The following is a 121,896-nucleotide window of genomic DNA, read 5'->3' on the forward strand; positions in this document are numbered from 1 at the left end:
CAGACTAAGAGGAGGAAAGCTTCCAAATACTTTCTTACATATGGCATGGTACAATGGCAGATTGCTCCTGGCTGTGGGAGCATTTAGGCAGAAGGGTTGAATTCTTCCTTTGGATCAGAGAAGGATGTAGAAATAGATTAGAAAGAGTTGAGACCACATTCGCTTCAAATGGGAGAGAAGTCATCTCAGCAGAGAGCCACATGGACAGGTGATAACCGGATACTAGCACCAGACAATTCCTCCTGCCCCAAAGCCTTAACATGCTAAAGGCACATAGCACTTAGGGAAAAAATCCTAGAAATAACATTTATTTTCCAATACCTGGCAGAATTAAGGGTTTTAAGTAGATAATGTGTTATTCAGAAATTGGGTGTTTCCGTCTCTAGAAATAGAGACTGGGCATCACAGTTGCTTAAACAACATTTCAGCCCTCCTATACCAGAATTCCTAAGGTCAGCAATCCAAGCATGGCATGGCAACTTCCCTTTCATCAGTGAACCAGAACCTACTTAGAAGTGGCTTCCATCTCTAAGTATTCCCCATGAATTAAGACAGCTGCTAAGGTTAAGGCTTAAAACTAATAAAGGAGAAATAGACAAAGAATGGCCCACGCCAGCTCTCTGTTTACCATAAAAAGTCCTTCTAGAAGTCCTGAAAACCAGCTTTCTCTTACGTATCTTTGGCAACCACTAGCTGCAAAAGAGGCGGGACAGTGTTATCTTTCAGCTGGTTCTGCTACTAAGGAGGAAAGTGAGAATGGATCCTGCATAGCAATATACAGAGAATAATTTAATTCTCAGGAGGAAAACAAGAAGGTAAAAGTGTGCATGTAGCTTTGTGAGCTAAGATCACATACCCCAGTCTGTCTGCCCTGATAGTAAGCTTAGAGAAAAACAGGGTGTATTTCTCTGTTACAATTATATCCAAACATTTAGTTCAACGTCTTCTACTTAGTAAGCAATCAATATACGCTGAATGAATAAATAAAATAACTAATGAAGAAAGAATGGATAACTGAGTACTTGTGACCTTCCACCACTCAGCATCACTTAGAGTTTACTTGATGTTTTAACACAGTACAACAGGTTTCAGTGCTACTTAGTATTTCTGGAGCTCTATGTCTGGGAACATGGTAAGGTTGTATATCCATCATTTCTTGTGTCTGGGTGAAGCCACGTGATTGTGGCCAATGAGCAGGAGCAAAAGTGACGTGTGTATCTTTTGGGCATCAAAAGAGGGATATAACCACCAACAGGAGATCTGCTAGAGCTTTCATTCCTACTGCCACACCAACCAACAATGTCTAAGCTGGAGGTTTCTCCATTAGCCTGGGACTCTGAGAAAGATGACCTGAAGCAGATGACCTGCAGTAAATAGCATTGGCAAGATCATATCCCCTGGATTCACACTTACTTTCCTTATCATACAAATGTAAACTCTTAACATAGTCAACTAAGAAGACATTTCACTTGCTATGAGCACATTAAATATAAGTTTTAGATCCATAATCAATTTGACTTCAGAAACAGCCAAATTTTAAAAGTCAAGGTAAAAATAATCAGTTTGATATAACTATCATAATAAACAAATCCCGTGTGAATAAAAATAGAATACTTAGGGCAAAATATAATTTCAAGAAAATCCATTGCCTTAGTATTTTAAAGAATCTAGAAATAAGATTTTTTTTAATTGTAAGTAGTTACATTCGAATCAGGGTGAATAATAAATAGCATTATCACAAGTGGTACAATTAAACGAGTTCTTCTTTAATACCTTTTGCTACACATATAAATTAGTCACGTGTAATATGCATTCACATGTAATTATATAATATAAATATTAAATAATACAATATAATAAAAAGATACATGCCTTTGAAAGACAAAAATCTCCCTGTGTTAGCTTTAAAGTATACAAATCTAGCTAACTGATTTTATTTCTTATTTTTTAAATCAATAATTAAATGAAGATATTGAAAATTGATTAAAAGCTATGATACCTTTTTACTCTGAAACTTTGTGGACCATAAAAATTAAATGTAACTTGGTTAATACCAAACAAACAGTATTCTTTTTCACACATAGTATAAGTGAAGCCTCTGTTCTAAAATATCAGAAAATCATTAAACAATATTTAGTTTCTTTCAAATGGGAATGTTTTAGGTGCTTTTAACTATTTTTTCCCAACATACAATTTTTTGGTTATTTGGTTATATGACTTGTATCCTCTGCATAGTAATACTTCTAACTGGACATTTGAGGTGTGCTTGAGATGTAGTACCCTTTACTGGATGAGCTGACTCTTCTCTATGAAAATGAAAAAGATGTTACGTCGATGTCTCTTGCTTCAAATGACTAACAGATAAATTAACTACCCAGGCAAGAAGGGTAAATGAAAATAATCGGGCATCTCTTTTCTTGTAATTTCATCTCATAACATCTCTATTGATAGTGTCATCTGAATGCAGATAGAAGCTAAACTTGTTAAAGGTTCTGAAATTCAGAGTTTATATACAATTTTGTTCTCCAGTATATTTCTCAATTTCATGACTAACTTAAGAGGCCTACTAACATCCCTTTCCTAACAAAAGCAGAGAAAAATCTAAAAGAGTTTAGTGAGGCAATGTAGGCAGTAAAGGGATAATACTGAAAATTAAGATATAAATATAAAAGATTTTTAGATATTTTCCAGCATGTTTATTTGATCCTAGGACACTGAATGTTTGCATCATGTTAAAGATTATAGACTGAATCTTCTACATAATAATTCCAGAAAAAACAAGAATCAAACATTGTCAGATCAGCCCACTGGCAATTCCCATACCTAGATATACAAACCTCATTTACTTTTACTTAAAGACTGGCCTTTCTCTTGAATTAAATTACGATGCAATTTGAATAAGGTACCCAAATCATCACCATTCTAGTTCACATAGTATGTCTTTGTAAAGGATCAAAATGAGTCAACAATGACCCAATGCCAGGAAGGTTATTTGGTCCAGAAATCATTTTCTCAAGCAGACCATGAAGAAAAAGATTGTAGGTATGGCACATGCTTGACAAGCCATGGAATACCAGCTGGGCTCTGCTTCCTCCAGGAAGCTCCAGCAGGGTGGTGGTATGGCATCCTTCCAATGGCAACAGTTTCCTTTAGGCCACCACAGAGTCCGAAAATTTGGGCCCCTCCTGGTTCATTAGATCCACACAGTCATCATGCAGACACATATTGTGAGTAGAAGGTGAGGGTGGGCATAGCCTGATGTTACCCCACAGGCTAGTTCTTTGTTGTCTTTTAAGTCTACCCATTCCCACAGCCAGTGTGCAGATTCCTGGTCACTCTGACTTTAACTTTGTTTTTGATGACAAAATATTCGGTTCCACAACTATACCCGTGTCTCTTTTGACCTTAGGTAACTTAAATCTATTTCCTTATTTCCTTCCTTGCCCCTTTAAAAGAAAAAGAAAAACTTAAAGGAACATTGAATTTTCTCTATTGCAAATTCTTAGGGTTTCTGTCTGAAGAGATTTGAAATACAACATGAAATGATGTAGTCACATCCCTCACCACCACCTCCAAATAACTGAATTACATAAATAAAACATTATATGAAAACTGCTTTGCTACAATTTATGGGAAGTAAATTTAAGAAGAGCTGGCTCATTGTAGGAAAATTCAACTTATCTTTTCCCGATCCTTTTATTTAATACAGGGAGAGAAATTTATGGCAGTTCAAAAAAATCTATTACTGTTTCTCATAACTGAATCCATTATTTTTCTCCATGATCCATCAGGTAAAAACGAGAATAATAGATTGCTTTGACAGAACCTTGAACATAAATGTCCCTGAGAATCAAACACAGTAAGTTAAACGGGTTTCAGGTGGTATTAAAACAGGAAAGGATAACCTTCTTTTCATATTTCAAAATCAGATATTACTAAAAAATTTATTATTATTAGCTACTAAAAGGAAACAAACCATATAGCAGCCAAATTTGCACACTGAAATGGGAATATTTCTATTCACTTCTATATGTGCCCAAGAAAAATTAAACATGAAGAAATGAATCCAAAAACAGGAACTATTTTCTTTTCATTTTTGCTAACTGGTTCTTCATAATTTAATCCTTGATTGCATTCGGCTAGATGACTTATAAGTGAAGTTGTTATATACACAATCAACTAATTTAAAAGATTAGTTTTGCCCTTATCTTAGAAACAGTTTCTGTTCATAAAGGAGTCAAGGGGTTATATAGTCTTTAGCTTCACATGACCCATTTTATTCCGAGGTCGTCAGAGAAGTTTGGGTGTATATGCACACATCTGCCTGGAATACACACACACACACACACACACACACGAATATATTTAGAGAGAGAGCAAAGAGGGAGATTAGGTAATGATGATAGATGGGTGGATAGATAGATAATTCTAACAGTTATTTCATCTCAGGAAATTTTCTCCTCTCCAGCATCTCATATTCTCTACTTTTATTCCGATAAACCAAACTCCCAACTTGTCTCCGAGGAAGGTGACCACATTCCCAGCTTCAGTGTCACCACATTCCCAGCTTCAGTGTCAGAACATATTCTAATCCAATCAGTACATAGCATTCACATTTAGTCCATCACTGGTCCATGCCTGGGCATAGGACCCGAGTTTGCCTGAATACAAAAATGAAAATAATTTTTAATCCAAGCTGGGGATGGAGATTTCCCATTTTCTCCTGCTAGCTGAGAAGAGAATGAGGAACCTCAGTTTTGCCACTGATAGCCAGCTGTTACCCCGGGAAGGAGTGCAATGCTGATGGCAGAGGGAGGCTTGGAAAAGCCTTGGGTCTTTGTTGACATCATTGAACTGCTAATGATAATAAGCCTGGAGCCCTCCCTACTTCCTATCTCCCAGTTAAAAGAGTTTACAAATTTAGTTCCTTTTTAATCTACTTTAAATTTGAGTTTCTGTGACTGTTTAGCTAGGCACCTCTCCTTTAAAGAAAGTTAAGAGAATATACTCAAAATATCCTGCTTTTTCGTGGCTTGTTTCATTCCTATTGCTTTACCCTGGAAGATCTTTGAATATATATTCAATTTTGAAATCACTTTGAAAAAGTCTACTTAGTCATCTAATGATAGAGAGAATTTAATACATCCATTGCTTAAAAAAAGCAATGACTTTGCTACAAAGGTTAATGCAAATTTAAGATGAGTAAAAACCCTCTTATCCTACCAGACCAAAAAAAAAATTTTCATAACGAAGTTCAGATATTATTCCTAGCCTCTAGTTCTGAAATAAAGTTTGTCCTATTTTGTAGTCCATTTAAAACTCTTGTCTGTATGCCAAAGGGTACTTCTTTTTCTTTATTAATTACTCAGAAGTCTAGGCCACAGCAATCCTACTGTTCTCTCATTTCTCAGATTTTGCCGGCTGTTAGATGTTTCTCACATTTCCATAGATAATAACTCATCAGCTTTGCAACCCGATTCTCAACATTAAGAGATTAAAACTAATGTATATGACTCTCAGATGACACATACTGAGGTACAGAAAAATTCCATCATTTCCTTCTGCAAAATGAAAAAGATTTTAATTCATTTTCTCAACAGCTGCATCTTTTTTTATGCATAGAAAAAAAAAACCATGCAATTACTCCAAGTACAATCAAGTCATTTAACATGGCTTTACCATCATTGTAGTTACAGGATATTTTAAAAGAGCAAAAAAAAAAAAAAAAATCTCAAAGCACAGGTCCTGCTGTGCAGCAATGCAATCAAATTCCTTCATAATAACAGCCTGATGGGATTCAGCAATCTGAGGAATAATGAATAACCACTCTAATCAGTAAACAGGAAAATGCTACAACAGTCACTGAGTAAAAACTGACTATCATCTGTTGATTCTCTTGATCGGCATTTTAAACAATAGAAACATAAGTATCTCTTAAAAAGAAAAATAACTTCGTTTAGTGTGCTTAATTTTACCAGGCAGTGAGAAAATTATATATCATCTTGACTGTCCTGCAGTGTTGCCCAGTCAATAAAATGCACAAATAATCTTTTATATAATACATGACAACTTTATCCCAACACTTCAATTTGTCAAGATAAACTGATTTTGCAGTTGGTTGATAATATTGTATGAATTATTTGAATTTGTTTTGCTACTTCATTATTTGATATTCTTCTCCAGTGTTCATCTTATAAAGTTATTTGCATCTGAATATGAAGATTCCGTTTCAAAATAGTCCTCAAGTTTCCAGTGCAGTGTCTCAAATGTAGGTCGTTCCTTAGGCTCTGCATTCCAACACTCCAACATGATGTTGTAAAACTTCTGTGGACAGTTGGATGGTTGCGGAAGTCTATAGTTTTGAGCCAGCACCTGAATTACCTGGGCACCTGTCATACCTAGAAAGTACAGAATGGAACCAACAAAAAACGAGTTAAAGATCAGAGTCTTAAACTTATAGCCATTTATATTCCAGATTACTAAGTAAGTCAATTTCCTTGGCAAAGCTTTGAGGTCCACCATCCCCTTCCCAGGTTAAACAGATTAAACTAAATCCTGCAGCAAGTGATGTCTATAAGACTGCAATTCAATAGCAAAGGAGAGGGAAGCAATAAACCACCTCATTAATGCAAATTATCATCATCAAATTTTATCTATGAAGCTCCCGCAGATACATGGTATGGTCAGCCTCAAGTCTGCCCTCTAAGTCTGGGCAAAGCAGTTAAAGTCACACCTAAGTAAGTGACCTGCAGCAGAAAGGCCCACTTCAGAATTAATTACTCACCACTATAAGGCATTTTGCCATAAGTAATGATTTCATAAAGAAGGATTCCAAATGACCACACATCGGACTTAATGCTGAATTTATTAGTACGAATGGCTTCGGGTGCAGTCCACTTCACCGGCAGCTTTATTTCGTGTTTAGATTCATAGATGTCTTCATTGTCTACCTGTTAATGCATTAAGGAATCAAGTCAAGGTAGGAGGGCGGGCAGGCGGGAAAAAAAAAAGAAAATAAATTTTTTTTAAAAAAGAAGCCAAGTTAAAGCAATTTTTTTTGTTACCCTTATTAATCTATAACCTGCCTCACATTAAAATTTAGAGAGAAACGATTCAAAAATCAGCTTAGATCAATTGACAATTACAGTAGCAAATTCTGAATCTGGCATACAAGACTGTTAAATATGTGGGAAGTCATTAGTAATATATTATTTGAGAGCCTACTGTGTGCCACGAATAGCACTGAACGAAATATTCTACTACATTTGGATAATTAATACATGATGATTCTTGCTTCACATCTGGTCTTGAGCAAAAAAAAAAAAAAGGAAGCAAAGTCTATTGTCACTGACTTTGATAATTACTATGTAACGACTTGCTAAAAATGAAAAGTAGGATCCATGTGATTAAAATTAATCTATCAACTCACTAGGGTACTAATTAATTTACAAAAAGAAAAAAATGATGAATTCATGAAGATTAAAAGGGAATCATTTATTTGTTGCTTCATGCCTTACACCCATATTTTTAGGGTATAATATGGAAATTTAAAACTAATTTAAGAGAAAAACACTTAATATAGTGTCTCCTATATAGTATCTTTCAGACTGAGATAAAAATGAAGGAAATTTAAAGCCAATGATTGCTGAAGAATTCTGACAGCATCCAAATTGGTCTGGCACACAGTGAGTAACAGTGGTTAGGGTAACACTGTACAAAGTGTATTGCTTTTGTGACGGAAATAGAGGCAAACAGAGGTGACTGGTACTAACTGAAAAAACAGATCATTAATTCAACTATAAACTTAATTACATACTTTCCAATCTGGTTGGTCATCGTTTTCTCTATTTTTTTATTCTTCTTGGCAAAGAAATAGGAATGTGTAGGTAGTTTGTCTTTAAGATCTTGGACTATGGAAGTGGTCTATGGACTACAGAACTTGGAGAAACATTGTTTTAAAGAATAGCAGTGTGTCTATTGGTCTACTAACTGTTAGCCTTTGGGCCTATTACAAAAAGTAAGTAAAACAAAACTAAATCCACCTTAAAAACTCTGGCAAGTCCAAAATCTGCTACTTTGTAGATATTATGTTCACCAACGAGGACATTTCTGGCAGCCAGATCTCTGTGAATGTAGTTCTGAGACTCCAGATAGGCCATTCCAGAGGCAACCTGTGCCGCTATATCTACCTGTTGAGTCAGATGGATTTTTGACCCAGCATCATCTGAGGAATAGGAGAAAAGTAAGATACTTTAGAGAACATTTGAACTATTAAAGTGAATTTTGAGAATTTAAAATCAATGAGCTTTCAGGGAGATTAAGTACAATGGCACTCATCTGTTGAGCAAATATATATATATATATATATATATATATATATATATATATATATATATTAACACAACTTAATTTGCTGTGAAAGGTACTATGGCAACAATTTTTTCAGAGTCCAAACATATTCCAAGGCCCTCCCTTCCCTGAATGAGTATTAAAAGTAACAAGTTATCATATGATCCAAACATGGCTACAATTATCTGAGAGTCTGGCTGTTTTGCCTTTTTGCTTTTTTAAAAAATTTATTTATCTTTTATTTTAAGTTCAGGGATACATTTCAAGGACTGTTATATAGGTAAACTAGTGTCATGGGGGTTTCTTGCACAGATTATTTCATCATCCAGGTATAATGTCTAGTACCCATTAGTTATTTTTCCTGATCCTCTCCCACCTCCCCACCTTCATCCTCTTTCTCATAAGACCAAGTATGTGCTGTTCCCCCTTATGTGGGTGAACATAGCTCCCACTTATAAGTGAGAACATAGGGGATTTTGTTTTCTGTTCCTGCATTAGTTTGCAAAGGATAATGACCTCCCCCTGCATCCATGTTGCTGCAAAGGACATGATCTCATTTTTTATGGCTGCATACTATTCCATGGTGTATACATACCACATCTTCTTTATCCAGTCTACCATAGATGGGCATTTAGGTTAATTCCATGTCTCTGCTATTGTCTTTACTGCAATTAACATAATGTGCATGTGTCTTTATGATAAAAAATTTATATTCCTTTGGGCATATATCCAGTAATGGGATGGCTGCGTCAAATAGTTCTGTTTTTAGATATTTAAGTAATCACTGCACTGTCTTCCACAATGGTTGAACTAATGTACACTCCTACCAAGAGTATATAATCATTCCTTTCTCTCCACAACCTTACCAGCGTCTGCTATTTTTCGACTTTCTAATAAAGGCCATTCTGGCTGGTGTGAGATAGTATCTGATTGAGGGTTTGATTTGCATTTGTCTAATGATCAGTGCTGTTGAGCTTTTTTTCACATGATTCCAACATCACGTCACTGACTTTTTCTTCATGGAAATTTTGTTTAACTCATACTGAATTTCTTTCAAGCATTGCATACTTTTTTTAGTCATTGACCCTATAAAACAATATTAACTTTTATGACTGAGCCAATTAAAATTTCTCATTCTTCCATCATATTGTTTTTAAAAACTAGCTCACTAACACAAATGAAAGGACTATCCACAGTCATAAAGTATGTATATTACATTTGTACCACCAAGCTTGATACATTATTTTATTTCTCTGCCTTGGTCTGTTATTCTTAGAATAAGTTGCTCATCTCTCCAAGAAAAAACATACCTTCAATAGGCAAAGTTTTTCCTACTACTCATTCTTTATAACTAAGTATAAGAAATTTATATAGTACAATCAGTTAGATTATTAGTAGAGAGATGTCAGTACTATTTTGTGGTGATGACTCATTTGTATTTGTATTTGAGCTATCTATTTTATATTTGTACATAAAAATAATACTGACTCCTTCTACTTTGAAATGGGGTAAGTCATTCCTGGGTAGGATTTAGCTGCCATGCTGTTGACAGATGTTTTTATATGCCTGGAGAATTAAGAGAATTTCACATCAACTTAAACTAATATTATTTTTACGTATCCCTGTCTGAATAAGCTGAATATTACATAAAGTCCATTAGACTCACGGTCAAAATCTTAGACACAAGCCCTGACTTGAAAGGCAGTGATATACAGCACAGAGGTCAGGAGACCTAGTTTGAAGTTAGAGGGCCAGACTTTAAATCAAGGCTATGCCTGATATTTCTTTGTGACCTTAGGCAAGCAGCTCAACATTCCTATGACTTAGTTTCCTCATCTGTACAGTGATAATAGTAACTACTTTATAGTATTTGTTGTTAAAATGAGAATTAAAATGCAATAAAACATGGAACTTTCTAAGCTAGAGATACATATGAATTACCTATGTGGAAATGACTGAAGGAAGATAATCTATGGGTCTGAAACTCAGGGGAGAATATGCAGCAAGAGATGTAGATTTAACAGTCATAAGTTATAACTGGGTGTTAAACAGTAAAAGTGGGTGAGATTGCTAGGAAGTGACAGAGAAACGCCAATGTTGAGGGTGGGCAGAGGAAGATAAACCTACAAGAAAATTGTGAAGAATCAGCCAGAAGAATAAGAGAAGAAAACTACTAGAGAAACTTGTAACAAATCAAAGGTTTTGATAAAGAGAAAATGTCATTATAGTCAAATTCTACAAGTAAGTACATGAAGAAAAGGACTAAGACATTTGTCAAATATAATAAGGGAGTCTCTGGTGATCTTGGAGATAGGAAGATGAATTTGACTGGAGATCAGGTATAAGGATTTGAGGGCTAAATGGAAGTCGAGGACATGGAGACAGAATGAGGAGGTGGCAAATTCCAAAACCCTAATCAAGAGGGAAGACGAGAGGGTTCTGGTAGAGGTAAACATAAACTAACAAGAAAGCAATTATCATAAAATTTGGGACTGTGAGGGTTTTTAATTGATAAACTATTTAGGGGGTTTCTGGGGTGCTGGCCATGTTTTAATGCTTGCTCTGGTCAGTGACTAAGTGGTTGCTTATTTGTCTGCTTTATAATTACATGTTAAACTAAAGTGTATGATTATGTGTTTTCTACATATATACTACTTTTTAATAAATAAATAAACAGGGTCAAAAGAATTTTTCAGAGGAAAGACTTAAGCAATGTGTATGTGTATATGTGTTTGTACATATATTTATTTTTTTAAGGCAAGTAGCATATCTCAGTAAGATGTGAGGTGAAACTAACTGCTTACCAATTCTTTTGTCCTTTCTTTTTTCCCTGGGCACACACATAAAACTACATTTCCCATCTTCCCTTATAGTTAAGTTGAGCCCTGTCATTAGTTCTGGGCAATGCACTGTGTGCAGAAATGATGTACATCACTTATAAGCCTGACTCTTAAAATCTTCCACATCTTTATGGCTAGAGGGATGCAATTCAAAATGGTAGAGTCACATGAGTCTAAATCCCTGTGTTATCCTTTAGGGAAAGCCACCTAGCAGAGCAGTCTGGCCCACATCAAACAAAAAAGTCTATTGTTATTAAGTCATAGAGAGTTTTGAATTCTATGTTATAGCAGCTGATATTATTCACTCTAAAACAAGATGTGAGCATGAAAATAAAATATAACTTAGTATGCAGCAAAATGGCAAAACATTGCTGCTATGATGACCAAAATAGCTAGGTCTTTTGACATCAAATTCACTCTATAAGAAAAGAACTGTATGGAAATTAAGACAAGCTGGTTACTAACAGTAAGTTATGTGGTATCTTCTAAATTGACTCCCAGTTATTTGTACCTCCTTATATTGAAACCCTTGTGATAGCCTCTTCAACTGAGTGTGGCCTGGACCTAGTCACTCATTCAACAACAGAATATGGCAGAAGTAGTGGGGTATCACTTCAAAGAGTATAATATAAGAGACTGACTTTGCCTTACACATAATCTCCACCTGTTGTTCTCTCACTTGCTCACTCTAATAAAGCAAGATGCTATGTTGCAAGCTGCCCAATGGAAAGGTCCCTGTAGCAAGGAACAAAGGGCATCTTGCAACCAACAACCAGAAAGGAACTGATTTCCTCAGTCCAACTGCCCATGAGGAAACGACTTCTGCCAAGAGTTACATCACTGAGTTTGGAACTGGATCCACCACCATTAGAGCCTTCTCATGATTGGGTACTTGCCAACCCCCTCCACTGCAGCCTTCTAAGAGGCCCTGAATTAGGAGACCCAGCTAAGCTACACTTGGATTCTAACCACAGAAGCTGTGAGATAATAAACATTTGCTGCTTTAAGCCACTAAGTTTTGTGGCAATGTTTTGTGCAGCAATAGACAACTAATACAGATTGATGTTACAGAGATAACATCAGTGCTGTGAATATAGTTAAAAGCATGAACTATGAAGCCAAACTTCCGCCTTGGATGAGTTACTTAATCTCTCTATACCTGTTTCTTCAACTGTGAATTAGGACTCTGTTTGTATATTATTGGTGTATACGGATGTTTGTGATTTTTGCACATTGATTTTGTATCCTGAGACTTTGCTAAAGTTGCTTATCAGCTTAAGAAGTTTTTGGGCTGAGATGACGGAGTTTTCTAAATATACATTCATGTCATCTACAAAGAGATAATTGACTTCCTCTCTTTCTATTTGAATACACTTTATTTGTTTCTCTTGCTTTAATGCCCCAACTAGAACTTCCAATTCTATGATGAATAGGAGTGGTGAGGGAGGGCATCCTTGTCTTGTGCCAGTTTTCAAAAGCTGGGAATGTTTCCAGCTTTTCCTATTCAGTACGATATTGGCTGTGGGCTTGTCATAAACAGCTCTTATTATCTTGAGATACGTTCCATCAATACTTACTTGATTGAGTGTTAAAGACCTCTTCAAGGAGAACTACAAACCACTGCTCAAGGAAATAAAAGAAGACACAAACAATTGTAAAAACATTCCATGCTCATGGATAGGAAGATTCAACATCATGAAAATGGCCATACTGCCCAAAGTAACTTACAGATTCAATGCTATCCCCATCAAGCTACCATTGACTTTCTACACAGAATTAGAAAAAAACTACTTTAAATTTCACATGGAACAAAAAAATAGCCCATATAGCCAAGATAATCTTAAGCAAAAAGAACGAAGCTGGAGGCAACACACTACCTGACTTCAAACTATACTACAGGCCACAGTAAACAAAACAGCATGGTACTGCTACCAAAATGAATATATAGACAAATGGAGCAGAGCAGAGGCCTCAAAAATAACACCACACATCTACAACCGTCTGATCTTTAAGAAACCTGGTAAACACAAGCAATGGGGAAAGGATTCCCTGTGTAACAAATGGTATTGGGAAAACTGGCTAGCCATATACAGAAAACTGAAACTGGACCCCTTTCTTACACCTTATATGAAAGTTAACCCAAGAGGGATTAAAGACTTAAAGGTAAGACCTAAAACCATAAAAACCCTAGAAGAAAACCTGTGCAGTACCATCAGGACATAGGCATGGGCAAAGATTTCATGACTAAAAAACACAAAAAACAATGGCAACAAATGCCAAAATTGACAAATGGGATCTAACTGCACTAAAGAGCTTCTACACAGCAAAAGAAACTATCATCAGTGAAAAGGCAACCTGGAGAATGTGAGAAAAATTTTATAATCTATCCACCTGAAAAAGGGTTAATATCCAGAATCTACAAGGAGCTTAAACAAATTTATACACATACACACAAAAAAAAAACTCATCAAAAAGTGGGTAAAAGATATGAACAGACACTTTTCAAAAGAAGACATTTATGTAGCCAACAAACATATGAAAAAAAGCTCATCATCACTGGTCATTAGAGAAATGCAAATCAAAATCACAGTGAGATACCACCTCATGCCATTTAGAAGGGCAATCATTAATAAGTCAGGAAACAACAGATGCTGAGAGGTTGTGGATAAATAAGAACGTTCTTACACTGTTGGGAGTGTAAATTAGTGCAATTGTTGTGGAAGCTTGGTGTGCTGATTCCTCAAGGATCTAGAACTAGAAATACCATTTGATCCAGCAATCCCACTACTGGATATATATCCAAAGGATTATAAATCATTCTACTATAAAGACACATACACATGTATATTTATTGCAGCACTATTCAGGATAGCAAAGATTTGGAACTAACCCAAATTCCCATCAATGTTAGTCTGGATAAAGAAAATGTGGCACATATACACGTTGGAATACTATGCAGCCATAAAAAAGGATCAGTTCATGTCCTTTGCATGGACATGGATGAAGCTAGAAACCATCATTCTCAGCAAACTAACACAGGAACAGAAAACCAAACACTGCATGTTCTTACTCATAAGTGGGAGTTGAACAATAAGAACACATGGGCACAGAGAGGGGAACATCACACACTGGGGCCTGTTGGGTGCTGGGAGACAAGAGGAGGGATAGCATTAGGAGAAATATCTAATCTAGATGATGGGTTGATGGGAGCAGCAAACCACCATGGCACATGTATACCTATGTAACAACCCTGCACATTCCTTACATGTATCCCAGAACTTAAAGTTTAATTTATTTAAAAATTGGAAAAAAAAGAAAACTGAATGAATTTAATATTTATAAAAGACTTAGAAATTGCCTGTCACAGAGTAAGTGCTAAAGTGTTTTTTAAAGAGAAAAAGTATATATATGATCCTCTCCTATCATGATCTCGTATAGTTCATTTTCAGTCAATCATCTAATTTAATACTCCAAACAACTATATGAAGTAAATATTGCAATTATTCTCCCCCATTTCATAGGAATTTCTATTACTCAAAGGGATAGGTGACAAGTTGCCTAATACATATTAGATGTTCTATAAGCATTTACTGGGGAAAAACAAGCCAAACTAAATGTTTTTAAGATGGAAATCTGTATCCTCTTTAAATTGTAATAAGATGTATCTGTCATTAATTACCATCAATACTAAAATTTTTTGACAGGTGTCTCTCATTTTGGAGAAACTTATTACAAAAATTATCCAGCCAAGCTTAGAGACTACAAAAATGGTTATAAAGAAAATATATATATGTTATTTCAACTATCACTTATGACATCTAATCCTATTACAGTGGACAGAAAAAGGTTTGCGTTGACAGACATAATACTGGAGAAAATTGCATAATACAGATTTCCTACTCTGAAGGGTGCAGTAGCCTCATACTGTCTAAGTAAACAGCATGGAAGGGGCTATCTGCAGTGGGCACTTCTTCATTACTCCTCCTGGCTGCTAAGCATTATCCTGGCAAATGAAAGCACTGATAAACTTGACCACAAGCACCTAACCTTGAAACTGGTAGGATTCCTACTTATCCCTGAGTATACCGCATTACCAAGCCACAAAAATCCTCAATGCTAAAGGAGTTGGCCATGTACCAAGTGGATCTTTTCAAGCTTATACCAAGAGTCTAAAAACAAGTTTGATTCCAAGTCCTAATCTTGTTAGGTTCAAGATGGTCCCAAGTTAATTTAATTATTCAGTACCTAATTAGTACACACTTTCTTGTGTGCCAGACAGTGTTCTAACTCTGAAACAAACAAACAAAAAATATCTGCCTGGGTGGAGTTATATTCAGAGGATATTAAAAATAAGCTAAGTTATACAGTATTATAAGATGCTTAACAGTCAAGAAGAGAACATTAAAAGCAGGGGGAAAAGAATATTTTAACGGCCAGTAGAAAGAGATTAAATTTTAAAATTCAGAGAGTGACTAGTGAAGCAATCACCAAGATGGAAACATCTAAGTAAAAATGTTCAGGAAATGTGAAATGAGCATGTGAATAAATGTCAGAACAACAACAACAAAAATTCAGGCAGAGGAAATAATGAGCTGGACAAAAGCATGTCCAGAGGGTTGGAAAAAATAGCTATGAGGGCTAGTGTAGCTGACACAGACTGAGCAAGAAGAAGGTTGTAGGAGAATAAAGAGCCAGGCCATGAAGGACTTCATAAGTTACACAGAAATAAGAACCAATGGGAGTCATTGCAGCTTTTGAGCTGGGGAAAAGACATGCTCTGATTTACATTTTAACTATAGCTCTCTAGCCGTTGTGTTGAGAAGAGACTGAAGGAGACAAGAACCAGAAGAGGAAGACTAGTCAGGAGCTACTGCAGAATTCAGGAAAGAGGAGATGGCAGCCTGGATCAGGGTAGGAGCATTGAGGAGATGTAAAATTCTCTATATATTTTGAAGGCCAGGCAATGGGATTTTGCTAGCAAGCTAGAGATGGAACATGAAAAGTAGAGATGACACCAAGGTATTAGGCCTGAGTATTGATATGGTCAAAGAAGGAAAGACTGCAAGAGCAGCATATTACTGGGGAGAATACAGGGAGGTCAGTTTGGGGCATGTCATCTTGAGACGTCTAATAGACATATATAATAGACATTAGAGCTGTTAAACAACAATTATTTTTTTCTCCTTTCAAGCACCTTAGAGAATTGTACTTCCCTACCCTCTTTGACTTGATTTGTCCAAAAGGAAAGGAAACAGAATTTCCTCTGTTACTTCTGGTCAGAAGCTTTGTTGTCAAATACCGGCAAAGAAAATAAACATAGGATACTTCTCTCCCTTTCTTCCCAAATGTATTCCATGTCCCCAAATTCTGTGCCATAGAAAATATTGGTCCAACTTCCGTGCCAAAGAAAATATTGGTCTGCGCAAGTACCCCAAAATCTAAAGTGCAATTTTAAAAATATATATTTATTTATATATTTTTTTAATTGCACTTTTTTAAATTGCACATATATATGTTTATATGCATATATATACAAATACATATATATATGTATTTTGTAGAGACAGGGTCTTGCTACATTACCCAGGCTGGTCTCAAACTCCTGGTCTCAAGCAATCCTGATCTCAAGCGGCCTCCCAAAGTGCTGGGTTACTGGCATGAGCCATCATAGCTGGCCTGTTCTTGGTTCTTTGTACCCTAATCCCCTACTTAATTTAAGGTAGATGCATCTGAGCAGCCAAGCCCAGGTCACAGGCATAGGCTTTAGCTGTAAGGGAGCTTGGGAAAGTGAGTAGATGGTCTGTCACCAATTACAGAATATTAATATTTTTCTGCTCTTTTGCTGTCCTGAGGAAACTTTTTGAAATAGGATCTAATGAAGGGAAAAGAGAAACATTGACAAAGTCTGATTAGGTACTATTAGATTTCAGTCAGGTAGGTTTTTGTAAGGCTATAAGAATTTAATCATATTTATACCAAACTTTAAAATAAAAATTGTTAACACATTTTGCAAAAAGAAAATATTGGTCCATAACTGATAATGTTCAATTAGTGTAGGAAATAAAGTATCATGCAAAACATCCATTCTTTAATTTCTCACATTACATTCAAGCACTCTATCCGTTGTGAATAATTTTCTCTTCCACTGTACAAAATACTTTCCTACCTTTGAGTATACAATATTTAACCTATTAAATAGTAGGTGAGCTATTCAATGTTAAGACATTCATTCTCACAGACACACACATAGTAAATATCCTTTGGGTTTCAGAAGGCTTGCTAAATTGACATTTATAGGACGAGCTGAACTAAATTCCTCTTTTTTCCTTTCCTTTTATTAAGTCCTTAGCTTACTTTGGAGATATTCTTGCAGACTTCCATGTCTCATCAACTCTGTGATAATATAAATTGGATCTTCTAAAGTGCAAACAGCGTAAAGCTGGATAAGCTTTGGATGTCTTAGGTTCTTCATTATCTGTGCCTCCCTCAGGAAGTCATTTGGATCCATTGAACCTGAAACAAGAAGAGGGGGAAATCACTTTATGTTACTGAGGCATTCCTATCCTCACAGCAGCCTGGTGGGAATCATCAAGATTGCCTCGTGCATCTCAGTAGAGTAAGAGCAGCAGTATCACAAATCTTCAGAGTTATCAAGAAGAGAATCAGTTCAGCCAGTGCAACCTAATAACTGGATGTGTTGGTGCATCAGGAGAATACGGTTTATATGTTATGACCTGTAGGTGAAGAGAGGTTGATTCAGGTCTATATGAAAAATGAAGGAAAAAGGAGAGACTGACAATCTAATTGATAAAACAAGCCATCTTAACACAAAAGGAAAACATTCTATTAACACGAGCACTGGAGGGCACTGAATGTTTAAGTACTGCAGCCAGAGCTTTTTGTATCCAGAAAAGACTGATAGCTGCCCTGTCCTTAGTGCCCACTGTGGGAACAGCCGGGAAAAAAAAAATCCTAAAACAGTGAGATTCTGCCATGTTTTTTCTTTAATTCTGTAAGAACATGGTGTGTAGGCCAAGTGGAAAACATCCAAGACCATCCCCAAAAGTTAATGGAGTTTTTTTCACCTGTTTTACATGTTCAACTTGAAACTGATATTTAATATTTTCTCCTGTACTATCTGCTTCCACAATGAGAGCCTTAATCGTGTGGCCAAATGGAGGAGAGACAGTATTAAGCCCTATTTAGAAGAATCTTCTACAATTAAATTGTATTTTAATGGCTCCACTCTGACTCACCATGCAAGGTGTCAAGTAGTTACCATCAAATAAAATCCAAGAGGAGGAAAGTTGTGTGGAGTTTACATTTCATCAGTAACTTTAAAATCTTTTCTTTTAGAATATGATGTTTCAGAGCATTGCTGTAATTAAAGGATTACTGTTATTTCATATCTTAGTATTCACTATGAATAACGAACATTTGGTTTCCACTGATGCTCAGAGAGACTACTATTTCCTCATCCTCTCCATATTGAAGACTTTACAACTGATATATAAACCCAGCCATGGATAATCTTCGACATTCTAAGTTAACACTGTGACTTGTTTATTAATGTGAAGTTAAGATGAGTTAGTTACATGTGACCTGCACATCATTTCACATAACACATTTAAGCAGTCTACCTTTTGAGAAGCCAGAAGTTCAGAACTGGACTGATCAGACTGCACTGTTAGACAAATCTCAGCTCTGCCACTAGCTTCCTGTGTGATCTTGAGCAAGTTGTATCAAATCACTCTAAACTTCAGTTTCTTCATCTATAAAATGTGACTAATATTTTTACTGACACCATAAGATCATTACCAAGATAATGTCAATGCCTCGCATGTATATATGCAGTGACTTTTGACCATTACTTATATTATCATTGGTATGCATAGTCTTGAAAAAAACAAACAGACCAGCTGTAAGTATATTTCATAGGCTAAGGACGAAAAGGGACAAGGACTTAAAGAGAGATAATTGGAGAAAATGGCCAATTTCTCTTTTCAGTTTCATGTTTCTAAGCTCCATCAATTTCATCTCTGCCACTGGTTTGCTCCACACAACCAAATAGGATTAAAATTTGGAATCATAGTTGCAAAACGGAGCTGGGAATATGGGACACCTAAACCACAATAAGGGACTTTGCTCTTGATTGTTACACCTAATTTGGTCTATGATCAAATATCAATATGGTGGGGACCCCATCACTACCAATCAAAAAAAAAGAAGCTTCCAGTGATAGCAGCAATAATGATCACCATACAAAAACATTAAGCTGGGTGCGGTGGCTCGTGCCTGTGATCCCAGCACTTTGGGAGGTCAAGGCAGGGGGAATCACCTAAGGTCAGGGTTTAGAGACCAGCCTGGCCAACATAGTGAAACCTCGTCTCTACTAAAAATACAAAAATTTGCCGGGCATGGTAGTGGATGCCTGAAATCCCAGCTATTTGGGAGGCTGAGGCAAAAGAATCACTTGAACCCGGGAGGTGAAGGTTGCAGTGAGCCGAGATTGTGCCATTGCACTTCAGCCTGAGAAAGAGCAAGTCTCCATCTCAAAAAAAAAAAAAGAAAGAAAGAAAAAGAAAATTATACATAAAATATATTTTAATGTTAATAAAATTTCTATGTGTGTAGCCATCAGACTCATGAAATGCAGGACAGTCAAACTCATTCCCAAATCAGACTATACACAAGAACTGAAATCACAGTAGGTCAGAAGCCTCTGCAGGTGAAGTTTGCTTCAGAGCACTCCTTCATGGCCATACTGGTTATGGCTGACCAGCTGCAGAGTAAAGGAAACCCAACCTCAACTCAGCTAGTAATGCAACATTAAATATTAATTTTTGCCTGTGAAAGCTACTGTGGGAGTTCATTTCAAGCTCATCTTTATTGCATAGTAGCCTGCTCAGCAATAAATAGCTGGTAAGATTGATTAATGGCCTCAGTGAAGTGAAGACATTTAACCAATCACTAAACTGTTTGTGGCTATTATACTGTAAATCAATAATAATTATTCCTGTTGGAGAGAAAACTATCATGGGTTTGTTAAATATGAGGACTCTGACTTTTTTTGTTGTCTTTTGACTTCCCAAAGGGCTTCCTTAGAGAACAGTGTTAAGGAGGCTAGCTAGCTGCCTCTTCTTAGAAAAGAATTATTAGATTGGATAACAAAGTTTAGCCACAATTATTAACAAGATTGGGATTTAAAAGTATATACACACAGTGATTGTGAAAATCTAAGGTGCTAGAATAGAATGTCCTCACCTGGAATACTAATATAGCATCAGGCCGCTTAAAAGTACCTCTCTCTTGTTTCAACTGGCAGATGAAAATGCTGAAACTGAACTCCTGCACTAGCAAATTTGTACTTCAGTGGACACATCTGTCAGCAGCCCCGTGGAGACTAACATTTATTAAGAACTTGCTGCATATACTTTATGTACATTGACTCCATTTGTCCTCATAAAACCCTAGAAAGTAGGAATTATTATAATTACCACTTCCAGATGAGAAGATTCAAAAAGGTTAAGAAATTGTCCAAAGTCACAGGGGGCAGAGCCAGGTTGAAACACGGGTTTATCTTGTATCAAGTTTGACACCATTAACTTGTTAAACCAGAGGAGCCCAACGTTTTCAGTTCACGGAACCCTTACTGTCTCCATCACTTTTTTCATGTTGTCTCCGAGTGAAAATAAAAACCTAACAGTTCTTTTGATTACTGGGTTAAATTCAAACAAGTCAAGAAGTATTTATCCTAACAATTTAATGGCCATTTGAAAAAGTAACTCAGGTAAATTGAAAGGAAAAGATAATTTTTCATTTAATTCTTAACCACAAGTGCTTCTAAAATGATATATGCACCCCTGGGGCACTGCACAACTTCTCCAATCTTAGAATCATGTTCTGGTCCCTATTGATTTTTGAGTGGATTTTGCATTTGACCATAGCAACTATCAAAAACCCAGCTTCACAAAGATATGATCAACCAAAGGAATGTTGATCTAAGGTTGAAACCATGAACTAGTTCAAGGTAGCAGCTTGTACAGTATTCAGAATGTTGACTTCAAAACTCTTAAATATTCCACAGCACTCCTGTGAATTCACCATGGTGCCCCCACTAGCCTTGGCACACAGTATGGGAACCATCATGTTACTCTATGCTGTTGGCCAACAAATCCCAAGTACTCAAGTTCTGCCACCAGGAGGTTTTCCAAACCTCTAAGAATTCTGGGTCAGATAAATAATGCAGGTGCCCCAGAAAACTACAATCTAACCTACGTTTATTATTTTTACCTCTGTTATTAAAGGTGCGTATAAGGCTACTACGGTAATGTTGCACTTTTATAGACTGTCACTTCCATGGGGTGTGATAACAATAATAATAGATGTGGGTACAAATCCCAGCTATGCCATTTGCTGACTTTTTCATCATAATAATACTAGTTCTTATCAGTCACTTACTGTGAACCAGATACTATACAAAGCATTTCCACTAATCACTTAATTTGTCTTCTTGGTTGGCCTTATTATTATCTCTATTTTACAAAGGACAAAACTGAAGCATAGAGTTCAAACATTTGCTAAAGATCCAATGACTAGAAAGTATTTGGAAAGTTACTTAATCTCTCTTTAAAATAGAGGGATAAAGCCTGGCTGAATAAATACTGATTTCAGTATACTTTTACTTGCCATCACAGGAAAAAGGAAGATGGAAGGGAAAAAAAGTTCCTACATTTTCAAATACAAGGTTCTTTAGATGGACCATTTTGCCTTTTAACCGTACAAAATTTATACTTTTAAAAATAGTTGTTCCCTGAAGAGTATCAAGATTCCTTCTGATTTTTTTTTTTTTTTTTTTTTTTTTTTTGAGACGGAGTTTCACTCTTGTTACCCAGACTGGAGTGCAATGGCGTGATCTCGGCTCACCGCAACCTCCGCTTCCTGGGTTCAGGCAATTCTCCTGCCTCAGCCTCCGGAGTAGCTGGGATTACAGGCACGCACCACCGTGCCCAGCTAATTTTTTTGTATTTTTAGTAGAGACGGGGTTTCACTATGTTGACCAGGATGGTCTCGATCGCTTGACCTCTTGATCCACCCGCCTCGGCCTCCCAAAGTGCTGGGATTACAGGCGTGAGCCACCGCGCCCGGCCTCCTTCTGATGTTTTAAAAATATTTTCAGTTAAGTCAGTATTTGTTAACTAAGACTAGGAACAAAATGGGAAGAAGGACGTTAGAAGACTGAATTCTAACCCCAGAGAAGAGATGAGTTGTCAGGCTCTTCAGTCAGCAATATTTTAAGACTCAACTGATGTTGAGGAAGTGTGCTCTTGTTTTTATATTTTAAAGCCTTAGCCATAGGTTGGAGTCACCCGGGTTAGAGAGAATGAGCACAACACCTGCTTGCTGCTAGTATTAGCCACCCCATGACCTCTTAGGTATTTACAGTGTTAAACTGAGCTCATAAAAATCAGCATATGCCATTTAACCTTTATTATTCTCGCACCTGGTTTTAATGTTTTCACTGCTACTGGAGTGGTATTGTTCCACAGACCTTCCCATACTTCGCCAAACTGACCAGATCCCAATCGCTTCAGAAGCTGTATGGAGTTGCGGTCTATCTCCCACTGGTCCACAGTTTTGTATGACAAATCAAACGGAGCTGGGACCTGGATCTGTTTCATAGAATAATAAGAGCAATTATTAATTTTAAAAAATGTAGATTTAATATTATTTTGTTGAACATAATGATCTAGGTACTTTTAAAGAAAACATTTTTTTAAAAACAGAACATTGTAAACAGTCTTCTGATTACTTCAAAACCAAAAAACAATGGTGGGAGAATCTACATTGTTAACTCTTCGGATTGATCTTCCACATCTTGGGAAGTCAGGCACCTCGTTGTCCATCTGTGTGATCCCATACCTAACGCCATCCTCACTCAAGTCTGGAATGACTTCTCTCTACCCCTGTGCTTAGCTAAATCCTCTCAGTTCCAAGGCCCAGTTGAAGTTCCATCTCACCCACAAATCCTTCCCAAACTCTTTGGCTATAGTATATATTATATGCATCATCTATTTTTACATAATTAAATGTTTATATATTTCAAACTCATTTTATCATTGCTTTATTTGTTCATTAATTTATTTACTCATTCATTTAGTAAGTAAAATTGTTTTAAGCATTGACTAGGTACTTTTCTATACACAAAACAAGACCCCTGCCCTTCTAGAACTCATAGTCTAGTTTACCACCTGCCCTATGGTCTCTGTTGCAGCTTCTAAACTCTGCTGTCATGGCACAAAAGAATCCAAAGAAAACTCATCTATGAATGAGCATCTGTGCAAATAAAACTTATTTCTAAAAACAAGCATAGGTCAGTGTGGGCTCATGAGCCATGGTTTGCCTATACCTGCCTCAGGTAATAAAATTGTCATTTTTTTAGCCACCCCATGAAGAGAAGCAGCCCAGTGGGGTTGCTTCCTTTTTTACTCCAGATATCTGACAAATATTCAGATATCTGGAGGAAAAAAGTTAACTTCAATAAACAAACACAGCTTGAAAGCATTTTCACCTTTAAGCATGGTTTCCCCAGCTTGACACACAGGCCGTCACTTGTCTTGGTGTAGTGGCTCACAAACTCGTTCAGTGTTGAAAAGGTTCTTCTCCGGGTGAGAAAAAAGCCCCCTTCATCCAGTCTTCTGATTCTGTAGTGTTTTACAACTCCTCCATCTAAAACTGAGACCCAAAATAATTCCTATTAATAAACTTCTTGCTAAAGACAAGCAGATTTATTTACTTTGTGGTGACATTTTCAATGCATAAAATGAAATCTATATAAAATTCTATGTATTTCTCAACTTCGTCTCAGAAGACTTAAGAAAGTTTACCAACAATACAGAACAAAAGAGAGGGTGTGAGAATTGGGAAATAATACCAAAGAAAATGTAAAAATAAAGGGGTGAGGCTAGCACTAAAAGAATTCATGCTTCTAAGTCTAGTATATGTGATTAAAACAAGCCATAAAATTGACTCTATCACTCTAACAATGCAAAGAAGAAAATCTTACCATTTTGGGGATTCACAGTGTCCATAAGATAAAATCATGAAAGGTTTTTAGAAACAGTTCAATTCTTCCTGGTGCAGAAACCAGGGAGAAATTTCTCCCATGAAATCCTATAATGTGGTGACGGAAATAAACAGTATGCTCAATACCACCTTAGAATAATGCATGGAATTCCACGGGACTGTTCATTATATTGTACCTCAATGCAGGTTGGTAACCGAATGTCCTAACACAGTTCAACAGCAGCAATTCCACAGAGACTAAACTGATTCAGTCCACATATGCAATGTCGCAGCAGTATTGCTCACTCCAAGAGTAAGTCCTGTAGTATCTACAGGAATAACTAGACGGCATCATTTTTACCTAGTTTGGCCTGCAGTGGATATTTTGTTACTCTTGCCACCCACCTCCCTTTGGCCCTTCTTCTGTTAACAGCACCCCCAATTTTCCTCAGGAATTTTTGCTTCTCTAAAAGCATGTGGTCCAGAAGGACCTGGTAGCCACCTGGAGCTGAAGAAGACAGAATCAGTGCAATAAGAGCCAAGAACCCCCAATTCCAGGACTTGAGTTAGGAAGTTCCAGGAAGACAGGAAGAGTTTTGTTACTGTGGCTGTTGTTTTGGTTTTGGTTTACTGATGGGATTTTGGAGCTATTGGCAGAATCCTGGCCTCTAGGCAGGAAGCAAGCTTCCTGAGAAAAGAAGCAGCCCAGTGGGAAGCAGTCTTGATTTGGAAAGTGAAGCCTAATCCCCAGAGCCAGCCAAGCCTGGCTTTTCAGCTACAAGAATCAATTAATTACCTTTTTGGTTAAACTATTTTGAATAGGGATTTCTGCACTTACATTCAAAATATTGATTAATGCATTTTATACTTATGCTTTCACTTAACAAAGTTATTGATAAGCATTGGGCAGCATTTACCACTATAATGCTATTCTGCATTCCTTGCTAAATATATAATTTTATGCTTCAGTGATTAGTCAGGCTGGTGCAATGCTCTTATGAAAGGGAAGAAGACATCCCAATCCCCATATGGAGGTTTACTGAGGGCACACCAATAGCTAGGACAATTTTTTTTTTTTTTTCAAAAAAAGGAATTGGCATGCACCAGAAGAGTTAAAATGAAAAAAGGCAGTATTAACAAAGAAGTGGAGTGACTTCCCACACATAGTTGATGGAAGAGTAATTTTTACCACCACTTTGGAAAACTGTTTTTCCTTATCTACTAGAGTTGAACATAGTCATACATGTAATACAGTAATTCTACTCCTAAGCATAAAATCAATATATTCACCAAAATATGTGTTTAAGAATGTTTTTAGTTGCCTGATTTTAAGGGTCTAAACCTGGAAGCAATCCAAATGTTCATCAACCAATAAATAGAAGTATCCAAATATCTATCAAATAATAAACAACAGAATGAACTAAAAAATTGTCATCTAGTGGAATGCATATTTGTAAATAAACAAAAACTGCAGCTACACACAACGGTGTGAATGAATCTCGCAAACTCAAATATATAGTCTCATTATTAAAAAACACGGTTGGGTGTGGTGGCTCATGCTTTTACTCACAGCATTTTGGGAGGTTGAGATGGGAAAATTACTTGAGGCCAGGAGTTTGAGGCCAGTCTAGGCAACAGCAGCAGACCCTGTCTCAACAAAAAAAATAACAATAATAATAATAATTTTAAAAAATTAGCCAGGGTTGGTGGCACATGCCTGTAGTGACAGCTACTTGGAAGGCTGAGGCAAGAGGATCACTTCAGCCCAGAAAGTCAAGGCTGCAGTAAGTTATGATTGATTGTGCCACTGCACTCCAGTCCAGCCTGGGCAACAGGATGAGACACTGTCTTAAAAAACAAACAAACAAACAAAAATCTTAAAAACAAGCAAAACTATTGATATGAGGAGTCAGTGACTGGGTTGTTAGCCTTATTCTGCTTCTTAACTTGGTGCTGGTTACCTGAGTTTATAAACTTTGTATTCACCAAACTAAACTCTTATGAATTGTATACTTTTATTGTATGTATCACACTGCAATTTAAAAGAATACTTTTAAAAAAATGATTATTTGCTTCTGTTTATGAACAAATGGGACATCGAGTCTCGAAACTGCTACATTAAGGTCAATGCTGTATTATTTCAGTATAGAACATTATTTTTTTTTTTTGTAGGAAGGGAGGAAGGGAGGAAGGCAGGAAGGGAGGAAGGGAGGAAGGGAGGGAGGAAGGAAGGGAGGGAGGCTGGGAGGGAGGGAGGGAGAGAAGGGAAGGAAAGAAATCAGACAATGAGAGAGACATTGCCGACCTGGATCTAGAGGTCTACAAGTCGATTTCTTTTCTTCTTTTTTTGAGAGAAGGAAAGAAAAAAAAGGCGTGAAGGAGAGGAAGAAAGAGGAAGAAAAAGAGGGAGAACGGAAATGTTGCTTTATTCTAAAAAAAATAGGTATTAATAATGGCCAATGAATATTTCATTTAAACCTATGAGTAGGTGTGATGTGGTATTGACAAGAATGGATATTTTGTGTATTTAAAGTGGAGAGCTCTATAAACATTTATTAAGTTTACTTGTCCCGGATCTGAGTTCAAGTCCTTGATATCCCTATTAATTTTCTGTCTCATTGAGTCTAAGTCTCTATGTATCTGGGTGTTAGGATCGTTTGCTCTTGTTGTTGCATTGATCCTTTTACCACTATATCTTTGTTGCTTTAAAATCTATTTTATCAGATACGATAATTGCAACTCCTGCTTTTTATTTATTTATTTTTGCTCTCCATTGGTTGGTGAATCTTTCTCCATCCCTTTGCTTTGAGTCTTTGTGTATCCTTGCATGTGAAATGGGTCTGGATGTAGCATACCGTTGGGTTTTGGCTGTATGTTTTGACTGGGGAATTTAGTCTATTTAAATTTAGGATTACTGCCATTTGATGTTAACTAGCTGTTTTATCCATTCATTAATGTAAATTCTTCTTTATGTTGATGCTCTTTACTTTTTGGTATATTTTTAGAAAGGCTAATACTGTTTGTTTCTTTCTATGTGTAATGCTTATTTCAGAAGCTCTTGTAAAGCAGGCCTGGTGGTAATAAAATCTCTGAGTACTTGCTTGTTCATAAAAGATTTTATTTTTCCTTCAGTTGTGAAGCTTAGTTTGACTGGATAGGAAATTCTGGGCTGAAGGTTCTGTTCTTTAAGGATGTTGAATATTGGCCCCCACTCTCTTCTGGCTTGTAGAGTTTCTGCTGAGAGATCTGCTATAAGTCTGAAAGGCTTCCCTTTGTGGGTAATCTGACCTTACTCTCTGGCTGCCCTTAGTATTTTCTCCTTTGTTTCAACCCTGGTGAATCTAACGATTATGTGCCTTGGGGTTGCTCTTCTTGAGGAATGTCTTTGTGGTGTTCTCTGTATTACCTGGGGTTGAATATTGTCCTGCTTTGCTAGTTTAGGAAAATTTTCCTGAATAATATCCTGAAGAATATTTTCCAGCTTGGATTCATTCTCTCCGTCGCATTCAGGTACACCTAACAAACGTAAATTTGGTCTTTTCACATAGTCCCACATTTCTTGGAGACTTTGCTCATTCCTTTTTATCCTTTTTTCTCTAATCTTGTCTTCTTATTTTATTTCATTAAGTTGGACTTCGACCTCTGATATCCTTTCTTCTGCTTGAACAATTCGAGTGTTTAAACCTGTGCGTACTTCTCAGAGTTTCTGTATTGTATTCTTCAGTTCCATTAATTCACTTATATTCCTCTCTAAGTGGTCTATTCTCATTAGGATTTCATCAAACCTTTTTTCAAAGTTCTTAGTTTCTTTACATTGGGCTACAACATGTTCTTTTAACTCACAGAAGTTTCTTATTATCCATCTTCTGAAGCCTGATTCTGTTAATGGGATGTGCTCGTTCTCGATCAAGTCTTGTTCCCTTGTTGATGAGGAACTGTGATCCTCTTTAGAGGGAGAGGCGTTCTGATTTCGAGTATTCTCAGCCTTTTTACGCTGATTTATTCCCATCATTGTAAATTTATCCACCTTCACCTTTGTAATTACCAACTTTCAGATTAGGTCTCTGGGTGGACGTCCAAGTTGTTAATTCCCAGGGCCAAAATATGAGCAACCCACTGCGCCGGCCAAAACCGCGCGTTAAGACTGATGGTGCTTTTCTGCCTGGGAATCTCTAGTCTGGCTTCCTTCTTGAGTCTGTAATAGGCGACTCTGCCTTCCCATAGCTCCAAACCTCGGTCAGAAGGGGAACCAGTCCCGTTTACTCTGCACCAAGAGCTGCCGCGCCGAGGTGCTGGCAAAGCCGCTGCGCCGGCCACAAGAGTCGTGCTGGTGACCCGTGCGGCTCCTCTGAACCTTGGTCAAAAGGGGAACCAGTCCCGTTTACTCTGCACCAAGAGCTGCCGTGCCAAGGTGCTGGCAAAACCAGTGTGCCGGCCACAAGAGTCGCACTGGTGACCCGTGCGGCTCCTCCACTTGGAATCTTCTGGTCCGTGAGCAACCAAAATTTGTCTGAAAGTGTGGCCTCCTCTCGTTCTCTGCGCTTTCACTGGGAGCTGCAATCTCAAGATGTTAGCGATCAGCCATCTTGAATCGTTCCCCTCAGTATAGAACATTTTTAAAGTAAACGTTACCTAATTTTCACCTTGGATATAAAAATTCTCAGTAACATACATGTAGAATATTAACTTCAAGCAAATAAGTTTTCTAGTAAGCACTGTGAGAAACCTGGCTACAAAATGTCCTTCTAAGTAACTGAGTTGACTTGCAGAATCGGAGTATTTGCTGTAAGCCAGAAAAATGCAGGGAAATATCAAACAAAAATCAAGACCTCACGTGTACAACCCTGAATTTGAAGGTAACCTTTCTAACAGAGCAGCAACCACAATAATGCAACCAATACAGCAGACAAGGACAACTAATAATTAAAGCATACACCATTCATGTTCTTCCCAATGGTCTTTAATTTAGAGTCTGTGAGAATAATACTCCCTGTCCCTAGATGAAAGCTCCAGCAAAGTTTTTCTGCCCATTTTTAGGTATTAGACAGTCGTACTTCCACTTTAAATCACTAACACTGTCTCAATTCAAGCCTAGAATGCCCAGTCCCAGACATTAACCAAAACACTACTGCTATGTGATCAGATGTCAAATCTTCTCCCTTCCCTAGCTCAGGCCCACATCAGGCCAAAAGGCAGCAATGGAAACATAATATGGGTGGCTTCCTCTCTGTTTCTCTGCTATAGCTGATCCCCTACTTTCCCTTGCCAGCTGAATTCTAAGCATCCAGGGTAAAAGCAGAGAGAAGAGGAAGTAGAGGATGAGAAGGCCACACTCAGATGATTTCCCACTCCAAGCCTGCTGGCAGAAACTCAAGCTGACTTCTCTCTGGGACACTCATGCAGGCCTTGTGCAGCTTCCCCATCTCTAAAGGAACTCTCACTGCAGTTGCTAAGATGCAGGCATTTCTAGGATGCCTGCACCCAATCACCTCTCAGCTTCTGTTTCCTGAGCAATTCTCCTACCATTTTCTCCCATATAGGTCTCCTCTTACCCTCCAGCAGAAGCTTTCTTGGGCAAAACCCAAAACTCCTCCAGACTATCCATTTACAGTGCCATGGCACTTTTGCTCATTAGGAGACCCACTTACGGTCCCAAGGTAATATTTACGCATCCCTTTCCCTGGCAATTAATTACCTGGAGGAGAGAGAGGCTGGTGCCCCAAGGCACCTCTTTCCTACTTCCACAGGATGCTTTAGCCTTCTCAACCTGAGTCAGGCACCTGTGTTCTATCTTCCCAACTGGAGAGGGTGGAGAGTTAGCTCTCAGATTGGCCCTCCTGAAGCACCCTTTCACGAGGTTTGGGGTCCCCTTCATGAACCCAAGAATAAAGCGGGTCCCACAGTGTGCCAACAGCTTTCTTCAAAAGTAAAATGCCATCGGCAAATTCTTCCTCCATTGCACTCCTTGTATTCTTTCCAAATCATTAACAAGCTGAGCGATCCAAGAGCAGCCATGCCTATCTTTGACTGATTCCTTTGATAACTCTGAGTATGGAGATCTGACTTTGAAATTTTACTTCTATTGCATCTTAATAACCTCAACCAAAAACTCAATTTTAACACTGTTATATTCACATTTATGATTCAAACATTATGCTAAGTATTATTTTACATTGTTTTGTTATCTTGTAACAGTTATATAAGGTAGTTTATTAGTTCCATTTTATTACTAATAAAAAGTGAGTAGGTGGCACTGCCAGGATTCAACTTGGTGCCTTGTGACTCTAACATGCTCTATAACCAGCAGATTTCACATAGCAGATCCAAATGTCTGATAAGACACACCTCCAGTTTATGACAACAATGTTATGTCATCTGTGTTCAGAAAAATGTTTTACTTTCAGCAATGATATTATTCAATCATGTTAATGTTTTCCTTTACATTAAAATACAGCAAAAGTACATTTGACTCCTTCAAGAGCAATATCATTTTCTTAAACTTTTTTGTGTTTCTGGAATATATCCTTGTACTCTGATTTGTCAGGTTAGCATTCCCACTGGTTATGACTCTTGGACCAGTGTTAATTGCCCTATATAATCACTATCAAACAGAGGACTTTTATTAAGTATGGAGCTTATCTCATAATAAATTCCTGTATATGGATTAAAAAGCCAACAAAGGGCTAGGCTGGGTGGCTCATGCCTGTAATCCCAACACTTTGGGAAGCTGAGGTGGGTAGATCACTTGAGAACAGGAGTTTAAAACCAGCCTGGCCAACATGGCGAAACCCCGTCTCTACTACAAATACAAAAAATTAGCCAGGTATGGTGGCACGTGCCTGTAATCTGAGCTACTTAGAAGGCTGAGGCAGGAGAATCACTTGAACCAGGGAAGCAGAGGTTTAAGGGAACCAAGATCATGCACTCCAGACTGGGCAACAGAGTAAGACCCTGTCTCAAAAAAAAAAAAGCCAACACAAAGTCAAAGACAGCTATAAACAATATCATGTTAGTCCCAATTCCTTTATCCACAAAGTTATAAAAATATAAGTAGAAGGATATGTAAATATATAATATACTTGCTATTTATATAAATTCTTGGTCTAAATGTTTAAGCCTTGACATCTATCAAAAACAAAAGTCCATAAATTAAAGCTGAGATGTCTAGCAAGCCAATAGGTCTGTAATTGGAAATGATGGGAAGCAATAAAAAGAATTCCCCTTTTATAAACAAGATGAACCATCGACTAGTTCCAAATTGAAATAGACTATGTGGAAATTAGACACAAACTTACAAATTCCTTCACAGTACACCACAAAAGATCTAATAGTCTCCAAGCTAGAGACTAATGTCAATAGATGGCAGAGGAGTTAAAGTGCACATTGTGATTTTCTTAATAAGGGATACAAATCACAGTAAAAAAAAATGGCTTTGGTGATTGCTATTGATTATATAAATAAAGCCTAAATAAATGTTTGCCAGATCTTTATGATGCAGATTTAAATTCTCAACTGTAAAACCCAATACTTGGCAATAGCACCTAGAGTTTTCAAGCACAATGAGAGGTATTTTGTTTAACAGAAAAAAAGCAACACACTGGAAAAGGGAGACCCAGGTTACAATTTAGTCTATAAACAAAAACATGTCAGTCTCACAGGCCTTTATTTCTTTATTATTAAAATAAAAAAGTAGGCTTTTTAAAAATCTCAAAATTTCCAAATGTTTCCACCTTAGCGTTCAAAGATCTCCGATGACTATTGCTTTCTCTCCCTGAATTCTGATCTCTTTGTGTAGTCCTTTCATAAAACTTTAGTAATTCTTAGTTTGGAGCTTATGAACCCCACTTGAATGCTTTTCCTATGAATCTTCTGGAAGCTGGCCCCTTCTTTTCCTCTCAATTTAAATCCTCAGAGTCAGCCTTCTCTATCCACCTGAGGTCCTCCTTTCTATCACATAAACCTGTTTATCACAGAAGAATTATTTCTGTGAAGACAGGGGCTCTGTTGTCTTCATCCAATAAATAATTAGAGCTTGGCATGGAGTAACATAGACTAACAGAAACATCTACTAAATAAATGAATGAATGAATGATTTCACTAACTCTTTGCTTTTAAGTGAAATATAAATTTCTGAGATGTCTGCTGCAATTTAAATAGTTAATTACAGAAATATGTTTGGGACTGACAAGACTTCCCTGGAATCTTATTATAAAATGGCAAAAAAAAAACTCAGAATATAAACACTACTAGAAAATAGTCATGTAAGTCAATATCTAATTTCCTGATTTTTAAAATATAATGCAGAAATATTTTTTCATCTCTGTCATGATGAGTATTTATATGTGGTTCATTCAATTTTTCAATCTGAACAAAACTGGAATATATGTAATATTTAAAAATAAGACTGCAAAAGCTACATCAGAGAAATTCAATACATTGTAGCCAGCATGAAGGCACTTTTAATATTGCATATATTCATAAATAATCAAATACCAAATGCACACTGTTTTTTAAAAGTATTTTCATTTGTTAGTGGTGAGTTCATACACTTGCAAATTGTCATTCTTAATGAAAGTTGAATTCAGGTGTCTCAGAACGAGAGAGAAATAAATTTTCTATTCCTTTTCTGGATTGTGACCTTTATTATTGAACCAAACTTATTCCAATTCCTATAGACAATAAGTGAATGCTGTGCTGCTCTTTTTGTGAAACACTATGAGTTCATATTAGTTAAGCATTTCAGCAGTTTGGCTGAAAAAAATATATAAGGTTAACTAAAATTAACTGGAGTCATCCATCAGTAAAGTTGCTGGCATTATCATTGAACTGAACTAAAAGATCAAATACCTTGAGTGTACATCTTTACTCTCATTTATGCTATTTGACCTAGGGAGAAGTGTTTCACCCGCCAACTGATTAATCTAGCAGAACATGCAGAAGAATTGGGATATATTGAGGAGTATATACATACTTACCTAAGTATGTATGAGGAGTACAATAAATGTTGGTTGCATGTTGAAGGAAATCAGCTATTCTGCACATTAACTTCTATATGGACTGTACCACAGGTCATGTGATTGTTTGGCAAACTTCACATCCAGAGTAATTGATTTGGGACAGGATATATGTGCTCTAGATGGGGTCTGATGATTTCTGTCTTATTTACCAAACCCAAATGCATTTATATAATATATAGTTGGTGACAGATATAGAAGCTCAGTTTTCTTCTAATGGTAAGGTCTTATTTTGCAGTCCTTTCACAAATCTTAAGTAATTCTCACCTTGGGGCTTTTGAGGTAGAAAGGGTTTCTCTGACTATATAAAGGAATGCTGTGAGATTTTTTCATAAAGCACTTTCAAAGAACTCTGCCCCAACTCTACCACACTGGTAACACATTATTCATAACATATTAAACAATTATGAAATCCAAAATATTCCAAATTTAGATTTTTAAAAGGCAGAAATTCCAGAAACTAACTTTGGAATATAACATAAACATAAAGTCAGAGGCTGTGTCTGCAAGACACAAAGACATCGAGTCGGCTCAGTGAACAATAGCGGTATAACAAGTAGTTTGGTGTTTTATAGATAAACAAATGGTTGATTGTGCAGATTTTCATTTTTCAGCTAGTCTTCTGGCATCATCTGGGCATACCCTTATTCCTACTGACTGATAATAATCTCTTCCAATACTGAGTAAAACAATATGACTTTGTTGATTGAGCAAAGGAATGAAAATCAAGAACTCACTGCCCTAATCTTATTTTTCCAGTGATTTGTTCTTTGACCTTAGGCAAGAAATTTCATTTCAGTTTCCTTATCTAGAAAATGAGAATAATGATCTTATCTATATACTCCCACAGGGATACTTTGAGTGTCATTGTTCACAAAGGATGATAGATATTTCTAATGTACAATGTGTGAATACTGCATTACAGTATCAGTATTATCAAATAGCATTGTCAACAAAAGAGAAGCAGTTCCAAAGTAACATTTTCTACTGCTTACACAGCAATGGCAGCTTAACATAGTGGCCAACAAGCATATTAAACTAAGAAATTGCTATTAATTCTGTGTGCAAGAACTCCTGAATTTGTAAACTCCTGTTTATTTAATTTGTTTTTAGAAGGTTTGTTTATACTTTTCAAAACCATTGCAAAGACAACTATGATGATTCTTCCTATATCACTGTCTCAGAAATCATGCTAAGATAGCTCTACACCAAAAAGTGAATAACATTAATTGAGTTGTTACGTTGTATCCCCCATTAAAACACAATTCAAGACACATGCTCATTTTACACTGAATTCTATTCTACAGCAAAGAGTAGGATTCCAGCATGACTTGTTTTGAGAGAAGAAAGTACATCTGTCTAAATTATTAAGGTGGCATCATGTAGAAGAGTTGTTCTCTCCTTTCCTGGGGAAAAGTATCCACTATGACTAAAGAGAACAAAGAGAGCTGATTCATTTTGTGCATACAACTCACCCTATGGGTCTCACTTGGCTTCCAAACAGAAAAATTCAGTGTGCTGTGGACATTGGTCAGTAAGTTTTATTGTTAAACTGTGGATTGAATTAGATGATGATCCATTAAGAAAGTGTCTATATTAGTTAACTCAAGAAAGCTCACCAAAAAAGCTGTTTGAGGATACATCTGATAGCTCCCAGGTCCTAGGGTCTTTCAAGGTTGTTACTGGTCAAGAAGCCTAGCTGAGGTTACTTTATAGTTAAAGGCAACAATCAACAATTCCTGTAGGCAAAAATTAACTATCTCTTCCATATGGCATAGCATAGAAATTGTGAGCCTGAACTATATATTGGTTCAAATACTGATCACAATTTTGAGAGAAATTAATCTTATTCTCAAGATCCTAATAGTCCAGCCCCTTATGGAAATAAGCCAACTCCTTAACAAAAGTTGGCAATTAAGTGTTCAGTACAGAATGTCAACTTTATTGCTTATATATCTGGTATATAAAGCAGATTAGTACCTCTTTAATTAACAATATATAATTGTAACATTCAATATTTTGTCAACTAATTTAATTGAAAATTACAATTTCCCATGAAAAGTACAGTTTCCCATGAAAACAGCATTTGCAGCATCTGATATTGCAGAGAAATGCTCAAAGAAATGACTTGACTATTCCTCTCAGGACTCTAACTCCTCACTAGGTATTATATCTGCAATAAATCACCAGGAATTAAACATATTTGGATTATATTATCTCAATTTCCTACAGAAAATCTTTCACTGGCTAAAGATATAATGAGACATGAGACTCAGTGTATATACTTTTCAAAACTTACTCTAAGGAAATAATCTAAATATTTACATGCATTTATTTAGTTCTATCTCTTTTTCTAAAAACATTTGAAGGCTTGCATAAATTATAAAATACCTCAAAATATAATAAAATTTAAAATAAGTAGATGAAGGAAATAAAAGGCAAAAGAAAGAGCGATGACTCCAGGAACTTGGCTAGTATGCTTTATATAGATATCTTCAGATGCCAATCCTGATCTGAATCAAGCAATGTGGGCCAGATTTGGCACTGTGCCTTTCTAGTGCTCACAATGCATTATTACGTGTTTGTGGTGTTGCTGGTGTAAATTATCCTACTTTGCTGCCTGCCATATAAAAGTATAACATATATAATTGTGTATAGTACACAATATAAGATAATGATAATTAACCACTCTGTTACTGGTTTATGTATATATTTTCTATACTATACTTTTTGTTATTATTTGAGAGTATACTCTACCAGCCTGGACAACACAGTGAGATCTTATCTTCACAAAAAAATGAACAAAATTAGCTGGGTGTGCTGGTGCATGCCTGTAGTCCAGGCTACTCAGGAAGCTGAAGTGGAAGAATCATCTGAGTCCAGGGAGGTCGAGGCTGCAGTGAGCCATGATCAGGCCATTGTACTCTAGCCTGGGCAACAGAGTAAGACTCTGTCTCAAAAAAAAAAAAAAAAATACACGTAAAACAAACAATAAAAAACAGAGAGAATACTCTACTTATAAAAAATATTTTACTGTAAAACAGCCTCAGGCAGATCCTTCAGAAGATATCCAGAAGAAGTCATTGTTATTATAGGAGATGGCAGCTCCATGGGTGTTATTGCCCCTAAAGACCTTCCAGTAGGACAAGGTGTGGATGTGGAAAACAGTGATATTGATGATCCCGACCCTGTCTTGTCCAAGGTCGTGTGTACATTTGTGCCTTTGTTTTTAACCAAAAAAAAGTTGAATAAGTAAAAAATAGAATAACTTTAACACAGAAAAAACATAACAACACAAAGAAAGAGAATATTTTTGTAGAGCTATAAAATGTGTTCATGTTTTAAGCTAAGTATTATCACAAGAGTCAAAATATTTTTTAATTAAAAAATTTATAAAGCAAAAAGCTATAGTAAGCTAAAGTTCATTTATGATTGTAAAAAGAAAAATAATTTTATAAATTTAATGCAGTCTAACTGTACAATGTTTATCATAAAGTATAATAACATCACAGGCCTTCACATTCACTTACCACTCACTCACTGACTCACCCAGAGTCCTGCAACTTGAGTCCTGCAAGTTAGATTTATGGTAAGTAGCCTATACAGGTGTACCATTTCTAATATTTTAAACCATATTGTTACTGTTTCTTTTATATGTTTAGATATAAATACACAAATACTATTGTGTTACAGTTGCCTGCAATATTCAGTATAGCGACATGCTGTACAGGTTTGTAGCCTAGGAGCAGTAGGCTATGCCATAGAGCCTAGGTGTGTAGTAGGCTATAGCATCTAGGTTTCTGTAAGTACACTCTATGATGTTTGCACAACAATGGACTTACCTAATGACACGTTTCTTAGAACATATTCTAGTTATTAAGTGATGCGTGACTGTATTTCTGATATTAAAATGAGAGAGAAATTTCTCACATATGTCCTTATAAACACAGAAAATACAATGAGCAATACCATCATTAACATGCTTAATAGTAAATACACTGATACATTGCAAATAACTGACTCTTATAATGTCCATTAATATGAACCAGTTTCCAACAGGGAATTCAATAAAGGCATTATACGGGAAACTACAACGCAGTTCACCACCAAGAAAATGAAAAGCAATTTGCACAAAAAATTGCACTGTAGCATTTTCTATGATTAAATGACTGTTATATTATAGTGAATCTGAAAATTGAGAGTAGGTTTTTATAAATTCTATAATTGTAAAAATTATCTAGCAGCAAGAAAAATGTGTCAAATGTATTGAGTGAAGTGGTGGGATACAAAATTAAGAGAATATCATACAGAAACATGAGGATATATCTGGCAGCTCACCTGTCCTAGAGCCCTTTTCTGCTAAAGGAATCCAGCTGAGGTTCCTTGTGGAAACCATAATTGCATATGGGCAAAGATTATTAAACATGATTTATTAAGCTGATTTTCTGGGATTCTTGTTTATGGGAGCTTTGAAGCTTCAACTTATGAGAGATTCCTCAGCTTCAACTTATGAGAGAATCCTCTGAATCTCTGAGATTCCTCAGAGAACAGTACAGTAACAGACTGCATGTTCTTCACAAATTCTCTTATTCTGTTAATGAAAAGAAATAGAGAAAAGAGAATACAAACTATCATTTTTCCTTTTACTGATGAGAAAAACAAAGTCTAGAGTATATTGTTAGTTGTTTTTAAGGCTGGAAAATCTAAGTCTGGCCATATGAGTGATAGCAAAAACAATAGAAACCCTGAACTACTAATTTTCTATTTGTTCATCAAAGAAATAAAGGTAATAACTTATTATTTTCTCAGTAGGATATCACATGTTCCAAAGCTTTATGAGTGAACTTTCCCTTCTCTCTCAAAACTCTCCAAAAACGCTCAAAAAGTCTTCCCCATAATAAGGGAAAATCTCGGGACTGAATTCCTCTTCTTTTTTTCCCCACCCGATTTCAGTAATTAGTAGACATGTTGAACAGAATAAACATGAAAGTCATACAGAAAGGTAATAAATGGTAATTAAAATGCCTTGAAATCAATTTTTATCTCCTTTTGAAATACAAAGGAGTATTTTTTGTATTAGAATTTATTTTCATAGCAGATTATTGTCTCTTTCATTTTTCAACTTGTTTCTACATATGCAGGACAACTATTGGTAATTTGATAATTATTAATTCTCATTTCTAAAACAGCTCTTTTTCTTGGAAATTTCATCAGATTTAATGAGGATCTGTGATATAAGATATTCCTGCTGTTTATTTCAGACAAGTATTAGATCAAGGTTACTGTAATGGTTAATTTTATTTGTCAACTTGACTGAGCTAAGAAATGCCTTGATAGCTGGTAAAGCATTATTTCTGGGTGTATCTGTGAAGATGTCTCCACAAGAGATTAACATTTGAATTAGTAAAGAAGATCTTCCCTCACCAGTGTGGGTCAGCACCCTACAATCCTGAATTATAACAAAAAAGGTTGGATGGACAACTTCACTCTCTTTCCTGGACTTCCATCTTTTCCTGCCCTTGGACATCAGAGCTCTGGGTTCTCAAGCCTTTGGATTCTAAGACTCATGCCATTGGCTCCGCAAGTTCTCAGGCCTTCAGAAGCCTCTGACTGAATAATTACCCATTGCTACTCTTCCTGGGTCTTCACCTTGTAGATGGCAGATGATGGAACTTCTCAGCCTCCACAATTTTGTGAGAAAATTCCCATAATAAATTTTGATAGATATATACTTATCGGTTCTGTTTCTCTAGAGAACCCTGTCTAATACAATTAAAGAGGGTAGACTCTGTTTAGATTTAGTTTTATTTGTCATTGTTTGGTGCAAATGTAGGTTAGGTCATGTACAAGTAAACACTTCACATAAAGACAAACCATCCCTTAGTTGCAGCCTGAACTTTGAAGGCTAGTCAATAATCTTCATAATGACCTTTACTTATTCAGGGATGACACTGGGTGAACAACTGTGAATTACTCAGTCCTGGCTGTCACTACTCCTAGGAAAACAGCTCAAAGTACACATTCCAGTGAAAGATGGGCCAACAGCTCCACCATCTTTCAATGCAAAACATAGCATTCTTTATGAGTAATACTAAAAGCTATTGAGGCCAGGTGAGTGGTTCATCCCTGTAATCCCAGCACTTTGAGAGGCCGAAGCAGGCAGATCACTTGAGGACAGGAGTTTTGTTTTTTTTTGAGATGGAATTTCGCTCTTGTTACCCAGGCTGGAGTGCAATGGTGCGATCTCAGCTCACCGCAACCTCCGCCTCCTGGGTTCAGGCAATTCTCCTGCCTCAGCCTCCTGAGTAGCTGGGATTACAGGCACACGCCACCATGCCCAGCTAATTTTTTGTATTTTTAGTAGAGATGGGGTTTCACCATGTTGACCAGGATGGTCCCGATCTCTTGACCTCGTGATCCACCCACCTCGGCCTCCCAAAGTGCTGGGATTACAGGCTTGAGCCACCACGCCCAGCCGGGAGGTCAGGAGTTTGAGACCTATCTCTATTAAAAATACCAAAATTAGCCAGACATGGTGTCATGCACCTCTAATCCCAGCTACTAGAGAGACTGAGGCACAAGAATCGCTTGAACATGGGAGGGGGAGTTTGCACTGAGTTGAGGCTGCACCACTGCACTCCAACCTGGGCAACAGGATGAGACTCCATCTCAAAAAAAAAAATACACTATTGAATTCGTATTGAACACCTGACCTAAGCAAGCACTGTGCTAAGTGCTTTTTAATGTAATATTTCATCTAATCCTCCTAACAACCTTATGGGGTATAAATATTATTTTCACCACTTTACAGTGGGTTAAACTAGTTTATGAAGAGACCAAGTAAGTGGTCCCAGAATACGGAAGAGATAACTGTGAGTGCTATGGTTCAAAACCAAGTAGTTAAACTCTGAAGCCCATACTCTTAATCCCTACACATCATGTGTTGTCAACCAGCAAGTACTTTTAGGCAGCTTTCACAAGGCACTGCTCACAGCTCCAAAAGCAAGTAACCTTGGAGCTACTATTTAACAAGATGAGGATACTGCTTTGGATAAGGTCTATTCCGCAACTGACTCCTCTTAAAGGGAAATAGTAGGTTGCTCATTACCTTCTTACAGTATTTTTCTCCATCTAATACCATGACTCCATTTTCCTTAGTCTTACAGATACAAGCCAAAATTTCAATTTACATTATCTTATTCCCCAAGTTTCCTCCTCATCTTTATACTTCTCTCTCAATGAATGGGACTGCCATTCTGAAACCCAGACATTAAAGCTGGATTCCTCTCTTCCTACCTTCTTACCTCTGACAGGGCATTATACTCTATCAATCTGTCCTCTGCACTACCACCACCTTGCTGTTTATCTGTCCTAGAGTGTTTCAGTAACTCGTAATGTTTTCCATGTCTCTAGCCTCACTGTCCATCTTCCACAGTCACCAACATTGTCTTTCAAAAATGCAAATCTGACCTTGTTACTGTTCCCCTTAAAGCTCTTCAAGTGTTTCCCCACTGCCTGAAGCTCAGGCCCCGTAACAGAATTCTCCACTGCATCTTATCCTCAAGGTTTAAATGCTTATTTATTGCTCCCTGAATGTACTACGGTGTTTTCTATCTCTGTGCATTTTCACAAACTGTTAAAGTAGAATATCATTCTATTTACATATTACAGAGTAATTTGTTTCTCAAGTCCCAGCATCTCCTCCTTTATTAAGCATCTCCACCTTTATTAAGCCTCCTGGCATAAGCAAGCAGAGCAGCTCACCTTGCCCTCAGTATCGATTGTGTATCCACCTCTGTTATTGATTTCATTCCACGTCATTGCTTATATATTTTCCCTCCACTTCTCCTACTTGGCGTTAAGTCCTTTGATTTTAGAGACCATGTCTTCTTTATTATCCTAGTAGTTAACACGAAATTGTCAAATCAGCATTATTATCATCATCATCATGACTAATGTTTATTGAGCTCTTATTGTATGTCAAACATGGTCCTAAGACCTTCACATACATTATCTCGGTGAATTCTCACATCAGTCCTGAAATGGGAAAGTGAAGCGGAGAGGGTTTAAATAGTTTGTGCAAGACCACTCAACTATTAAGTGATGGAGCTGAGACTGAAACCCCAATGTTTGATGTCTATCCTCTGCAACCTATTGGCTCATTAAGAGTTCTCAGCACAGGTTTGATGGATAGGTAGATAAACAAATGAATGCACTAACAATGAATCTACAGAATTAAGTCCCAAGAAGAACATGGCCTGTTCCATGAGTTTTAATGTTTATTCCTCCTTTTTTTTTCTTCATAAAATCTCAGTTAAAATATCCTATACCCGTTTCCCTGCTCCCATTCACACAAAGTCTAAAGCAGGGGGAAAAAAATCTCTAATAGTTATTGAATTAGACTTTGATTCACATGGCCAGTATCCACTTCTGTTGTGAATTTACTAAAGCCCAATGAATGAATTTGATTTACTTTTTGAAATGAATTGTTTTGCTGTGCCAATTTGGTGATAATTTAGAGATCTTCATTGGAATCTCAGCATTTTTCTATCACAATTCAAGAAAGCTTCAATAAGCACATTCTTGTGGTTGGAATGCCATCTGATGGTTATAATGATATCATCCTTGAGCCTTGTACTTGAAGGCATGGAGGGAAAGAGCCTGAGTGTGGTCTCAGAGAGAGCTGGTTTGGAAATGAGATCAGCTACTTACATGCAAATCAATTTACTCAACTTCTCTAAGACTCAGTTTTCTCATCTGTAAAGTCAAAAAGAATACTCCCTTCAGGATCATGGTGAAGATTATAACAAATGTGCCTAAATCAGGATGAGTATTCCATGCATAGTAACTACTGTTACTTGCTTCTAAAACTCCACACAAATGATTTCACTAAGCCCAGCCCTTTCATGGGCTCTCTTTGGGTGGCTACTTTTCCTTTCAGGGACTAGGATATAAGGTAAAGATAGAGACAGGGTGAGGGCAAAACACTGTAACTACAATTTTTAGCAATGTGTTTAAATATTTAAATCCTACAATGTCTATTTTTAAAAGAATGATGAATGAGATCTCAATCTTGTATTTTTTCATTAGAGTTTGCAAAGAATTTTCACATACTCTATTTTATTGTACTATGGGGTGGATGTCTACATAAGTTCTGAATCAGATAGCCTAGCTATAAACCTCAGATTCTTTACTTTCTAGCTGTGTGAACTTGAACAAGCTACTCCATGACAGTTTCTTCCACTGTAAATTGGTGGTAATAATAGTACCTACTTCACAAAAATATGCTATCACATGTAGAAACGTTCAGGACAGTGTCTATCGCAAAGAAAACACTCTGCAAATATTATTCTCATCAACCAATAATGTACACAGGACTGATGCTACAACAATTTTATAGATGATGAAACTGACACTCACACAGTGAATGCCCAGAGCTTCTGATTTCTAATCTGGAGTGATTTTGAGATAAAGAAAAAGATAAAGTGGAAAGTATCAATACTTTTCTCCCAAGAAGCAGCAAAATCATTATGATTAGAATGCCAAACGCTTATCATATTACACATACATTTTATAGTAGATAAATTTTCAATGAAGTGATGTTGTCTTTTGGTGGGGGATAACAGTTATTTGAGGCTACTTTTATACCATTAATATGTGTACAGATTTATGTCTGGGACTATTTATGCAAAACATGGGGTCAATTATTCATTGTCTGCTAGACATGTCTCCTTTGCCATGACTCTCGATTAGATGGAACATTCTTCCTAATCCCACTGACTAAGGATGTGGCCAAATGACTTGCTTTGGTGAATTGAGTAGGGGCAACCATGTCAAACTGCATGTCTTAGCAGAAGCTTTAAATAATTTGGTGTCATTCTTCTTAGTCATCTGTTCTCCACCATGAGAAAGCCATGACTCACATAGGAGCAACTCCTTTAGCCTGAGTTCCAGAATGAAAGATTCATGGAGGTTACCCAAGGCCCGTCTACCTTAGACAGAGCCCAGTCAAACCACAACCAAACCAAAGCCATCATATAGCTTGAGTAAAACCACTGAGATCTACAGGCAAAAGTGATTAATACAAGACATTTTAAAGAAAGCAGTGTGACTTCTGAATAATGTTTAAATATGTCAACAGATCCTGTTAGAGCTAACTGCTTACATGTAGTCACATTAGCATGAATGAGTAACACTCTAGCCTTTAATTCCTTCAGTTATGAAAACAATGTTTTAATGAGGAGATCTCTCCTGTTGAAATTCTCTACTTCTAAGATTCTAGCAAGAAGATTTACAGAAATAAGGTTATCATAACATTCAAACATGGTGGAGAAAAACTATGATCTCTACTTTCTGAAAGAGAAAACTGAACCACAAACATTTAGATGAAATCTGAAAATTCTAGAGACCCATCATTGTGACAAGGCTCATCCAGGGAAATGTGGTGGGTTATACATGAATAATGTGTGTTGACATTGGGATTCTGCTCTGTGGGCATCCCTTCTACCCCTGATAGCAGCTCCATTCATTTGCCTAATTCTATTTTTTTTTTTTTTGCAAACTAAATTATCAAAACAATATGCTGAAGCTACATCACAAATTTCAGAGAGAAAGAAACAAACCCAGTATCTTCTTCCTTCCTTCCCACAGGCAATCATCATATCATCTTGATCTCTTCCTATGCTGTGCATTCCAAGCTACGATCATGGGACAAGCTCTGTAAAGGCTCATTGTTGCTCAGGCTTGAGTGCTAATGACAATAACAAATATTGATTTTGCTCGCTATGTGCCAGGCTGTGTTCTAAGCACTTTTCAAGCATTAACTCATTTAACCCAAACACCACCACCAACAGGTAGGTACCATTTTTTATCTCCATTTTACTGAAAAGGAACCTGAGGCCATGGAAAAGCTAAGTGACTTACCTAAAGCCACAATTCTAGTAATAGAAAGAACTCAAACCCAAGCACCCTGGCTGCAGAGTTCAATATCATAAACTGCAATACTCTTCATGGGAGAATCCATTTGGAGCACTGATAACCTTATCCTTCCAACCAAGATAATCTTAGCATAAAATTCTGCTTTCAGATTACTTACAAATTGAAGACATAAGAAAGCAATCCTCATTTCTACTCTATCCCATTATTATTATATACATAAAATTATTTTCCTTGATTTTGACTATTTGCTTATCTTATAAAAACACAACAAATAATATCTTTCCTATATGAGTATCTCTTCGTTTAGTTGGCAATTCTCCTCCACTGCCATTAGAGCATATGCTTCACAAGGCAGGAACTGTCTCACTTGCCATTTAGCCCTCTGAGTACTTACTGATACTTAGTAGGCATTAAATCAATATTTGATGAATGAATGGATAGGTTGGTGAGTGAATCACAAGTTTTTTAAGGCCTGGATCATCTCTTTGTTTGGGACTATACATACAACATATAAACAGAAAATGCTGTTCACTATAATAACATAAAAATGAAAGTATAATTTTTGCCTATTTTTCCTTCTTTTATGCTTGTGCCTCCTACTTACTTTACTTTTCACAAAACCTTTTTTACAAACATCTGCAGGTGGTAAGGAGATAGCTCTGCAGAGAGAGGGGATTGAAAGAAAGTCCCTGCTCTGCTGAAACAAATAGGAAAATAAAATTCCTGCAATGCATAGGCTTTTAAGACTACAAAATCGTTTCTCAGATTGCAGTTCCTGTGCCGAATTTCCTAACAATATAATGCAAGGCACATTTCTAAAATGCATTAAAAATGACTTCATGATTGACAGGATGCTGATAAAGATTTATAAAGCAGCTAATTTGCATCTATCATTTTAGATACACAGTTTAAAATTAGAAATAACTTATTAAATTGGATTGTGTTTATTTTTTATATATGTGTTTTATATATGTGTTTATGTCATCAACACATTTTGTGTAACTATTACCATATAAAACTAGATGCCTAAACCATTAAGAAAAATTAAGCCTTGGTTAATTTTTTCACATTAATAAAGTGAAACTGCTACCATATGGAAGTCTTTTCATTTATAGCATAAATACTAGGAATAATTTTAAAATGTAAACATGTTTGCAACTAAAATCAGGTATTTTTCTTTTTATGAATTAATGGGTCATAAAAACTAAAAACAAACAAAGTTTAACAAAAGCATTCTGTGTTATGCCTACATGATGGCATGTTATTTCTGACATGCCACAAGAGGGAGCACATGTTTGAGTAAAAGCCCTCCAGTGGCCCACAGAGGTAAATTAAGAGTAGGGAGAGAAAAGTAGCATTCAACATTACAATGTCCCTGTTTGTAGGAACCATATAGTCAATACACGAGTTGGGCTTAATTCTACATTATTTTTTCAATAATATATTTTTGCCACTTGGAATAACAAATGTATATACCTTATTTGATTTAAGAATCAGGCAGCCTTAAGATGCAAACATTTATTTAGTTGTTATTTACCTGAGATAAAAACTGGACTGTATTTCTGAAGCCCAGTGGAAAGAAAGAAAAACTGGATGCCCTCTTTCTGACTGACTTTCATCTCCAGAGCCAAAGAAATTTAATTTCTTGTTTAATCCAAAACCTGGCACCAGGTCTTCTCAAATGTTCTTCAGACGAAAGAGGCAAAGAATCTCTTCACCTCCCTCTGTCTTCTACTGTTCAAGTTTTAAAATTCTTCCTTTTTTTTCAGTTTGAGGTCATTATGTTTACATAATATCTAGGCTTGAGAAGCAGAGAGATCAGTCAATCTCAGTTCTAGCACTTTCTAGCTATCCAAAAATATTATCCCTATCAGATTCATCATGACCACATTGATAATATATACAATCCAGTATCTTTGTTAGTTATTCAAGCATACTGGTGGTAACAGGCTAACAATTTACAGATCTCCATTTTATTTCCTAAATGGTTCAAAACTGCATCACAGAAAATAGTTCCCAATTCTTTTATTTATCTATTTTGTTTTAGATTCAGGGGGTACATATGCAAGTTTATTACATTGATATATTGCTTAATGGTGAAGTTTGGGCTCCTAGTGAACACCTCACCCAAATAGTAAGCTTTGTACTTAATAGATACATTTTTAAGCCCTCACCCACTTCCCATCCTATCCCTTTCTTGAGTCCCCAGTGTCTGTTGTTTCCATCTTTATGTTCATGTACCCATCGTTTAACTTTCACTTGTAAGTGAGAATTTGTGATCATTGCTTTTCTGTCTGAGTTATTTCACTAAGAATAATGGCTTCCAGTTCCATCCATGTTGCTGCAGAGAACATGATTTCATCCTTTCTTATGGCTGCATAGTATTCCATGGTGTATACATACCACATTTTCTTTATTCAATCAACCATTGATTGAACACTTGTGTTGATATCACATTACCTTGCTATTGTGAATACTGCTGCAAATACACAAGTGCAAGTGTCTTTTGGTATAACCATTTCTTTCACTTTGTGCAAATACCCAGTAGTAGGATTGTTCAGTCAAATTGTAGGTCTATTTTTAGTTCTTTGAGAAATGTCCACACTGTTTTCCATAGGGCTTGTACTAATTTACATTCCCTCTAGCAGTGCACAAGCATTCCCTTTTCTCCACATCCTCACCAACACCTGTTATTTCTTGACATTTTAATAGTAGCCACTCTGACTGGTGTAGGATGGTATATCATCATAATTTTAATTTTCATTTCTCTGAGGATTAGTAACATTGAGTAATTTTCATATATTTGTTGGTTGCTTCTGTGTCTTTTGAGGAATGTCTGTTTCTGTCCTCTGCTTACTTTTTAATGGAGTTATTTTCTTGTGGATTGGTTTGAGCTTCTTATAGATTCTGGGTATTAGTGCTTTGTTGAATGCATAATTTGCAAATATCTTCTCCCATTCTGTATGTTGTCTGTTTATTGACTGCTTCTTTTGCTGTGCAGAAGCTCTTTAGTTTAATTAAGTCCCATTTGTCTATTTTTGTTTGTGTTGCATTTGCTTTTGAGATCTTAATTATAAATTATTTGCCTAGGCCAGTGTCTGAAAGAGTTTTTCCTAGGTTTTCTTCTAGGATTTTTATAGACTCAAGTCTCACATTTAAGTCTATAATCCATCTTGGGTTAATTTTTGTATGTAGAGATAGAGGTCCATCTGCATATGTCTACACAATTTTCCCAGCACTATTTATTGCATACGGTGTCCTTTTCTTATTGTTGAATTTGTCAACTTTTGTTGAAGATCAGTTGGTTGTAGATATGTGGCTTTATTCCTGGGTTCTCTATTCTGTTCTGTTGATCCATGTGTCTACTTTTGTACCACTACCATTCTGTTGTACTTATTATAGCCCTGTAATATAGTGTGAAGTTGGGTACTGCAATGCCTCCAACTTTGTTCTTTTTGCTTAGGATTGCTTTGGCTATTTGTGTTCTTTTTAGGTTCCCTGTGAATTTTATAATTTTTTTCTAATTCTGTGAAATACGGTAATTTAATAGAAACTACACTGAATTTGTAGACTGCTTTGGGAAGTATAGTCAATTTAATGATATTATTCTTCCTATCCATGAGCATGGGCTGTTTTTTCATTCGTTTGTGTCATCCACAGTTTCTTTCATTAGTGTTTTGTTCTCATTATAGAGGTTCTTCACCTTCTTGGTTAAATGTATTCCTAAATATTTTATATTTGTTGTGGTTGTTGCAAATAAGATTGAATTATTGGTTGGTTCTCAGGTTGAGCACTGTTTATGTATAAAAATACATTGAGAAATTTTACTGAAGTTGTTTATGAAGTCTAGGAGTCTTTTGGAGAAATCTTTCAGGTTTTCTAGGTGTAAGATCATGTCATCAGTGAAGAGAGACAGTTTGACTTCTATTTTTCCAATTTAAATGACTTTTATTTATTTTCTTGTCTGATTTCTCTATGACTTCCATCACTATGTTAAATAGGGGTGGTTAGAGTGGACATTCTTGTTTTGTTCCAGTTCTTAGAAAGAATGATTTCAACTTTTTCCCATTCAGTATGATGTTGGCTGTGATTTTATCATCTAAGGCCCTTATTATTTTGAGTTATGTTCCTTTGATGCATAGTTTGTTCAGAATTTTTATTATGAAGGGATGTTGGATTTTATTGAATGCTTTTCTGCATCTATTGAAATGGTCATATAATTTTGATTTTTAATTCTGTTTATGTGGTGAGTTACATTGATCAATTAGCATACATTGAACCATCCATGCATTCCTAAAATAAAACCCACTTGATCATGATGAATTACATTTTTATATACTGTTGAATTCAGTTGCTAGTATTTTGTTGAAGATTGTTGTATCTATCTTCATCAGGGATATTAGCCTACAATTTTCTTTTTTTTTTTTTTTTTTTTTTGTTATCCTGGCCAGATTTTGGTATCAGGATGATAATGATTTTGGAGAATGAATTAAAGGGGAATCCTTCCTCCTCAAATTTTTTTGGAATAGTTTCAGTAAGATTGATACTAGCTCTTATTTGTATGTCTGGTAAAACTTGGCTATGAATCTATCTGGTTCTGGGCTTTTTTTGTTGGCGGTGGTAGAATTCTTTATTACTGATTCAGTTTTAGTACTCATTATTGGTCTGTTTGGGAATTTTATTTCTTCATGGTTTGACTTTGGGAGTGTTTTTATCCAGGAATTTATCTATTTCCTTTAGATTTTCTTGTTTGTGTGTATAGATGTGTTCATAGTAGTTTCTTATGATCTTTTGTATTTCTGTGGTAGCAGTCATAATGTTATTTTATCATTTCTGACTGTGCTTCTTTGAATTTTCTTTTTTCCCCCCGTTTTTTTTTTTTTTTTTTGGTTAATCCAGCTAATGGTCTATCTATTTTGTTTATCCTTTCAAAGAAATAACTGTTTCATTTCATTCATCCTTTGCTTTTTCAGAATAAACATTGTCTTAGAAAACCAAATGCGGTGCCACTATTTTCCATTTGCTTTTACTCTAATACTAAGTATAGTGGTGTTTGTTGTCTCATCTCCTGTATTGCTCTCCCTTATTTATCCCTTCAAAAAAAGTAATTGTTCTCTTTTCTGGGTTCCCAAATCACTTTGCCTATAACTTGATTATTATGCTTGTCATTGGGTGAGCTATTTAGTTGCTAGCATAATTATGCCACATCTTAAACACAAATGAAAGTTCTAAGATGAATGAGTAAATGTATGAATCGATGATTAAATGAATGGTTAAAAAATAGTTCAAAGTGTTTCTCCAAATCTTTTTGAAAGTCCTTTTTTATATAAAGACAAGCTAAGGCAAGAAAAAAAAAAAGTAGCATTCTTATTAAAACATTTCAACTTTTATAAGAAAACAGTTATCACAAAAGCACTTCAACATTCAAAACACCATGCTATGTCTTGAGTACCTTGCTCAAAGAAAGTAAAAACAAAGGTTTAGAAGATGGGAATGCAAGTCTTAATCATGCAATAGTTGATGTCATAGCATAGCATAGTTTGACTTAAAGTAATACATACAATTAGGCAGGAAATGTTAGAATATCTACCCAGATTCTAATAACTCTTTGGTTGATAGACTTAGTTTATAAAGCTACTATGATTCTGCATCTCTTATGTATGTTTTGAATAGTTGAAAAGGAAGTAGAAGGATGCTAACTCCAGGCACTGTCTTAATCTGAATAAAATAAATAAAGGATCAATTTACTTTAGCTGGATCAATTTTATTAGCTGGTAATAAAATGAAAAAATCAAGGGGGTGAACTATATCATGCATTACAAAAAAATAGCAATTTTACCAACCTTCATTTGACTTAACTTCCTACTTATTTAATACCTGAAATTGATTATTATAAAGCAGCATCCAAAGGGTAATAATAGGCAATATTTCTTTGTTGTTTTCCTCCAAATTGCTCAAAATATCAGTACAAAAAAATCTTTTGAGGAAACCAAGGTAAGAAAAACAAGAAAAGAAAATTAAAACAAGCCAATATGAGAGGTTCACAGACAAGCAAAAGAAGGAAAAATAAAGAAAACAAGCCTTGTAAAGAATACTTCTAGAAATGTTAGTTATTAATTTTCAGTAAGATATAAGATTTCTTCATGAACCAGTGCCCTAGAGAAAAAGGTTCTTTGCCTGTGCATATGCATGTATATGTGTGTATACAGATGCAAACGCAGATGTATGTGCACATAATAAAATGTTAATTTAACTTTATAGAGTATTTAAAACATTTGAAATATAACTTATCACTAGTAATGTTAAGAAAAGGCAGTACATACCATAACTCACAAAAAAAGTCACTTGTAATTATAGGCAATGATATTTGCAATTAAGCTGAACACAACTAAATTACGACTTTAATTAAAAGGCATTTTCTAAGATGGCACCAACATGTTAAAATTTAATACATTGTATATGAGATACTGGAGTTATTAACATAACATTCTCTTTCTGCAGCATGTGCACTTTTTAAAAAGCAAAACATCTTTAATCAATATCAAAATGCTCCCAGAATCCATAGAAGTTTCATTACATAATAAATTCTAGCAGCATTATTTTTCCTTTTTCCAATCATTTAATATTTGTCCCTACCTTTGTCCCTACCTGGGACATGCAAATGTATTTATATCTGTAGTTAATGGTAATAGAATTACTGACAAACACTAGTGGCCACTATGTTTGCATTAATTATAAATGAAGAATAAATGAATGGCTCAAGGGCCTGATGATGAAACTTAGAACATTTTGTGATTGGACTGAGTCACATTAGAATGATTCTGCAGATCTCAAAAGTTTGTGTGGAATCATGGTAGCTGAAGGGTCTATATAAAGTGAGTTTGGGACTGAACTCAGTGCCTGGCAGAGACATAGAGGGTCACACTAACAAGTAATATGTCTTTCCAATTGTATTCCCTCTACAAAAGTCTTATTACCTGGAAAAAACTGACCTGTCAAGGTGTGAAATTATCTTTCTAAACTAAGTCTGAAACACAGCAGATAGGAGGATTGTTTGTGATCTTACATGGCCCAGGCTTCTGAGGTTTAAGGTGGTGACAATGCCCTTGATTATCTCTGGCTTGTAGACTACAATGCAAAGAGGTGTTTGTGTGGCTACTGATTTTACAAAACTCAACTATAAACTATGATGATAGAGAAGAAGCATGAAATAGAAGCAATAAAAACATGTTCTTCTACTCAAGGAGTTTAAGATCTAGTTTGAGATGCACATTTTTACCTACACTGAAAAATCCACTCAAATTTAAATGAGTCTTTTAATTTTTAAGTTTAACATGAAGGATACACACAAGATCAGCATGAGAGGAGACACACCTTTCCTAAGAAGCTGCTATTATTCTCATTACTTTTTGAATTGCCTTTAGAATTAATTACAAAGCATGCAGAAATATTTATAAAGTTATAAGTCCATAGTATCATTCAGGTTAATCATCCATATTATTCAGAAATTTGCTTTGGATAATTCTACCTACTTCTAAATATCAAGCTGCCCTTAATGAACAAATAATTACCCCAGCTAAGGCATATCAAATAATTATCACATAAAGTAATATTCTTTCTATAAAGGCATTTCTACCATTTGTTCAATACTTTGAACAATGGTAGTCAATTACTTCGAAGATCAAACAATTTATTTGGTTCTAAAAATTTGAACATGCTTATTTTTCAATTAAACTGTGTCACCAGAGAGGCCTATTATATTCTCAAGAGTGACTTCACAGTGATCACAAACTACTATTATAAAAGTCCTGCATACTTCATAGAAACTCTAAGTTCACTGTAATGAAATATTATCATAGAAAGTATTCTGTTCAAATCAGTAAAAACAAGTCTCCCTGACCAAAAAAAAAAAAAAAAAAAAAGATAATGGCTACTTGTATGTTCACTCATATATGCCTCAAGCACCTCTGAGATTATTTCCCTTGGTTCCCTCCCCTCTCTCTGTAAATCATCTCCTCCTAAATACCTCATTGGGCCAAAGCCACCACCATCCCCCATCCCTCATGTCAGAAATCTGACATACATCCTAGAATCTCATTCTCCCTTATTTTGTCCCATTTCTGATTAGTCACCAATTCTTGTCAGTTTTAACTTCTAGATATTTCTCACCTCTATTCTTTTCTCTTCATTCCTCATAACTCTGTCCTGGTTCAGGCTCTCATCTATAGAGAAAGGAGACTATGTAGAAACGAACCCTGGGAACTCTTTCTGGATTTCAATGCAAAGGGTACACTAGGCCTATCCCACAGTCACCCCCAGAGGAGGGGCTGCACCTGAACTCAGCTTCCCACAGGCCAAGTGATTTCCTCTTCTGAGCAACAGGAGCTGCCATTTCCCACAGCACTTGAAGCTCATAGGGGCTGGGCTTTCCAAACAACCTGGCAGATAACTGATAACTAAACTCAGACAATCTAGCACCACAGCAATCTTTATCCCTAGTCCTTGGGCCACTCCCATACTTGCCCATAAAAAAGAAACAGCAACAGAGGGGCCCTATGCTTCTGGGGATGCCCTTTGCTAGAGCAGAGACAGTGCAGCCAGCTGAGCTTGGGGCCAGTTGCTTCTTTCTGCAGAATGCCGACAGACTCTGCTCCTCTTGCACCTATAATTTCAAACAACAGCTAGTGATGCCACCGTGTGTGTTTCTCTCATTTCTCCCCAGGCTATTACCTATAAATCTCTCATCCATTCTCGACATCAAAGGTAACATCTAGCAGACAGATTACATCAATTATCTCTGCCTAAAACTTTAGTCTGTATAACAAGGTCCAAATTCCTCAGCGTGATATACAAGGTCGGGAACAGTCTAGCTCCAACTTTCCTTTCCATACTTATTTTCTACCTTTCTTCCTCTCCTTCATCCTCTCCCCACATGCACCCACACACCTGCACTATCCTCCACCCTTCCTACCACGCCACAAAACACCAAATAAACTCACAACTCTGTGCATTTGTCTTTGCCAGAAATGATTATTTACACACAGCCACCTTGTAACATAAATTGATATCTTCCCTGACTCCCCCCAGAGACTTCGCCCCTGCCCTCTCTTGTCTCACAACAAAAGAACTGTACTGTAATTCTTCTCTAGACTGAGTTCAGGGACCGTGCCTTGCTACTCTTAGCTGCCTTTCACTTACTAGAAGGTCTGGCACACAGTGGGCATACTGAATGCTGCTGAAGAAATAAACAAAGGTGTAAGTAAATGTCACCTCCTAGATGCATGACTCTGAATATTATTGATGAGCTCTCTTGCCTTATGTCCTCAGTTTAGTCATTTTTCAACTATCTTCAATATATTATTATTTGGTGCTGATTGGGTTTCACTGAGGAAAAATATGAAAGCTCCACTACTCTGTAGGTTTTTACACGCAGAGTTGCCTTAAGTAAAATCACAGCATTCAATGCAGAATCCCTTCTGAAAAACTCAGCTGGAGCTCAATTTTAGACCCCAAAGTACATTTCCCTTAAAGTCTACTTTAAACAATAAATAATACTGATGCTTATAGGACACCAACCAGCAAATTAATATTAATGGTAATAACAATAATAGTTTCCTTTAAAGTAATTGACTGAAGTCAAGAAATAGCCAAACCAGTTGACATGCGGTTAGAATTTGATATTTTTCATCAGAAAAACAATTCACTGCCAATGACAAATAAGGGTAGGGCCACTAAAACTACCTGTCATGTATCTAATGAAGACAGATTTCTCTGGCTACCACATATAATATGTAATATCCAAAAGCGCTGCTGTAATTCACAGCTAATTAGTGTCTCGCCGTTATGAGAGGTGTCATGGCCCTAACTCTCTCTTCAGATCTACTCAGACCTCACAAGAGCAGACAGCCATGCAGGGATCACAACAACCCAATTAGCACCCATCCAACCTTGGGCTGCTACTTCTCAGCACACTCAGCATCAATAAATCATGCTCCCTCATGAAGCTCTTCTCTGACAGCTTCAAACCATTGTTGCTCAAGGAATAAAGACAATACTTCTAAGGAAGACTCATGTGAGAAAGAAAAAGATGCAAAAGGGATATTATTTGCCTTCCTTTAGCACAGCAGTCAGCAAAATTGAAGACCATCAATGCAGACTGATTAAGAAGACAACTGCACTAAGAAATACATCCATGAGTGGTATATCTGAAGATCCTTAATGATAATCAACAGTCAGCAATTGGGTTGTTTGTTTTAATGTGAGCCCTTTTTCTTTCCATTTTTCTCTTGTATAGCCTTCCCTCTGGCTAATAAGAAAAATTTTCTTTCAGTAGAACATAATGCTATGCATTTACTTTGTACCCCACTGAATACATAGCAACCAGATAATTTGTTTAAAAGACTAAATTGTTTGACTTCATTGAAAAGAAATCTATAATGATATGCTGGTCTCTAAGCAAAACCTGCAGAGCTTCCTAAATCCATAAGCAGGCTCTAGAGTATTCACAGCACATAACAGCCAATATCCTTGTAATTTTGTTTTAAGCCTGTAAAGATTTTTTTTTTCTATAATATTCTACTTAAAGAGTATCTGGAACAGTCACTGTTGCCTGGGCATTATTCAGAGACATAATTCAGGTCATTCTACTTCTAGTTTGTTTTCCTCATGAAAATATCTTTTTTTTTTTTTTTTTTTTTGAGACAGAGTCTCAAAGGACTCTGTCCTCCATTGCACTCCAGGCTGGAGTGCAACAGCATGATCTCTGCGCACTGCAATCTCCGCATCCCAGGTTCAAGCGATTCTCGTGCCTCAGCCTCCCTAGTAGCTGTGATTACAGGTGTGGTACCAGCAGGCCCTGGTTAATTTTTGTATTTTTAGCAGAGACAGGGTTTTGCCATGTTGGCCAGGATAGTGTCAAACTCCTGGCCTCAAGTGATCCACCCACCTCATCCTCCCAAAGTGCTGGAATTACAGGCATGAGCCACCACACCAAGCCTCATTCTTCTATATTTTTAATGCTAATCTAAAAACATTTGATCTAGCTTTCAACTAAATAACTGCCACCTCATTTGATATGTAAATAGTGACAACGACAAATAAATAAACAGGGATATATTTAAACAAGGAATTTTCTTATAACTCTTCTTATTAAGCATAGAGATTTCAAAAATATTTTTCTTCCTCTAAATATAATATTATTATGGGGAAATATTCAAATATTTTTCTGCAAGGATGTCCACTGTATTGTACTTTATAGCAGCAAAATAATTAAAATGTACAAAATGTAAAATAAGTCAAATAAATCATCATATACTCATGTAACTTCTAAAAGTAGTAGAGTAGAAAAATGTTAAAGGGCATGCAAAAATGTTCACAAGATACTGCAAGACAGAAATAAGCGAAAAATGGAGCTTGGATCCATGATATACACAAACATGCACACACAAACATGTATATAATGAAGTATGTGTGTGTATATATTTATCTATGTACATAGATTTATAGAGCTATACACTATTCTAACAAAAGTTAACCTGAAAGAGCCAGTTCTTCAAGATGGATCCCAAGTGGCTAACTGGTCCTGAATTTAAAATAGAACTAAGGGGTCATTTGCTGATAGAGGTCACACACATACTCTGAGTTTCCTCAAAATCCACACCTCTTTAACTTTGTGACTTTCAGAACTTCCCTGCTTTGGCCAATCAGGACTCAGCTGTATGAACCAATCAGGACTCAACTTTAACAACCAATCAGGGTTCAGCTCAGAACTAAGCAAGTTTGAAGCCCTCATCTGCCTAAAATAATCTGACTGGGAAACTGGGTGGTAACTTTTCTATGAAACCAAAACCCTCCCTTTGTTCTCTGAATGCACATTTGTTTTACATAGAAGGCTGCATCCTCTGGGTTTGCAAACTTCCTAGAAGTTGGGAAGTTTGCAAATCCAGAGTAAAGTCTCTTTCTTTCTAATTCCTCACACAGACACACACACACACACACACACACACACACGTACTTCATTATTTATAAGCTAATGTTTGATGCAGAATCTCTTCTGAAAACTTATTTTCAGAGCAGTTTTTCAAAACAAAAATTTTGTTTTCTGTGTATATGGGTATGAGTATGTTTGTATATGTATATGTGCAAAAAAATATACTTATAGATCAATAATTTTTTAGAATCTTGACAGGAAAATATTTTAATATTTAAAATGCATGTTTAGAAAGTCATATTCTAGATTCTTCTTCTTTAAGCTGTTTGCTTACATAAAAGTTTTTTACGTTTCTTTCATGATTAGAAAAAAATATTGTTATATGAAATATTCACTTATATCCCTTGGATATACAGATGTGGACTGGTGTGAATTCCCAGCCTGGCGGAGAATCTGTTCTGAGTGACTAGTACCCATCCCATATCAGTCATTAGATATTCTGATTATCACCTTGGGTATAAACAACATTTAAAAGTTAAGTGACAGGCCAGGTGTGGTGGATCATGCCTGTAATCCCAGCACTTTGGGACACCGAGACAGGCCGATCACAAGGTCAAGGGATCGAGACCATCCTGGCCAACATGGTGAAATCCTGTCTCTACTAAAAATACAAAAATTAGCTGAGTGTGGTGGCACATGCCTGTAGTTCCAGCTACTCAGGAGGCTGAGGCAGGAGAATCGTTTGAACCCGGGAGGCAGAGTGAGACTTCATCTCAAAAAAAAAGAGAGTGACACTTCACACATAGTCACATTTCAAGAATAAGTGTCAGAACCAGCATCTGCTAACCTCTTATCCATGGAATTAGGTAGTAATAAAGTTGTATCCATGTGGTTCTGGAGTACCATATTGACTCAGTGTCAGCATAGTCAGGACCTGAAGTATGGACCCTCTGCAACACCTGCCTCAAAACCATTTGTCCTTGATTCTCTCCAGCTTCAACCCCTCTGCCCTGATATTTGGAACCACCAAGTGTGAAGAAGGATAATGTGTACCAAATACACACAGACTGGCCAGAGTTCAGGTCAGATCAAAGTTCCCAATACACGTAGAATTATGGCCTGCTTTCACGCGGCATCATGATGGCTGCCCTGATTTCCAGCTCAGTGAGCCAGGCAGATACAATGAGACAAATGGGCATCATGTTTAATCAGCATTTATTGTAGGGCAACAGCTATATAGGGAAGCAAATCCTCTCCCTCCACAAGGTTCACATTTAGTTAGAGAAACAGAATATAATAATATAACTAAAAACATAGCTTTTTTCAAAGAAAAGGCATATATTTAGGTAACTGTAACTACTGGGTATATTTTCAGGTCCCCTGTGCTTCTTTTTTTGTAGGGCAGTGTAAACATGTACTTGATCCTTAGTTGAAAAACTACCATTGACCAAATTCTACATATTATGGGGTTAATTAAATTTATTTGCACTAATCATTTTAATTCCTTTTGTGTTTACCAAGCAAAGACAATCGAAATGCCAGAAGAAGAAAAACATTATATTGTGACAAGATCAATTTTGACAACAGTGTAGATTTTGTTTCTTGCTTATCATTTCCCTAAAAGAATTCTAGGTAATGCAAAAGTTAGAAAATGTCACCAGATCCATGTTTTCCATTTCATATCTAGAGCATATATATATTTGAAACTATTTATAGACACTTCTAGGCATAGTTAGTATCTCTTGGGTTAATTTTTATATTACTCTTGATTAGTTTAGTGGTAATTTTGGTGCTATTGTAAAGATAAGAAATAAGGCAAATTTTAAATTATTGTGTCCACACAGAAAGCTCATGACTGCAGACTCTCAAGCTTAGAATGAATCACACAAAGCAATGCCCATACCTGAAAGAGAGAATTCTCCTTTTTGGCTTTCACTTTCTCTGATTAGAAAGGCACCCGTCTGATTTTCTGAATATAATAGTTGTTTCTCTGCATCCGCTCTTTTGATTGCTCCAAAGAACCACCTGAAATTAGATATAAGTATGTTAATTAACCAATTAATATTCATTTTTTAAGGAAGGAAAAGCCTGGCAAGATAGTATTCTAGAACAAAAAATGTTTGGTATTCTTTAGTGAAACTATTACAGGTATAAGTGGTAGCTTCCAATACTTAAGATGATTTTTCAGAATGCCTGTAACCCACACCAAAATTTTTTTTCATTACAAAGTAGGAATTTGATTATGCCCATGACTACATCCCTTTTCATAGCTGTGTTCTGTCTGAGAGGTCCTGAGCCTTCCCTCTCTCGAAACCAAAGCCCCAGTGCCTACCTGCCATGTATATCTGCCATGTTCCAGACTCTAAAATGACTCATCGTCTCCATCCAACCATCCCCTGCCTCCCCTAACACCTCCTAGCTGTTAGGAGGGAAATATGCCAATCAAAGGATTAATATACCTTATGTTAAAATATGAAGGATTAAAAACATTGTTCTCTGGACATTAGTTTCTTTTTTTTTTTCACCTCTACCACTGTCCAACCCTGCCATAATATGAGATTATTTTGCATATGGGAGAATTTAAGCAGTGGAGAAATTATTTGAAAAAGATACCTCTGCCAAGGAAATATACTTTTAGCACCACCTCCATTTCTTGCCTTTTTCCCTTTTATCTTTTCCACTCCAGAAATATAAGAGTCAGATACTGAACACAAGGGTTTGTGAATGCGATCATCATCAACAAAGAATTATGGATAATTAATATCAGAGCCACTGTCAAATGTATGTCACATTAGTAGAAACAAATGTGATCTAATAAGAGGAAGCTGAGAATTCCTGCTTTTCACAAATGATCCCTCACCATAGGGCCATAAAGATGATCATCGTCATTAGAGATTTTAAGAAAAACATTGATTTTTCAGTTAACTTATTTAAAAATGTAAACAATCCAAGGGAAGAAATGAAGGCTTGCGGGAAGAAATACAGGCTGAGAGAAAAAAAAAATGTGTGCTATCAAAATTTAACTTGAATTTGATTGATGGGTCATGGGTATTAGAGAATATGAGTGCCCTAAGAATGAATTAATTGAAAGGCAGTTGGGGAAAGTAACCGAAAAGAGAGACATTAACATATAAATATTACCTTCTAACAAATACAGGGTATTCGCTTATCATTTCACCAATTAACAAATTGTAAATTACAGCACATTTTTTGTTGTTGTTGTTAATCAATGAGAGCTTGTAATGTTGCTCAGGTTGGCCTCGAACTCATGGCCTCGCCTCCTCAAGCACCAGGACATCTGGCTGGAGCCACTGCAGACCCCTACAGCACATTAACTCTACCTTTAAGGACATGCCAGGTTAACTTGTAGTAATGAACAACTCCAAAAATCTGAGTGGTTTAAGGCAACTGATTTCACTCAGCTCCCGGTTTATTGAGGTATTGAAGGTCATCTGGAGCTCTCCTTGATGTCTGTCTCACTTAGAGATTTTCTATCTCCATGCTTCCATGTTTGCTGCGTCAGGATTGGAAAATGTGGAGAATCACTGGCTGGTTCCTAGAGCTTCTATTTAATGATTCTACTCAGGAATGAACCCCCTTCCAGTAAGTCTCATAGTCATGCCCAAATGCAAGGAGAATAGAAAGAGCCAATCCCACCATTTCCCAGAAGGTAGAGAACTGGAAACACTTGGTAGACCATACTAATGACTGCTGCATTGAGTCATTATCAGAAGCAAACCGATGTCCATGGACTATTGTTGATGCAATTGAAACCATGGAAGTCATGGAAACATTCCAAAGTGGCCATGTAATTAATTCAAAGAAAAACAGAAATGCATGTATTTGACTATTGCAGAAATAAGTCAACAGAATATGTGAACATAATAAAAAGCTCAGACCTAAATAAAAATTAGTGATGAAAGGGTGGATGATTCAGTAAATAACACTAATAATCCACATAGGAAAAAACTAATGCTACCTATAACATACACAATAATTACACATAGATTAAATCCCTACTGTAAAAGACAAACTTCACAACTTCCTGAGGACATTGGACTAAAGACTTTTGTAGAAAAAACCCTATAGCAAATTTTTTTAATCCTTCTTTGTTTCAACAATTTTGGACTTTTGTATAATAGAGTGGTACAATCACTTTACAGGACAAATCACACTAGAACTGAATCCATAGTAAAAATGAAATTAATATAATATTTGACTGAATGCATCAATTCACTTAATACCTAGCATTTTACTTGGCTGAGGTCTGATTGGAAGTGAAGAATATAAATTTAAAAATGTTTTCTAGATGTAGTGGCATTTATAACATCATCCTTCATACTCAAAGGTGATGCAATTGCTGTGGACTGCAGTCTCTAGAGCATGTGCTGCTGTGGAGACTGATGGACAAACAATAGCTTGTTCCACCCTTTAAATATATGAAAACTGTTCCTTAATTTGACGTCTGAATTGTTGGTAGGACTGTCATTCTGGCCAAGTCTGCCTTTTAGAGCCTCTGCCGGCCCCGTTCTGGAAGGGCACACACACCCCAAGCCTGGTTGTCCACTGTAGCCATTTTCAGCCTTCTCTTTAAGTTACAGTTCTATGTGCAGTAAGTAGAGAGTGCTGAGAAGAGATCAAGATATCCTAGGAGTATAAAGCATCACAAGACAGTTATAAGGATCAGTGATACTCCAAGTGTGGTCCCTAGATCAAAAGCATCTGCATCACACAGAAACTTGTGTTAAAAGAAAAACCTTAGACAAATTAAATGTAACAGAGTTTAATTGAGCAAAGAATCATTCACGAATTAAGCAGCCTCCCGAGCCAGAGTATGCTCAGGGTCCAGTGCAGCCACGTGGTGGAAGGAGATTTATGGACAGCAAAAGGAAAATGACTAACAAAAAAAAGAAGTGAGGGACAGTAACAGCTGGATTGGTTACAGCTTGGTGTTTGCCTTATTTTGAACAAGGTTTGAAGAGATGGCCCCCTTTGATTGGCCAAAACTCAATGATTGGTAGAAGAGTAGGTTACTGTCTGTCCATACATCCAGTAAGGTTACAGTTTACTATGCATGGAGAAACCTTTAAGCTGAACTTAAAATATGCGAGGAGACAGCTTTAGGCTAATACTTGTTAGAAATGGAAATTCTGGATGGGCACGGTTGCTCACACCTGTAATCCCAGCACCTTGGGAGGCTGAGGCGGGCGAATCGCCTGAGGTAGAGTATTCAAGACTAGCCTGACCAACATGAAGAAACCCCATCTCTACTAATATCACAAAAATTAGCCCGTCATGGTGGCATGCATCTGTTATCTCAGCTACTTGGAAGGCTGCAGCAGGAGAATTGCTTGAACCAGGGAGGCAAAGGTTGCTGTGAGCTGATATCGTGCCATTGCATTCCAACTTGGGTGACAAGAGCAAAACTCCACCTCAAAATAAAAAAAGAAAAGAAATGGAAAATCTTGGGTCTCACTTCATACCTACTGAATCATAAACTCTAGGGGTGGGTCCCAGCAATCTGGCGTTTATTAACCACCCCAGCTAAATCTAATGCACATTAAAGTTTGAGAACTACTGATGTACAAAAAGAGTAAACCAATTAGAAATTTGTACAAGGCAGCTGAGAACATTTGATTTTGGCACTTACATGCGAAAAAGTATCCAGTAAAATAATAGGACACATACTCATACACACACAGTCTATTAATATTTAAAGAAAATAATCTTTATTGTTGTACCATACCATGCCATGAAATATATTTTTATTAACAATAATCAAGAAGAAGATTAGACTCATGATGTGAGAAGAAATTCTGGGAGACATAAATGCTTCAATTAGATAAAACCAAAACAAAAAAGTATAATTTCTGTTTTAGATGAAAAGAGTATGGGACTCAATTCTAAAATTAATTATATAAATATTACCAAGTGTCTACTGTATGCAAATTCTGTAACACTAACACAGAAATATCTGTAGGACATTATTGTATAAAATAGAATAGATTACAAAGTACTAGGAGTGTTATAGGTTTATTATATTTTTAAAATGTATATTTTTTAAAATCAACAAGCTAAAAATTATATGTGCTTACTTTCCTGGAGATTAGTGAGAGATGATGAAAGTAAAGACAGAAGAGTTTCACTTTTTTTTTTTGAGATGAAGTCTCACTCTGTCCCCAGGCTGGAGTGCAGTGGTGCAATCTCAGCTCACTGCAACCTCTGTTTCCTGGGTTCAAGCAATTCTCCTGCTTCAGCCTCCTGAGTAGCTGGGACTACAGGTGCATGCCACCACGCCTGGCTAATTTTTGTATTTTTGGTAAAGACAGGGTATCACCATGATGGCCAGGATGGTCTCGATCTCCTGACCTCATGATCCACCCATCTCAGCCTCTCAATGTGCTGGGATTACCAGCGAGAGCCACCCCGCCCAGCTGAGGAATTTCACTTTTTACTCTTCATTCTTCTCTCTAATTTGAATGTTTCCAATAAGATGTAGTTGTAGATTACTTTAAAATGTATTTAAATATAAAAAACTGAAAGAGGTCAATTAGAAATATGCTACAAAATTTACATGTTGTAAAGGTCTAACTAGAAACTTTGGCACTTAGAATTGATAGATACAGAAAAAATCCCAAAGGAATATGAAACAAGTGATTATGAATGAGCAGTGAAACAGATGGAAGAGAGGATGTGACACCAGGATTTCAAATCTGAATGACTAAAGGACAATATGCCCTGCAACATATCAGAAGGCAGAGTATAATAACAGTTAAGAGTGACAGCATCTCATTAGGAAAGTTATTTAACCTCTCTATGCCTCACTCTCCTCATTTGTAAATGAGAATAATAATACTTTTCTTACAGCCTTATTTTGAGATTAAGAAGAATAATGCATATAAAGTGCTTGGTATCTCAACACATTCATGCTCAATAAATAGTAGAGATTTTAAGACAATTAATTGAAGGCAGATATTATCAATTTTAGGCATGTTGGATTTGAGGTCGTGCTGGGGCACGATGGAATATGTGAGCATGACCTTCGTTTGTGTTAACAGTTTCATCCCAAGTGATTCTTCTGTCCTGCCTGTTGTTCTTGACTAGGATGTGCTGCCACCAGGTGGCAGTAGGCCATGTTACTAATCCAAAAAGGCAAAGGACAGCTGTGGTGTTATTAACTGGATGGGCTTTATTTTATCAAAAAGTCAGTGAGCCTTAAAAAGAAAAAAAAAAAAAGAGTTTTTGCAGGATAAGTGATTATCAACATTTACATAAGATAAATAACTTAAATATCAATCAAAATTTAGGGAAATTAACATGTAAATAGATATGGTACCTCCATTAATGTTTTGTCATTTCATCTAATAGAATCGTATTGTGCCTCAGTGACATGTACAAAGTAGGTCACTAGATAACTCATTATTCTAATCAGATTAGGATAATTTTCTCTTTCACTTTTTGAAGAGAAAACTCATGCCCAGCAACTGCTGGGTAGGGTTTACAAAAGTTAACATATGACTTCTTTTTATAATATCTCCCTAAAAACCAAGGCAGTCAGACTTCAAGTACTACAGACAGATCCTAAAAAAATAAACTCTTAAAATTAGTTCCAGAAAAAAAATATACATCCTTCCAGAAAATGCAGAAAGAAAACTGGGTTGATCAACTTGGCCTAACCAGTCATGGGGAAAGTAACTAGGGATGATTCTCCTGTGGGAGCTCAGGGTTAGCGGTGTCTTCAATGTTTTCATCAGTTACACGTTATAATGGGTAAAACCACCTATTGTCCTAAGGTATGTGACTTGGCAGGCATCTGCGTTACCCACATTTGCAAAACGCCTTCAATTTGCAGGGAACATTCATAACCACATTTATGGTATCTAAAGGAAAGGCTTGATTCAGGGCCTCTTGAACTATTACAGTTTTGTATGACTCACCTGCATCTATCTGTGTTTCCACAACATTACCAAGGAAATCTCTGAGAGTTCTTCCTATCTAGGTAATCATTTCCCTCCCTTTCCACAAAACCTTCTTTGACTCACTGTCCCCCTTGGCTCCCAGAAAGTTAGCCCTGCCACTCTTTTCCACTCACATGGAATGATAAGGACAAAGAAAAAACTAATGTTCACAATTATTTTGTTATTCATTCCTTCCTTTCCATTTTCCTCACCATAACCCGTATCTAATTCAACGGGGCCTCTTGGATAATGAAAGTATTTTACTGCCTGCTCTCTTTAACCTTAACTTATATTTACTGATCACATGAAAGGAGGCAGGCACTGTTGCTACAAGCATTTATTTCAGTCTCTCCCCCTTGCTTACACCACCACCACTAGATTTATAGTCTCATCACATACACATAAATGGGGGTATTTTGCTTATGGAATAAAACCCCTATTAACCTGGAAATTCAGGCCTTCCACCATCTGGACACAAGCCACTTTTTCAACTTTATCTTCCCTGTATCAGCTCTCTGTTCTAGCTGAATTCACACTCCTATCACTACTTATACTGGCAATACTAAAACTTGCCCGCTTAGAATTCTTACAGTACTCAGCACTCCTAAATTCACACTGACTATTCCTCTGTTTTGATATGTCGCATACAAGAGCTAGAGCTGCATTTTAAATTCTTTTTTATATTATTCTTTGTGTACACTTGAGGCTACAGACCTCCCCAGCAGAAGGACAGAGTATGATAACTTCACATATCTGTGGCATGAATCACTGGCCATATGCCCTGTGGAGCTGTTAAATAAATACTTGTTGATGAACCATTAATACATTGTACTTCAATGTGGGCATTTTATATAGTCTTCTGGTTTATACTGAACATTGAACTTTAGATAATGCCTGTGTTTTTGTGCAACCTTTTATTTGAGCTTGCCATATAGCTTGCAGTATAAAGTGCTTAAGGGAGAAGGCTTATCTGCTGTGGGCCAGTTGCAGCACAATTTCTAATGTTAATTGGCCTTAGATCACAGATTCCAATCTGATCTCTCTCTCTCCCCACAAAGAGAACACTTTCATATGAATGTAAAGATCAAAAATGAAATTGAGTTTTCTGTCCTTTAAAATACAAGCATATCAGGACTGTACACATGTAAAAAATGTGTGTTAAAGTGACAATGTCAAGTTAAGTGTCAGGGGCAAGACTTGCAGTCACATAGAAATCCTTTGCTTGGGTCATTTGATAAAGCTTTATTGTTGCTGTTGTTCACCTTTGTAGTCATCATGAATGGGAAATTTTGAAGGAAGTTCTTTAGAGAGGAAGTAAGGTGAACTAATTTGTGCTTTTCTCACAGGGGGACGTAACTATTTATAAAAGAATCTGGTTATAGTCTGAATCCACTTCCCTGAGTCTGGTAATCAAAAGCATGCAATTCCTCACAAGAAGTTTACAAAGAATACAACAAAGTTCATATAAGTATTCAACCTCAGGGCACTTTTTTGTTTCACAACTACCCTCTAATTGGGTAAAAGGAAATGACAGCTAATATTGATTTCTCATTTAAAATAAAAAACAAAATGTGTGCCTATATGATAACATTTCCAATCATCAAGCCTGAAATAAAAATGTAAATTTTAACCCATCTGCTTTGACTCTGTACATTTGTGATAATGTTTGTCCCAGAAACTAGAAGAATACGGATGGGTTAAGAGTTGAAAGCATTAATCATTAATTTCTATCTATGTCAATTCCAAAGAAAGTAAATGCAATTGATCTTATGATGCCTTGAAAAATGCCTTATTTTACAAAATATCACAAATGTTCATTCCTGTTCTCTATATGAATAATCTTTGGGGCAGTAGTACTTCTTATATGGGACACTATATGGTTATACGAGACACTAATTTCAGAAATGACAGTCCCAAAGTCCACACTCAAGTCCCAATTCAAAGACCAAATTGGAGTTTAGTCAGCTAGTAGTCACAGCCACTCAAGAAGAATCAATAATGTCAAATGTAGCTTGCTCTGTATTTCCTGGATCCAGGTTTCTCTTGCAAAAAGTGAAAAAAAGGGAGTATGAGTCTTCTCTTTTCCTACTCTAGAGGTGATATTCAAATTATTTTATGACTGATGTACCACACACAAGATACCAGCAAAACTAGAAGCTTATGCCTAAGCTTCAGCCCTGATGCTCATCATTTTAACACTCAGTGATGCACTATGTCATCACTGAGCTTCATTAAACCTCTTATCACAAATAAAATATTGTAAACATCTTGAGGTTATCTTAACCTCATTACCTACAAGGTAGTATAATTATATTATTTTTTATGTGCTGAAATACATTAGAAACATTAATTTTATGCTAACAATATGGAGAAAAGATAAAGCCAAAGAAGGGTATGTAACTTTTCCTTTGAAAATTAGAGTATTAAGGGAGAGATAAAAGACCACTTTAAGGGCCAGGCGCGGTGGCTCAAGCCTGTAATCCCAGCACTTTGGGAGGCTGAGGCGGGTGGATCAAGAGCTCAAGAGATCGAGACCACCTTGGTTAACATGGTGAAACCCCGTCTCTACTAAAAATACAAAAAATTAGCTGGGCATGATGGCGTGTGCCTGTAATCCCAGCTACTCAGGAGACTGAGGCAGGAGAATTGCCTGAACCCCAGAGGCGGAGGTTGCGGTGAGCCAAGATCGCACCATTGCACTCCAGCCTGGGTAACAAGAGCAAAAATCCATCTCAAAAAAAAAGACCACTTTAAGTAACAAATCAAAAAAGAAAGTGATAAAATAGAAATTTAAAAATTATTTAATCATCAACTTTATGTAGTAGGAAATTAACTGTAGGCTGTAAGAAGAATGGAAATCTTCTTTAAAAAAAAACATTTTGGAAGCATTTGAAAGAGATAAAGAAATTTTTTGAAAAATGAAGGACAGGGTATGTGCACAAGTGAAGAAACCAAAAAGGTATTTGTGAGCAGATTGGTTTAATGAACAGCAGTGGAAAGGAAAAAACAAGAAATACAGGTCTTTGATGTTTACAGACAATTCCATGTGGAAACTAACTCCATAGAAGAAGTAGATCTTTGGTGAATTTGCAAACTACAAAGGAGGGTTTTAAGATACTCCATTTAATATTTAACACAAAAGGAGTTTTAAGCCCTGAGCTCACCAGCAATGTGAGGGGAAAAAATGTAACTTGTTCTTTAAAAATTGTTTCACAAACAAATATGAGATGGAAATGTGAAGGGTGAAAGCAAAGAGGAATTCTTCCATGAACAGAAACCGAAAAGAGACTTGGTCCAAACTTTAGAGGTGAAAAAAAAATTTCATAAGGATCTATAGGCAAAAGTATTTTAATGAGTACATACATTTTTCTGAGGAAATGATGCATTGTTTTATTAAATTCTCAGAAATTTCTGTGAAAGAAACTAACCAACTCCTTCAATAAGACTAAGTGTTTCTTCTGGATTTACATGAGCTGATGTAACCATAAACTACATAAAATACAAGGCTGTAACCATAAACTATGAAAATCATTTATCATTCATTTTTCATTCAACATTTACTTATTGATATGGTTTGGCTCTGTGTCCCCACCCAAATCTCATCTCAAATTATAATCCCCATATGTTGAGGACAGGACTTGGTGGGAGATGATTGGATCATGAGTGTAGTTTTCTCATGATGGTGAGTTCTCACAAGAGGTGATGGTTTAAAAGTGGCAGTTTCCTTGAACCCTCTCTCTCTACTGCCACCATGTAAGATGTGCCTTGCTTCCCCTTCACATTCCACTATGATTGTAAGTTTCCTGAGTCTTCCCCAGCCATCCAGATCTGTGAGATAATTAAACCTCTTTCCTTCATAAACTATCCATCTCAGGTAATATCTTTATAGCTGTGTGAGAATGGACTAACGCAGAAAATTGATAATAGAGTGGAGCACTACTATAAAGAAAAACTGAAAATGTGGAAGCAACTTTGGAACTAGGTAACAGGCAAATTTTGAACAGTTAAAGGGCTCAGAAAAAGACAGGCATATGTGGGAAAGCTTGGAACTTCCTAGACACTTTTTGAACAGTTTCAATCAAAATGCTGATAGTAATATGGACAATTAAGTCCAGAATGAGGTGATCTCAGATGGAAATGAAGAAGTTATTGGGAACTGGAGTAAAGGTCACTCATGCTATGCTTTGGCAAAGAGACTGGTGGCATTTTGTCCCTGCTCTAATGATCTGTGGAACTCTGAACTTGAGAGAGATTATTTAGGGTATTTAGCAGAAGAGATTTCTAAGCAGTAAAGCATCCAAGATGTGACCTGACTGATTCTAAAAACAGTCAGTCATATATATTCACCAAGAGATTATCTGAAACTGGAACATTTATTTAAAAGGGAAGCAGAACATAACACTTTGGAAAATTTGCAGGTTGATCATGTGGTAGGAAAGAAAAGCCCATTTTCTGGAGAGGAATTCAAACTGGCTACAGAAATTTACTTAACTAACCAGGGGCCAAATGTTAATATCTAAGACAGTGGGGAAAATGTCTCCAAGGCACATCAGAGATCATCACAGCAGCCCCATCCATCACAGGCCCAGAGGCCTAAAAGGGAAAAATGGTCTCATGGCCTGGGTTCAGGGTCCTGCTGCTCTGTGCAGCTTCTGAACTTGGTGCCTATGTCTCAGCTGCTCCAGCTCCAGCTCCAGCTATGGCTAAAAGGGTCCAATGTACAGCTCAGGCCATGGCCTCAGAGGGTACAAACCCTAAGCCTTGGTGGCTTCCACATGGTGTTGGGCCTGCAGGTGCACAGAAGACAAGAATTTGCTGAGATTTCAGAGGATGGATGTCCAGGCAGGAATGTGTTGCAGGAGTGAAGCCTTCATGGAGAACCTCTGTTAGATCAGTGTGGAAGGGAAATGTGGGGCTCAAGGCTTCACACAGAATCCCCACTGGGGCACTGCTTAGTGGAGCTGTGAGAAGAGGGCCACCATCCTCCAGACCCCAGAATGGTAGCTCTACTGACAGCTTGTACCATGTGCCTGGAAAAGCTGCAAGCACTCAACACCAGCCCATGAAACCAGCCATGGGGCCTATGCCCTGCAAAGCCACAGGTGTGGAGCTGCCCAGAATGTGGAAACATACCCCCTATTATCAGTGTGCCCTAGTTGTGAGATGTGGAGTCAAAGGAGATTTTGGAGCTTTAAGGTTTAATGACTTCCCTGCCAAGTATTGGACTTGCATGGAGCCAGTGGCCACTTTGTTTTGGACAATCGCTCCCATTTAGAACAGGAACATTTATCCAGTGACTGTATCTCCATTGTATCTTGGAAGTAACTAACTCATTTTTTATTTTACAAGCTCACAGGTGGAAGGCACTTGCCTTGTATCAGATGAGATTTTTGACTTGGACTTTTGGGTTAATGTTGGAATGACTTAAGACTTTGGGGGACCGTTGGTAAGGCATGACTGTGTTTTGAAATGTGAAAAGCACATGAGAATTTGGAGGCGCCATGGCAGTACGATAAAGTTTGGCTCTGTGCCCCCACGCAAATCTCATCTAAAATTACAATCCCCACATGTCAAGGGAGGGACCTAATGGGAGATGACTGCATTATGGGGGGAGTTTCTCCCATGTTGTTCTCATGATAGTGAGGGAGTTCTCATGAGGTCTGGGGGTTTAAAAGCAGCAGTTTCCCCTACACCCTCTCTCTCTCTCCTACTGCCATGAAAGATGTGCCTTGCCTCCCCTTCACCTTCTCCCATAATTGTAAGTTTCCTGAGGGTTCCCTAGCCATGCAAAACTGTGAGTCCATTAAACCTCATTTATGAATTACCCAGTCTCAGTATCTTTATAGCAGTGTAAGAACAGACATTTACTGAGTACCTACTATATGCCAGACACAGTTCTAGTTGTTAGAAGTAAAGCAGCACAGTAAATAAAATGAATAAAAAGTCTTTTATTTGTGGAGTTCACATACTAATGAAGAAAAACAGATGACAGGCAAAATAAATGAATATACTGTATGTTTAAAGGTACTAAGTGTAATGTAAAAAAAAGCAAAGTAAGGAGGAGAAAGAGTGAATTACTCAAATTGCTCTTAGTAGGCAGCAATATATAGCAGGTGGAATTCCAGAGGGTTTTCCTATGTGTTGCTAAAGTCAAAGTAAACAGCAGAAGAGAGCTATGCAGAAAAACTGGATGAAATCTTTGAAAGGAGGAGATGAGTGAGAATCATAATCTACTCTAGGATTGGAGCCAACATGTAGATTTCTCAGCTGCAGTTTGCCCAAGATCTAGTTGCAATTATTGCTAATTAGCATTATTTCTAATGAAGAAATGAGCAATGCCTTCAGCTTTACTCATTTCATGAAAACACAAAACATTCAGAAGCTACAACTATCCTCCAAGAATCTTCTCAACGGGGCTATGTTTCTTTAGCCAAAGTAATGGCAAGAATCTGTTTAATAGAGTAATGTTTTATGAAAACGTTATATATAAAAAGAAATAATATTTTCAATTATGAAATGTTTAAGGTAGAATTTTTCATAGATATCTCTTAAATTCATATAAAAATCAAAATGTTTAAATGAAATTATCTTTCACTTTTGGCAAACATATAATGCAAAGCACAATCTCTACTCTCTAGTAGGATGACTATATTAACATTAATCTATTGTTCCTTTCAAAATAGCTAGAAGAGAATAATTTGAATGTTCCTAGCGTAAAGAAAACAGAAATATTTAAGGTAATGGATATTCCAATGCCAGTGATTTGATTCTTATAGACTACATTAATATATCAAATTATCACATATACCCAGAGAATATTTACATCTATTATGTACCAATAAAAAATAATTTAAAACTCTAATGTCTAATCTTAACCCATACATGATACAGAGATACACATACATATATGTGAATGAATGGATGGATGTGTGTGTGTGTGTGTGTGTATGTGTGTGTAGCTGCAGATACCATCATGGATGTATAGATGTGTACAAGTTTCACTGCTTTGGGGGGATTAAAATGAAGCAGGTGCCCCCAGGGAGTCAAAGTGTGAGGCCTGGTCTACTACAAGTTAGAACAGGCACATACATTTTCTTTTCTTTTCTTTTCTTTGTCTCTTTCTTTGCCTTTCTTTCTTTCTTCCTTCTTTCTTTCTCTCTCTTTCTTCTCTTTCTTTCTTTCTTTCTCTCTCTCTTTCTTTCTTTCTTTCTCTTCCTTTTTAATAATTTGGTCCTGTATACCCAGTTACTCACTAAGCATTACTATCATGAATAATTACCAATAATAACATCAACGTTAATAACTGAAGGTTGTTTAAAACCCATATAAATGCCACCCACTGGACTTCAAAATAGTAGAAACTGAACATATCCACAGAGCAGTCTGTTCTCAAAAAGAGACAGAAACAGTACCAGAAAACACACCTTTTGTTTTCAGTGTCAACAAAGCATTTATTTGTCAGGAAACAAAAGGAAGGCTCTGCCTGCAGTGGTAGACTTTTCTGAAATCTGAAAGTTAGTTTCCTGCTTGTTCCTGCTTAGAATTAGAGGAAGAAGCAGTGGCACAAATATATTATAAGCTTACTACTCAGAACTGTTACGGAAAAAGGCAGACTGAGAGAAGAAATAGCCCCCACCTCCCTACCTCCCAACACGCACCAGTGTTACTGTTAAATCAAGCTGAAAGCTGTCTTTTTACACATTTTAAGTTCAGCCTAAAGGTTTCTCTGTACACAGTGAACTGTAAGCTAAATGCATGTGCAAACAGACTGTAACCTACTCTTATGCCAATCACCAAGTTTTGGGCACTCAAAGGTGGCCAACTGTTCAAACCCTGTTCAAAATAAGGCAAACACTGATCTATAACCCAGCTGTTTCTGCACCTCTCTTTAATTTTTTGTACATCACTTTCCTTTTTCTGCCCATAATTCCCTTTACACCAGCTGGACTCTCTCTGAGCACACTCTGGCTCAGGAGACTGCCTGATTCACCAATAATTCTTTGCTCAGTTAAACTCTTCTAAGCTTAATTTGTCTAAGGTTTTTCTTCTAACACTATCTAAGGATTAACTTTCTCTAGGGCCTCAGTTCTCAAACTCCAGTTTCTGAAGACTATCCCAGGAAGTGTGTACAAGGCAAATTCTCTGAGAAAGTCGGAGGTAGAGCTCAGGATGCTGTAGATTCCCAAGTGCCGCAGGAAATTTGGAAACAGGTAACCCAGGTACTGCATTTTGAAAAGCACAGCTGTTTTGGGAAAGGGGGATTTTCTCATGACAACTTCTCCTAAATCCTGAGTCACCCTACCATAGCCCACCTTGCAACTTTGCTCTCTCCAGTCCATTCTACCCCACACCTCCTCACACTGGACACACTCCTTTATTTTCAACCCTTCCAAAACATTACAAATTCAATCCAAACGTTGTATAAAGTTTGTGAAGAGCAAAGCTTTAAGTACAATCCAGAGTAGAAAACAAGTTCAAACAGATACCAGAGATTTCTGTTCCAATTCAATATCCTTTCCTCTGAAGAGGGAATTTCCCAAAACTTTTTCCCTTATGTCTAGGGCCCCTGCCAAGGTTGCTGAGGATCCACTCCTCTTCCTCACTCCTCTGTGCCAGGGATTTTACAGCAAAATTCCCCTTGTTTCTATATGCAAAGCAGTTTGGTTTTCTACCCAACCCTTGCTCCAAACCGGATTCTGGGTCTCCCTCTGTGTACCCCAGCACTTGTTAAATTGTTCTGCTCAATTAAGGCCCATCTACTCCAAGTCCTTATTTTCAGCAGCACAAATAGCCAGAGTTTTGAAAATAGAATTTTCATTAGCACATCAAATCCTTAGGCAAAGCGCCTCTCACACCATTCATAGCAGAGGGTAGCAACAGAATTATGCATCCTCTCACTTCCAGAACAAGACTATGCCCTGGGGCAAGGGTGAAAGGCAGAGTCCTCCCAATTATATTTGTGTTTTAAATAATTCAGTTTATTAAAATGGTAAATGTCTTGAACTAAACTAAAATGTTTGCTCTCTTACAAAGTGTTTTTATAAGAGGATATCCTCTAATAATACACAATGGAAATATTATTTGTAAATAGCCTGTAAACTATTTATACACAAATATATTTTGTGGAACTGAAATATTCCCTGCCTCAATCACTGCCTTACTAATAAACATATTGTAATTAAATAAGATTTCATTCCGGAATTTTAGTGATACAAAGACTTTTCCACCATGCTCTTTGCCTGGGGTAATTTTTTAAATCATTGAAATATTCAGAGCATAATAAACTCTCACCTGTTCATTGTGACCCAGGAAAGGATTTTAAAATCTTACAGATTTTAAAGACCTGCTGTTGGAAAGACACAGGAAAGGAACATCCTAAAGCCTTAGAATTAGAACCTCAAGGAATCTTGAGGAGCATATTTCTGTGAAGGTGAATGATAATAGATTCATTACATAAGCCAGCTCCCCTCTGACTTAGCTCCAAAGTATCCTTTGGATGCAAGGTAAGGGGCTTGTAGTAGGAAAGTCTTCCTCTCCAGATCAAATGAGTCTGAGCAGTTTGCTCCTTTCCTTCATACACCTTTCCTTAGTTTACTTTGTTTTTGGTGTTAATTGATTCATTCCTACTCGCCATTATACATGTAAGCTCAAGAGAGTGGAAATCTTCTTTTACTTATCACTGCATTTCCAAGAACTTAGCACAACACTTGGTATTAAATAAACTTGTGTTCATCCTGTTGAACGAATTAACAGATGATTATTTGAGGATGTGATTCTTACACTTGAAAACTAAAGCTGACCAAATAATTTCAAAACATAGTACAAGAACATAGAGAGAATATATCAAAGGTTTGGTGCTGAGAGCAAAAGAACAAGTCCAGTTTTACCAGTGATGAACAACCTCATAGCTAATCAGATTATCACAACCCTGTGAGAATGATGACAATTATAACAATCATGAAAAGAATAACATTTGGACTCCACTTTATAATTGAGTGTCATCACCTACAATATGGCACTCAATCTCATGGCAACTCTTGGGGATAGTCCGAGCAAGTACTTCAAAATACCCACTTTGTGGAGAAGGAAACTAGAAATGAGAGAAATTGCATGATTTGTCATGCAGAGATAATAAGCAGAGCTAGTGTGCCGGCAGATATGCAAAGTAGTTACATGCGACTTCTCTAATATTGTGCAGAATATGAAGTGGCAAGTATGGAGTTGTCCTCAAATCATAATACCACTCTACAGAGTGGGTCTGAAATAACCAATAGTTATGACTTATTAAGACCCAAACTTCAGATTCTAAAAATGTTCCTGTAGAATAACAAAATATCTGTTTATGAAGTTAAACATGAATTCCTATTTGTTATTTAGAGGCCGGCTATGTTGCATAAGGATCAAAATTTGAAAATAGAAAGCAGAATGAGATTCAAATACATATTTAAATAAGTAAAGCAATCCTATAATTGCAGATATTACCAATAATGAATTATGAGCTTAAATAAACTTTTCTAAATTATCAACAACAAAAAAATTGATCAAACATTTCAAAAGTAAAACCAAATTATTATTTATTTTATCTATAGAAAATAGTATTACAAGATCATTATAACATGAAGAGTCAAAGAGAATGAAGTCAAAGACTACAGGAAAAAAAAATTATAAAAGGCAGTTCACTAATATTTTATTATTCTCTAAATAATTTGGAGTGATCTATTCTTTTATCCTAGATCAATATTCCTTTCTTCTTTTTGTTAGTTGGAGTTTTGCTCAGTTGCCCAGGCTAAAGTGCAGTGGCACAATCTTGGCTCACTGCTACCTCCGCCTCCTAGGTGAAAGTGATTCTCCTGGCTCAGCCTTCCAAGTAGCTGGGATTACAAGCCCACACCACCACACCTGGCTAATTTTGTATTTTTAGTAGAGACAGGGTTTCACCATTTTGGCCAGGCTGGTCTTGAACTCCTGACCTCAGGTGATCCACCCACCTTGGCCTCCCCAAGCATTGGGATTATGAAAATGAGCCATGGCACCTGGCCAATATTCCTTTTCTTAACAAATTTTGCAAATATCATTTTGTATTTTTTTCCTTAAGAGAGCTCCCTCTCTAAATTATATATTCTGTAGGCCTCCTAGATTCACTGTGTTCAGAAGTATTTGTGTAAACAGGAAATCTCAGTGACAAGACACAATTTTGCCAACTCCTTGAGTTTCCATACATGCGCTCATAATAGGCATTTTTTTTACTTTGCCTTATAAAATTGTTCAAATATATGCCAAAGTGGAGAAAATAGAATAACCACTTTACCCAACATCCAGCTGCAACAATTATCATTTTTCTAATCTTATTTCTTGTGGTTTACTTTTGCCATGAATACAGATTTCTAAACTGTGTTTGGTTTCTGAACCTCAGTTGGGAAATTGAAGTGAAAAAAAGGACTAACAAAATTTCAGTGGTTTCATGTTAGTTTTTAAATGTAACATTTTTATGATCCATTAACTCTTAAAATCAAGTTCTTAATGTTCTTTAGAAAGTAAAAAGATAAATTATAAATGTTTTAAATGCTGAGAAACATTTTAAAAATATATTGAAAATAAATAAATATGGAGGTCTACTATGATCTGAAGGAATTTTAAAAAAAGACCATGCTTGCTTACAAGTTTACATTATAGTTGGAAAAATACAAACATAGAGCAGTATAAAAAGAAAAAAAGGGTCACAAAATATAATTTTCTAACTATGTCATACATCATTTTGATGTCAGATAATTGGAGAAATATATTTTAACAGAAATATATCATGAGGAAACATTTCACAATTGACATATATGATCAATATGTCAACAGTGCAGACAAAATTTCACATATAATGGCTGATGATGCAAAGGTTAGAGTAAAAAGACCAATACAGTATAATTGCTTGGAATACATAACTATACTTCCACCTTCAAATTACAGTGCTTTTAATAGGAGTTTGGCTTGAAAAGTAGAGAACGAGGATTTTCTGCCTTATGATTTCTTTATGCTGCCTGCAGTCTTCATGCCCATTGTATGTAATTAACTGATATTAAATTTACAGCAAAGGTCAGGTCATTTTTAAATCTCTTGATAAAAATAAAATGATTAAGAACTCTGGAGCACAGTTCCCAGCAACAGCAATGCAGAAGGTAAGGGATCTCTGCATTTCCAACCGAGGTACTAGGTTCATTTCAATGGGACTGGCTGGACAGTGAGTGTAGCCCAAGGAGGGTCAACCAAGGCAGGGTGGGGCACTGCCTCACCTGGGAAGTACAACTGGCCGGAGGACTGGGGGCTTGTCCCCTCTGGCACTCCGGTTCAGATACTGTGCTTCTCCCATGGCCTTTGCAACCCACAGACCAGGAGATCCCCACAAGACTAAAAAGCACCGCGAGTTACCAGAACAGATCAGAACGGCAGCTCTGGCTGGCATTGCAGGTTGTCAGCACAGATCTGGGCAGATGTTTTGACTAGCACAGAGACAACCTGCAGGAAGGAGCTTCCCGCTCCCCAGAAAAAGAGGGGAGCTGAAAGCAGAGAGACAGGTGACAAGGCTTAGCAGTTCCCACCCCCACAAAGACCAGCAAACTGAAGGCCTCTCGCTTTAGAGCAGCCAGAAAATCAGTTAGACTTCAACCCAGGATGATTGAGCTTTGTGGGGGGAAGGGCATCTGCCATTGCTGAGGCAGTTCTAATCTTACCTGTGTGAACAAAAGCCAGAGGAAACTTACACAGCAACTGGACTAAGCCCATGGCAGCCCAGCAGTGTCTCTGCAGGCAGACTAGGGACATACTGGTGGCTCCCTGACCCCTGAATAACCAAAAAGACACCTCATACAGAAGAGCTCTGGCTGACACCTAGGGGATACCCGTCTGGGATGAAGCTACCAGAGATCAGGCAGCAATCCTTGCTGTTCTGCAGCCCCTGCAGATGATTCTCAGGAAAGTAAGGTCTGGAGTGGACCTCTAGCAGTCCTATAGCAGTGGGGCCTGAGTGTCAGAAGGAAAACTAAGGAACAAAAAGAAATAGCTCCAACATCAACAAAAAGGATGTCCACTCAGAGATCCCATCTGAAATCACCAACTTCAAAGATTACAGGTAGATAAATCCACAAAGATAGGAAGAAACCAGTGCAAAAAGGATAAAATCATCAAAGACCAGAACACCTCTCCTCCTCCAAAGAATCACAACTCCTCACCAGCAAGGGAACAAAACAAGATGGAGAATGAGTTTGACAAATTGACAGAAGCAGGCTCCAGAAGGTGGGTAATAAACTCTGAGCTAAAGGAACATTTTCTAACCCAATGCAAAGAACCTAAAAATGTGGAAAATGATTAGATGAAATGCTAAGTAGAATTACCAGCTTGGAGAAGAATATAAATGACTTGATGGAGCTGAAAAATAAAGCACGAGAACTTAATAAAGCATACACAAGTTTCAATAGCTGAATCAATCAAGCAGAAGAAAGGATATCAGAGATTGAAGATCAACTCAATGAAATAAAATGAGAAGGCAAGATTAGAGAAAAAAAGAGTGAAAAGAAATGAACAAAGCCTCCAAGAAATATGGGATTATGTGAAAAAAAAAAAAAAACCTAATCTACACTTGGTATGTGTACCTGAATGTGATGGAGAGAATGAATCCAAGCTGGAAAACGCTCTTCAGGAGATTGTCCAGGAGAACTTCCCTAACCTAGCAAGGCAGGCCAACATTCAAATCCAGGAAATATAGAGAACACTGAAAAGATATTCCTCAAGAAGAGCAACCCAAGGCACATAATCATCAGATTCCCCAGGGTTGAAATGAAGGAAAAAATGCTAAGGGTAGCCAGAGAGAAAGATCAGATCACCCACAAAGGGAAACCCATCAAACTCACAGCAGATCTCTCAGTGGAAACCCTACAAGCCAGAAGAGAGTGGGGGCCAATATTCAACATTCTAAAGAAAATAACTGTGCCAAACTAAGCTTCATAAGTGAAGGAGGAATAAAATCCTTTATGGACAAGCAATTGCTGAGAGATGTCAACACCACCAGACCTGCCTTAAAAGAGGTCCTGAAGGAAGCACTAATCCTGGCAATACCATTCAGGACATAGGCACAGGCAAGGACTTCATGACTAAAACACCAAAAGCAATGGGAACAAAAGCCAAAATTGACAAATGGGATCTAATTAAACTTAAGAGCTTCTGCACAGCAAAAGAAACAATCAGAGTGAACTGGCAACCAACAAAATGAGAAAAAAATTTGCAATCTATCCATCTGACAAAGGGCTAATATCCAGAATCTACAAAGAATGAAAGCAGATTTACAAGAAAGAAACAAACAAATCCATTCAAAAGAAGGCAAAGGATATGAACAGACACTTCAAAAGAAGACATGTGTGTGGCCAACAAACATGCTCATCACCACTGGTCATCAGAGAAATGCAAATCAAAACCACATTGATATACCACCTCACGCCAGTAAGAATGGCGATCATTAAGAAATCTGGAGACAACAGATGCTGGAGAGGATGTGGAGAAATAGGAACACTTTTACACTGTTGGTGGGAGGGTAAATTAGTTCAACCATTGTGGAAGACAGTGTGGCGATTCCTCGAGGATCTAGAAATAGAAATTCCATTTGACCCAGCAATCCCATTACTGGGTATATATCCAAAGGATTATAAATCATTCTACTATAAGGACACATGCACACGAATGTTCATTGCAGCACTGTTTACAATAGCAAAGACTTGAACCAACCCAAATGCCCATCAATGATAGACTGGACAAAGAAAATGTGGCACACACACACACCGTGGAATACTATGCAGCCATAAAAAATTATGAGTTCATGTCCTTTGTAGGGACATGGATGAATCTGAAAACCATCATTCTCATCAAACTGACATGAAAAGCAAACCAAACACCACATGTTCTCACTTATAGGTGGCTGTTAAACAATGAGAACACATGGGCACAAGGAGGGGAACATCACACACTGGGGTCTGTTGGGGAGTGGGGGCTAGCGGAAGGACAGAGGTAGGTGGGGAGGTTGAGGAGGGATCACATTGGGAGAAATGCCTGATGTAGGTGATGGTGGGTGGCATGGTATAACTATATAACAATCCTGCAAGATTTGTTTTATATATATATATATATATATATATATATATATATATAATTAACTATATAATTAAGCAAACCACCATGGCATGGTATAACTATGTAACAATCCTGCTAGATTTGCACATGCACCTCAGAATTTAAAGTACAATTTAAAAAAAGAAAGAAAGAAAAGAAATCTGTTCAACATAAATTTTCTTAGCATGCCATAATGCAAATCTTTCTATGGCTTTTCAAAGCCATATATTCCCTTTCAATTCATGTTTTTAAAAAAGAACAAATTAAGCCAGGCGCAGTGGCTCACGCCTGTAATCCCAGCACTTTGGAAAGCCGAGGCAGGCAGATCACGAGGTCAGGGGTTCAAGACCAACCTGACCAACGTGGTGAAATCCAGTCTGTACTTAAATATACAAAACTTAGCTAGGCATGGTGGTGCACACCTGTAATGTCAACTACTTGGAAGGATGAGGCAGGAGAATTGCTTGAACCTGGGAGGCAGAGGTTCGGTGAGCCAATAGCACACCATTTCATTCCAGCCTAGGTGACAAGACAGAGATTCTGTCTCAAAAAAAAAAAAAATTTAAAAAAAAGAACAAATTAAACCTAAAAGTCATAGAAGGAAATAGTAAAGACAACAGTAAAAATTGGTCAAAGGAAAACAAGACAATAGGAAGAATGCACAAAGATAAAAATTGATATTTTTGGAAAGACTCATAAAAGGCATAAGCCTCTAACAAGATTGTTAAAGAAAACAATCAAAAATAAGTTATCAACATCAGCAATTAAAGAGGAGACCATCACACGTTCTCACAGATATTAAAATAATAAAGAAATATTGTTAACAATTATATAATAAATTTGACAACTAAGATGATATTGACAGGTTCCCTGGTAAATATATAGTACCCAAAATAACATAAGGAGCAACAGAAATTATTAATAATCTTATATTTTTTAGAGAAATTACATTCATCATTTAAAACCTTTGCACAAAGAATACTCTATGCCCTCGGGGCTTCACAAGTGAATTCTACCAAAATTTAAGGAAGAAATAATGTGAGTTTTACGCATAAACTCTTTCAGAAAATACAGAAATAAAAAATATTTTCCAATTTGTTTTATGACACCAGAGTCATTGTGATACCAAAATCATAGACAATCATCTTTATCCAAGAAAAGGAAACTACAGATGAATATCTCTCATGACACTGATGCAAAACTCCTTAAAATATACTGCTAAATCAAATTCATCAAAAATACATCACAACTAAATGGGGTTTATCCCATTTAGAAGGTTAATTTATATTTAAAAATCAGTCATAACTGACCATGTTGATGGATTAAAAAAGAAAACAATGTAATCAACAGCTCAATAGATGCAGAAAAACATTTTTGAAAAATTCAACATCTACTCATGATTTAAAAACAAATACATTTAGCAAAGTTGAAATAGAAGAAAATTTCCTCAATCTGAAAAAGGGCAACAATATAAACCCTTCGCCTAACATCATACTCAATAGTAAACTAAGAACAGACAAGAGCTACAAGCGGTTATATATACCTTGATTCAGGCAAAGTCTGCAGTTAGATTCAGGTGACTTAACTATCTACTAAAACAAAAAGCAATAATTTTCAAAGAATGTGACAGAATCTAGAGTAGCTACAACAATAACCTATATCCAAACACAAAAATAGCAGCATAGCAAAGAAACTGAAGAGTAACCCATACTTAGGCAAAGAAAATGAACTCCAAGTATGCCCAGATGTTGAGGTTTTAAATGGGCAAAAGACTTGAAGAGACACTTCACAAAAGGAAATATAAATTTGGTTAATAAGCACAGGAAAATGTGCTCAACATCATTAGTCATCAAGGAAATGCAAATTAAAATCACTGTGAGATGGCATTTCATAACAAATAGAATGGTTAACAGAAAGACTAGTAATACCAAATATTGGCAAGGATGTGGAACAGTATTTGGCAATATCTTACAAAGTTAAATATACATTTACCCTATGATGAAGTAATTTCACTCTTGGGTATTTACTTAAGAAAAATGAAAGCATATGTCCATAAGTACACTTGCACAAAAATGTTGATATGAGTTTTAGACAAAAATGGGAATCAGCCAAAATGTTCATCAACAGGAGAATGAAAAAACAAATTACAACATAATCATACAGTGAACTCGTACTCAGAACCAAAAAGCAGCAAACTAATGATACATACAACATGATTGAGCCTCAAAACCATTATGTCAAGCCAAAGAAGCAAGACACAGAAAAGTAGATATATGATTGCATTTATATGAAGTGCCAACATAGGCAAAACTAAGCTATGGTGATGGAATCAAAAGTGTTTGTCCAGAGGCAGGGAAAGCAGAGTATCTGGAAATGGATATGGAATTTCTGAGGTGATAGAAATGTTCTACATCATTATTGTTGTGTTATTTGTTGTGTTATTGTTGTGTTATTTATCAAATACCATTGAAATGTAAGCTTAAAATCTGCTCATTTTACTGTGTATAAACTGTACTTAATAAAAAATGATTTTTCAAAAGTACATTTAATTTTAAAGCACTAAAATTTTCTACACTTGAAAATAACTAGGTTGGCTTTTGAAAAAAATATTCCATTGAAAAGTTTGATCACAGAAATCTTTTCATAAAGTTTGTGTCTGCTGCTATGGGATCCTGAGAATACACACACACACACACACACACACACACACCCATTAGACTGACCCATGTGAATATAACTTTCCTGGCTACTACTTCCTTACTTTCTTACTGTCAAGGAGAGTATGGAAATAATGGTGAGTTGCTCGGGGAGAATATCTGCTTCCCTGATAAGACACTTACCTTTTTAAAAATGATCTTCTGAAGAGAGGGCTTTCAAGCAAAGAACAGAAAGAATTCCAGGCCCCATGAAAGGAAGAAATTCGAATTAGTGAGGCCCCAGAAAATCTGTCAAAAGATATCACATAGACTGCCATTGCTTCTTCGTTTAAAGGTGTAGACATAGCCACACATTGCAGAGGACCAGCTAGATGAAGCTCAAAGCCTGGAATCAAGAAAGTAAGTATCTAATTGACGATATTTGTTATAAAAGTTATGCTCCCAATTAGCTGAGGTTTTTGGAAAAGATATATTCAGATTGAAATGTAAACAGAAATATATTGTTTGCTTTCACTTTATTCAAAAAATGACTAAAACTTTACCTTAAAATCTATATATGGAATCTATTCTGTACTTAACTCTGAAATATTCTATTGAATTTCAGCAGTAAAAGGAAATTCCTGCCACTAATGGCGAAATCATCATGAACTTACACCTATACCATAAATATATTTTCAAATTAAACAAGTCTTTTCTAGAAAAGATGAAGCTTGAAACCACACCCTTGTCATTTTGACCTTTTATAAAACTAGTCTTATTAGAAGTACCAACATATATAATTATATCTTTATTTGTTATAGCCTATTTCTTAACAGTGTCCTTCCTATTAGTAATATTTGTGTGTTATAAGTTTCTGTTAACGATATGAGTCATCTGTCATTAGTTCCATAATACAGAATGTTAAATAGTGATAGGAAAACAAACTATTTTGTTGAATAGTTTGCTTATGTTGAATCCAAAGTTTGCCATTTACTCACTGTAAAGGAGTATGTTTCACATATTGCATGACCTCTGGCCTCATCTGTTAAAAAGGGGGTGATAATAGTACATTCTTCACAGGCTTATTTCCAAAAGTAAAGTAGAACTGAATGAAAAAATATTAAGTACCTTAATCTCTCCTGACACTTCAACTGGATTCTACCAATAACTCTGTAATCTACCAATAACTCTAGAATAATCTACCAATAACTATATAAAGTACAGAGAACAGGGTCCTGTCTTTCCATGGTTTTCCCTCCTTCAAGACAGTACCCACAGAAGAGAAACTTTGTGTTTCTATAATGCTAAAAGCCATCAAATTTTAAGGAAAGACTCTAGCTGTATAGACTATCGCTAAGTCTCTCATTCATCTATTCATTTACATAATTTTGAACTTTGGAATCAAGACTTTGGATTTCAGTTGAGAAGTATGCAGCAAATAATTCTCTAATCAAATTATACTAATGTAAAAAGCAAGGACAAAGTCTTTAGGATCTCCAGCTAGGCAAAGATTTCCTAGACTTGACAACAAAAGTATGATTCATAGTAGAAAAACATGATAAGTTAAACCTCAACAAAATTTAAAAAGTTTTGTTCCTTGAAAGATCCTGTTAAGAGCATAAAAATACAATCTATAGACTGAGGGAAAATACATAAAGTACTCGCAAATCACATATCTTACAAAGGACTATTAGATGAAATATAAAGAATCCTCAAACTCAACCATAGGAAAAAAAATCCATCTCGAAAATGAACAAAAGATATAAAGAAACATTTCTTGGATGTAGATACAGAGGGTAAATAAATACAAGATGTTCAACGTCATTCATTACCATTAGATAAATGTAAACTGAAATCACAAGATATCATTACCACTTATCAGAATGGCAAAAATAATAAAATAATGACTAAATAAGAGTAAATACTGATGAAGATGTAGAGAAACTCGATCATTCATACATTGCTGGTGGGAATATTAAATGATACAGCCATTCTGAATGACAGTTTGGCAGATTTTTATACAACTAAGCATACAATTACCATATGGCTCAGCATGTACACTCGGGCATTCATCCCAGAGAAATAAAAAGTTACTAATATACAAGAATATTCACAGTGTCTTTACTCATAAGAACCAAAAACCAGAAACAATTCAGGTGCCCTTCAATGGGTTCATGGTTAAACATTCTGTGTATATCCATACCAAACACTATTCAGCAATGGAACGAAACAAACTCGATATGCGCAACAACCTGGATGAATCTCCAGGTAATTATACTGAATCCAAAAAAAAGGCAATCTAACAATGTATATTTCTATTTAGAGAATATTCTTGAAATAAAATTAAAGCAATGGAGATTAGTGATTGCCACAGGTCAGAGCTGGGGGCTGGAGGCAGGGAAGGAGGAAGTGGAGGTGAGAAGCAGATGCCAGTACTGGCTGTAAACAAACAGCAGGAGGGATGCTTGTGCTGATGAAACTGTCTGTGTCCTGATCATATCAATGTCAAAATCCTGGTTGTGATATTGTAGTACAATTTTGAAATACATTACCCTTAGAAAAAAAAACAGAATAAGGTATATACCAGAGCTCTTTGTATTATTACTTCCTTCATCTGCATGTAAATCTACAATTATCTAAAATTAAAAGTTTAATTAAAATAAAAATGATGTCTACAAATCACCTGCTTTCATAAAAATCAGAGTGGAACCAAAGTTATCCTACTTGTTTATATTTAACATACTTTCTTGTTTAAATAATTAAAATGCTAGAAAAAAAGATAATGAGTTCTGGGTGTGGGGATCATGCCTGTAATCCCAGCACTTTGTGGGGCTGAGGCAGGCAGATCTTGCGGTCAGGAGTTCGAGACTGGCCTGGCCAACATGGTGAAACCTTGTCTCTACTAAAAATACAAAAATTAGCCAGACAAGGTGCATGCCTGTAATCTCAGCTACTCAGGAGGCTGAGGCAGAAGAATTGCTTGATCCTGGGAGGCAGAGGTTGCAGTAGGCCTAGATCACACCACTACACTCCAGCCTAGACAAAAGAGTAAGACTGTCTTAAAAAAAAAATGAGGTTTATCTTATCTACACTGTAGACATTAATGGTTAAAGCAATTGCAAACTGCTGTAACACTAGATTCCAAAATGTCAATTATGTCATGTATTCAAATAATTAGTTGTAATTGAGTTATTACTATCCTTAAGGAACAGAATCTGGATAGTAAGCAAAAATAACATATATGGATAAAGTTGAAAAGAGAATAACAAAGAGGAGAAAAGGACTTACTTCCAAGAATATGGTGGGAAAAAGGCCCAGTGCACCAATCCTTGTGTCCCAGTTTCCCGGTAAAATGTTTGCAGTCAGTGAGATGGTGAACAAGACATACTGATTGATCAGTAAGGAAATTCTGAGTGAGTAAAGAAAAGACAAAAGCACTTGAGTTATAGAGCCCAGAAATTTGATGTCTGTTTGTGTGCCTGTTTTGGTTCCCACATTCGTGGCCTGAGCACAATAGAGACAATCAGAGGGGCCAAAGTAGATCAAACATCAGCTACTATAAGAAGAAATACATAAATGGCTGGGCATGGTAGCTCACACCTCTAATCCCAGCAGGCGGATCAGGAAGTCAGGAGATCAAGACCATCCTAGATAACATGGAAACCCTGTCTCTACTAAAAATACAAAAAATTAGCCAGGCATGGTCGCATGTGCCTGTAGTCCCAGCTACTCGGGAGGCTGAAACAAGAGAACTGCTTGAATCCGGGAGGCGGAGGTTGCAGTGAGCTGAGATCATGCCACTGCACTCCAGTCTGGGAGACAGAGTGAGACTCCATCTCAAAAAAAAAGAGAAGAAAAGAAATACATAAATACATACATGTATAATATACACACACAACCCATTAGGTTTTGTGTGTTTTTTTGTTTGTTTGTTTTTTTACTGATGATAAAATGTCAGGGATGTAGATAAGATGTCCTTCAAGAAGCCAAATTCTTTGGGATCCAAGTTAGAGAGAGCTGGCTGCTTTGTCCACAAGAAAAGGTTTTGAGAAGACAAAAGGTGACTTATTAGAGGAATAATTCTACAAAGAATTTACCAGAAGGAAGGAAATACAGCATCAGTGAATGATGCCAGAACCCAGTACCTGAAGAAGTGGTCAGCTGAATATCAAAACGGGGCAAACTGAATAGTGAAGAAAGATGTGTCAAAAGTGGGCAAGGATAAGGTATACAGAACAACCCTATAAGGGAAGCGCTCTTATAATCACTTCCTAGACAAGGAAACTGAGATGTTTTAAGCCTTTTCTGAGGCTTAAAAGTAGCAAGCCACAGTGCTAGAATGCAAATCCGGAACTATCAGTCACCCCTTTGGCTATCTGAAAAGTCTTTCATTCATCACCATCTATCTAAAAATCAAAATATTCTGATATTGTTTTCTTAATTCCTTTTTTAACATGATTTTTAAGGAAAACTTTATTTTCGAACTATTTTGCATTTTTGTTTGTTTTAGTTTAACTTTATTAATTCCAGACCATATTTTTTGCTATCTCAAAAAGTACTGTATAAAATCTTACTCTTTTAAATTGAATTCTTCATGGCCTACAATGATTAGTTTTTATTTATGAACCACAAACCCCTCAAAAGAAGGTATAATCCATATTTGTGTGGTATAGAGTTGGTATCTGAAACATGTGTTTTCCTGGCCTCATAGTATAACAGAGTTTGAGATTATAATGAGCCAGCCGCTCCACAGTTCAGTCCCTCTCAAATAATTTCTTTTTGATCCTTAGAGGAGGATGGGGTAAGGGGGAGAAAATGATCCCTCAGGTGTCCCATAAAATGCTATTTCCCTTGATCCAGTGTGCCTGACCACTCATGATATTGCCAACTTACTTTGGGGAATCTGAGAACTCAGCCAAAATCATTTCCTAAGTCTTGCTGTTCATGGATTCTGTTCACTCACAATATCTGTACCATTAATTTTTATTCAAATTTTAACTTAACAAGTTAAATTATAAATTTAAATTATAAACTAATAAATAAATTTTATTTATTTTAACTTGTGGCTTGAATGTCTTTGTGCCTTAGCAGACAATCTTCTCATATTATGTAGTATAGTCCCTAACTTGGAAACTCTCATATTGTGATGTAATAAGAAACATAGTTGGTCTCTGGCCCAGTTCCTGGCAGAGAGCTCCTAAAACTCTTATCATTTTCTGAGTGATAGGAATGCTAGGAGCATCTTCAGTTTTAATATTTGGTCTTTGAACCCAACTCCTGACACAAAACTCCTAATCCTTCAGCATTTCCTGGGTAATAGAAGCATCTTTTGTTCTAATGCGGTAATTCATGGTGGGCTCCTAGATTGGGGCTGGTCACCAGAAAGAACAAGCTATGAAAAGAGAAGAGCTGCAGATTTAATAGTTGATCATACCTACATGATAAAGCCTTTATAAAAAATCCCTGAACACGTGGATGTGTCTGGTGGGTAGTGTATGTGGAGAGGGTATGGAAGCCCTCCACTGTTTCCCCCATATCTCACCCTGTGAATCTCTTTCATCAGGCTATTCATCTGTATCCTTTATAATATCCTTTGCAATACATTGGTAAACATGTTTCCCTGAGTTCTGTGAGCCACTCTAGCAAACTAATCAAACCCCAGAGTGGGTCATGGGAAGCACCCAATTTATAACTAGTTGGTCAGATGCATAGGTCACAATTTGGGAATTGCAGCTGGTATCTGCAGTAGAGGACAGTCTTGTGGAACTTAAACCTTAACTTGTGTGGTCCGTAAGATCCTTTAGAAACGTATTTGGCAATAAACAGTAAGAGCCTTAAATCATTCATCCTTTGGCTCAGTAATTCAGGTTCTTGGACTCTAGCCTTAAAAAAAATCATGCAAACCATGGAAATACCTTTATGTGGAAAGAAATTTGTTGCTATGAAATTCAAAACATTAGAAAAATAAGAAGTGTAAGAAAATCTAAATGCTAACTATTAAGAAGAGGGTTAAATTGTGATTCATTCACTGAAAGAAACATGAAAATTAGAAAAATTAATCTGAAGACTGGGTAGCATCTTAAAATGCATAGAAGTAAAAAAGCAGAATATGTACACTGATTATTTTCATGCAGAAGACATGTGCACATGAAAACTAAGATATTTTACTTCTGTATAATAAATTTGTTTCTTTATATATATATACCACCTGAAAACTAATTTTTAGTAACATTCAAAAATGTCATTATAACACAACCTATTACTTTGTGCCAAAAATACTTCAGTGAATTTCAGAGAGGAAGAAAATCACATCTAGGTTTAATGTTTGAGAAGAGATATAATTCAGGAAGTTAGATTTAAACTGGACATTGAACAATTTGGATGACAGAGAAACAAGTACCCATTCAGAACAATACTTTTAATTTATATTTCAAGCTCCACATCACCCCAATTTGGAATGACTAAAAAATCAACTTCAATGGATCTGTGTACATCTAAGCCAATCAGAATTAGAGTCCATGGACTCCCACAAAGCCATGTGACCTACAAGTCTGACATCAAAATAACATTAAGATCACCTACACCGCCGGGCGCGGTTGCTCACGCCTATAATCCCAGCACTTTGGGAGGCCGAGGCAGATGGATCACGAGGTCAAGAGATCGAGACCATCCTGATCAACATGGTGAAACCCCATCTCTACTAAAAATACAAAAAATTAGCTGGGCACGGTGGCGTGTGCCTGTAATCCCAGCTACTTAGGAGACTGAAGCAAGAGAATTGCCTGAACCCAGGAGACGGAAGTTGCAATGAGCCGAGTTCGCGCCATTGCACTCCAGCCTGGGTAACAAGAGCGAAACTCCATCTCAAAAAAAAAAAAAAGAGAGAGAGAGAGAGAGAGAGAGATAAAAGTGTTATAAAAATACACCATGACTTGCTTATCTTTAACCAATTTATCTACAAAATATCATATAATTGATTAGGCATAAGATTTAAGAAACGATCATTCACATGAAAACTGTCCCAAACTCTCACATATTTTTAAATTCCTAAAAGATTTTCACTGTGGCTTCTGGCACACTAGTAAAAGATGTCAGTCTAACAAAGTAGTAAATTGAACTTCCAAATTTGCCAATCTTTCCATTCTTCCCAGACTTACAATGACTTATCATTACTTTATTCTAACAAACCTTCACCATAATTCTGAAATTATAACTGAATTCATCTAAGTTCTACAGGGTCAAGACCTGTGTATCATTTCTCAGATTCACCCACATATAAAGCACATGGAAGACAATAATTCTTTTCTGGGAAAATCAACACAGGTAAAAATCATAAAGTAAAAGACTAATAGACAATATCATAAAAATACTTTTAAAAGTTTGTGTAGCAAAAAAAAAATCAGAATAAAACTTAAAAGGCAAGCTAAAACTTAAAAACCTTATCTGCAACACAGGAGAAAAAGGAGATGCTTTCTTTACAATGTCCTCTTACACATAAATAAGAAAAGATTGACATCTAAGAGAAAAAGGGGCAAACAGGCAGCCTGTTTCCAACACCAGGATATCCTAAGGAAGGGGTGGTCATTACAGAATAAGTATAAAAGAAATATCAAGATTCACATGGTAGGTTTAACAAGTTTGCTTAATGATACAGAATTTGAAGAGAAGTCTTTAATAAACATGAGGTGTATTGATGAATGTACATAATCCACTCAGCATTGTTATTACAATCCATGTTTAAACACTTTGCATTGTTAATTAATGTTGGCTAATATTGGAAGTTCTGTTAATTACAACTAAAATGTCAAGTAGCATTACTGCAAACACATACTCGTTTATATTTTATGGCTATGTTTACTTTCCTGAGGGAGGAGAAACATCTTTGAGATGGAGAGAGTAATTTTATGTAAGGGCACTGCAGAATCGATTCACATTGTTTTTCCATGATTACAACTTTTTTTAGGTGCGTTTATTGAAAAAAATCTTATTTGCAGACATAAATAATGGAATTCACGCCTGTGGTAAGCAAAAAAATAAAAATAAAAATTTTAAAAATACATAAATAAGAGAAAAGCAAATGCAATCAAGGGTTGTGAAATGCCTAGCACTGAAATCTAGAAACCTGTTTATTAATAACATAGCCTTCTGTTGCCATTTTTAGAAATACTAGATGCTATTTTCACCTCTCAGAATGTCCCTTCCTGCACACAGCATCTTTGAGCAAGAAAGACTGTATTCTCCAGACTGTATGATGGAACACAGGTAGCCACTTATTAATAAGAATCAGTTTGAACTGCCAGATAGAGATGAAACATCAGCACAAGCTAATTAAAAGGTCGCATTTCAATTCAAATATCTAAGTGAGAATAATAGTCATTCTCACAATGTCAATAGACTTTGAAACTGGTTTTGTCCACCAGTATTTTCAGGATAAATGTACATATACACGGACCAAAAAAGACATTTTCCCTTTTAATATAAAAATAAATTTAGGGATAATTTGGCCTAAGCCCATAGAGCAGTGGTTCAGGATAGAGCAAGGTATTATTACATCTATGAGACTAGTCCTTCAGCTTTTAAATTTTAATGGAGCCAGTTATTTTTCTCTGTATTTCATACAAATTTATTGAATAATAAAGTTCAAAGTCTAGGCTCTAAAAAATTTTATAGAATGATTTTCAAGTAGGTGTCTACTTTTCTACCCCATAAAAGTCCTGTGGCAGAAGTGGAAGAAACCAAGGAAAAAGAAATGAGGAATTAAGTCAGTGAGGTAGTGATGGAAATGAGAGATAATTAGGGCCTTGAAAGTGTCACTGCAAGGAAACTCAGAAGTCAACTCTAAGTCAGATAGAAAACTGCTGAAAGATTTTGAACAGAGAAAAAATTTTAATTTTTTGGCATTTTAATAGGATCACTATGCTTACTGGGTTGAGCACAGAATGTATTTAAGGTAAGGGCTACACCACAGAGGCCAGTTAAGAAACTATCACTCTAAGCGAGATTGAAAGTTCAACGTGGGTTGGACCAGATGGGGACAGGAGATGGTGAGAGATGGTTCATCTGCAGAACCTGCTGAAGGAAGAGGCAAAGCAGTGTGCCTGGAAATGACGTCCAAAAGGAAAATGAAAGTCAGAATGATTCCACAATATTTGGCCCTGAGCAAATGGAGGGAGACTTGCTGTTGACAGATATGAGAAACTTTGTGGGACAGGGTCATGGGATGAATGCAAGAGCTCAATTTGAGTTATTGGAAATGTCTGGAATTTGGAAACTTCCATTTGTACATGGCAATGTCAAGTAGATCATTGAGTATACATGTCTCAAATTGAATGAGATGACCAAGAAAGTGAAGGCAGAAAGAGAGAAGAACCAGAGTTAGAGCTCTGGGGTACTCCGACATTTAGTAAAAGAGTAAGAAAAATAATCAGCAAAAAATATCTCAGCCAGTGGTATAGAACGGAATCTAGAGATTAGCTCTAGTGGAGATCAATTAAAGAAAGTTTATTAAAGATGATGAGTTATCAAGTGTTAAATAATGTTGTTAGTGGTTATCAAAGACTGGGAAGAGTAGCAGGGAAGTGGATGAAGAGAGGTTGTTTATTGGGTAAAAACATACAGTTAGACAGAATAAGTTCTAAGGTTTAATAGCACAGAATGATGTGCTATGACTTAATAGTAACTATATATTTCAAAATACCTAGAAGACATAATTTGGAATACTCCCAACCCAGAGAATTGATCCATGTTTGAGGTGATGGATATCCCAATTACCCTGACTTGTGCATGAATCAAAATATCACATGTACACCATAAATATATATAATTATTATGTATCAAAAAATAATGTTGATAAGATGACTAAAATGAGGACTAAGAACTGACCAACATGTCTTACAATGTGGAATTTCCTTGGTGACTTTTGATATGAGCAGCTTCCCAGAGTGGTAAGAGTAGTCTAACTGCAGTGTGTTCAAGAGAGAATGAGTCAGCAAAATTCAGATTGTAGGAAACTCCACAGGCAAAGGAAATAAACTGCAAGGTAACTAAAGCAGATAGAAGATCCATATTAAACGAAATTAAAAGAGACAGAACAACCAATTATAACAAATAGACTTTATGTGGATTCACAGGCAACCACAAGATATACCCACAAAAATTTGGATTCAAATAAACAAACCATAAAAAACAAACTATAAAACTGTGGGAATTTTTACACTGGATACTTGTTAATATTAGGGTTATTTTATTTCTTAGGAGTGATTGTTTTATAATTATGTTTCTTGATTAAGTGTATTTCATGTCTTTTAGATATACTTAAAAAAGGATTTACAGATAGAATTATACGATGTCTAGGATTTGCTTCAAAATAATACCATGGTGGGGTGGGGATTGGGTGGGAAAGAGAAATATTAATGTAAGGATGAGATAAGATTGCAGCGTTTTGAGAACTGTTGACGTTGCGTGATGGTACCTGGTGGTACTGTTTTCTATCCTTTTTAAAAGTTCGAACTCTTTTATAATAAAAATTTAAAAATTAAGGTGTGAGGGATCAGAGAGCGAAAAAAGAAAACAATAGGACCCTGAGTATAGGCAACTTTTTCAGAGTTTTGCTGTTCAGTGGAGATTCATGTTCAGTAATCACAGGGGAAGTGGAATCAAGAGTTGTTTTTAAGAGTTAAGAATAACAATTTTGTTTGCTGCCACTTGGCCTTCCAAGAAGAACTTAGTTCTGAAAAATAATTTAATTCTTTACTGATCAGAATTTAAGTTATAGTGCTGAACTTTCTTAATCATTCTAAGAAATCAATACACAAATACGCAAATCTGTGACCTCACAGATGCTTAAGAATCATGTACATTATAAACTTTCTTAATCCCAGCACTTTGGGAGGCCAAGGTGGGTGGATCACGAGGTTAAGAGATCGAGACCATCCTGGTCAACATGGTGAAACCCCGTTTCTACTAAAATACAAAAAATTAGCTAGGCATGGTGGCGCGTGCCTGTAACCCCAGCTACTCAGGAGGCTGAGGCAGGAGAATTGCCTGAACCCAGGAGACAGAGGTTGTGGTGAGCCGAGTTCGCGCCATTGCACTCCAGCCTGGGTAACAAGAGCGAAACACCGTCTCAAAAAAAAAAAAACTTTCTAACAGTCTTATTATTTTCCAATATAACTACAACCATTACTCACATCTACATATCCATCAAAAACATACATTCATAAATTCACTGTATAATAGCATTGAATGAAAATTCTCCTTCAAAGTTATAATCTACCAATATAATTCACTAGCAAAGTATTAGTGCATGATAGCTAGTAAATTCAGATTAAGTGTAAACAATGACCAAATCAAAAAAAGAAAAAAGGAAAATTGTCATACACTTTTTGTAGCCATTTGTTAAAATCAAACTATCAACTCATTGGTTTATTAGTAGAGCTATTATTAAACATTTTCCTTAATCACCACTATACAGATTTTTGTCAACATTAATGGCTAAGCTAACAAGTACTCAGTTGTTGCAACAACTACCCACAAATAAATAGTGAACAGGTGATTGTCTGCTTCTATGATTTCTATTTACAGTAGCGATTGTTTGACACTTGCTACTTTTCTTTTATAATAGAAATTTAAATATTGCCCTCTCCCTATTCTTATCCTTCTCCTCCATCCTATAATGCTCTATTTTCTTTCTCTTCATCTGTTTTTCTTCATCTCTTTCTCAATCACCATTACCTCTAAGTTCCATTAAAAGTGATTTCAGTTTTCCATTCTAGGAAAAATGTCTTGGTAGAAAAGGAATAAGCAGTGGGAGAGTTGTCTGCTCTTTTTTTTTTAAATAAGTTTGAGCAAATATATTTTGTTTCTAAAACTAGATCAGCAACTTAAGAAGAAATTACAGAATTTCCTTCTTTTCTTAGACAAAGCCTCTTTCTATGACAAATCCTCAAGTAACAGGGATAGTTCCCCAACTCTTTCAGCAGTATCTGATATCTACTAGATAAGATAAGCTTCAGGAATGCAGTGAGCCAATTACTTGGGTTGCCCTCAGCAAATCTACTTACTTACTGCTGGATCAAACTAAAACATTCATTATTTATACCCCTATTTCTGTACATTGGTACAAAATTACAGCATACAAAAGGTAAAATACAATGTCACGTGGATAACAAAAAACATCAGTTTGAAAAATAATTTGGGATCATTTTTCTTGTAATACCCCCTGTACAAAATTGAATCACCCAAGTGTGCTCATGATCTGTGAGTGCTCAAGGATGCATTTAGAAATGGTAAAACACAATCCTTTTTGGGATATCATCTGGGGAGCAAAGATTCCCAGGAGATAGTTTTCCCTTGCATTTGAGAAAATTAGCACAGAAACACATAAACCTTCTCTATTCAGAAACATATAAATCTTCTCTGTTCAGAAACATATAAATCTTCTCTAATCCAAGTCCAATTATTTATTCCTTTAACTCCTCCAAAAGCAATTTCATATTCTACATATGAGCATGCCAACAGCAAAAAAGTTGCTTTTAGTATTGTTGACATAGTATTTTTTTAATATCAAATCAGCATATAACACATATTTCAGGTTTGTCCTAGTGGAGAATGTCAGGCACACCCAAACGTATCAGTGCTTTCTTTGTAGACTTTCTCATTCTGTCAGTCATGCAAAGCTATTAACTTACTCTGATTCCCTACAGAAGTCTTTGGTTTTACCACCTGTACAATGCCTATACAGCCAATTTCCCATTAGCAAATGTAAAAGATTTTTTATATTACTATTAAGTTGCTTTATCAAATTCAATTTTAGGTCCCTGAAGTCTCTTACTTGGTTCCACTGTCTGTATAACAGGTATTTGTATTTTTGTGGGTTTCTTTCTTTTTACATTGAGAAACATACACAACACCAAAGTGTCATAGATAATTTGGTTGATATAAAGAAAGTAGAATGAGGGACGAAATGGGCTAAATTCACTTTCAATTACAATGATTAGAATTTTATTTTCTTCACTACAGGCCCAATAGTAAAGTATAAGCTGAAAAGTTGCATCTGTTGATCTTACATGAATGCAAAAACTCCAGCGATTTTAACATGTAAGCACAGAATCATTAACTTTCTGGCATGTCCACATTCGTCTGACTTATCTACATACTGAGCATAATATCCATATACAGTCTTCCCTCAGCTAATGCATAGTATTACCTGTCTACTCGTAAATCCCGTTTCTTATTCTCTATAGTTTCTCACACATCCTCACTTTACTTGTTTTCCTTAAACAATCAGCTTATTTCTTTTATTTTTGCTTATGGGATCATTTGTTTAATAAACGTCTTCTTTTCTGATGTAAAAATTCATCTGCCTTTTTTACCCACATTTTAAACCAACTTGTCTCCTCCTTCTCTTTGTCTTGATTGTTTTCTCTACACCTCATATTTCTCCTCTATTGCACCTCAGTCTCATTCTGGTTGAGTGAAGAAAGGCCTGACTGAAGGCACTTTCCTGCCTCGCTTTGCAGATTTGGAGGAAAACAGAATGAAGTTTACACATGTGTACAAATCCACGAATGAGGGGAAAGCACAGGGAGCTTGTGTCAAATTCTCCAGCAGACGAGTATGTGCACAGTTAGAATTGAAAAGCAATGAAATAAACAAGGTAAGAGGCAGGGGAGAGGTACCAACCAGTGTAAGAGCCAGAGAAGCAAAGTGAGAGCCAGGTGAGGAAGTAGCTAGAGGAAGTTTCTGGCTGACATTCATTAATTATAATTCTATCAAATAGCCTGTCATGTTTGGTTTACAATGAGTCTTCAGCCAAGCTCAGAAAGACAATTTAACAATGTTTTTTAATTACTATATAGATTAAGATATAAAATTCTTTTATCTTTATAATTTAAGATTCTAAAATGTAAAACATGTCAAGACTGATCATTATTATTCATGTATTAGAAGTTAAAATAGCAGATGCCTATAAAACTCCACATATGATCTATGGAATAAGAATTTAAAAGAATGAAAAAAAGAGTGTGAGAAGGAAGGAAGTAAGCCAGACTTCAAGACAAATATGGTTATTATAAATAAGCATTAGCTAGACTCTGAGCTTTCTAGTGGCTAAGAATAAAGAAAACCGTGATGTGTAATAAATTTTTAGTATCTGCTATGAGGAAGCAAATCCATTTTTCAAGAGAAATGAACGTTAAACTTTTGCCCATACTAATCTTACAACACAGGTTCTTACATTTTTTTTAACATGATTCCTTTTAGAATGTCATAAAACCTATAATCCCCATCCTAGAAAATCACAGACACTGACCTTCAGCGCCTCGGCTCCAATGCCATGGCGCCCTCCAGGAAGCTCTTCATGGGTAGCGGGGTAGGGAACTGGAAGATGAACAGGCAGAAGAAGAGTCTGGGAGAGCTCATCTGCACTCTGAACGCGGCCAAGATGTCCGCTGACACCAAGTGGTTTGGGCTCCCCCCGCTGCCTATATTGACTTTGCCCGGCAGAAACTACATCCCAAAATTGCTGTGGCTGTGTGGAACTGCTACAAAGTGACTAACGAGGCCTTCACTGGGAGATCAGCCCTGGCATGATCAAAAACTGCAGAGCCACGTGGGTGGTCCTGGGGCACTCAGAGAGAAAGCATGTCTTTGGGAAGTCAGATGAGCTGGTTGGGCAGAAAGTGGTCCATCCTCCAGCAGAGGGACTCGGAGTAATCGCCTGCGTTGGGGAGCAGCTAGATGAAAGGGAAGCTGGCATCATTAAGAAGGTTGCTTTCAAGCAGACAAAGGTAATCGCAGATAACATGAAGGATTGGAACTGGGTCGTCCTGGACTGTGAGCCTGTGTGGACCATTGGTACCGGCAAGACTGCAACACCCAACAGGCCCAGGAAGTACACGACAAGTTCAAGGATGGCTTAAGTCCAACGTCTCTGATGCAGTAGCTCCGAGCACCTGTATCATTTTTGGAGGCTGTGTGACTGGGGCAATCTGCAAGGGGCTGGCCAGCCAGCCTGATGTGGATGGCTTCCTCATGGGTGGTGCTTCCCTCAAGCCCGAATTCGTGAACATCATCAATGCCAAACAATGAGCCCCATTCATCTTCCTTACCCTTCCTGCCAAACCAGGGGACTAAGCAGCCCAGCACAGTAACTGCTCCTCCCCTGCACATGCTTCTGATGGTATCATCTGCCCCCTCTTGTGGCCTCATCCAAATTGAACCTTCCTTTACTGTTTATATCTTCACCCTGTTATGGTTGAGACCAGGCCAATCCCTTCTCCACTTATTATAATGGTTGAAACTAAACGTTACCAAGGTGGCTTCTCCTTGGCTGAGAGGTGTAAGGGGTGGAATCTGCTCCTGGGTCCCCTAGACCCTATTGAGGGCAAGAGAGAAACCATCCTCTCCCTTCCTGTACCATGAGGCCAAGCACCTCCCCTGAGAAGACAGGAATACTGCCCTCTCCCACAGTTCCTATGCCTGTGTGTGCTGTGTATATGAACCACCCACATGTAAAGGAATAAACACCTGGCACTGAAAAAAAAAGAAAAGAAAATCACAGAAATTTTATAGACATCTTCAGAGATTCACGAACTGTCTCAAGCCTATCCTTGGAACTTCTAGGAGTCCATGATCTACATATTTAAGATTCTTGCCATTAGAATGGACATGGGGGAAGGCTTAAAAGCCATAGTGAATAATGACAACAGAAACTGCAAAATCTATTTTCATATCTTTCTTATTTATGTTAAGAGCATAATATTAAGGGATAATTTAGTAAAAATAACTGTATACAGAAGGTAAAGTCAGGAAGTACATATGTGCAGTCACAATGTCTGTATTTGACCTTATGGCCCGCATACTAGCTACTCTTTATTTTTCATGGCATAAATGACTTCTAATAATTTCTTTAAATGCCCTACAGAAGTATTGAATCTATAATACTCAAGTAAATCTAAAAGCAATCCATTTATCATTTTCTTAGTATATTTTATAGTTGATTAACATACATTGCTAAACAATATATTATTTGGCTTTCCTTATTTGTGGACTTTATAAAAATATAATCATGTTACATGCAGTCTCTTGAAACATTTTTCACTCAACATAATGCTTCCAAATTGCATCCGTGTTGTTACAGATCACTCAATTCATTATTTTAATCTTGTATAATATTTTATTCAACAAATAAGCCATAAATTATCCTTCACCCATTAATAGACATTTGAATATATTCTAGCCTTTTGCTATTAGAAATTTAGGTTGCTATCAACATCTTCTGGGGAAAAGGTTTTACTCTGACAATGGAAACGGGAAGAGCTCACAGGCCAATTACTAGTAATAGTCTAAGTCTTGGGCTAGCTGGTTTATATGGATGTTCATTAATTATTATGCTTTAGAACTATCTGTAAGTTACATATATTATTTCATATTTATAAAATACATTTTTAAGTTAAAATTGATAACTAGAATATTTTATAATACTAAAAAATTTGGATCATGGAGATTCATGCTTTAAAAAATAGCCGAAATTTCTTCAAACACCAAAATTCTCAAAAGTGAAAAATCATCTACTGGGAGTCTTCGGTCTTCACTAATTATAACAATTTTGTTTTCTATCATTTTACCAGGACTTGCTAAATCAATAGCGTGACTTTCCATTTTCCTAAACTACCACTTCTCTGAGTTACTTTTGATGAGGTAGCACAGAATTCAAAGATATCCAGCATCAAAACCAGTACCTCTTTATTTTGCTATAAACTATTGCATAACACAAATACAAGTTATTGAGTTGCTTTTTTATTGTTTTTATCTGAAACGTCACTGTATTCTCTGGATTATAACAGCCTAAGGCTAAACAGAGGAATACTCTATAACCACTGTATACCAGAGAAGAAAGCCAGGGCTTCCTAATTCATTCCCCATCTGTCTTCTGGGAAAGTGCAAAGAGGATCATGTGTTGCCCTTGTGTATGAAAGATTCCTTGAAATATCTTGGATCAAGTAGCATGCAAGATGGCCATATATGAATGGCTCTGGTCTGCAGCTCCCAGTGAGATCAATGCAGAAGGTGGGTGATGTCTGTATTTCTAACTGAGGTACCCAGCCGGCTCATCTCACTGGGACTGACAGAGAGTGGGTGCAGTCTACAGAGGGTGATCAGAAGCAGGGTGAGGCATTGCCTCACCTGGGAACTGTAAAGGAATGGGGAACTCCCTCCCCTAGCCAGCCAAGGGAAGCCATGAGAAACTGTCCCATGAGGGACAGTGCACTGAGCCCAAATACTACACTTTTCCCAGTCTTGGAAACCTGCAGACCAGGAGATTCCCTCAAGTGCCTACACCACCAGGGCCCTGGGTTTCAAGCACAAAACTGGGTGGCCATTTTGGCAGACATCCAGCTAGCTGCAGAAATTTTTTTCATACCCCAGTGGCACCTGGAAAGACAGTGAGACAGAAATGTTCACTCCCCTGGAAAGGGGGCTGAAGCCAGGGAGTCAAGTGGTCTAGCTAAGTGGATCCCACACCCACAGAGCCTCGCAAGCTAAGATCCACTGGCTTGAAATTTTTGCGCCAGCACAGCAGTCTGAAGTCAACCTGGGACACTTGAGCTTACTGGGGGGAGGGGCATCCACCATTACTGAAACTTGAGTAGGCAGTTTTCCTCTCACAGTATAAACAAAGCCACCAAGAAGTTCAAACTGAATGGAGCCTACCAAAGCTCTGCAAAGCCACCATAGCCAGTCTGCCTCTCTAGATTCCTCCTCTCTGAGAAAGACATCTCTGAAAGAAAGGCAGCAACTCCAGTCAGGGGCTTATAGATAAAAATTTCATTCCCTGGGACAGAGCACCTGGGGGAAGGTGCAGCTGTGGGCCCAGCTTCAGCAGACTTAAACATTCCTGCCTGCTGGCTCTGAAGGGAGCAGTAGATCTCCCAGCACAGCACTCAAGCTCTGCTAAGGGACAGACTGCCTCAAGTGGGCCCCTGACCCTGTACCTCCTGACTGGGAGACACCTCCCAGCAGGGGACAACAAACACCTCACACAGGAGAGCTCTGGCTGGCAACTGGTGGGTGCTCCCCTGGGACAAAGCTTCCAGAGGAAGGAACAGGCAGCAATCTTTGCTGAGCTACAGCCTCCACTGGTGATACCCAGGCAAACAGGGTCTAGAATGGTCCTCCAGCAAATTCCAGCAGACCTGCAGCAGAGGGGCCAGATTGTTAGAAGGAAAACTAGCCAGTGGAAAGAAATAGCATCAACATCAACCAAAAGGATGTCCACACAGAAGCCCCATCCAAAGGTCACCAACATCAAAGACCAAAGGTAGATAAATCCATGAAGATGAGAAAGAAACAGTGCCGAAAGGCTGAAATTTCCAAAAACCAGAACATCTCTTCTCCTCCAAAAGATCACAACTGGAATGAATTTGACAAATTGACAGAAGTAGCTTCAGAAGGTGGGTAATAACAAACTCCTTTGGGCTAAAGGAGCATGTTCTAACCCAATGCAAGGAATTTAAGAACCTTGAAAAAAGGTTAGACAAATTGCTAATGAGAACAACCAGTTTAGAGTAGAACATAATGACCTGATGGAGCTGAAAAACACAGCACAAGAGCTTCATGAACTTACACACCACTCCTATTCAAGATAGTATTGGAAGTTCTGGCCAGGGCAATCAGTCAAGAGAAAGAAATAAGCGGTATTCAAATAGAAAGAGAGGAAGTCAAATCGTCTTTCTTTGCAGATGACATGATTGTATAGTTAGAAAACCTTATTGTCTTAGCCAAAAATCTCCTTAAGCTGATAAGCAACATTAGAAAATATCTCAGGATACAAAATCAATGTGCAAACATTACACACATGGGAGGGGGCACCAAGATGGGCATGAGAAGGCAACACTGGAATGCAGCTCCCAGTGAATAAGACATAGAGGGCTAGAGGACTTCATGATTCCAAATGAGGTGCTGAGTTCATTTCAGTGGGACTGATAGGGCACTGAAAATAGCCCAGGGAAGAAGCCATAGAGCAAAAGCCACCCAGGAGGGAGCAAATCAAGATGGGGGGGCACATCTCCACCTGAAACATACAGCTGGCTTGGTGGGTTGGGGAACTTCACCCACTTCGTGCTCTGATTAGGATCCCGTGCTTACCTCATCCCTCCTGCAACCCACAGTCCACGAGACACCGTGGGTTGTCAATGCAAATCTGAGCAGCGGCTCCCACAAGGCACAATAAATTGTTACACAGACCTGGGTGGAAGTTTGGACTAACACCAGCAGAACAGACCTTCCCACAGAGGTAGGCAAGAGTTGAAAGCAGGGAAACAGACCATAAGGCCTGGAAGGCCCCACCTCCATAAAACTCAAACTGAAGCCGTCACTAGAGAGCTTGGCAGCAAACACACCAGCTTGACCCCAACCAGGAAGATACAGCTGGGGAAGGAGAGACACCATTGGAAAGGTGGGGCCAATCTCACTGGCTGATTGGGCAGAAAGTGGTCCATCCTGAATGTCAACTGGATAAACAATGAAATGAAGGCAGAAATAAAGATGTTCTTCAAAACCAACGAGAATGAAGACACAACACACAAGAATCTCTGGAACACATTTAAAGCAGTGTCTACAGGGAAATTCATAGCAATAAATGCCCACATGGGGAGCAAGGAAAGGTCTAAAATTGACACCCTATCATCAAAATTGAAAGAGCTAGAGGAACAAGATCAAAAAAACTTGAAAGCTAGCAGAAGACAAGAAATAACTAAGATCAGAGCAGAACTGAAGGACATAGAGACACAATAAAGCCTTCAAACAATGAACAAATCCAGGAGCTGGTTTTTTGAAAAAATCAACAAAATAGATAGACCACTGGCCAGACTAATAAAAAAAAGAGAGAAGAATCAAATAGATGCAATAAAAAACAATAAAGGGGACATCACCACCGATTCCACAGAAATACAAACTACCATCAGAGAGTACTACAAACAACTCTATGCAGAAAAACCAGTAAACCTGGAAGAAATGGATAAATTCCTGGACACTTGCACACTCCCAAGACTAAACCAGGAAGAAGTTGAAACCCTGAATAGACCAATAACAAGGGCTGAAGTTGAGGCAGCAATTAATATTCTACCAACTAACAAAAGCCCAGGTCCAGATGGGTTTACAGCCGAATTCTACCAGATGTACAAAGAGGAGCTGGTACCATTCCTTCTAAAACTATTCAAAACAATATAAAAAGAGGAAATCCTCCCCAATTCATTTTATGAAATCAATATCATCCTAATATCAAAACTGGCCAGAGACACAACAAAAAAAGAAAACCTCAGGTGAATATCCATGATGAATATCAACGCAAAAATCTTCAATAAAATACTGGCAAACAAAATGCAATAGCAATTCAAAAAGCTTATTCGTCATGATCAAGTAGACTTCATCTTGCAGATGCAAGGCTGGTTCAACATACACAAGTTTATAAACATAATCCATCACAAGGATGCTTGACCCGATTGGCTAAAAACTTGGAAATTTTCTTAAGAGGTAAAGGCAGAGGAGAACAAAGGAAAAGAGGAAGTAACTTGAGGAATGCTTAGAGAAGTGATAGATAACATTTCTAAATAAGGAAGGGGAATAAGATATGACCTAAGACTTACCTGAGCTTGTCCAGGCACGTCAGGGCAAATATCTAAGTTAAAGTGTAAGAACTAAGAACACAGGATGCACTTATTTTTTTTATTATGATGAACAGCTACTTTAAGATTATTAGCAAAAGCTTTAAAGTAAATTAACCTTTGAAGAAGCTGTTGTTTATTCGTAATGAACTAGGAGGAAAGCTTTGAAGAAGAACCTTTTATTTATTCTTTTTTCCTACAAAGATGCTCTTTGTTTTGCTTCTTTCGTGAATTTTTTTGTCAATGTTTCCTTCAGTGGCCCTTTTTCTTCCCTGTATTAGTTAGGCTTTGCTCCATCACAACTATTTAATTAGCTCATGAGTCTAAAGGTTAGCCCTTTGGGATAGGTTCTACTTAACTTAGCTGGGCTTAGTCAGTCAGCAGGTGAGTCAGCTAGGACCAGTAGGGTATCTCTTCACATAGTCCCTCATCCTCCTGGAGGTTAGCTTGGGATTTTTATGGTAGTCGCTGGACTCCAAGAGCAGTAAGAAAGAAAACTCAATGTGCAAGTACATTTTTTTTTTTTTTTTTTTTAGACAGAGTCTCACTCTGTTGCCCATGTTGCCCAGGCTGGAGTGCAATGGCGTGAACTGCAACCACCACCTCCTGGGTTCAAGCAATTCTCCTGCCTCAGCCTCCCAAGTAGCTGGGACTACAGGCACATGCCACCAGGCCCAGATAATATTTTTGTATTTTTAGTAGAGACAAGGTTTCACCATGTTAGCCAGGATGTTCTTGATCTCCTCACCTCATGATCCACCCGCCTTGGCCTCCCAAAGTGCTGGGATTCAGGTGTGAGCCACAGTGCCCACCTGTGTAAGTGCTTTTTAAGTCTCCACTTTTGTCACATTTGCAACTGTCCCATTGGCCAAAGGAAGTGACTTGGCAAAGCCAAGCATGAGTGCAGGAGGAGACTACCCCAAGAATGCAAATGCAAGGAAGCACAAAAGATGGGACAATTACTACAACTTATACACCACTTATTCACCTAAACTATTGTTATAGTGAACCACTTTTCTCTTCAAACAATCAGTATGTCAGTATGTTCAGTTCTTTTATTCTTTAATTCTCTATTTTAAAGTTTAACTTCCTTGTAATTCCAGTAAACAACCTTCTCCACCGGTTCTAATCAGCAGTTCACATCTGTTCCCCCAGCCCCTGGTTCCATCCTGACTCATCCTGGTCACCTGCTCCAGTCACCTTCTTTAACCTAGGTCACCCCTGGCTACCTGCTCTGACCCACCCGTAACCATCTTTCCTGCCAAAACACCCTGCCGTGACAGCTCAGACTCCTGCTCTCTTTAAAATAGCCAATCAGGATTAGTATAGCTTGTGTGGTCTAATCCTAGCCAACAGGAGAATGACACAGCAGTAGGGACAACCCCCATCAGGCATAAGTAGTCCTTCCCCCCTTGTCCCAGCATGCAGCCACCATTGATCCATCCATTAGCCACACCCTTCTATAGAAGTAAATTGCCTTGCTGAGAGGGTTTATCTGTGAGTGCTATTGCTTTTGTGGCATCAAAATTTTACTTATAACACTATGGCTATGTAAATCTAAAGATTTGGTCTTTGCTTCATTGTTCCTGTTAGGTTCTTAGAATCCTTGTGTAGTCTAAAATATTCCACAGTTCTTATGTTACTGTAACATCTATAATACCTTTATCTGAATGACTTCAAAAATCCATTTTTACAGAACAGAGTTGGTTCTTTGCCTCAACTTATGTGTTTCTAAATTTCCTTTGGACATTTTCACTAAGATGTTCTACTAGTACTTCAAATTCAGTATGAACTAAAATTGAATGTATTATCTTCCTCTCTGTTCAAACCATTCCCCTCTTTGCACCAATAAAAATTACTCTATGAAACATATATTTATCTTAATGTTTTACCTGGTCCCAAGTTACATTTTTTTGTTGTTGTTATTGTTGTTTCAAAACAGAGTTCTTGCTCTGTCACCTAGGCCGGAGTGTAGTGGTGTGATCCCAGCTCACTGCAGCCTTGACCTCCCAGCTCAAATGATCCTCCCACCTCAACCTCCTGAGTAGCTGGGATTACAGGTGAGCACCACCAGGCCCAGGTAATTTTTGAATTTTTTTGTAGAGATGGGGTCTCACCACATTGTCCAGATTGGTCTCAAACTCCTGGGCTCAAGTGATTTTCCCACCTCAACCTCCAAAAGTCCTGGAATGAGAGACATGAGCCATTGTGCTCAGCCCCCAAGTTAAAAATAGTGATAAGAAAACTTGCCTTGGGGCCGGGCACAGTGGCTCACACCTGTGATCCCAGCACTTTGGGAGACCAAGGCAGGTGGATCACGAGGTCAAGAGATCAAGACCATCCTGGTCAACATGGTGAAACCCCGTCTCTACTAAAAATACAAAAAATTAGCTGGGCATGGTGGCGCATGCCTGTAATCCCAGCTACTCAGGAGGCTGAGGCAGGAGAACTGCCTGAACACAGGAGGCGGAGGTTGTGGTGAGCCGAGATCACGCCATTGCACTCCAGCCTGGGAGGGTAACAACGGCAAAACTCTGTCTCAAAAAAAAAAAGAAAGAAAACTTGCCTTGAAGAGGTGTTAGAAGGATTAAATGAGTTTTGTATGCTTAGCGCATTGAATGTATTAAAAAATGTTACTTTCCTTCCTCTTAAGTCTTCTTGATTCTTCATTCATGGGATTGTTCACATCTCTACACTTCTTTTTTATTTAACACTACTACCAATTAAAATTAAGCCCTTATAACCACGTGCCATGAACCTTTGAAACAACTTCGCTATACTTAGCTTATCTTGTCTCTAATCCATTCCTACTCCTCATAGTCTTTTCAAAGCCCTACTTTCTATTTCTATTTCCTATTAAATAAAACCCCCCTTTAAACTCATAGATGTTCTTTTCCAGAACTTGTTCCTGGCTATCTTTCCAGATTTGCTTCCCATTGCTCTTCTCCATGAATGCTTCAACTACGCTCTACAACTTGCCATTCCCTGAATACACTTTTACTTTCCATCCTGTATATTATTCAAGGAGTTGTACTGAATTGTTCATCCCTCTAGGCTTTTAGAAATTCAGCTCAGTAAGAATTGAGTAAAACTAAATAAGGCAGTGTTTCTGCTCCAGGAAATTTACAATCTCAGGAGAAAATAGATAGTCTCACTTTCTAAGATTATAAATTCTCTGGGGCAGAAACATTCTTGCATAGTTTTCCAGGCAATCAAAGACTTTACAGCCTTCTAAAACAGAAGTATTATAGCTAGCTGCCATATGATAAAAGTACAGGCTTTGAGAGCAAGCTGGAGGCAGATAAACCTCAGTTCCATCATTTATTAGTTGTGTAGACTTTAGCAGTTTACTTAAATTCTTTCAGCTTCAGTCTCCTCATATGCAAATGGGAGTAATGAAAGCATCTGTCTCATAGGATTCTGATATAAGACTATGCAAGTGACGTTATTTGTATGGTAGGTAAGACAATGGTAAGCTCTCAATAAATGTCAGTTATCACTGACCATTGCTCTACTAACAATAAATACAAAATAGTGGAAAAACAAAACAAATTATGAATTATTTTCTATGACGGTTAAGAAACTTTTAGAAAAAGGGTCATATGAGCTGAACCCTGAAAGGAAGGTATGATTTTCCACAAATCAGGACTAATCTCTTCTATCTCTGCACTCATTCTTCCAACTATTTGTGTCTTCATTCATGAGTTGAACATTGTTTTTTTTTTTTTTTTTTTTGAGACGGAGTTTCACTCTTGTTACCCAGGCTGGAGTGCAATGGCGCGATCTCGGCTCACCGCAACCTCCGCCTCCTGGGTTCAGGCAATTCTCCTGCCTCAGCCTCCCGAGTAGCTGGGATTACAGGCACGTGCCACCATGCCCAGCTAATTTTTTGTATTTTTATTTTTAGTAGAGACGGGGTTTCACCATGTTGACCAGGTTGGTCTCGATCTCTTGACCTTGTGATTCACCCGCCTCGGCCTCCCAAAGTGCTGGGATTACAGGCTTGAGCCACCGCGTCCGGCCCTGAACATTGTTTTTTTATGTGCACACTACATGCCAGACAGTTTGTTACACTCTTACGGCATTTATCAGCATCTGTCTATGCTAACTGAGGAAACGAAAATTAGCTCTTGACATCCCAGACCCAGACTGACAGTTACAACTGGGCCTTGCTGTCTTCTGTTGAACATATACAATCTCACAGAACATCAACTTCAGACAAAGCCACACTGTGACCATGAAGGATCTAGAAAAAACAACATCAGATCACTCCATAATCATCTCAACACCCACAAAAACATGAATATTGTCCATCCTAAAAAATGACTAAACATCTACTTATCTTGGCTAACCTAAGTGACTGATGTTTCTTGACTAGTTCTAGCTTTATGCCCAAATAAGTCTTCCATCTTTCTCAATAAGATTTATTAAATAGCTAATTACACAGTTATCCCATTTCTTAACAGCATCTGATACAGAGCAATGCCCTGCTTCCTCAAATTCTCCCCAAAGTCACATCCCTAGATCTATTAGTGGGTTCTATCTAACACCCTCTTACTGAGGTGCTCTACTCTTCTCCATGGTGTGTATTCTCCTTCCCTGCAATGAATAATAAAACACTACAGATGTGTTCCTGATGAAGGACATTGTCACAACATTCTTGGTTTACTAATCTTATCTCCTGAAACTGTAAAATTCTCCGGAGAAGAGCACTGTCTTATTAATTTTCCTATGTCCCACTATACAAAGACAGTGTCTTTAACAGAGTAAATACACACAAAAACTTTCTTGAATGAATTGCTGAATTTCATAGAAACTACTTTCTTCAATGACCAGAAATGGTGAAAAGATATTGAAGAAAGTGTCCTGAATCCTGCTTCCTAGAAGTGCAACAGGCAGTATCCAGAAATTATTCTCTAGCAGTGACTTTGCAGGCAGAGAAATGCTGGAAGTTGTAGGGTGGTGTTTTGGTATGTCGTAATTAATTATTATTCAGAAATGGTAAAAAGATATATGTAAGATCAAAATCGCATTATAGTTACCTTATATCTATCAATAATATTGACCTTTCAGAAGAACCTTAAAGTGGGATTCTTCGGAATCATTCAAATCATGCTGCCAATGTGTTATGCAATATTTGTATTAATGGGAATATTTGTTGTGAAATAGTATTTTAAGTGTCTTTCAAGTAAAATACCTAGTATAAAGTTCATAATTTCCTATTAATTTCTTAAATTGCATTTTTATTTTACCCATAGAAAGGCACAAAAATCATAAAAAAATAATTCATTGAGAATGTAGTCTGAATTTAAAGGCACCATGAAATGTGCTATCTGAATTAAAAAGACATTAAAAACATTAAAGCATCTGATATGCAATCAATTCAATTGGTAAATAGAAAAACATCCAACTAAAAAATTTTGTAGAAAAAAATGGCACCATGACAGAAAGATATTACACAAGGAACAGTCTATGACAGTGTCTCAATTTAGCCAAATAAACAATAAGGTAGGTGATCCAGATTACATGATCTACATTTGCATCTACGCATTTTAGCAAATTTCTTCTGTTACATTAATCTTAAAGGGAACAGCCATATAAACTAATACTGAAGTTGCAGGCTTTAGGAAAATAGCTGTAAGGAATCCTGAAATATCATTAAAACTGCTATTAATCTGTATAACTACCTTCCCCTAGGGAAACTGGCCCCATCCTTTCAATGCTAAGAAGAGCTAAGAACCCGTATTTAAAATGGAAGTCAGAGAATGCTGCAGAGAAATTAGCAGTTAATTAGTGAGGAAACTAGTAAAAAGAAGACAAAATTGTTTTTTGGTAATGTTAGAATATACAGTGAAAATCTATAAATATTCAGTAAAGAGTCAGACTTTCAGCTTATGTAAGCTAAAAAATATTTCATATACATAATTAGAAATTGTGTATATTGAGCATAAAAACTGAAATTACAAGTCTGGCTCCACAACATTAATTTCGTAAATTAGATTTAGATTCGCTGTGCATTTAAAAGCTCTGGCCAGTAAATCTTCTACTTTAACCATAGCATGGTTTAATATGTGTATGTGTGATTTTTAGATGCCATTTTAATGAGATTTACAGCCTGTTCCTGACTTGATATTCAGTCTCCATTACAAAGAATATTTGAATTAGTCTATGACCCTTAAGTGTTTTCTCATCAGGGGTGGATTAGAGCAACTAATTTCTGAGAACCTGGGAATTATACTTTTATGACTGTGATCTAACCAAAAATTAAGGTGTGAACAATTTCATTGACAGACAAATAAAAACTAGCTTATTTATTTAATGTAGATTTCTCTGGTAGGTAAAAATGCAATTCAGACAGGAACAGTTGAAGAGGTGGCTCTGTGGGCTACTCTTTAAAAGACCTGAGATTTGTAGATAAGTAATAATTCATTTAGTTATTCATCTACATGATCAATGCTTATTATTCAAAGAATCACACTAAGCTCTGGCTCACCTTTCCACTACCCACATCTATAGTTTATAGTATTGCAGAAAATAAATTAGCAGTAATGACAAAGGGTGCTAACAACTCTAGGCAGGAACACCTAATGTAGTCTAAAATGTCAGGAAAGGCTTGGGGAGGGAGGAACAAATAGGGTGAGACCTGATGGATAAGTTAAGCTGGTCAGGAAAAAAAGAGGAAGGAGAGGTCTACAGCCAGATAGAATAGATAATCTGAAGACCAAGGCTGCAGGTAAGGGAGGGTGAAGAACTGTCAAAGACTGAAAGAGATTCACCTGTTACAGGGAAAGAATATTGTGAGCTCAGACTAGAATGGGGGTAATAAAGTATGGTCCATTTAGGCAGAAGTAAAGAAGAAGCTGTCAGCTAAATGAAACATAGTATTTATTAACCCTTACTATGTGTCAGTTTCTCTATAGTGCCCCCTTTCTGCACAGTCTCATTTATGTCACATAATGATCCTGTAAGATAGATGTCATTGTGATTCCTATTTTACAGAAGAGAAACTGAGGCAGAGGGGTCAAGTAATTTGCTCAGGGTCACACAGCTAAGTCATTATAGAGTCAGATCTAGATCATCTGAGCCCATATTTCTTGTTCTTAGACATATCACAGACTAGGTCAAAAAGGGTAACCAGCATAATCTTTCAATAAAATTCTACACCACTAATGTTCAGACCTAGTTGAAATATTTACCAGAATAAACCAAAGACTGCTCTGATTTATATTGACCATATAGATTCTCACTGTCACAATGGTAGTTAGAAAATCTGAAGGGAATTTTCTGAGCTGACAACAAGAGTTAATTGAGGCAAAATTTTGTTTGTTTTTTCTCTCTTGGTATCCTCAGGAGCAATGGAAGTGCACAGCACATAGTAGTTGTTAACAGAATTCAGTCCTACTTTACTGTATAGAAGGTTGTGTCTACTTTGACAATGTCAGTTTGTTGTGATGCTTGACTTCTATTCATCAAAAAGCAACACTAGAATGTATCTGCAGAGACAAGCCAAGGATTTAAATTAATTCATTTGAACTAAAGTAAACCAATTTGAATCCAATAGAACATTTTCTTTTCAAAGAATAAATTTGATCAAGTTAAAATTTAGATTCTAATCTTTAAGACTGGAGATCAGTAGTTAATGATTTATTTCACTCACGTAAAATTTTTTCCATTGTTAGTAATTTGCAGAAAACCGGAAAAGCAAAAAGAAAGTCAATACGTTTACTAAAGAGAGAGTGATTCTGAATGACATATTGTATTGCAGTTGGAACTTTTAAAGTATTATCAATGTTGTTACTTTTCCTAGAAAAGACTCCTAACTCATTTTAATGATGGCATACTGTGTCACTTCATTGGTTCTCAAAAGTATTTTGAGATGCATGTAATCAAAATTTACTACTATTAATTACTTTAAACTGCTGTTAATTAAACTTCATCTGGGATTTCAACATTGTTGAATTGGTTGCTCTTCCTCACATCTATGATTTTGCTATTAGTTTTATAAAATATATTCTAATTTAGTAGTTAATTATTACTTTTCTTAAAAATGGTGTCAATTTATGTAAAAATTTATTATATAACAAATTGAGTTAGTTATATTAACATAAACAGTACAATTATATTAACATGAAAAGTCATATATTATACCTAAGATGAAAGTTTTTGATAAATTATTTTAAAACATATTTGTCATATTCTTATTTTACATCATCATAAATAATGTATGATGAAAAATAACTCAAAGGATGGGGACAGTAGACTACATCATAATTCTAAAGATAATGCAGTCATTTAATAATAGGCTTTCCTAATTAATCTCGTGACATCTAAATATGCTTTTAGTTGACTTCAATGATTCATGCTAAAATTTTTATCTTAAATTTATGCAAAACATTTGATACACAATCATATGTATACTTAAAATGTATTTCACTTATTATTTATATCTATAAATCTTTTTATTTAGTTTCTAAAATTATAGTAAGTATACTTTGTCTAAGAGGAAAAAACCCAGAAATGACAGGCATTATTTTCGGTCATTTATTACCAGGCATTGTTTTCATGTTTACACATGGGCATTTAGTCTTCCTTGAAAACTTACAGAAAGGGAACAAAATAAATGATCTAGATAAAGAACAATTGTGGAACTGACTACACACAGGTGATTTTTGATGATTCAAACTTTTCAAAGTAGATAACATCTATTATGTCAGATTGGATTATGAATATTCTGATGATCTTTAAAATTTATAGAAAGTAATGTTAATTTTTAAACCACATTGTTTCTGTACCTTTAATTATGGTAAGATTCAAAGCTTTCCCCATATTCCAGTCTACTAACATTTAAGTTGAAAATGATTAGGAATACTATGTACAATTTGTACTCAATAATTATTAAATTCCACAGTATTCAAATCACAAAATAGCAAAGCCTCACTCTATTGAAAATGGTGATATAAGAATCTTTCCAAGAATATACACTTTATTTCACCATGCTGCTTTCTTCAAGCCCCACAATGGCAATCATCTTAGATTAGATATAGTCTTCAAAGAACTCTAGTCTGACACACTAAAGAGGAATACAAGTAAGAAAATATGGCCTAAATACATGGAGAAAAATCCCATTACTTTTATACTTCAGAACATTCTAACATTTTTATCCCATAATCATAAACTACCAACAAAACTACAAGTTACAAATATTTATTCTTGCTTTCTTTTTCAAGGCAGCCCTTGAAATGATAAATAGATGAGGAACTGGAAATTATCTACCTTTCATGGTAATTTGAGGAGAAGAAAAACTTTCTACAAAATCCAGTACTTAACCTTCTTCCCCTGCTGCGGTGCTAACAAGAGTTACAAAGACGCCACTGTAGGTCAGTGTGGGTGGCTCCTCTAGCCCTTCTACCCACAAAGGTATGCTATCCTCTAATTTAGTACACAGAAAGAAACTTCATAGCTTTTATTGTTTCACACATAAGTGTGGAAATATTTCCTAACATAAAACTAAATTATATATGCAACAAAACTAATTCCTTTGACTTTGCTGAGTCATTCACTTAGCACCATACCAGGCCTACAGAATGGACTTAGGACAAAATTATTGATTCTCAAGGAAGAATATACACAAGAATATGACCTAGAAAAATGTGGAGCTTAATAAAAAACAGACTTTAGAGATCAGTCTAGTAATCTAATTTTCTTAATAGAACCTTCATTTATGTCTTTGAGTAGCTTACGGAGTCAGAAGTTCAGCACCACATTTCATTGTTGTTATCGTTACTTAAACTTACACACGCAAAAGGGAATGAAATCAGCTATCTCAACTGCTGCCCTTAGCCTGTGTGGTCAAGTTGGCGAAGCAGAAATCATCAGCTGCTGGCTTATGTGGTTATCTCTACCTCATTCCCCTCCTACCAGTTCCCTTTCTGGGAAATTAAACTGACCTCATCTCTGATCCTAGTTCAATTTAAAACAAAAGTATGTTAGACACCTAAGGTACACTTAAACAATTAAGCAAACAACTGTTCGTTTGGGTTTTCTTTTTTGGCGGGGCAAGGGTGTTTTTGAGATAGGATCTTGCTCTGTCACCCAGGCTGGAGTGCAGTGGCACAACTATAGCTCACTGCAGCCTCAACCTCCCGGATTCAAGCAATCCTCCTGCCTCAGCCTTAGACTCTCCAGTAGCTGGGACTACAGGTTTGTACCACTAAGATTAGTTAATTCTTTAATTTTTTCTAGAGACTGTGTCTCACTATGTTGCTCAGCCTGGTCTTGAACTCCTGCATTCCGGCGATCCTCCCTAGGCAAAAACTTTTTTAACTCTTTGCAGATAAATGATACTGAGTATAATATTATTGCTGATTATTTTGCTTTTCATCATTATTTTGCAATACTTGAATTTTTTACAATTAAAGCAATAAAATTTAAAGCCATTACTTGTGGCTCTAAGATTTATATGTAATTTCCACATCATTATTTTCTGAGTGAACTTTATATCTTTAAAAACACCATGAATGAAATATTTTTAAAAGTTCTGATTAATAAGACCCTAAGGGTAAGGTTTTCAAGGGATTTCACATAGAAGATGCTGAAGAAAATCACTCATCTCTAAAAGGAGCTAGGAATAAATTCAAGTCAAAGATAAAATATATCCAATGATTCTTCACGAAGACAAAATAAATCTTCAAGAATTGGTTTATTATATCACTTAGTGTAAGATATTCAGTAAAGGTGAAAAGCATTCCCAAGTGAAATAAGAATTAGTAAATTGAATTTTTTAAACAATAGTTTTGTTTTTCAAGATCTCTACTTCCCAGTATAAAAGAAAACAAACAAATGGGAAACTAAAACCTTAAACTAATTTTCTCTGGCACTAGTAACTCCAGAAGTATTTGCACCTTTTTCTTATAGATGCAAGTCAAGAATAAAGACATAAAAACACAAATACTAACACACATTGCATTAAACTGGTCTAATTAGGAATTAGATGACTCAGCTTTCATTGGTTTCCTATTGCCTATTCATCCTACACATATGGATATAAACAGTAATCTTTCCTTAAATCTATTTACTGAGCTCAACATTTTAAAAAATTACATTAATTTTCACAGCATTTATGAGAAAAAATATACTTTTGAAAAAATTCACTGAAGAAAAAATATTTTAAAAAGTTGTTTTTGTATAATTCTTCAAGTATTAAAGTACTGTGTGAGCCACTTGGACACGCTCACACAGAAGGCTGTTTGGTAAAAAATCACTTTTATTTGAGATGGAGTCAAATTCTAGAAGCTACAGCTACTGGTACTAAGAATATTGAAGCAATTTTGCCTTATGGTGACAAGAAACTTCAGAAGTATGTTGGGTTCACAAGTGAAGACCATGGTATATACTTAAAACAAAACAAGCAGCGTGTCTCAACCAGGAGGCAGAGAAGCAGCATCTTCTGGGCATCATGTTTTTATTCCAGTGGATGTGAAGATCCCAAGGAAAGCTAACTACAGAGATCTAGGATGGTAATGACAGGTAGGAATGCTGCTGAGAACCAATTCCAAGAAGAAAAGTCAAAAATTAGTCATGTGCAGAGGGAAAAAATATTCTTGGCTACAAATGTCCCTGGGAATAAAAAAATAGCCACAATAATTTAGTTGCCTTATTTTGTGTTTGTAGGCAAAGAAAATCTAAATTAATAAGAACACTGTTCTCAAGCCTTTTACCCAGAATGTGATACCTTTGGATTGCTTGCCTCGTTTCGGTCAATTTGTTTTCTTTCCGCTTCTAATAAGGTCAAGCATGAATGTAACTGAACTACTACATATGAAACGTAAGAGCTCCTGTTCCCATACAGATAGTCAGGAAATACACTGGTATAGGCAACCTCAGAGACCTTGCAGATGAGGAAATTGAGGTCCTAAGTAGTTACATAGTTGAATGCATTTAAAACTAACAGATTATTAATTCAAGGCATGAAACATTAATAGATTATTTATTCTAATTACATACATGTTATGTCAAATGTAAAATATGCATAATGCCATACAGGACATAGAAATCACATAGTAGTGAAAACATAAATGCGCATAAGTTTATTCAATGTAAAAAGAGACTTCCTGTACATTATCACAGAAAGCAAATGTTCACACACGTGGTTTACCCACTTGATAACTGATCACTTCTATTTATCAAAAATACATTTCAATTATTTCTATTTAAGCACAAATTAAAACTCTTCTAAACATTTATAGGCTCTTGGTGTTAAAAAGAATTTCAAAAACCCAAGATCACCAAACCTCCCTTCATATGTGATATATGAGTTTGGAAAGCAGCAACAATGCTCCATGGCTATTTCTTATTATTTTATTCCCTGGAGCAGTAAGGAATGGTGCAGCTCAGGTAAAAATAAGAAACACTCACATGAGAACATAAGAGAATCCCCAATGGATTCCCTATTAAGAAAGCATTCTATAAAATGAGTCCATTTTCTGAGAGACAGTCCCAAGTCTTGGGTTTCACTGGATTCAGGCAGCAATGAGATTAGGGGCAATAAGAGTCTCCATTTGCTTCCCAACCCAGCAGACCCCAAATATTCATTGTCAAGACTATGCTTTATCCACTTTGTATTCAGCCACCACTAGAATAACCTCCTTTACCCTCCCCAACTCACCACCAGGCCCACTGCTGTCTATGCCTGGCACTTGGAGGGGTGGTAGGTGGATGGATGGATGAACGGACGGATGGATGGATGGATGGATGGATGGATGGATGGATGGATGGATAAGTATATAAAAACTTTCCTCTTTTGTTCCACTATAATTCATATTTCATTCAAATACCAAGATAAAGTCTTTATGTCCTTTTCTAAAGGGATGTCATTACTTTTCTTATCAAAACTTACGAAATGTCTGTATCTGGCCAGTTTCTAATTATAATAAAAACCAAAATATATCACAATTTGGGTAGCATGTCTCAGGATCTCGGAATTCAAAAAAATGTCTACGTCATTATTTCACTGAGAACCTTAGTATCTTCTAAATGCTATCTTCTATGTTAGTTAGCTCTGTATATTCCCATCAGAATGAAGGGGATTAGGATTAGAGCTAGGGCCAGGGTCGATGTATTACCCTGGAATGCTTCAAAAGTTTTTTTAAAAAAAGGATCTGAAGTTTAGATTTGAAAATATCATTAAGGGAAGTCCTATAATTTACCTTCAAATAAAATGCAATTTTGTTGTTAAAGTGAGGCAGGAGTTATTTTACAGCCAAAGAAAAAGTAGAGTATTAAACACATCATTTGTTTACATTGAAAATATACCCTGGGCCTGTGGGTGTAGATACTGTAATTGAAGTCATCTCAACAATAATTACCCACAGGTTTCACTCTCACTTAGCAGGGGAGGTGTGTTTCAATTAGTGGTTTCTTTCCAGTACTTCCTCATACTTTCAAGGCAGCTTTTTGGACATGAGGGGGTTGTAGAGAAGTAGAAAGAAAAACTCATTACCGAGCTCTCAGAGAGTTTAGACATGAAGGGTACGTTTGTATTACTCACGGCTCAGCCTGTAGGCTTCTGTCCTCGGCCACATAGTTAGAAGGAATATAGCCCTGTAGTTGCTGGCTGGAGCCATCTCGTCTTTTCTCCAAGTGTCTGGCAAACCACCAGCCCTCATGTGAAGTGTCCAGAACCTGAAGTTTGTCACCTGCACGGAAGCTCAGGTCTTCAGCAGTCCGAGCCTGGTAATCAAACAAAGCCACAAAGTAGTGGCCATGCCTCTGTGACGGTGGAGAGCAATGGGCCCCTGGGTTTTCAATCACCGTTGACTTGTCTGCCTCGGTGGACAAGCAGGGGAGATAGGGTTCTAAGTACTCCCAGAGCCTCTGACAGATGTTGCTCATTGCGTCTTGGTGGGGAGAAGAGGAGCAGGGCTTCTCCCTCTCCCCTTAGTCTCTGCAGATCCACCTTCTCTTTCTTTACCAGGCAACTTTGAAGTTAGCACCAACTCACCATACTTTGAAGAGTATGCAAAGTCCCATTTCAGATCAGTCCAGCAGCTTGGTTGCAGCAAGTCCTACCTGGAGTGACTTACCGGTTTGTTTCTGTGGCCGGAGGTGCTAACCTGGAAAAAAACTGAGCAGGAGCTGGGCAGCTACTCAGCAGGAAGATGTTTTTTCTTCTTATCTGCTTAAGAATCCCACAACAAAAATATATTAAATTTAAAAGTCTTTATTTAGACAAATATCTGAGAACAGAATGGTGCCATCTTGCCTTTTGTTCCAATAAAAAGTTAGCAAGAGGAAGCTACTAACCCCAGGTAAAACCTCCACTCCTTGCTTTCACCAGGAGCTCTCCCCCTGTTTCAAGTCTGCTCCTGTCTTTCAACCGGTCTGGATCCGGGCGGCTCTCTCCTTTTTGCTAATGAATAACCAACCGGCAGAGGCTGTTACCTTTAACATTCTGAGCTATGAACAGACTGTAATAACTTCCCCTTACTTCCTGGTTTCTTTCTGTCTGTGATCTAAATGGGATTCTGACCTCTTTACCCCTCCCTTCTCCCACACCCAAGATAGACCAGATCCTTTAACAAACTGTTAAAGCAGCACCAACATCTATATTCCTTTTGTTTCATCCTGGAAAAACAGGCTAGCCCAGGTGGCTTTTTGTTTTAATATGTTCCCAGCACAAAAATTCATGGCAAAGACTTCCCCCCCACAAATATAAGTAGAATTGTTTTGTCACCACCAGGGAAATTTTAAGATGCAAATTAAAATATTTAGATATTTCTTCTGAGACACAGAGAAATTGGAAAAGAACCATCAAGTCATTCCCTTTTCTCATTACCAGGAATAGATTTTAATAGCTTCAAAGAATAGTCACAGTCTAGAAAAGTAAGAAAGCAGCTGACTAAAATGTTGAGAAACAAGAATATTGTTTTTTCTCACAGACATTTAATTTCCTATCCTTCAAGTACTGTTTTGAAAACACACACACACACACACACACACACACACACACACACACACAAACTAGGTGTCCAGTAAAGAAAAAAAGAGTAGAGTAGAAAAGGAGCTCTTTGCGTGCTACTGTGGGGGCTCTTTCTGTTAAACTTTGACCTCCAGAACTGTACTAGTTCTTATTAACTTCCTTGGCAAGAACTCGGGAACTAATGAGACTGACATCAGGAGAATCATCTCTAGGCAGGCAGTGAATTTTGCTTGACCTTCCCTAGTTCAGGGCAGCTGTCTCACAAATATTTGCCCTGAATCACAAAAACAGTTGGGCAATGAGTTTGGGCAGATCAACATACAGTCATATACTAGGAGACAGCATTGCAAATTTGATTATGATTGTCACTGATTTCTTTATAAGACTTTTTTTAAATTTCTCTCTTAAAAACAATCTTTCTAAAAGTTGTCAGATACTTGAACCTAGCTAACCTAGTCCTAGTAGAATCTCATCACTTCTGTTCTTTGTCAAATTGCAAGGCATTTAGTAATGAGAATGATAAAACTCAAGAAAAATAAAGAAAGAAAGAAAATCAGAGAACCATGGCATCAGCCCCACCTGCTATTACCTTGTGCAAAATTCAGGCCATAGCAATGGACAGAGTAATTGGTTAAAATAAAATCTTGTGTCATGCTCCCAGGTTTCTCCAATTGTCTTTGGAATCAGAGTATAAATAACAATTTGACAGAAATAGAAAAGCGAAAAGCACAGCTAAGTTTTTGTTGTCCCTGTTGTTGTTTTGTTTTTTAATGATATGAGACCTAAAATAGAATGTATATATAATTTCATATTATATACAAAACAGAAAATATATAATATCAAATGACCATAAAGGATATTTTGTTCCAAATACAATAATGGATATAAAAGCACAGGATTCTATTAATGCCCCTAAACAGACACACAGATGCTGAAGTCTTTCCTGAGACTTAATGATATAAAAATGAAAATAAAAAAAGGATTTGGAAGCAACCAGAGAGATGTATTAAAACCCAATTTGTAGGTGGGGTTTTACATTTTACAGTGCAGCGGTTCTAAATTCAGATATGCCTTTACTATAGTTATGACAAGGCATTCTGGAAAAAGACAAAGCAGCAGACCTGCACAGCACAGTCATTGAGCAAGTGAGTGAAATTCAAAAAGCGGCCAACCATCCAAAGATGTCAGGTAAGCAATGGCCTGAGAACGCAAAGCCAAGGGGTGGAAAGAGAGAGGATTTCTTTGTGTTGATAGTACCAGAATTCTCCAGTCACCCAATCTCAAAGTCTTGCAGTCATCTTTTATTTGCTCCCTGATTTCTTTGAGCTCCTCAATCACTGAATTCTGCTCAGTCTTCCTTTTCATTTATTCGACAAACTTTTTTTTAAACTCCTTCTGAGTGATGGCTGGGCACCAGACAGAAACAGAATATTCTTTCCTAGATTATTCCAGAGGCCTCCTAACTGGTCTCCCTTCCTCCAGCTTATTCCCATCTCTGGAATGTCTTGCACACCAAGATGAGTGGTATTTATAATAGTTTATAGAGCAGGTTTTATAATAGTAACAATGACTGAGGTGATAAGTCATTCCTAATCATTACTAGTAAAAGTAGCTATCTGTTTGGAAAGCTTTCTATGTGCCAGGCACTGTATTAAGAACGTTAGAAATAAGATCCAGGAATTCTACTCCAGGGTATGTATCCAAAAGATTTGAAATCAGGATATCTGAGAGATATGGAACTCCTATGTTTATTGCAGTACTATTCGCAATAGGCAAGTTATGGAATCAATCTAAGTGTTCATCAACTAATGAATGGATAAGAAAATATGGTCTATATACACACTGGAGTCCTATTCAGCCTCAAAGAAAAAGGAAATCTTGTCATCTGTGACAACATGAATAAACCTGAAGAACTTTATGCTAATGAAATAAACCAGGCATAGAGGCAAATATTGCATGTTCTGACTTACATGTGGAAGCTAAAAAAATCAAACACATAGAAGCAGAGAGCATAATGGTGGTTACCAGCAGCTGGGGAATGGGAGGAATGGGTAGATGTTCATTAAGGTGTACAATGTTTCAGTTAGACAGGAGGAATAAATGATAAGTATTCAATTCAAGACTATGGATATGTTAATTAGTTTGATTCAATCATTCTACATTGTATATATATATCACAGCATTACTTTGTACCCCACAAAATATACATTAATAATTTGTCAATATCCAGTAAAAATATGAGAATGTTACAAATAATATATCATTTAATTCTCACCAAATAATAAACAATGCCTATGAAAAAGGTAGCATTTTTTTTTAAGTATTTTAGAGATGAAACTGAGGCTGAGCAGTTAGATAATTTGTCCAAGGTCACACAGCCACCAAGTGGCTAACCATGAATAACATTCTGTTCTCAATCTGACTCCAGAGCCCAAGAGTGTAAAGCCTTAGTTTTGCTGACTCTAAAAATATCTGATATTATTCTTCTATGTAAAATTCTGAAAGAACCTCCAACACATTTGGAATAAACCTTACCTCTTCAGCATGAAACACAGGGCCCTGCTAACTTCTCCAATCACGCTTCATCACTCCTGCACACAGGTCCTATGATATAGTTCACCAAATGACCAGCAGCTCCTGAAGCCCTCTTCCCTGCTGCACCTCTGCATCCTCTACCTGCTCCCCTGATGACTTCCTCGTCATTTTTTAGGTTGGGTTCATGCATCACCTTCTCTGCCGTAATAGATGAAAGGCCACTGTGCACTCCTAAATTCTGGCACAAACTTCTACTTGGTTTGTTGTCGAGCCCTCCTTTGTTCCCCATTTGTTTTCCAAGGAGAATAGAATTCCCTTCTCTCAACATTTAGTGTCTTGTACAATATCCATTATGTAAATAATAAGTATATGATGAATTAAATAATTAACACAGAAAGCAAGAAAAAGAAACAGTGTGGGAGAGACAGAGAATAAAAGCAGGGAGGGAACAGAGAGAGGGAGGGAGGAAGAAGCCATTGGGGAAAGATAAATTTTTATGTGAATATTCATGATTGGGAGTGAAAATTCCATGGTGTGAAAAGGGCCATGAACACAAAGAAGAGAATGCATTCTGTCTATTGCTTCTCAGTCCCCTCCTTTCCTCCCTTATTGTTCCCTGAATGTTAGATTCCTTTTCCAGCCTCCTAAACCAGTTTTCCTGCCTGGAGTCACTTTTCTTCTCATCCTTATAGCAAATTGCCCCCGCATTAATCTTCATCACTCTCCTACACAGTAACCTTCAACAGATCCTCATTGCCTGGAAGATATGACTTGGAATTCACGACTAAGAAATTTGTACTTTATCGACATTATCAGATGTACCCTTTCAACACCCCTGCCATTATGGCTTTATGTTAGCCAAACTGGTTTATTAGATCTCCCATATGCCACATCTGTTCCCATATCTGATACTATATCCTTTGCCATTCTTTTACTGAGTATTCCTTCCCCTGCTAACTTTCCTTCCCAGTAAGTGTACTTACTCCTGCCTGCATTTCAAGGTCTGAATAAAAATCCCTCACCTCCTTAGATTTTCCTTAACCATTCCAGTCAAAAATCACTTCTGTCTTCCTTGAATTTTCTACCTCCCACAATCCCCACTCCTAATATACACAACATTAAATGAATTGAACCATGCCACCATACCTGGAGTGCTGAATACCGCCACAGAAAATCCCACATCTATTCAGTTTTATACTAGAACAAATTAAAGATCCCCAACTCCTGCCACGCCTCAGAACTAGGGCTTGGAGCGGGCTATCATAAAAAAAAATTGGACTCTGTCTCCCCAACTCACTCAGTGACATATTCCCCCACCCATAGAAAAGGGGACTATATTCTAGGTAGCCGTTAAAAAATAAAAACAAAACTCTCCACCACAGTCTTCCTCCAAACTCTTGCTCTGAACCCGTATAATCTACAAACATGCACTTCTTCTTCATACCTGTTGACCTTTGCTCAAGCCCCTTCTTTTGCCTGACGTGATAACCCCAACTTCTCTCTTTTCCTACATTTACCATCTTCCAATTTACTTGCTAGATAAATGTGGATTCTTGTCTATCTTTCGAGAATCAGAGAAAATGTTTCTGTCTTTATTAATTCTTTCCCAACTACTTCATTAGACAGAATTGACCACTCTCATGTGTGTCCTCCCAACATAACCTATACCCATTTTTATCATTTATTCCATATCTTATCAATTGATTCTAATCTCTTTAGGCACTTAACGTAGTGTTATTTTCTTCCTGTATTGACACAATGCCTCATACTTAATGGGCATTCAATAAATGTATGTTGAGTGAAAACTAATGATTATCATTCATCTAGAACATAGTTTATAATATC

General features: G+C 36.9%; 1 protein-coding gene and 1 pseudogene across 1 annotated transcript; one reads left to right on the top strand and one right to left on the bottom strand.

Annotated features, from left to right (window-relative positions):
- Positions 1-5,554: 5,554 nt before the first annotated feature.
- On the bottom strand, positions 5,555-116,955 carry FRK (fyn related Src family tyrosine kinase). The gene is made up of 8 exons (XM_002747050.6): positions 116,086-116,955; positions 58,039-58,160; positions 23,761-23,924; positions 22,693-22,861; positions 17,544-17,702; positions 8,043-8,224; positions 6,785-6,950; positions 5,555-6,398 (listed from the first exon to the last, which is right to left on the bottom strand). Exons 1-8 carry the CDS (start codon positions 116,427-116,429, stop codon positions 6,187-6,189), a joined length of 1,518 nt encoding a protein of 505 aa, XP_002747096.1. The 5' UTR covers positions 116,430-116,955; the 3' UTR covers positions 5,555-6,186.
- Positions 96,182-96,963, top strand: LOC118152958 (triosephosphate isomerase-like; annotated as a pseudogene).
- Positions 116,956-121,896: the final 4,941 nt, after the last annotated feature.

Source organism: Callithrix jacchus, chromosome 4 (assembly GCF_049354715.1).
Source record: "Callithrix jacchus isolate 240 chromosome 4, calJac240_pri, whole genome shotgun sequence".
Classification (NCBI taxonomy): domain Eukaryota; kingdom Metazoa; phylum Chordata; class Mammalia; order Primates; family Cebidae; genus Callithrix; species Callithrix jacchus.

Excerpts from the sequence above, each read along its gene's own strand:
- FRK (XM_002747050.6), bottom strand. The coding sequence starts at position 116,429 with ATGAGCAACATCTGTCAGAGGCTCTGGGAGTACTTAGAACCCTATCTC. Across the intron at positions 17,703-22,692 it reads AGTGAAAACATTAAAACCAG|GTTCAATGGATCCAAATGAC; the intron begins GTGCGAGAATAA and ends TTCTTGTTTCAG. Across the intron at positions 6,399-6,784 it reads TGGCAAAATGCCTTATAGTG|GTATGACAGGTGCCCAGGTA; the intron begins GTGAGTAATTAA and ends TGTACTTTCTAG.